This window comes from Bubalus bubalis, chromosome 19 (genome assembly GCF_019923935.1).
Source record: "Bubalus bubalis isolate 160015118507 breed Murrah chromosome 19, NDDB_SH_1, whole genome shotgun sequence".
Classification (NCBI taxonomy): domain Eukaryota; kingdom Metazoa; phylum Chordata; class Mammalia; order Artiodactyla; family Bovidae; genus Bubalus; species Bubalus bubalis.
Window position 1 is genome coordinate 40,735,983 of NC_059175.1, and position 144,179 is coordinate 40,880,161.

The 144,179-nt window shown below is 43.0% G+C and overlaps 1 protein-coding gene and 2 long non-coding RNA genes across 6 annotated transcripts in view; 1 reads left to right on the plus strand and 2 right to left on the minus strand.

Moving 5' to 3' along the window:
- The window catches only part of LOC112580636, a 16,326-nt gene extending 10,286 nt beyond the window's left edge, over window positions 1-6,040 (minus strand). For both annotated transcript variants that reach the window (XR_006546609.1, XR_003104970.3), the window contains exon 1: window positions 5,672-6,040. This is a non-coding gene — a long non-coding RNA (uncharacterized LOC112580636). The remainder of the gene's footprint in view (window positions 1-5,671) is intronic.
- Window positions 6,041-20,096: 14,056 nt separating this feature from the next.
- NPR3 (natriuretic peptide receptor 3) lies at window positions 20,097-93,664 on the minus strand. Of its 3 annotated transcripts, none has more exons than XM_045163653.1 (8): window positions 92,858-93,664; window positions 84,482-84,604; window positions 68,819-68,985; window positions 33,968-34,103; window positions 26,119-26,213; window positions 24,231-24,366; window positions 21,597-21,681; window positions 20,097-20,593 (listed from the first exon to the last, which is right to left on the minus strand). In XM_045163653.1, the coding sequence occupies exons 1-8, from the start codon at window positions 93,612-93,614 to the stop codon at window positions 20,482-20,484; spliced, it is 1,611 nt and encodes a 536-aa protein (XP_045019588.1). In that variant the 5' UTR covers window positions 93,615-93,664; the 3' UTR covers window positions 20,097-20,481. The 3 variants fall into 3 exon arrangements, with proteins under 3 accessions (XP_045019588.1, XP_045019587.1, XP_045019589.1); XM_045163652.1 differs by having other exon boundaries at window positions 21,597-21,684; XM_045163654.1 differs by lacking the exon at window positions 84,482-84,604 and having other exon boundaries at window positions 21,597-21,684.
- A 1,228-nt stretch (window positions 93,665-94,892) lies between these two features.
- On the plus strand, window positions 94,893-95,437 carry LOC112580637. The gene is made up of 2 exons (XR_003104971.3): window positions 94,893-95,034; window positions 95,216-95,437. It is a non-coding gene; the product is annotated as an uncharacterized LOC112580637 (long non-coding RNA).
- The last annotated feature ends 48,742 nt before the right edge of the window (window positions 95,438-144,179 follow it).

The following is a 144,179-nucleotide window of genomic DNA, read 5'->3' on the forward strand; positions in this document are numbered from 1 at the left end:
ACCCAGTGTATTAAATTATGTGCCAAATACATATTTGCCAAAAAATGTATTGGTGTCCAACTGCATTCAAAATGTCTTGCTGATTAGGGACAGCAGTTTGGGGAGATAGATAAGGAAATAAATAAGACATAATTCTTGGCCACTAAGAATAACTAGTTCTAAAAAAAAAAAAAAAAAGAATAACTAGTTCTACTTGGAAAAATGAGACATAGTCATATACAACCACAATACATGGTAAGGTATGCTGTAAGAGGAGGACAGATAATATTCAGTGTAGGTTTGAAGACAGAAGGATTATTGGGGATTGACAGGAGTTAAAAAAAAATATTCAACAGTATTTTTCATTGATTTCACAATATGGAGAAATCAAAATTTATCTTAGAATCAAGGGTCTCAGAAATAAGAAAATTCTGAGAAATCATCAAGCAATCCTCTACCCCGTGGGTTCTTAAGTAGAAATCCATGGACTAACTTTAGGGTATTTAGACCCTCTACATTGCCTCTCATCCTCTGTCTCCTTTGAAGATTCATCCTCTTCTATCCTGTCCTTAAATATTGAAGTTCCTCAAATATTCATCTCAGCCCCTTTCATCCATACCCAAGACTTCAATAGCTATAAATATCAATAATTCTTAAATTTATCTCTCTAATCAAAATCTCATCTTTAAGTTCCATATATTTCACTGCCTACTAGGCATCTCTAGCAGGAAAAGGCAGCATTTTCAAGCTGTACCTCATAATCTTCCCCCTTAAGCCTGGTTCTCGTTAATAGTTAGACCCTGTATTCCTCCTTGGGCTTTCCCAGTGGCTCAGTGGTAAAGAATCCGCCTGCAATTCAGGAGACACAGGAGACATGGGTTCAATCTCTGGGTCGGGAAAATCCCCTGGAGAAGGACATGGCAACCCACTCCAGTATTCTTGCCTGGAGAATCCCATGGACAGAGGAGTCTGGTGGGCTATAGTCCATAGGATCACAAGAGTAGGACATGACTTAAGCAACTTAGCACACATTCTTCCTTAAACCCCTACAACCCTGTCTCCACACACTGAAATTAGATCATCTTTTTTCAGCTCGTGGCTGACCCTGTCACACTTTTCCTGAGATCCCTTAACAGCATCCCATTGTTCATTCATTAAACACCAAACCCTATACAGGGCTTCATGACTTGAGATGCTTTTGGCGGCAAATAACAGAGAACACCTACTCAACTAGCTTAAATAATAATATCACCTAACAAGAAGAAGTCCTTATAATGGTGGCCCCAGATGGATCATCAGTTTCTTCAAGGACCCAATTTTCTTCCATCTTTCTTTTCTGCCACTGAATTTTTTTTTTTTTTTAAGATTTCTGACTTATGTTCACCATTGTTTTAGTCATGAAGGAAAAATTTTCTTCTCATATCAATCCCTCATTGAATTGTTATTTAAAGTGTCTTCATTTTATCCTTTAATCACAGTGAGGGCATTTTTGAAAGGCATTTTCAAGTGTGAATAAATAGGGTCCATGGGATATGTTGCTTCCCCATGGTGCGTATTTTTGAGAACTACCATGCTGGTCACATAACCAAAAAGTGCCATGGTCCCAGATTAACTTATCCATAAAGTCCCAGCTACCAATGAGTTTCAAGGTCAGAAGCATTCAGTTGTACTTGACTGAAATGTTTAATGGTGTTGGGTCAAGCATAGCTTGGCACACTGTTTCCTTCAGGCTATCTCCAATAAGATAAAATATTCATGGATTGTGAGTCATAAATCCTCCCCTTGCCATGTATTTTGTTGTGTTGAATGGGTACAGAGCTGTAACTAAAGAGATAATAAGGAAATAAAGGGGAATGTAAAAGGTATAATTTCTCATTTCACAGCCATGCTTTGGAGAGAGTCACACCAGGCAGAAAACACCATGAGATGCCCTCCTTGGAAATGGCATGATGCTGACGGGAACCAGCTTGCCAAGCTAAATCACCAGGTTCTAATCCAATATCAACTGCAAATGAAATTTGATGAACAGAAAGTCTTTTGCAGTAAAAATGCTATGTTGCTTGTAGTCGTTACTTAAAGGTAGCCAAGGCAACCTTTGTGACCTCCAAAAAGAAGCCAACGATCCCAGACTGAGAGAGACCAAGAATGAAAATCAGAAGGTAATGGACTCCCATAGTTCTAGTCTAGTTCAAGCATAAACAAAAACACGGCACAAGAAAAGCAGAAGCCAATACGAAAAGGTCTTTCCATCATTAGGAAAACACACAGAAGGCTTGTAAGGAGAGCTCTATAAAACTTATGTAATGAACCTAGGTGGAATTTGGTGGTGAACATTAATTGAGTGATAATTTTGGATGGAAAGCAAACGTGAACTTTCTAGATGTTTTTACTCTTGATCAGAAAACCCTTAATTTGTAAAAACTTCTTTGAATTTTGAAGATTATTTGAATCCCCATCACCACTGAAAACTGAACTGAACAACTAGAGGTTGACTGATGGGATACTTTCGAAACATCCATAATTCCAGGAACTTTATGAAGAAATATAAGAAAAACTTTGCCACCTCACATCCATTAGGATAGCTACTGTCAAAAAAAAACAAAATAGAAAATAACAAGTGTTGGCAAGGATGAGGAGAATTTGGAACCCTTGTGCCCTATTGGTGGGAATAGGCAGCTGTTATGGAAAATAGCACAGAGCTTCCTCAAAAAATTAAAAATAGAACTACCATGTCAGGAAGGGCGGCAGTGAAGAGATACCCCACCCCCAAGGTAAGAGAAACCCAAGTAAGATGGTAGGTGTTGCAAGAGGGCATCAGAGGGCAGACACACTGAAACCATACTCACAGAAAACTAGTCAGTCTAATCACACTAGGACCACAGCCTTGTCTAACTCAATGAAACTAAGCCATGCCCGTGGGGCAACCCAAGATGGGTGGGTCATGGTGGAGAGATCTGACAGAATGTGGTCCACTGGAGAAGGGAATGGCAAACCACTTCAGTATTCTTGCCTTGAGAACCCCATGAACAGTATGAAAAGGCAAAATGATAGGATACTGAAAGAGGAACTCCCCAGGTCAGTAGGTGCCCAATGACTGGGGGCAGGAGGAGAAGGGGATGACAGAGGATGAGATGGCTGGATGGCATCACTGACTCGATGGGCGTGAGTCTGGGTGAACTCCAGGAGTTAGTGGTGGACAGGGAGGCCTGGCGTGCTGCGATTCATGGGGTCGCAAAGAGTTGGACACGACTGAGCAACTGAACTGAACTGAACTGAACCATGTGACACAGCAATTGAAAGCAGGATCTCAAAGAGATATTTGCATCCACATTTATATCAGCAATATTAGCAATAGCCAACCCAGATGTTCACTGACAGATGAAAGTAAAAACAAAATGTGATGTGTTCCCACAGTGGAATATTATTCAGACTTAAAGAAGAAATTCTGACACATACTAAAACATGGATGAACCTTGAGGACATTATGCTAAGTGAGACTAGCCAGTCCCAAAAAGGTAAAAATTGTGTGTGATTCCACTTATATGAGACATTTAGTAGCCAAATTCATAGAAATAGAAAGAAGAATGGTGGTTACCAGGGCCTATGGGGAGGTGGACATGGGGAGTTGTTGTTTCACGGGTATAGAATTAAGATAAAAAGATTTTTATCTGGAAAGATAAAAAATGTTCTGGAGATCTATTTCACAACAACATGAGTATGTTTAACACTGCTGAACTGTATTCTTAAAGTGGCTTAGATGGTAAGTTTTATGTGGTGTGTTTTTTATCACCACCGCAACAAAAAAACATTACCATTCCCTTCATTGACAATTAACTTCAGGAGAGACTGGATGAGAGGTTTCCTCACAGGTAAGAGGAAGATGGAAGGGGGAAAGAATATGGAGAATTTTAAGGGCTCTAGACTTGTCCTTCCCAGTAAATTGGATATTACTGAGGCTGCAGAGAATGAAGGAAGAAAGAGCACAAACAGTAACCTTGGATATAAAAGGGATTGAAAGGCTTATGCAAGACCTCCCATCTGCTAACTTCAAGTCTCCTCAATTCTGAATCTCTTGGTAGATCTGCATCTTTTGATGCCACAGACCCACTCCCTCTGTCCTCCTTAGAATTCGTACTACCCGACCTGTCAAAGCAGTGTCTTCATATGCTGTGCCTCTGTCTGTGCTGGGGAGAAGACTCAGAGAAAGTGCTGCATCCTGGGAGCTAGAACACTGGAGTGGGTTGGGACTCAGGAGAGCATTCTAAGGGTGGAATAACATGGGTCTTTAGCTTGGAGCAAGGTGATGGTTCAAAACATTCAGGCACAGGATAACCAAAAAATGAAAAGAAGGCCAGCCAATGGGTCAGAGTCTAAGAAACAGGGACCAGTAGTCTGGTCCGTAGGCATGAATAGGAGCCTCCCTTCCCCACGTGGGAAGTGTGACCAACAAACGTAGTCTAGGCAGCAGACACAGAAGCCCTGCACAAAATGTCAGGAAACTCCTCGCAGGAGTAATACCGACCACCCATTACAGAAATCTACCTCACCTCAAAGACCTTGATTTGGGACTTCATGGTGTCTGACACTTTCTACTCAAGGTAAGAAAGCACATCCATTGTTGATCTCTTTCAGTTCCCTTTACATCAGATTTCAAAGACTTCACTTCTGGTAGTACAGAAGATAGGATTACCTGGAGACTTCCCACTGCAGAACAGTTAGAAATGCTGGATAACGCTAACAAACATTCCTTCAAATGCATACCTGAGCTCACCAAAAAAAATCAGTAGAGAGCTCCAGGGGCTCAAAATGCATAAGGAATGGAATGAACGCTGGAGCAGTAGAAGCATGAACCCTGATACAAAGAGGGTAGGGATTTGGCAGTTTACAGAAACCAGGACTTGGGTTTTCACCATACACGAACAGAGAATGAAAGTTTCTGAGAAAATGTGCCATGACTTGGTGTCTCTCTGGTGACCTTGTAGCCTTCTGGTCAGAACCAGCGCCCAGATCTTTCTTCCCATTGACTAGTCCTGAGGAAGGACAGGGTGAACTTTCTTCAGTGGGTCTTCCGGGTATGTTTATCTTTATCAGAAGGCAGAGGGCATTGAAGCTACTTCAGTACAACATAAAAAACCCTAGAGACCCTCAGAGTCCTCTAGCTCTGGGCATTTAGTCTCTCAGGAGCTGTTAGCTCCTTATCGTCTCACCCAGGTTCACAAAGTTGATGGTTACGTCTTTCATTCTTCCTCCCTGCCCCACTACCAGGCTCCTAGAGCCTAGAATCTGTAGCCCAGAGGGTCCTGAGACCAGAGCCTACTCTGCCTTAAAAGGAATAGTCAAGACTAGAATGCTCTTTCTGAAAATTACACAATTATTCCTTTTAGAAGGAGGGAGTCTGTCTGCTTTTAAAGCCAAATGTGATGTGTTTCCTTTAAAAAGTCTCCATAGTGACAGTTTTGGTCATGGCCCCCTCACGTCTGGAACCAGCATCTGGGAGAAATATTGGAGGCCTCAGGACATGGCACCAAACTGTCAGGTCAGGAAACCAGCAAGGCACCTTGGAAGGAAAAAGGGGCACACAGTTACAGTAAAAACAGAGTTCCTTATCGGTGATGTTCGCTCTCCTCAAACAAGGAATTCCGTGTTTCCCTGAGAAGGTAAACATGAGGTTATTAGCCCTGAGATGACTCACCGAAGCGCACCCAGAGTAGCTGTATGTTCACTGGGAGACCCCCGTTGGCAGTGCAGGCTGTAAATTATGGTCATTCCTAAGAGGTAACAAGAGAGGTTCTGTCAGCTGTGCGATTACTTTGTTTTGGCAGGACACTTTGGAGTCAAGAAAACATTGGCTGGAGTTCAAGGCCAAGATTTTGGATCAGCTGCCACCATAATTTTTCAGAAATGTGATGACTGTTCCTCAAGAAATAGTTTCCTAAGTAGGCTACAGGAATGTCTCCTGTACATGTTCGAATGGGATTTAAAGAATGAAGCCCTTGGGGACCAACGAGTTGAAGCGAGTTACCATGGGCTTCTCAAGCAAAGGGTGAGGAGCCGAGATCATATCGGGGATCTCCTCCCCAAATGGAGTGAAAGAATTAGAGAGCGATTTTCATTGAGGTGAGCCGTGCCTGGACGCTCTATCTTCTACATGATATGTGAGAACAGCGATAGAAAGTCTACCGAGGTTACTCAGATAGATTTCTCTTTAAGTTCTGTGTTATACTAGCAGTGTGAGCTTCCGACACTTCCCCATATCCTGGTTGTATGTGATAATAGTAAAGACAATTGTGAACATTTAATTGACCCCATGCCTGCAGAGGGTACTGGATTGCATTCACTCTTTCATGCCTATTCACAGTCCTTCATTTGTGTGCAGCAGAAACCATCACTCATACTTGAAACTTCAGGGGATCATTGCAATCTGAATAACTGCATGTGAGTCCATGGCTTGGCTTGGCACGAAGAACATTCCCTGCTCTTTTTTATTTAACATAACATTGCATCTATGTGAATACCCTATTAACACTGTACATTGAGCTCATCAACAGGAACATTTACAATGTACCTGAGTTCCTAAGATAGAAAAGGAGGTCAAGTTTGGATGGTTGGAGGTTGGGTATGAAACTGAGAGTCGAAAACTGAGTCAGAAATACCATTGTGGAAGCATAGATGTGATGCCCGTGGAGGACTAAGCATTCGTGAGGGAAGAGAGGAAAATGTAAGTCCTTTAAGGCAGTAGCTGGGCCATGCAGATAATAACCTGGAAATTGACTTATTATGTTATTGTGTTCATTTTGTTGACTTTATGAGGGTATATTAAAAACACTGTTTGCTCTCTAAGAGATTAAAAAAACATGGTAGCCAGTCTCAGTTTATGTCATTCACACAAATGGTTTCCAAGGTGGAGGCTGATGCTGGGTTTCTCATTCTGTTTAGGAAATCGTATCCATTACCCTGGGCTTCCCCAGTGGCTCAGCAGTAAAGAATCCACCTGCAGTGCAGGAGCCACGCGAGACATTGATCTTTGCTCTACTATGAGTGTTCTTAGATAGCTTCTACACCATGAAATTAAAAGACGCTTACTTCTTGGAAGGACAGTTATGACCAACCTAGACAGCATATTAAAAAGCAGAGACATTACTTTGCCAACAAAGGTCCATCTAGTCAAGGCTATGGTTTTTCGTCATGTATGGATGTGAGTGTTGAACTATAAAGAAAGCTGACCACAGAAGAATTGATGCTTTTGAACTGTGGTGTTGGAGAAGACTCTTGAGAGTCCCTTGGACTGCAAGGAGATCAAACCAGTCCATCCTAAAGGAAATCAGTCCTGGGTGTTCATTGGAAGGACTGATGTTGAAGCTGAAACGCCAATACTTTGGCCACCTGATGCAAAGATCTTACTCATTGGAAAAGACCCTGATGCTGGGAAAGATTGAGGGCAGGAGGAGAAGGGAACAACAGAGGATGAGATGGTTGGATGGCATCACCGACTCAATGGACATGGGTTTGGGTGGACTCCAGGAGTTGGTGATGGACAGGGAGGCCTGGTGTGCTGCGGTTCATGGAGTCGCAAAGAGTTGGACACGACTAAGCGACTGAACTGAACTGAACTGAACACTATAATATAATATCAGTACTGAAAATGTCACAAGAGATAGTGATGCACAAATGATATGGACTGCTTCTTTGGAAGGCCTACTTTATTTCAATTGTTTTGAATTAAATTTTTATTTTCTATATTTTTTATCATGTTCCCAACTTTACCACATGTGCTATGTGATGTGTGGGAGTGGGTGTGCATTTAAAGAGGTGGGAAGGGGGTCTAAAAAGTTCAACAGCAAAGTTTCCAATGATCAAATTCCCACTAAGTCTTACCCTTTTGTGTCATTCTCCCCATTGTTGTTGTTGTTGTTGTTGTTTTTCAGGCACTTGGTCGTATCTGACTCTTTGCAACCCCGCAAACTGTAGCCCACCAGGCTCCTCTGTGCATGGGATTTCCCAGCAAGAATATGGGAGTGGGTTGCCATTTCCTGCTCCAGGGGATTTTTCCAACCCAGGATTAGAATCTGTGTCTCCTGCATTGCCAGGCAGATTCTTCACCACTGAACCACCATGGAAGCCCAAGATTTTAAGTAGAAGGCTTACATGATCAAATTTATGTTTTCAAAAGATTACTGTGACAGCAGGAGAAAGAGTTGGAGGGGATCCAAAAAAGAGTCATTGTGGATGCCAGAAGTCCAGAAAGTAAGCTGTTGCAGTAATAGGTGAGAAATGATGGCAACCACTCTGGCCACCAATGATAACTAATGACTTAAGTTGGTGTTAGTGCAAACAGAGAAGTGACCATTTCAATAGATACTTCAAAGACAAAATGAAGATTTGGTGATTAACTGAATTGGTGGAGTACTGGGGAGATGAAAAAGAGCGGGTTTTTTTGTTGTTGTTGTTGGTAAAAGATCGATATTAAGGGCACTGATCCCATCATAGGGGCTGTACCCTCATTCTCTCTTTTAATCCTGATTCCCTCTCAAAAATCCCATCTCTTTTGTCATTCAGTCAACAAGTCATGTCTGACTCTCCTACTCTTTGCAACCCCATGGACTGCAGCACACCAGGCTCCTCTGTCCTCCACTATCTCCCAGAGTTTGCTCAATGTCATATTCATTGAGTCAGTGATGCTATACAGCCATCTCATCCTCTGTCACCCCCTTCTTCTCCTGCCCTCAATCTTTCCCAGCATCAGGTTCTTTTCCAAAGATTCAGCTCTTTGCATCAGGTTGCCAAAGTATTGGACTTCAGCTTCAGCAACAATCCTCCAATTTGCAATGCATACACAACCTCACCAAAATACTGAGGGACAATTGGGAATCTTAGCTGAGATCACAAAAACATATTCATATTTTAAGGATTTCCATTAAAAGAATCAAAATCTTTGATCTCCCAGCAGACGCTCAGGGCAGAACTCTCACCAGGGCTGTTATTAAGCTGGGAAATTTATCCTAACGTTCAAGGTTCTTTTTAGAGCATGGGGTATCTTTCATCTGCTAGTGTAAAAAGTAAATTAGACTTTTGAAACTCTGGTTTCTAGACCTGAGTTTACTGTTTAGTTACTTTACAAGCAGCTTCTGTAGTAAGACAGATCACTACTGATCAGCTTATCATAATAACAACAATCAGGGTAGGGACAATCATGCAACAATATGTCCACTCCACTCCACTTAGTGTATCCTTCCAAACCATCATATCGAAACCTCTAAGCCTTTTTAAACTTAGCTGCTCTAAGTTCAGCATTGGAGACTGGTTTGGAGAAACAGCTATGAAACCTTTGAAGAAAAGAGCTTCAGTCTGAGAGGTTTGTTCTGCCAACAGTTTTGGTTTGAAGATAATTTGTTAATCACAACTAGTCAGAATGTGAGGGATCACTCAAAGGAAGGCAAAGATGAACTATCAGGAACCTGCATTGGGACACAGGTTTTGTGTGGCCCTTAAAAGAATCAGCCAGTGAAGATTTACTCAACAGATATCTTTAAGCTCCTGGGATGCACAAAGGAGATGAGCAGAGGCTGACCCAGAAGACAAGATTTAGTCTCACACTGTGTGTGTGTGTGTGTGTGTGTGCACGCGCACGTGCGCGCACGCGCATGCACACACATGCATGCACTCACTCAGTCCTGTCTGACATTTTGTGACCCTATGGACTGTAGCCCACCAAGCTCCTCTGTCCATGGAATTCTCCAGGCAAGAATACTGGAGTGGGTTGCCATTCCCTTCTCCAGGGGATCTTCCTGACCCAGGGATCAAATCTGAGCCTCTTATATTGCAGGCAGATTCTTTACCATCTGAGCCACCAGGCAAGGTCCATGCCAAAAGACCCCATGGTCTCAGTTTATGGCCAGGCTTCACCCCAGGAACCCAAGAACTTGAGATGTTAAATAAGGCTGCCTCATAAAGATAGTAGCAGCTTTGATTTATTGAGCTTCTGGTCATATCAGGTGCCACGTGAACCCAATGAAGTGGTTATTATTCTCCTGATTGTACAAAGGAAGAAACTGAGGCTTGGGAAGGCCTCATAGCTAGTGAGGTTTGCTAGGCCCCAAAGTTAGTAATAGAAAAGCAGTAATTTAAGCTCTAGAGTCCTCCTTGTGGGAGACCATTTAAGAATATCCCAGTTTTAAAAATTTTCACAAAGCAGAAACATTATGTATTGAATATTAACATTGCAAAACCACACGGAATCTTTTGGGATAATAATTCCCCTGGGACAGGAAATCTTTTATTTCAGAGTCACCTAGTACTTGACAAAGATGGTAAAGGAAGAGAAACAAATCCAAGTGTCAGAGAATTCTTTGAAGACCAGCAACTTGGAAGTTATGATGCTGAAAAGATAAGTAAGGTGGCAGTAGAGGGGATGCTCCACGCGGTTGCCCGATTAGCTGTACAAGCGGAGTTTGCAAGCCCCAAGAAAACTGGGTGTAAGAAAATCAAGAGTGCAGGGATCCGGCAAACTGGAGAGCATTTGTCCCATCTCAAAACACTCAAATTTCTTTTTTTTTTCCCTGTCTAAACATTGACTGGCCAAACACATCTGTAGACCACCCATTCATAGCCCCTAAGACAATAAATGTCACAGAATAGGGTGGAGCTCAACCTAGCGAGGGTGGATGAGGGAGCTTATTGAGGACCTGGGATGTAAACTGTAGGTGAAGGATGCATGGACCCAGTTAGAAAGCAAAGCGTTTTCCAGGTGGGAGAAACAGTGGGAATAAAACACTGCTGGCAGGAAAGCACAAGGAATGTTTAGTAGATGACAAGTAAATCAATTTGAGCAAGTCAATTTCAGCACCATTCGACTGAACAAGTGGTAGTGAATAAGGCACTAGAGAGAGACTGAAGGGGGAGGGCTGGGCCACCAGGCACAGAATATGCAATCGACCTCTGAGGATGGGAGTTATTATAGGTTATCAAAGAGGACAGGAGTGTTATCACAGCAGTATTTTAGGGACACTGACAGGGCAATGGTGAGAAAAATGAGTTAAAAGAGGAGAGCTTAGAAATCAGAAGAGTTAGGAGGCTTCTCCCTGCTCATGTCGGGTAAGGTTTCATGGCAGTAGAAACAGAGAAGAAGAGATAGGGAATTTGATTGAACATGGAAGGTAATGAAGAGGGCATGAGGTCTACTGATAGAGACTTAATGTGATCACCAGCCACAAGTAGACTGGTGATCCTATCACAAGCCTCGATAGGATCACCAGTCTGCCTTCAAACCCCAGCCTTGCTGTGTAGTAGCTGGGAGACCTTCGACAAGTTACTTAGTCTCCCTGTGCCTCAGTTTACCCACCTCTAAAATAACAAGGGGGCTTCTCTGGTGGCTCAGACAGTAAAGAATCTGCTTGTAATGCAGGAGACCCAGGTTCGATCCCTGGGTCAGAAAGATCCCTTGGAGAAGGGAATGACTACCCACCCCAGTATTCTTGCCTGGAGAATCTCATGGACAGAGGAAAATGGCGGGCTACAGTCCATAGTGTTACAAAGTCAGACACGACTGAGCAACTAACACACACACACAAAGTGAAGGGATGACCACAGTCCCGCTTCATGGGGGTGACATATGAATAACCATGTCTGGTGAAATAAACGATCCCAGTGCAGGTGCTCCGTGCAGGCTTGGCTTGTAGGGTGCTCTCCATAAACAGCCACTGGAATTGGATGGGGACAGGCACGCAGTGTTGCTCATGCTTCATTTTCCTTCTGAATAAAATGCCAAGAACCGCTATCAAGGTTACACAAATAAGACACCAGGTGGCAAGTTCTATTTAGATAGTCTCTGGCCGGATTTTTGTCTGAAAGCATCAAATAGCTTTGACGGCACTGAAGCTGGCCCCCCAGGGGAGTATAGCTCTCACACACAGCTGGTGCTTCTCAAGCTTTTAATGGAGCCTATCCACCCCTCCTCCGCCCCACCCCCACCAGAGGGTGCTCTGCCCTGGCTCCGGAGAGAAGGGATGTGGAGGAGGTGACGGAGCCTGGAATGCAGCCTCCCAGACCGGCCTGGCTGACTCCCTGCACTTGGCAGCCTTTGGGGAGACCGCCCTGTCTTCATCTGGTCTCTGGGGCCCTAGGCCTGGGGTGAGAAGCCCCACAGGCACCAGGAATTCTGGGCCTTTGCTGCGGTCACTTTCCACCAGCCTTCATGACGCCTGGTCTCTCTTTGGCTAACTGAAGTGGTAGTGGAATCAGAACCCCCTTTCGTCTACACTGGCAAATCCCCCCATCCACTGACACACTTATGAGGTGCCGCTGTTGCATTTGGGACAAGATCCCAGCCTTCGCAGGGAGACCAGGGCAGAGGGCAGCCCCTGGTGGGAAAGATGTCCTTCAGGACAACTGACGGTCCTTTTTCTTGGTGGGATGGGGAGCGGGGGCTGCTCTGACTGATCCCAGAAGCTAGTGTCATGGTCCAGGGGGCTGAGCCCAGGGAGGGGGTCCTCAGGGCCCTCTCAGTGGGGGTGGGAAGCAGGACATGCGCGGCAGGTGTGATGCACTGGTCCAACTGAGGAGAAGACAGGCTTGAATGTGACTGCTCTGGCCCTGTGAGAGCTTTGCAGGCCGTGAGGCTGGAACTGTCCCCTCTAGGCCTCGTCTGGACCCTCTGTCGGGGGGACAGTGTACAGAAAAGGGACCTCTTTCTCTTCACAGCCTCTGATTTCATCCTCTAAGAGGGCAGGACTAGATATCGTCAAACCAAATTGTCTGGAAAAGCCTCAAAAATGGCCAGCTGAGGGTTTTGCCTTCTTATCCAAAGAAGCAGGAGAGTGTAGGGATTGTTCTGTTGACGGCTTCACCACACGCTTAGGTTTGAAGTCCTCACAGCAGCCCGATGAGCTTAGCACCATTGTTACGCAGGTGACATGAGCCCAAGGGTCAGAACCCAAATATAAACCCCAGGAGGCCGGCTCCATGAGTCCTCATCTATGAAGTGCAAACGACATGGCTTCAGGAGCTTTAACAGTCAGGGGTGCATAAAGTCTGCAAAAGGAATTCTTTTTCTTGGTTCTCCTTTGGTGATGAGATGGTTTATTAAGCTGCTATTCTTGTAAAGACGCACAATAGCAGCTGCTATTTAAATCAACCTCAGAAGCCCAAGATTTGGGGTTAAGATGAGGCCCTAAATCAATGGTGTGCAGAACTCCCAAGGCTTCTTCCAGAGACATAGCCTCCCCCTACCCCTGCCATTAGCCACAGTCATGAGGCATCTTTGGCCTATTGTGGAGTGTTGGGTGTTCATGAAAAAATTCAAAATGAGCAGGTTGGAGAATGGAAAGATTCAGGAAAGCCATGGTCCCCAAAGTGATGGAGGAAAGTAGTGGGAATACACTGTGTTATGGACTGAATGTGTGTGTCCTCCTCAAAATTCATATGTTGAAGTCCCAACCCCTAGTGTGGCTGTATTTGGAGACAGAGCCTCCAAAGAAGTAATTAACATTAAATGAGGTCATAAAGATAGGGCCCCATCATAGGAATAGTGTCCTCATTGGAAGAAACATCAAAGAGCCTCCCTCCTACCCATTCTCTTCCTCCCTCCCTCCCTTTCTCTCTCTGTCCACACACACACACACACACACAAGAGGCCATCTAAGGACACAAGAAGAAGGAAGCCATCTATAAAGCAGGAGGACAGCCCTTACCAGGAACCAAACCTGCCAGAACAATGAGAAATACGTTTCTGTCGTGTAAGCCCCAGTGCATAGTATTCTGTTACAGCAGCCTGAATGGACTGAGACAACCTGTGTTTCCTGGAGGTTTCCTGGCCTCACCCTTCATTCCTGCAACACCCACCCACATCCCTGCCTCCCATTCCCACGCCCCCACCTGCTGCAGAATCTTCTCAAACTCTGGTACCCAGTGTGAATGACATCGATGGCATTGCCAGGGGACCTCACTGGCAGTGGCAGCAGCAGCAGAAGCAGGACCTGGGGCATATTGATCCAGCCCTAGAATCACTGTGTATTTCTTGGGCTTAATGTAAATCATGACTAACCTCCCAGAGAGTGAAGCAACTTTTTACAAACCAGTGGTGCCTGCAGATGCTTGAGGCTGTTGACTTGTCCAGTACACTAGAGCCTGAGAAGCACTTTAGAGGGACAGAACTGACTTAGGACCTCGTCAAAGTGGGCAAGGGACACAATAATATGAGACAACGGGGCTAACACGTAGCTATGCGTTGTTCTCAAGCTACAGAGACTTAAAATATCATTCACAAAGATTTCTTCCCTTACCTGACAATTCAGGGTTTACTCCTCATTCTAATAATATATCCTCTTATTTCTGCAAATTTCCCTTTTCTGGAAAGAAATTCTTGAGTTCTTTCATGGGTATCCCTGAGAGAGCCCAATTCATCACATCTGCTGAATATTCTTGTACTTAAACTGTGGCTTCCCTGGTAAATCAGACAGTAAACAATCCACATGCAATGTAGGGGACCAGGGTTCGATCCCTGGGTCAGGAAGATGCCCTGGAAGAGGGCATGGCAACCCACTCCAGTATTCTCGCCTGGAGAATCCCATGGACAGAGAAGTCTGGCAGGCTACAGTCCAAAGGATTGCAAAGAATCGGACACGACTGAGCAACTAACACTTCTACTTTCTCTAAACTGGTCCTAGGAGAACAGGAAGTCCTCAGAGAATATGAATATTTGCAGTGTATATTGGTTAAATTATAAACAGGAAAAGGTTTCGGTGGGATGTATTTTTTAATGAGAACACATTGTTATCCTGTGAGCATGTGGCATTCTTGCTTAACAGAAACATTTATAAGAACACATACACATTTATATCCAAACACCAAATGGAGATATCTTCAATGACCAATTTGCACCAGAAAGAAAATATATTATACAAAACAGGGGTTATATCCACAGTCATTAATTTTCATTTTCTACACAAAACAACAATAAATTAAATCACATTATATGCAGATAGTTCTACTTACATTAGAATAATAAACTGTATGTAGCTGTCAGCTTTTTACTTTCATTTTTCTACCAGACTCATGGTAAGTGTATAATGTTCGGTAGTCCAATATGTAAATTACTGATGATAATATGGCCCGGAAGACAAGGGCTGCAGAAGTAATTGCCCACATGTCTGTTCTGTGTCCTCTTGGATTCAATTATTCACCATGCACAGGGAACAATGCTCAGATTCCCAGGATCCAGCAGAAAGATCTGCAAACTCACAGCAACTCCAGGGCGGTAAGGGCACCTCATTGCTGTTTTGTAAGACACACCACACTATACACTTTAAGATCTTGACATTGAATAATAAATAGGACATCGTGTCTCAAAATCCAAATGTGCCTGTTTCTCAACCTTCTCTGCCTTGGTATTATGTGCTATGACAGCTTTGTTCTCCCAGCAAATAAAAACCACTTCAGTAGCCTATGTTGTGACTTATGCTGGTGAATGGGCCCTTTATTCCTTGCACATAGAAATTTAGGTCTTTAAACATGTGACTCAAAGCAATGCAGCACTTTTTGCTAACTCTTAATTCTGCTTGTTCAAATATGTCCCCTGGGAATCACCGCCTAGTACATCAAAGAGCTATTATAACATATGGATTTTTACTTCTGAGCCTTGGCTCCCATTGAAACCTTTTTACTGTGTTTGAAGTAGCTTAAAATATGAACATTAACAGCATCAGCTGGTTTAAAATTGCTTTGGTATGAATGAACATTAGTGGTTAATGAGAAATCCGAACAAACTCCAATCCGGCACCTCTTGAAAGTCATTTTAATCCTAGGGTCTAGCTATGGGGGCACACCTGCAAGAGACATTTGCGAGAGCTCCACGCTGAAAACTGAAGCCAGTTTTATTGGAGTATATGCACATCAGAGGCTTGAACTGCCCCAGGAGCACATGGTCAAGTTAGGTAAGGGTTCTGATCAAAAATTAGCCACATTCTTACAGCCAGCACATTGTCTTCTTTCTGCCCTTTGAGGAAGTATGGAGGTCCTACTCACAGGCTGCTACCTGCATGGCTTGAAGCTGCTATCTTTGGAGCCATGATGGACAGTGGATGGCGGAGAGGAGAGGGGTGGTAAATATGGTGGCAGCTGGCAACACTGGCCTTTTCCATTTCTTTTGGAAGAGCTTGATCCTGACTCTTCTCATGGGAGAGGAGCTGAATTATAGGTGGTTCTACAGGTGAATCTATAGGTGATTTGGAATTATAGGTGGTTCTAAAGATACACTGAAAAAGAAACAGGTTCCTCTGAACAGCACCATCTTACTCTCTGTGTTTTCACACTGCTCCCAAAACATATTCCATGTTATTAGTTTCCTATTTTTTCACTAAGGAGGAAATTCAGCTCACCTTCAGCTTTTTCATGAAGCACTGAACCACAGGGCATAACTAAACAAAACCCATGAAAGGGACTTGATTTTCGTTGGTGTTTGGCCTTATGACTGCATCCACTCAGGATCTGAATGCTTTGTGTCCCAAAAAGTATAGGTATGTATTCCTTTCCGTTTACAGACACTCCCTGAATACCAGTGGCATAATATTCTATTTGGTCTCCCAAAGAGCTTTCACAAAAAGACACTTCATGCTCACTCACAAGAAGGTGGTAAGGCCACTGGACCTACTCTGAATTCCTGTCTCTGTCTGTTTAAGGTCTATACAATGGCCTTAATTCCATGGTCAAGGACAAATATCACATTCCCAAAATCAGCAGCAACCAGAAGGGAAGTGGCCAGTTATGGGCACAAAAGGCACAGGAGCTTTGAATTAATGAGTGATCCCAGGATCCTGTGAGTAGGGAGACGTGACTAACATTCCAAAGCAAGTCTTTGAATTTAAGGAAGAGGAGAAAAGGAGGCATCAACTTTCCATATGTGTCTCTCCTCCCTGAAGAGTCAAGAACCATTTTAAAGCCTGCAGAACTATGTCTGTGGTTCAGGAAAGGAAAAGCTGATGGTTCTTCTGAGAAATGAGTGTTTACATGGATTTCCTCGGGGAACCTGTAGGGGCAGATATACACTCTATACAGGAAGTGCTTCCTGGATAGAAGTGATCATTTAGAGAAAGCTTTTATTTCTGAGTCCAGCAAAGAAAAAAATCTAAAATGATGATGATGACCATAAAACCCTAGACTTATTTCCAATACCAAGAGTCAATACACTAAAAGTATATACTCATTTTGACCTGTATCGGTGACAACTTATGTTAGACCTGATGAAAAAATACTGATAAAGTATCCCTTTTTGGAATATGAACACCCTGGATTTCAGAGTAATAATTTATAAAATGATCCAACAACTACAGTCTTGTTTATCTTACCGTATGATATGTGGCTACTGGCAAAGTGACTAGTTGTCAAAGATGTTAGTGACTAGTTGTGAGTGCCTAGATGTGAGTGACTAGTTGTCAAAGATGTTAGCAGTTAGAAAATTAAATCCTGAGTTGTAAATCTCCAGAAGTCTTAAACCAAGGTAACCTTGAGCCAAACACCTACAGCTTTAGCAAAGGTTTTCCAACTTTTCATGACAATTTCAAGGAAGAAAGGATAGACAACAGATGTGTAAATAAGCAATCAACCTCAAGAACTGTAGAACTGCTTTAAGATTGGAAGAGAATGGCATCCACATATCATCTCATGATTGGCTCTACCATTTTTAAAAGACTAAATTATCCTTTAAAACTTTTAAGATTTTATGTGGGAATCATAATATTAAGTTTACTCCTATTCTTCTACCTGAAATAGAAATAAAAGATATCTGCTTTAAAAATACTAGAGTTGTTATATTCAAATATCTTTTGATACTGATCTCTAACATAATTCCACAGTAACAAGAGAACATATTCTGCATGATTTCAATATCTCTAGACCATCAAATTTTTGCACCTGGTCTTATGTCCCTGGCTGTGTTTCAATGTCTCCTAGTATATAGTCTATGGGAACTTGAATAGAATTTGTATCCTACTGTTGTGTGAAAATTGTATAAATCTTAATTATGTAAAATTGGTTCATAGTGCTTTTCAGGTCTACTATATCCACCTACTTCTCTGCATATTCATTCTATTAATTTTTGAGAATTTGATATTGAAACTCCAACTAAGAATCTTAATTTATCTACATAAAAAATAATTATAATATATAGTGGAACTACATGTAACTTTGTTCTGTATTTTCCAAGTCACCTATAAATGTGTTATCATGCTTTCATAATTTAAAAAATTAAAAAAAAATTAGAGTTAATCACCCCTATAAAAATTCTGGAAAGGTTAGAAATGTTTCCACCCAAAGACTGCAACCAGGTAGAGAGTTTTTTCCCTGTAATAAGTACACAGGCTCAAATTTAAATGTTTTTTTACAAACACAAGATAATAGAAAATGAGTACTTCTAAAATACATGGAAAATATCACTGAAAAATAAAAATAGAGAGAAATAAACTCTCAATTCACAAAAATAAGACAGATGCAACCCTTCCATTCTGTTTTCATATTGAGCAGTCCTGAGATGCTACACACTTTGCTTTCCTGGATTTCACTTCCCAAGCTCTCTTCCTATGTTAGAATTTCTGGAGCTGGTCTCTTGCCTTCTTTTTCCCTCCTGTTTTGATTCTAGCACTCTTTCCACTGCACTCAGCATGGAGAGCTACAACATAGCTCTTTCAGTTGATCAGAGTTCATCCTTTTATCGTGCTCTCCAGCTGCATGCATTCCATTTTTAAACAATATAGGGGAAATGTGCCTTACACGGAAATAATCCATTCACTCTGACTGGCTGAAATAGAAGAGACGGACGCCCCCAGGGAAGCAAGCTCAGGCCAACTTCCAGGACGCGCAGCTCGCACATGCCCCACCTCCACCTCCATTACCAGTGTAAACCACAACTTCCATCACTACCTAGGAATGGCTCCAATTTCTGTACCCCCCTGTTTTCTTAAGCTGTCCTATTTTCCTCCTGTAGATGGTCTTTTATAGACATTAAGATAATCTTTAACACTATTTTCCAGATGCTCCAACATTATTGAGGAAAGACATTCATGACATCATTATAAGATAGTACACCGATCTGGCAACTTCCCATTCTTCCCTCACTGTCTGTTTTGTCCACAAATTATATTTGAAAGTGGCAACCTAAGCTTAAACCTATACACAGAGTACTCGGTGCAAAGTTGAGATTCAGCGAATAATTATTCAACCTTGACCAATTCCTGATATCCATACCCAACCCCTGTTACACAAGTTATTAGTGGATGACTGCAAAGTTCTGCGGTGTTTATTAAAAGGGAACATAGTAGCTGTTTAGATTCCCTCTTTTAACCAGAATCATAATTGTCAATTTGGGTAAAATGTCATTTATTAAATTATCATTTCTATGCGTACTGCCAAGTTCTAACTCTCTATAAAGTTCTGCTTGAGAAAAAAAGGTTGCCTCCCTTTATAAAACCTGACTTAATTCTAATGAATTTCATCCTTGATCCTGATACTCATCATTTGGCCAGAACTGGAAGGAGACTATCCCTAAAATAGCTTGCATTTAAAACAAGTAAATTGATGTATTCCTGTAGAGTCTACAATCTGAACACATTTCTAGATCTCTGTAGTTAAAGCAGCAATTTGTATTGGGCTATGGCCACAGGGAAGAGGGAAACAGGGAGAAAAAAAGAGAGGCATCTTTTATCATTATTGGTTTGCTGTACACATTACCCATGTTTTTAAAATATAAGTGAAATTTAATCTTCAAAATGAAAAAATAGACACATTTTCTAATAGGAAAATATAAGATTAAAATACTTAAAAATAAAATGTTAGTGTGAAATAGGGTTTTTTATATTTTAAAAAGTGAAATAGTTTATATTTGCTTTTTCTGCATAAATCCTCTTATCTCATTCATAATTACAACTTTCCAGAGTAGCTCTTACAAGACACTGAAAGAGGTGGGAGAAATTCTTTTTCAAACATAAAGTCAGGACGTGAATGCATATATCAGATAGAACAGTCCTTGACCTCAGATCCCTCCACCAGCTCTAGAGAGAGGAATGCTGCATTTTCACCCTTGAGGTTTTCCATTACATTTTCTTCTTCTTGGGGTTAAATCCTTTTCAATAATATCCTACATGTAAAAATGATTTTATTCTAGCTATAAAACATCTCACTTAAGTAAAACACATTTTATAGCCTTGTGTAAAATGCCCCCAAAAGCCATCAAGATATGGAGACCTCAGACTTTCAGAACATAAATCTAATCATATGCCCTTGAAACAGAATCAACATTTAGCAGTGATGTTATATTCTTGTGTTTGTTTGTCATGAGATGAGAGGCCAGCGGGCATATGGTGATTAATAATAGTTCCTGAGCTTCTAAAGAAATTTTATAACAAAATGACTAACTGCTTAAAAGAATGAGTTTTTCAAGAGCGCCCCTTCTATTCCATTGATGTCTTTCATCCCATCTATCTCCTTAAAGAATCTCAAGCCAAAAGAACAGGCTTCCTTTTAAGCCACCGAAAAGTGGGATCTTATGGAATCTTCCCGTAACTCCCGATGTTTTCCAACGTTGCTTTCTTCTTGCTGGTTTCGCCTCTCAATGGTTATTCTGTATTTCTTCCTGGGTAGAGGGAAAGTGAATGTAGTAATAAAACCTTACTTGGCTACAAAATACTATGGTTTCTCTTACAAAGAATGCCCTCGAGGGACGTCTGGGTTTGAGTTGATAAATGAGAAGTGACAGAATATAAAGCCCTGGTCAGAGATTAAAGTGGGATGCCCCAAGGCGCACTGCCCTTATTCAAGGAGGAAAATTGGCCTGCTTCCCCAATGCCATAGAACAAGCCTTCCCGTTCTTCCCTGGGTGCCTCGCGGGTTAAGTCCTGTCTGTTCTGCCACATTTCTCCCCCCAGCTCCCAGGATATGCCCTAGATAAAGATCAGATGAAGTACACAGGAATGCAATTGTTCCCACAAAGAGTCATACACACCCAGAGTTACATTACCATGCAGAAATGAAAAAATCATGGTCCAATGACTTAATAAGCCTCAAACTCAACCCCCAAAGATTACAAAGGAATGGACAGCCCTCAAGAGGTGAAACTATCAGTATCTTGAACACTCATAAATATTACAAGTTTATAAGACTCAGGGCTTAACCACAGGGGGCACGAAGCACACGGGCTCTCAAAGACTGAGCACAGACCTCCTGAGAGTGTGGACTGCTCAGTCACTTCCTTCTCTACAGAAAGTGAACTCACCACCTATTTCTGAATTGGAGGAAGCCTGAGACTGGGGAAGTTGATTTCCCCTTTGTCTAGATTCTGTCTCCACTTATGCATGTGGTGGGTGGGAGGAATTCAGGTCAGAATATTTGTGAGCAAAAGATTGCAATGGTTTTGTGGCCCACAGTGGGATACAGTAGAAACCCTGATCCACTGCCTCATATGCTAAACCCCTGACCACCAAACCAGAGTCACACCAACGGAAGGTTTAGCTGTTTTCACTACCTTGCTTTCTGGGTAAGCACAAGATATGGACAAGTCACAAGGAGGATCGTGCAAAGGCAAATGATAAAGGCAATTAAGGAGAGTAAATTTTAAAACTTTATAAAGCAGTCCTAACCTGAAGAAGTAGAAGGCCATTAGCAAACCAGCTCCTAGTAAGGCCCCCACAACAATTCCTGTCACCGCTGATTCTTCTAGGCCACCTGCTTGAAAAAGAAACATAGATAATCTGAGTTCATTTTGAAAAACAGCTAGAAATGCCTCACTCTGACTTTTCACTCATTGAAAATTTTCATTCATTAGAAGATATTTCGCAGTTTACCATTTGAGGCAAATTTTCCAATTTTCCTTTCTTTTTAAGAAACTTTTTCTAGGCAATCCTGTTCATTGTTGTTGTGGTGGCGGTGGTCATATTGGTGGTGGTGGTGGTGGTTGCAGTGGTGTAGCCGTGGTCATGGTGGTTGGTGGTGGTCGTGGTCGTGTTGGTGGTGACAGTGATGGCATGGTGGTGGTGGTGGTCACGTCATGGTGATGGTAGCAGTGGTGGTCATGGTGGTGGTGGTCATGGTGGTAGTGGTCATGGTGGTGGTGGTGGTCATGGCCACAGTAGTGGTGGTAGTGGTGGTGGCAGTCATGGTCGTGGTGGTGTTGGTGGTGACAGTGATGGCATGGTGGTGGTGGTGGTCATGGTCATGGTCACGGTCATGGTAGCAGTGGTGGTCGTGGTGGTGATGGTACTCATGGTGGTGGTGGTGGTGATGGTGATGGCAGTGGTGTATTCATGGTCATGGTCGTGGTGGTCGTGGTCATGGTGATGGTAGCAGTGGTGGTCATGGTCATGGTGGTGGTGGTGGTGGTGGCAGTGGTGTAGTTGTGGTCATGGTGGTGGTGACAGTGATGGCATGGTGGTGGTGGTGGTCATGGTCATGGTCATGGTCATGGTAGCAGTGGTGGTCATGTGGTGGTGGTACTCGTGGTCATGGTGGTGGTCGTCATGGTCATGGTGGTGGTGGTGGTCTTGGTTATGGTCATGGTAGCAGTGGTGGTCATGTGGTGGTGGTACTCGTGGTCATGGTGGTGGTCGTCATGGTCATGGTGGTGGTGGTGGTCTTGGTTATGGTCATGGTAGCAGTGGTGGTCATGTGGTGGTGGTACTCGTGGTCGTGCTGGTGGTCGTCGTGGGCATGGTGGTGGTGGTGATGGCAGTGGTAGTGGTGGTCGTGGTGGAGGTGCTGGTGATTTCGTATGGGTTTTGTTTTTTTTTTCACCAAGTGCGAAGCTTAAAAGCACTTAAGAAAATACTAGATGAACAAACTGTTACAAAAACAGTGAGCACAATGGGAACAGAGCAGGTTCGAGAAGGATTTGAGGACAACTGGAAACTGAAGTTTTCAGATCTATGCACACTCTTTTGAGTTTCCAGTCAGAGAGGACAACCACCTGGACCATGGGACTGAGCCGGCTCCTCTCATTTTCACAGATGGATGATGACACTTCCAAGTGCTGGGAGATTTGGTGAAAAATCTATTGGGTTAATCTTCTGTTTTTAGATGTTCTCTCACCAAAGCCAGAGTTTCACATCAAAATGTCTTATAAAGCTTTGTGAAAATGTAACAATTTGAAACAATCAAGTTCTGTAGTGTCCCAGATATTACATAAAAATGATAAATAGCTAGCTTGTGTAGAAGGAGTTTAGGACACAGTCTTTAACACATTCTTCTATTTAATCCTCAAAGCATTCCTGAGAGTTGGGTACATTTCTTTCATTTTACTTCTGAGAAAACTGAGGCTTAAAGAAATGAAGAAATGATCCTGAGGTCACAGTAAGTGACCACGATGGGATTTCAAATCCGGGCCCAATAACTCCAGAGACTGTGTTCTTAACACATTTATGCCTTTCCACTTATTGCATATACACAGATACATCACAGTTTGAAGACTGTTCCCAAAACATAAGGAGCACACATGAGTGAGTGAGTGAGTGAAAGTCGCTCAGTCGTGTCCAACTCTTTGTGACCTCATGGACTGTAGTCTGCCAGGCTCTTCTGTCCATGGGGATTCAACAGGCAAGAATATTGGAGTGGATTACCATGCCCCTCCAAGGGATCTTCCTGACCCAGGGATTGAACCCAGGTCTCCCTCATCGCAGGCAGATTCTTTACTGTCTGAGCCACCAGATATTAAAGTGAACCACTTCCCTGAAAGGTCGATACTCACTTAATTCTCCCACTTTCCTTATCAAAGGGTCTTTCTAAAGCAATGATTTCCAACCACTTTCCCGTTTGTAAGCTTCTTATAAGAACCTCCACTTGCTTCCACATTTATGACAAGGCTACCTATTTTACATTTACTTGCTAATTTGTAAATTTTTAGGTGTTTAAGGAACATTGTTTGGTTCTGGGTGGGTAAGAGAATAAATACAAACTTTGAAACAATAGATCAATAGTGAGTGACATTTAGTATTTGATATTTTAATTTTCCCTAAAAGTATAAAACCTCAAATAATAACAGACTATGGTAAGAGATGTAAAAGTAGGAAGACGCCTTCTACCATCTTGGAAAAGGATGGAAGGGAAAAAGGACCTAGAAGCCTGTGATGAAGGTGGATGCCAGTTTGTGAACTGTTGCCGTGGATTTTACCACATCAGAGACAGAAATCTGTTCTTTCAGAACAGGAGCTCCTGAATGACCCCTGTGTTATATGGATACTGCAGATGATGAAACACAGAGCGGATTAAGTCTCTAAACTTACATGCTTTGCAAGGAGAGCTGTTCGAGTGCTCCACCATTCTGGTTTCATCTATTCTCAGTTTTAAAGGTCCCCAAGGATATTTGACATTTGGCCGCATTTCAAAACGACCTTCTTTTCCAAAGTAATCACCAATAACCTATATAAAAGAAAAAAATGCACAAACTGAAAGGTCAAAGTTTTCTGCAAAGGAGGCCCAGAGTAGGCCCCCAGACCCTCCAGGTTGACTACAATAGTGTGTTTCTGAAATCTTTGTAAATCAAAGTACCAACAGTGCTTGTAAAGTGAGCATAATTTAGAAAGCACGGGCTCCCCATGGTGGGGAAGGTGGTTATGCAGAAAGCAGTAACCTCGGAAGGTATGGCTTTCCCCTTGCTCCTGGGAGAGAGTGGTGCCCCTCCCGCCTGCAGGTCAGCCATCTGTCAGGCCCCAGTTTGTTCCAAGAAGAGGGAGTTCATGACCCATCTTATTCCCGGGTCAGTGAAGCCTGACACAGAATTCAAGCATCAGAGAGCCTCTTTAGGAACCTTCCACTGCACCTTCCTCTGGTTTGAAGGCTCTTCTCCATCTTGACTTTGAGGGTTACCTTCTCCTCTCTGTTGAACACATCCTATTTGCACCCCACATCCAAGCTGAACTCTTTTCAGTTAGTTCCTGTGGCCTCTGAAAAATCAGTATTCATTTATGGCTCAGTTCAAGTGTTACCCTCAGCTTCTGGTTTAAACAACTGTTTCATCAGCTACCGATCCCTGATCTAGCACTACCTTCGCACCCAGGTTCTCAGGATCCACCTCCCTACTGTCTGGACAGCAGCACCCTGCTCCTGGGGGACGGTGACACCCCCTGCCTTCTCTCTCCTGAAAGAGGCCCCACAGGCTCTCATGTTGGAATAAAAGAATTCTAGATAATCACCAAACTCCAACAGTCACTGGCATGTACTGAGCATGTACCAAGTACTTTACACACATTCACACCTGAGTCCTTACCATGACCCTCTCTATTACTAGCCGCCTTCTATAGAGGAGAGACTGGAATATACATGAGACTCAGATCATCGAGGGTAAAAAAATCTTACAGCAAAGGTAGCCAGTACAGATCCTGGTGGCCTGGCCCCTCCCATAGAGGCCAGGTCCATGTGGACAAAGAGAAGAACAGCAAGTCCTTCATGCCAGGTCACAGGAAGTGTGACAGCAGTCATCAACCCTGGGTGAGAGCCTTCAGAGAATTAAAGAAGGAACTGCATCATCTGACCTCAAACCCGATGGATTCACATCCTCTTTATTTATATATTTATCATGCAAAATTTATATAATACTTCTCCAGGTTCCATTTCATCTGGTGCTCATGACCACCATGTGAGGTCAGCAAGGGAGATATGACGATCTCCTTGTTACAGCCGAGGAAGCTGAGGCAGAGAGCTCATACCCCAGTAAGTGTTAGAGACTCATCTCTATGTCCAGGGCACCCTTTTCTTTCTAGTGATGCTATCCTCAAACTCCATCATCTTTTGACATACTAATGCATGGTCCAGTTTGTAACCACTCCCTGCCAAAAAAAATCTTTTTTTCAAATTTTAAGGGAGGAAATAAATACACAAATTCACTTTAAGTCTCTCATTCAATGACACTGTCCTGCATCTTAGGGCTGAGGTGTGATTCTCGGCCACCTGAAAGGTAGGATGTCTCCACTTAGGATAAACAAGGAACCACTTCCTAAAGCCTTCCCTGATACCCTCAGCCAGAAGGAAATCCCCTCACTTGGAAACTCCCAGTGTTCAGCTCATTTTTATTTGGAAGCTGCTTTGGGGGCAGCTGTTTGGATACCAGGACAAATACATTCCTTGGAATCTCAACAAGCAGAGGAGGCTGGGGTGGAGGTCCCATCTGCTTACCTCCTGGGTACCCGCTTCTGTGTCAGTCATGGCGATCACGGAGAAATCCCCATACCGGTCGCCGTTGGCATCTATGGACACCTGCCCAGCAATACCTAGGAGGTGAGATGCAAGGAGCTCCAGTTGGTTATTTAAAATACCTCTGTCCGCCAACAAAAACAAGAAAATGAATTGACAGGATTTTTTAAACAAACTCATGCCACAGGGAATCTCATCAGACTCGGAGCATTTTTGTTGGCATTTAGAAAGACATTGTAATTTCATCTGTGTCTGCATTCCTAAATTCTTAACATTTCTCCATTTAAAAATGAAAAGAAAAAGAAACAAATGACCTTTTTTGGGGAATATGTTAAAGAAAAAAAAAAAAGGCTAAGGCTAATCCTGAAAGCAGTATGCTTATCCCAGAGTTTTGTAATTTTTTTTTTAAATGCAGAGTAAGAAGCAGAGTTGTAGCACGTTCGGAGACTTGTCATGGGTTCATGTTATCACTGGACAAACATTACAAAGGAAAACCTGTTCCAGGGCCAGGATTCAGTGAATGTGCTTCCGTGTGGGCTCCTTGAACGCACAGGAGAGCAGAGGGCCTGCTTCACAGGTCACGTGAGCCGAGAAACAAAGAAGAGCTAGTTTATCCCACTTGTGTTCATGCATCCATCCTTTGAGGGGCTTTATCTTTGTTTTCCAGTTAAATTGAGATGTAATCGACGTATCTCACTGTGTAAGTTTCAAGAGTCCAGCATAAAGGTTTGACAAAAATATTGTGAAATGAGTTTAGTTAACACTCATCATCTCCTATAGATACAATAAATCATTCATTGTTTATCCAGCAATTACTAGGGGCTGAATTCAATACTGCAGCAGAGGCAAAGATGAACCGGACACAATGTCTGCTCAAGAGACTGGACTAGGAATTTATCTTGTTGGCGCGGGAATCTGATCACCTGCATCTGAATCCCAGCTTTCACATTTCCTAGCTCTGTGACCTTGGGCAAGGATTTAGTTAGACCTCTGAGCCCCAGTCTCCAGAACTGGAAAAAAAAAGCAGGATAGTACCTTTCTGCCAAGAGGCTGCTGAAAAGATTAAGGGAGCTAACACAGGTAAAGTACTTGTGGGTTTCAGAGAAGTCAGTTGTTTTCTTCTTTTGTTATTACTATCGCTATGCCTGGAATCTGGGAGAGGACCTAGGATGGTGTCCACACCATTCAGGGGACGGGCTGGAACATCTAGCTGGAGACTCGCAGAGGACCCAGTAGAAGAGCAGACCTTTAGTAGACATGTTGGTGAAGCCTCTGATTTGGACAAGCAGCCAGCAGGGTGTGGGAGTGTTCTAGGCAGAAGGGCAGCCTTGCGAGTATTTACAAAGGCACAAAAGCTGAAAGGAATCAAGGGGACAGAGGGGCTTGGGGGGAGGTGGCTCATGTGTATGGAAGGGAACAGTGAGCTGTAAACCTCAAGCAGGGAGGCCAGAGCCTGGAGGGCCCGGAGTGCCACACAAAGGGTTAGGCTTGCTTAGGCTAGCAATGGTGGCTTACAGAAGCTAATCAATAAAAGCGAACATGTATATATCATCAGCTGATATTCATTATGTCTATATTGTCATTTTCCTTAACTAAGTAAGAGAATATATGTGTCAGCCACATCCTAAGTATTTGTTTTCTTTCATTTTAAACTGTGGCAGAGTTCAGTAGAGTTCTTAATTGGGGTCTCTATTGATTTGGTTCTCACCGGAAATAAAATGAATGTCTGGGAAAAGGAGTCCCAAGGGAAAGTTCCATCCTCTAGTGTGGTTTGGAGAGAGCAAGTATTTGGGTTTGCTCTCCTCTGGGTTGTGGTTTGAAGGCCCTCTGATTTTTCCAGACTTTGGTCTACTTTGCCGGAAACAGAATGGAGCTACTATTCATCCTAATTTGTTGGGTTTTTTTTTTTGTCTTCTTAATAGAGACTGCTTACAGAGGATACACGTATCTCAAGCTGGCTTATTCTTGACAGTCTATACAACTTTTAAGTAATGAATGTCACTGAAAAATAAATACAGATGTATCTCCAAACATACTGGCTGTCCAAAACCATATGCTGTTCTGTTTGGAGGTGTTTATGATGGTGTGTTCTGCTAAGTGTTTTGCAGAGTATTTTATAAGACAAGGTGGCCCTAGTAATCCAAGACCTCATTACGCTTTAAGCTATTACAGTTCTGCCAAGAAATGGGGTGTGAACCCTCAGGGTGGCCAATTAGCAAGTGAGACTTCACCTGAGAGTATTCTACATAAGGTGAGAGCGTCAGGCTGACAGCAGAATTTTCCTGTACATAAGTAATTAGACTTCCTACCCTCCTTTCTACTGGCCTGCAGTGGAGCTCAGGGTTTGAGCCACAGTCCTATTTACCGTGTCACCCTGACCTCTCCCACAGTGAGGAAATTCAGCTTCTTCCCAGGCCATTTATTGAAAGTCTTGAGAGTCGGTCATAAGTTTCACGGTAATAAAATCCAAATTTGTCAAATAACATCCAGAGTATTTTTCCCTTGACAACTTAGTGGTCACTTACAGTGACTATTAAAATTTTAATTGTTTTTAATTTTAGAACAGTTAGGGATTTTTTATAGTTCTTTGGGTGTTTACCCTCAGGTTGATCATTGTTTAGCAAATAGAACGAGCTCCCCAAACAATTCAAGGTCAACACTTAGCTTGGCTTCAGTTATCTTTACATTGGACAGATGAGATTCTAAGTTTGGACTGAACTATACAGCTGATTATTCTGGGACTCATTTAGTATTGCCTGTGTAGACCCAGCTCTAGAAAGGAAGCCTCAGATTGGCCCACAGGAAAATTTAGTCCATGCCCTTTATGCAAAACTGAGTTCCAGCCATCATGGGCACCTGCCCTTCCCTTAACAACCTCCCTTGGAAGACCAAGAGCAAATGACCACACCATGCAGAGAGGAACAGCTAGGAATGGGATGTGGCCTACCAAGGTTGTATCCACACATGCCAGCTCTCAGGGCATGGGACACAATTTCTGGGAAATTTGATTCTGTCCTAATATGACCCTTGACTGATCCCATTTGACTTCAGCTCCTCAACTAAAGCTGTCAGAGGTCAAGCAAGACAACCCTGAAGGGTTATTTGATTTGTTCACATCCCACAATCTGTTCAAAGTTAAAGCAGATGCCACTCTGGGTTAGAGTAAGATGTGGCATCTACTAAAACTAGCAAGGAGAAATGAAATCCACCAACTGTCACCAGAGCTGCTGCCCAGACAATTCTCGCTGGAACCTGACCCTCTGTACCATCTTACCCTTTCTAATGACCAAGCACAAGGTGAGGCAGTAGAGGAGAGGAGAGTCCTAAGTGAGAAACACAGTATGTGCCCCGAATCTAATCTTGGTAAGGCAGATAGGCACAGCCCCAGTACATTCAAGGGCTCAAATTGTTGGCATGATGCAGAACTGAAAGGGCCTTTGTCAGTCATCAGCTGATCCAACCCCTCCTGGTACAGGTGACCAAGGAGAAAATGAAAGGACTGAGGTGACAGTCAGTGGCTAGGATGCTGGTTTTCTGACCTGGTTAGTGACCTGTATGTCAGTGGTCCTCAGATGATATCCATCGGCATTGCTGTTGTTCAGTTGCTAGGTCATGTCCTACTCTTTGTGACCCCATGAACTGCAGCACACCAGGCTTCCCTGGTGTGTCCTTCACTATCTCCCTGAGTTTGCTCAAACTCATGTCCATTGAGTCAGTGATGCTATCCAACCATCTTATTCTCTGTCACCCTCCTCTCCTCTTGCCATCAGTCTTTCCCAGCATCGGGATCTTTTCCAATAAGTTGGCTCTTCACATCAGGTGGCCAAAGTATTGGAGCTTCAGCATCAGTCCTTCCAATGAATATTCAGGGTTGATTTCCTTTAGGATTGACTGGTTTGATCTCCGTGCTGTCCAAGGGACTCTCAAGAGTCTTCTCCAGCACCACAATTTGAAAGCATCAATTATTCAGTGCTCAGCCTTCTTTGTGGTCCAACTCTCACATCTGTACATACCCTACAGTTTATTTTCCACCCAGATCCCAGAGGGCTCCCTTTTAAAGACTCAAGATAGATCCTGTTTCCCTTGACACCCTCTGGTGGCTTCCATCTCATTCAAGGTCCTCAATGTAGCTTCCAGGCCCACAGAGTCTGGTCCTACTTCACACTGTCTCTGGCTCACTTCACAATGCAACTCCCATACTGCTTTAGCCACACAGGCCCACAGGCTCTTCCCAGGGCATTCGCCACTGTTCCCCAGCTACACTCAGGGTCTCTGTGTTTGCTGCTGCCTCTAGACTATTCTCTCCTAAATAGCTGTGTCATATATCTCAGTACCCTGAGGTCTGTACCCAACTGCCACTTATCAGAGAGAACTTCGATGAACTCTATTTAAATTAGTAGCCCTACTATATCCCTCCCATAACTTTCTATCTCCCTTAACTTGATTCACTTTCCAGCCCCTGAAGTGGTGTATTCATTCCACAGAAGCTCAGCTTACTGCAAGGAACATCTTTAATTTACTGCCGAGTTATCAGCCCCTTAACCCAGTGCTTACTCCTTGGAAGAAAAGTTATGACCAACCTAGATAGCATATTCAAAAGCAGAGACATTACTTGGCCAACAAAGGTCCATCTAGTCAAGGCTATGGTTTCTCCAGTGGTCATGTATGGATGTGAGAGTTGGACTGTGAAGAAAGCTGAGCACCAAAGAATTGATGCTTTTGAACTGTGGTGTTGGAGAAGACTCTTGAGAGTCCCTTGAATTGCAAGGAGATCCAACCAGTCCATCCTAAAGGAGATCAGCCCTGGGATTTCTTTGGAAGGAATGATGCTAAGGCTGAAACTCCAGTACTTTGACCACCTCATGCGAAAAGTTGACTCATTGGAAAAGAGTCTAATGCTGGGAGGATTGGGGGCAGGAGGAGAAGGGGACGACAGAGGATGAGATGGCTGGATGGCATCACTGATTCAATGGATGTGAGTCTGAGTGAACTCCGGGAGTTGGTGATGGACAGGGAGGCCTGGCATGCTGTGGTTCATAGGGTTGCAAAGAGTCGGACATGACTGAGCGACTGAACTGAACTGAACTGAACTAACCCAGTGCCTGGCACATAGGAAGTGCTCAAGAATACCTGATGAATGAATGAATGAGTGAGTGAATATGAAGTTGATGTCCCCAGGGCTCCAGCAACTGGGTGTTCTAATATTGAGTCTCATCCTCATTTTTGACTGATGGCAGGTCGGGAAGCAACAGTTAGAAATGGACATGGAACAACAGACTGGTTCCAAATAGGAAAAGGGGTACTTCAAGGCTGTATATTGTCACCCTGCTTATTTAACTTATATGCAGAGTACATCATGAGAAACACTGGGCTGGATGAAGCACAAGCTAGAATCAAGATTTCCGGGAGAAATATGCCTCACATATGCAGATGACACCACCCTTATGGCAGAAAGTTAAGAAGAACTAAAGAGCCTCTTGATGAAAGTGAAAGAGGTGAGTAAAAAAGTTGGCTTAAAGCTCAACATTCAGAAAACTAAGATCATGGCATCTGGTCCCATCACTTCATGGAAAATAGATGGGAAAACAGTGGAAATAGTGGCTGACTTTATTTTTGGGGGCTCCCAAATCACTGCAGATGGTGATTGCAGCCATGAAATTAAAAGAGGCTTCCTCCTTGGAAGGAAAGTTATGACCAACCTAGATAGAACATTAAAAAGCAGAGACATTACTTTGTCAACAAAGGTCCTTCTAGTCAAGGCTATGGTTTCTCCAGTAGTCATGTATGGATGTGAGAGTTGGACTATAAAGAAAGCTGAGCACCGAGGAATTGATGCTTTTGAACTGTGGTGTTGGAGAAGACTCTTGAGAGTCCCTTGGACTGCAAGGAGATCGAACCAGTCCATCCTAAAGGAAATCAGTCCTTTGTGTTCATTGGAAGGACTGATGTTGAAGCTGAAACTCCAATATTTTGGCCACCTGATGCAAAGAGCTGACTCATTTGAAAAGACCCTGATGCTGGGGAAGATTGAAGGCAGGAGGAGAAGGGGACGACAGAGGATGAGATGGCTGGATGGCATCACTGACTCAGTGGACGTGAGTTTGGGTAAACTCCGGGAGTTGGTGATGGACAGGGAGGCCTGGCATGCTGCGGTTCATAGGGTCGCAAAGAGTCGGACACGACTGAGCGACTGAACTGAACTGAACTAAACTGATGTGAGAGGAAACTAGTATTTTATACACCATTAGCAAGAATATGGACTAGCAGACCTTTCTGGAAGCTCTTTGGCAATATCTAATGTACTTTGCCTTTTTATACAGTTCATGGGATTCTCACAGCAAGTATACTTTAGTGGTTTGCCATTCCCTCCTCCAGGAGAAGGGGACAACAGAGGCTGAGATGGTTGGATGGCATCACCAATTCAATGGACATGAACTTGGGCAAACTCTGGGTGATGGTGAGGGACAGGGAACCCTGGCATGCTGCAGTCCCTGGGGTCACAAAGAGTTGGACACAACTTAGTGACAGAACAACAATGCACTTTAAAAGGCACCAATATAATTTTGGATCCAGATAGGCCATGACTAAGAATGTTCCCTGTTGGGTGTACTCACAGAAATTCATCAAGATGTGTAACCTCATGATAGCATTTTGCATAATAGCAAAAACTAGACAACTGAAGTGTCCATCAATAGGAGACTGGGTAAAGAAATCCTTGTACAGCCAAACAATGGAAAAATGTGGAACCATCATTTTAAAATGTGCTGAATTTATGAGCGCTCATATGGAAAATTCTTCTGCTTGACATACAAGTGAAAAAGCTAAGATGAGGAATGGCATTCCTAGTATGACCCTTTTGTGTAAATTTTTTAGATAAGATATACAAATGCATATGTGCTGGCAGGAGGCACAGAATATTTTTAGGCTGAATCATAGGAAATTTTTAATAGCCATTACATTGGGGAGAGGGGACTAGGGTGGAAAGGAAAACTTTCACTTTTCATTTTGTACATTTTTGTAGTGTTTAACTTTCCAGCCAAGAATAGTCTCACTCTTGTACAATTTTTAAATGTCAATTAAATTGCTTGAGTGAGGAGATGACATGCCAGTTCTTATAATTCCTCTGTTCCTAAGAAAGCAACAACCAGTATTCACCATTTCAAAAATTGAAAGGAGAGAGCTCAACTGGACCTGCTCATCATCTCAAACCTCCAGATGTTTGGAACAGAGGAAAGTGTATCTGGGATAATTTCTTCTAAAACTGATCACAGAACTCTTCACAAACTGATTGCTGTGAATGAGGCTTATGCCAAGTTTAAAGAAGCCTAGGGAAAAAAATAAAATAAAGAAGCCTAGGGGCTTCCCAGGTGACACAAGTGGTAAAGAGGTAAAGAACGCACCCACCAATGCGGGAGACACAAGAGACTGGGGTTCGATCCCTGGGTCAGGAAGATCTCCTGGAGAAGGGCATGGCAACCCACTTCAGTAGTCTTGCCTGGAAAATCCCATGGACAGTGGAGCCGGATGGGCTACAGTCCAGGGGTTGCAAAGAGTCAGACATGACCGAAGTGACTTAGCAAAGAATTGTTGCCGTCAGGAGACAAGGTGCTTCCTATTTCAGTGGGACTCCTTCAAAACACTTTCATAAGCTTTATCTCATTTAATTTTCACAAGCCTGTGAAGTAGGTTGATCATGATTTATTATCCTTTTATAGCTGGGAAAACTAAGATACTAGCAAGGTCCCATAGTTGTAAGAGAGAAAAACAGAACCAGGGAAAAAGCAACTTGATTGGCAGCAGAACGCTGTGAGCTTGTAGACTGAATCCTTACCTTCAAATGTTCGGTTCCAAGTCTGCTGGATAATTTTCCCTCCATCCTTCTTACTGTAACCAGCTCTGAGTACTTCACGTAAAGCCAGGACGTAGAGGAGGATGGCATCGTGGAATCCTTCAACAAACATGTTCACCTGGAAAGGAAAGCCCAGGTGGGTGAGCCCAGACACCACATGACTCACGTTCAGGAATAATGTGAGAGAATCCAAATGGTTAACAGGTTAGGCTCGAAGCACATGGCAATGGCAGAAGTGTGCAGAAGAGCAACTAACAAAGAAAAGGCTACAGTTTTCCTGGCACTGGCTCATGTCGGGAAAACCCTTTCCTCATTTGAGAATTTGGAGAAAAGACAAGATATTACCGAAGTTAAGGAAAATGTACCTGTGGGCCAGGTTAAGTATTCCAGGTGCGATCGGCCTTTGCCTACAGATACCTCTGAACACGTGCCCTCTACTCCCACGTCTGCTCTCTACCTGAAGCCATCTCCCCATTGAGGTCTTCTCCACCCTCACCAACCCCTGTGCTTTCCATGCTCTGAATATGGAGCAGAACTGAAGGGACAGTAGGGATCCATTCATTCATATTCAAATACTACCACCTGCCTAGTTGAGGAGCACAGATGCCCAAGTGTGCAAAGAGGAGTGGGTGTGGCTATCCCCTCTCTGTCCTCTCTTCTATCAGCATCAGCATCTCAGTTTCTCTCTCCAATTTGTATTCTGAGTAGTTCCAGTGCATCTGAGTCCTCCCTACTTCCGGTCCCTGCCAAGCTCCAAGGACAAGAGCAGAAACAGGCCATTGGTTTATCTTGGTTGAGTCCTGGCTCAAGTAAGATAGCCTTTGCACTCAGCAACGTACAACTTCGTGTGAAATTGGAGAAGTCACTTAATCTTTCTGAGCCTGTTTCCTTCTATAAGCACCGTTTGGCAAGTTCTGATACCACATTTAAACCCATTAATGTTCACTGAAGATGAAATAAGCATATACAATCTTGAAACACTTAAGAGTTACAGATTCTGTAAAAGAGTACCCCCAGATTCCAGCCTTCTTATTTCAGAAGAGTGTGTCAAGAACGCAGTTCCATGCAGCAGGGTGAATTGGGTATCCCACAGACAACCACAGGGAAGCCCTGTGAGGGACATTCCTGCCCCATCCCTAGGAAAAAAACCCAGAGGAGGAGAGCCACCTGGTTCAAATACACGAACATTCACAGAAGACATAGCTCAATGTCTAGTTCTTCTCAGCCTCATCCCACTCTGAAGGACTAAGTCCTATATGCATCACAGAAGCAAATATTTCAGAACTGCCAAAGCCGAGTGCTGCTGCTGACAGGCAGGCTAGAATAATGCTTACACAGCCTGGGTTCATACCCAGCTCTGCCACTTCCTGGCTATTTCTGCACCATTCTGGGTCTCAGTTTTCCCCATCTGGAAAATGAGGAAGATAGCCATAGCTATCTCAAGGGGTTGTTGTCATTTTAAATGAATTAGCAGATATAAAATCTGCAAACGTCAGCACTCACTGTTACCTTTTGTTCTTATCGTTTGGAGACAGAGAATTATAAACCTAAGGATCTTGCTAAGGCTTCTAATTCCTAATAGCAGTGTTCAGAAAATAAGTGATCTACTTACTGTTACAGCATATCTTACTGACCCACTTTCATGGAAACTAAGACTCCCTGTTCATGCTTTCATATACCAAACAGGGATCTTCCATGATGTCTCATCCTTAATTCCACCCAAGTATGATGAGTGCAGCTGGTCAGTTTTACTGACCCCCTGGGAGAGGCAGAGGTCAGACTAGTAGAGTTTACAGGAGAGCCATCACTTAGCCGCTACACCCAAAGTTTAATCCAAGCCTTGACAGGTTACCTGATCTCTTTAATCTTCAATTTCCTTATCGATTAAATGAGAGTTTAGTATCAATTTATCTCCTAGAGCTCTTCTGGGGATTAATGAACAAGTGTGTGTAAAACATCTACAACAGTTCTTGGGACTGTGAAAGAAAATGGCAGACATTGACTTTATTGCTTAGCCATCTAGTTAAAGTCTCAGGGTCATTATTTTTTAAGGCAAAGCAGAATGGTGTAGAAATAACACCTACTAGTCAAAGATAATTTTCTGCTGATTTGGCTAGACTAATTCAATTTTCCAAAGGAATGAAATTTTCACTTAGCCCATGAAGTCATCATGACTTGAGAAAGTATGTATGCTAATGAGTTCATGAGTGGACTTGAGCTGCATGATTTAATCCTCAAGCTACAATAAAAAATATTTTTTCAAAAGATCTATCTTCTCTTTGATAATTATATAAAAATCACCCAGCTATAGCAGGAAGAATCACAGATGGTGGGATATGGTGAATATAAGGTGCTTTTAAAAAGCTCTGATCTAATCGACTCCTTACTTTGAGGACCTAAAGAGCATCACTCTCTCTCAACCGTCTAGAATTCTGGAAGCTTTCCATCTATATTCCTTGTTCTGGGAGCCTAAGACAGCCTCCACACAGACTATAAAGTTTCCGCTGCTAGACATCACCTGTCCACTTCTCTCTCTCCTTCTTCTCAAAATCCTAATCCAGAGGCCACCATGCTGCCACTGGCCATCCAAAGCACCAGAATGGGAAGAACAATGATTTGACTGAAAAACGTGAACTTGGATTACCTCCGTCCTAACAGGTTTAAGGGCTTCCGTGGTGGCTCAGACAGTAAAGAATCTGCCTGCCATGTGAGAGACCTGGGTTCGATCCCTGCGTTGGGAAGATCCCCTGGAAAAGGGAGTGGCAACCCACTCCAGTATTCTTGCCTGGAGAACTCCATGGACAGAGGAGCCTGGCGAGCTACAGTCCATGGGGTCACAAAGAGTCGGATACAACTGAGCAACTAATATACACAAACACACACACACATACACACACACACAGGTTTAATGGTAGAAAAGAATAGACAGGCTCTGAACACATGTCTGAAAACTCATTTTATCTCGATTTGCAAATGAATCACAAAATTTACTTTCTTTCCTCGCCAAGTAGCTGAGTGTCTCCCTCTCCTGCCAAAATTAGCAGGAGAGCTGCTGGCCCCCAGTGAGGTTCGCTCACACCCCCACCCACTGCGGGGGAGGGTTCATCACACCTACCTCATAGGACCTCAAGCCAGAAGCAAAGCCCCAGAGACCATCCCTTCTTAAGGAGAAACATTCTCACATCCACACGTGTTTTTTAATGGGAGGAAAGCCCGTTAGCACATTATAGACACTGTAAATTGGAAGTGCAAATTTTTGTAGAAAGTGAGGGAGAAAAATAAATCCAGAGTATTAAGTTGCCTTTGGAACTCTTTCCACTGGACTTTCAGGCTGAAAGGCTTTGTAAGTTTATCTGATCTACCCCCTGCTTCTGGTCAGAACAACACCCAAACCTCAAAATCCTGACTGACAGAGCATGCTGTCATTACCAACAGAAGAAAATAGGATTCCCTCTTCTGACTGACCTGTTCTTGTATTAAGCCTCATTTCTAGCCAGGGCTTCCCTGGTTACTCAGACAGTAAAGAATCAGCCTGCAATGTGGGAGACCCAGGTTTGATCCCTGGGTCAGGAAGATCCTCTGGAGAAGGAAACAGCTACCCACTCCAGTATTCTTGCCTGGAGAATCCGATGGACAGAGGAGTCTAGCATGCTACAGTCCGTGGGGTTGCAAAGAGTCAGACACAACTGTGCGATTAACACACTTTCACTTTCCAGCAAGAAAGAAGCCTTCACTAAATTTGTAAATGTAGCCATTCCCCTGCTGGACACCAAATGGAGTTAAGAGAACCATACAGTCCATGATCCCTAGGAGTCTACAGTCTCCCTACACAGCACCACCATTCCCCATGGGTGCAGAGGTGGATTCCACACAAGGCAGCTGTGAAGTTAACCCCCAAGAGGGACCAGCTCCAGGGTAATAATGATTTGCTTTTATCGTTCAAATAAGATGATCATCATTCACCATCTTTCATTCATTCTGGGGAATTTGCCAGAACAAGGAAGCATGCTCTCCCTTCATTTCATCTCAATTCTTTTGATTTTATCCTCTGGAGGTGGGCTATTCCATGCAAAAGAAAGCCATTTTTTGCCTTTGACTTTTCTTTCTGATAGTACCTGTTAGCCATGTCTGTCTGCTAATGTGGTTTCTTTTTAAATCTCCATCACGGGGAAGGCAGAATAGAAATCTAGTTCTTTTTCAAAGTGGACTTACAGGTATAGAGAACAAACTAGTGGTTACCAGTGGGGAGAAAAAAGGGAAGGAGAAGTAATATAGAGGATTAAGCAGTACAAACTATCAGATATGGAATCAGCTACAAGGGTATACTGTACAACATGGGGGATATAGCCAATATTTTATAATAACTACAAATGAATGAAAGTTTTAAAAATCATGAACCATTATATTGATACCAGTAACTCATATAACATTGTACATCAGCGATACTTCAATTTAAAAAAAAGAGGCAGAGTTATTTTTTAACTGAGCATAAACAGTTGCCATTTCTAACATGGCTCCTATAACTGTGGGTAGAGTCTTTTCTCATTTCTTTTTGGGGAGACAAATTCATAGGTGAATTCCTCAGTGGCTGTGTTCCAAACAAGTCAGCAGAGAACGCTACATGCCTCAGCTGTTCTGTAAAGTGAGAATGAATAGGCTGGCAGTATCTGGCTCCCAGGGCTGTCTAGACATCCAAGAAAGCCTATAAAGCTCTCAGATGGAGGCAACTGGGAGAAACCTACCAAAGCTGAGTACAGGGTGAGGCTGTCCCAGGGCTTGGCTAGTGGAATCCACATGAACTCAAGTATTCATCAGGTGAATCTACCTTCCTCACCACAAATCAATGGTTCCCAGCGCAAATGAGGAAAGTGGAGGGTGCTGGGCAGCATTTTTCAAGTCTTTCAAAAAAAAGGTGACCTTTAACCTCTCCTTTAGTCAAAGAGGTGATCAGGGACAAAGACCTTTTTTTAATACTTTTTTAAACTATTTTTAACTGAAGGATAATTGCTTTACAATATTGTGTTGGTTTCTGCCATATATCAACATGAATCAGCCATAGGGATACCTATGTCCTGGTGTTGAAGAAAATTCTTGAGAGTCCCTTGGACTGCAAGGAGATCAAACCAGTCAATCCTAAAGGAAATCAGTCCTGAATATTCATTGGAAGGACTAATGCTGAAGCTGAAACTCCAATACTTTGGCCACCTGATGCGATGAACCAACTAATTGGAAAAGACCCTGATGCTGAGAAAGATTGAAGGCAGAAGGAGAAAGGGACGACAGAGGATGAGATGGTTGGATGGCATCACCAATTCAGATACAGGTTTGAGCAAGCTCTGGGAATTGGTGATGGAAAGGGAAGCCTGGCGTGCTGCAGTCCACGGGGTCACAAAGACTTGGACATGACTGAGCAACTGAACTGAACTGATACCTATGTCCCCTACCTCTTGAATCTCCCTCTCACCTCCCACATCCCATACCTCTAGGCTGTCACAGAGCGTCGGTTTGAGTTCCCTGCATCAAACAGCAAATTCCCACTGGCTAACTATTTTACATATGGTAATGTATATGTTTCCATGCTACTCTCTCCATTCATCCCATCTTCTTCTTCCCTCCCCTGATCTCATGTCCATAAGTCTGTTCTCTATGTCTGCATCTCCATGGCTGCCCTGCAAATAGGTTCATCGGTACCATCTTTCTAGACTCCATATATATGTGTTAAAATATGCTATTTGTTTTCTCTTTCTGAGTTACTTCACTCTGTATAATAGGCTCTAAGTTCATCCACCTCATTAGCACCGACTCAGATGTGTTCCTTTTTATGGCTGAGTAATACTCCACTGTGTATATATACAACCGCTTCTGTATCCATTCATCAGGGACAGGGACATTGTGATGGCAGGTAAATAAGAGGAGACATGGCCCAGGACCTGCTTCTCCCTATCAGAGCAAGAACAATGGCAGCTTCATCTGGAATGATGAGAAACAAGACCCTGAAGATGAACCATGTCCTGCCCTCCTAGGCCACTGGATGAGAAAAAATTGGCCCAGGCATGCTGCATGGGGAGGTCAAAGGTTAAAAGATATTAGGCATTTGATGAACACTACACACGTGACCTCCATACAAGAAACATATAGATACTATCTATTTTTATGCAATTTTCTTTGAATCATAAAATTAAAAATCTACAATATAGTGTAACAATAAATCAAGTGATATCACAAATTCTTCAACATCAAAAGAGGAGTTCTCACTCTTACTGGCAGATACCCCCAACATCTGCTCTTTTCTATTGGGCCTGCCTTCAGGGAATTCATACTTGGTCACTTGCTGTCTGATTTTAGCCTTGAGGAAACTGAAGCTGAAAACCTTCCTCCCTATCCTAGTGAACTCTGAAGAACACTATCCTTGTGCAAAGGGCAAATGGCTTTCTAACCGTCAGACAGCAGATTCAGGAGGGAGCCGGGGTCCAGCCCTATGCTTGGCCAAAGAACCACCATATCCCCTGGCAGACTTGTTTGGGATGGAAGTGGGCCCTAAGTTGATAAATGACTGTCTCCATCCCAGGCTCAGCTCTGGCCCCCAAAGTAATGCCCAAGACTGGTAAATTAACTCGGATCAGCTAGCCTAAAGTGTGGCTGATGCCTGCAAATATAAGCAGATTTTTTTTCCTCTTTCTCATTACCTAAGACAAAATGGATCATTAAACAACAGCAGCCCTGAGGAGATCATTAAGTCTGGTTCTGACCCCTCATGCATTTTCCACACCACCGCAACTGGCTGTCCCTCTAATGAAGAGAACAGCAGTGCAAACTGCCCGCAGGTATCACAGTGCTTGCAGATCATATCCGTCCACCAACCCCAGCCAGGAGAGCCACCTGAGAAACGAAGTGGAGGAAAACTGGACTCCTGGAACTGGAACTGGACTCCTGGGATTAGTGGGTGTGGAGCACAAGCACAAGAATGACTTTTTAAAATTCTCCCATGGCTCACGCAGGGAATTCAGTCATCTGATATGTGTGCCCTTTGAACGTTTCACACACACATGTCATATAAGGATGCTTCTCCTCACCCATCACTCTTAAAGGCTTAGTTGAGAAATGCACATTCCTAATGACATAATCGTCCCTGGCTTTCAGGTGATCAAGTGAGCAATGTCTGTCCTTGGCCTGGATGTCCCACCCGTGTTCGACCATCTGTGCCTCCGGAAAGCTTGGGGACCCGACCTCCACACACTGCTCTGGTCACTCAGTGGCCTCACTTTCCAGGCATCTGAGTTCCTCTGTCAGGCACAACATCAAGATGGGCGAACACACACACCCCACCCAAGGGGGAGGGCAAGGGCAGGGAGCAGTCACCTACTGGGCAGTGAAGCAGCCCCAAGACATGAAGCAGGGTGACCAAGGCAGAAGGAGACAGAGACAAGGGAAAAAAGGAGGACAGTGTCTGGCCTCATTGTTTCTGAAAGGCCAAAATCAGAAGGACCATGTAAATTCTAACTTATCCAACTTGATGACATCCTTGACAGCTGATCCAGAGAACTTCAGATAGCTTTCCTTGAATTTCTTGAGTCACCTGGAGATGTGACTAGAAGAAAGAGATGAGCAAAAATCCAGGCTTCATATAGACAGATCGCTCAATCTTGTCTGACTCTTTGCAGCCCCATGGACTGTAGCCCACCAAGCTCCTCTGTCCATGGGATTCTCCAGGCAAAAATACTGGAGTGGGTTGCCATTTCCTACTCCAGAGAATCTTCTCCACCCAGGGATCCAACCCACATCTCTTATGTATCCTGCATTGGCAGGCAGGTTCTTTACCACTAGCACCACCTTTTTGATTCTGTCTTGTATCTTAAAATGAAACCTCTCCTGTTTATTCAAGCAACGTGTGGTGAGGATTGAGCTAAGATCCGGAAGCCCAGCTTCTAGTTTAAGCAGCACTGATTTATTCACTCACTGTGAACAGTCAACAGCTTGATTTTGTTCAATTCTTAATTCAGGGTTTCCAACCTGGATTCCATAGAGCAGCAGCATTCCTTAAAATGTTAACAGATGCTTCCAGAAATAGCACTATCATGGTTAAACAAGTTCACAAAATGCCAGATTGAACAAAGTCAAACAGTGCTCTTTACCTCCAGGTTATAGCTATGATATTGAACATCTCCTATATTCTAGGAGCTGAACTTAGTAGAATTTAAATTCTACTGTGTTTAGGATCTTCCCTGATGGCTCAGCGGTGACGAATCTGCCTGCAATGCAGGAGACACAAGTTCAATCCCTGAGTTGGGAAGATGCCCTGGAAGAGGAAATGGAAACCCACTCCAGTATTATTGCCTGGAAAATCCCATGGACAAGGAGCCTGGCGGGCTACAGTTCATAGAGTCACGAGGAGTCAGACATGACTGAAGCTACTGAGCATGACAACAGCACGTGTTTAGCCCTTACGAGACTTTTGTGAATGGACACTGTTATTACCCTGTGATAGAGACTCTAACATCCTAAACAGAAAGAAGAGATCTTGGTCAGTGGATGGGGTCTAAAGTCCAGAAAATGTTGAGTGGGCAAGTTCTTAAGTAAGGGTCCAAACCAAGTCTTGCCTAGTTAAGACATCTATCCAACTGGCACATATGTTCAGCCAGCTCATACTTGAAAACAGCTCTGTGCTCTAGTTTCTGTTTCTAACTGGCCAATAGCTGCAGAGCTCTCCAAGTAGAGTAGATTGAGTAGATTAGAAAGACCAACAAGGGTCTATAGGAGAGAAGATGAACAATGTATTGCAAGATGAGGGAGGGACAGAACCACGTCTAGAGATGGAATGAGAGGGCAGAAGATGGAAGAAGAAAAGAAGAGAGGGGACATGAGGAAACATGCTAATTGTTAAGCAAACGTTTAAACCAGCAGCTCAGATCAAGTGAATCAGGATTTCTGACTCAGCTAAAGTTGCTCTTGCCCAGCTGTGAATAAAAAGGCCTATTAATAAGCCTATCAGGGTATACATGGGTGTACATGGGTATACATGTATGGGTATACATCTGAAGGAACTAAAATCAGTATCTGGAAGAGATAATTGCACTCTACGTTCACTGCAGCATTATTCACAATGGCCAAGATATGGAAACAGCTGTGTCCATTGGCAGATAAATGATTAAAGAAAATGTGTATGACAGAGAAAGACAGACAGATAGATGATAGGCAGAATTCAATCATATGGAAATCCTGCCATTGGGGTCAATATGGATACATTTGGAGAGCACTAGGTGAAGTAAAATAACCATACAGAGAAAGAGGGAATACTAAATGATCTCATGTGTGTGGAATTTAAAAAGGTGAAATTCACAGAAAAAGAGAGTTAAATGGTGGTTGCCAGTGACTGGCAAGTGGGAGAAATGGGGAGGTGTTGGTAAAAGGGTACAAACTTTAAGTGATAGGATGAGTAAGTTCCGGGGATTTAATGCACAGCATGGTAACTATAGTTAACAGTACTGTATTGTAGACATGTAATTTACTAAGAGAGTAAATCTTAAAATGTTCTCACCACCAGAAAATAAAAATTGAAAAGGTAACCACTGAATATATGAGGTAACAGTTGTATTAACTAACTATTGTCATAATCACTTCACAATATGTACATATACCAAATCCTTATGCTTGTATACCTGAAACTCATTTGTCAGTTATACCTCATTAAAGGTGAGGGGAAGGAGCCAGGTTGCTTATGGAGGTAGAAACTGACTGGAAAAGGACATGGGGAAACTATGTGGTCACGCAAATCTATATCTTACTAGGAGTGGTGGTTGCACAGACATATACAAGGATCAAAGGTGATCAAGGTATACAATTAAGAGCTCTGGATTTCACTGGGTATAAATTTTATTTTAATTAAATAATAAAGAAACTAATCTTTTAGATAAAAGTTAAAATGCTTAAGACAAAATGAGGATGCCTTGGATTTGCTTCACAATTACCAGGGCCTAGAGTTCCAGAAAAACATCTATTTCTGCTTTATTGACTATGCCAAAGACTTTAACTCTGTGGATCACAATAAACTTTGGAAAATCCTGAAAGAGATGGGAATACCAGACCACCTGACCTGCCTCTTGAGAAACCTATATGCAGGTCAGGAAGCAACAGGAAGCAACTGGACATGGAACAACAGACTGGTTCCAAATATGAAAAGGAGTATGTCAAGGCTGTATATTGTCACCTTGCTTATTTAACTTATATGCAGAGTACATCATGAGAAACGCTGGGCTGGATGAAGCACAAGCTGGAATCAAGATTGCCGGGAGAAATATCAATAACCTCAGATATGCAGATGACACCACCCTTATGGCAGAAAGTGAAGAGGAACTAAAAAGCCTCTTGATGAAAGTGAAAGTGGAGAGTGAAAAAGTTGGCTTAAAGCTCAACATTCAGAAAACGAAGATCATGGCATCTGGTCCCATCAGATCAGATCAGCTTAGATCAGTCGCTCAGTAGTGTCTGACTCTTTGCGACCCCATGAATTGCAGCACGCCAGGCCTCCCTGTCCATCACCAACTCCCAGAGTTCACTTAGACTCACGTCCATCGAGTCAGTGATGCCATCCAGCCATCTCATCCTCTATTGTCCCCTTCTCCTTTTGCCCCCAATCCCTCCCAGCATCAGGGTCTTTTTCAATGAGTCAACTCTTTGCATGGGGTGGCCAAAGTACTGGAGTTTCAGCTTTAGCATCATTCCTTCCAAAGAAATCCCAGGGCTGATCTCCTTTAGGATGGACTGGTTGGAGCTCCTTGCAGTCCAAGGGACTCTCAAGAGTCTTCTCCAACACCACAGTTCAAAAGCATCAATTCTTCGGTGCTCAGCCTTCTTCACAGTCCAACTCTCACATCCATACATGACCACAGGAAAAACCGTAGCCTTGACTAGATGAACCTTTATTGGCAAAGTAATCACTTCATGGCAAATAGATGGGGAAACAGTGGAAACAGTGGCAGACTTTATTTTGGGGGGGGGGGCTCCAAAATCACTGCAGATGGTGATTGCAGCCATGAAATTAAAAGACGCTTACTCCTTGGAAGGAAAGTTACGACCAACCTAGATAGTATATTGAAAAGCAGAGATTTTACTTTACCAACAAAGGTCCATCTAGTCAAAGCTATGGTTTTTCCAGTGGTCATGTATGGATGTGAGAGTTGGACTGTGAAGAAAGCTGAGCGCCAAAGAATTGATGCTTTTGAACTGTGGTGTTGGAGAAGACTCTTGAGAGTCCCTTGGACTGAAAGGAGATCCAGCCAGTCCATCCTTAAGGAGATCAGTCCCGGGTGTTCATTGGAAGGACCAACGCTGAAGCTGAAACTCAGTGAAGAGTTGACTCATTGGAAAAGACCCTGGTGCTGGGAGGGATTGGGGGCAGGAGGAGAAGGGGACGACAGAGGATGAGATGGCTGGATGGCATCACCGACTCGATGGACATAAGTTTAAGTGAACTCCAGGAGTTGGTGATGAACAGGGAGGCCTGGCGTGCTGTAATTCATGAGGTCTCAAAGAGTCGGACATGACTGAGAGACTGAACTGAACTGAACTGAGGGTAAGGGTAGGAAAAAGATTAGAGATGAAATTAGACTTGGCTAATTACGAAGCTAAGTGATGAGAGCATGGAGTTTCACAATACTGTGCTCTCCAGTTTTGTATATACTGAAAGTTTCCCATAGTAAAAAGTTTTCTTAATTAATCCCCTAAATGAATATTCCAGGACAAGCCTGGAAAATTTGTCCACAGTCGCTGCTATAAGAAAATACATAATCATAAGGTCAACGTTCTTGTTTTGTCCAATCCAGTTCTGTTTTCTATCACTGAACTAAAATTTTTAAGCAATAATTTTTAAAGGCATTTGTATATCTCAGATATCAGCTCTAAAGAATGGGGCCCCACACCAAAAGATCAACACGTTCTGAATCCCATTTGGGATCCATCATAATGAACTCATCTAAATCATTCTGGAACCCATGTGAAGACAGCCTTTGGAAACTAGGCAAGTAATGAGTTTCATATGCTTACTAACTACCAGGAAAAATAGTCATTCCTTATAATTATCCTGAAAGTATCCCTTCAGGTCTACAGTTTTGAGAATTCAGTTAAGTCTTCACATTTCAAGAAATGCCCCACAGTCTTCACAAGTTTGGATCATGTGACATTTTGAAGAGATTGATCTGTTTCAGTCTATTTCATAAGAAAATTATTTCACCTAATTGGGCAACTAAAAGATACCCTATTTCTTTTTTAAAATATTTAGGGCTAATATATTCTGCTTCTGTGAGGAGTCTCATTTCTCTTAAGAAAGCTACCAGAACTATACAGAGTATTCTAGATGCAGATGTGTCTTCATTTGGAATCACAGATAGAACGACACTGAGCTTAATAAATATATTGGCCACAATACAAGAGAGACTCCTGAGCACATGTCTTAGGGAGATGCATTATTTTAACCTCATAGGCATTCCTAACAGCCTAAAAGAATTACGGAATCACAAGTTTACAACTCAGAGGGAATTCAGAGCTCATATAATCCAACCAGCATGTTGTGTAAATGAGAAACTGAAGGCCATAACAGTTGCCTGATTCACTCAACATCGCACAGATAGTAAGGATAGAGCTGCAACTGGAACTTAAATCTGACTCCAAATCAGGACCTTCATCATCAGTGTTGATTTGTCTATCAAGCAAAACACCTCCTTAAAGACCAAACCCACACCCAAGTATAGAGCACCAATATGAGTTCTCTAACACGTATAAGATTTTCAAGATGTTTCATGTGTATCAGGAGAGAGAAAAAAAGAAAGAAAAAATAATTTGCCCCCGCAAACACATTTTTCATTAACTGTCAGGAAAACAGAATCAAAAGTAGGAGGGATGGTGATGTTGGAAACCAGATTGTTAAAGCTCCAGGGTTGCTTTAAAAAAAAAAAATAAGTAAATTGATCAAAGGGCTTAATTTGTATAAGCCCACTGCTTGTAAAGTCAATTCACCATTATATAAGGACTTGCTATATTTTTTAAGCCCTGAAGCACAGAACTTAAAGGGGCTTCCCTGGTGGCTCAGTGGTAAAGAATCTGCCTGTCAAGCAGGAGACACAGGTTCAATCCCTGGGTCAGGAAGATCCCCTGGAGAAGAAAATGGCAACCCACTCCAGTATTCTTGCCTGGGCCATCCCATGGACAGAGAAGGTTGCCAGGCTACAGTCCAAGGGTTTGCAAGAATCAGAGACAACACAGTGACTAAGCAACAGCAACAGAACTTGAAAGGGGAAAGATCCTAATCAGAGGCTCTGTTCTCAATGAACTAAGATGTCAAAAATCCCACATCAAATATCACTGTCATCCGATGCAAGGACCCTCCCTCACTCCAGGACATAATACATTGAGGAGGTTGGCAGTCAGCTCAAATTCTTCCTCTCCACCCACATTATTGCACTCATACCGAACCATTTCAGTGTCCCTGTGCTTTATCCATTCATTCAATAGTGTAGCCTCTTGGTTCCCTGACTGCCATTATTTGATGAATTTCTACTCCGCTGAACTTCCTCAGTTCACTCTCAGGCACATACCCTAGAACACAGTTTCTCAGAACTGTGCATGCAGCTCACCTGCGAATCTTGTTCTAATGATTCTTATTCAATAGGTCTGAGGGGCAGAGCACTAGGGCTCCTCATTTCTGCAATCTCCCAGGTGATGCTGATGCACTGGTACACAGACCGCCCTTTGGGTAGCAAAACCCTAGGTCTTATCATCACTAGTACTGTTTCACTTTCAAAATTCTTGAAAATCTCTTTTTGACTACAGTCTCCTACTTTTTTCTGCATACAGAACAGATTCTTTGAACTCAAACTTCCATACTGCTTGACTCCCCTTCTACACTTGGTTCAGCAGAGCTCAGAATGGAGCAATTCTGAATGAAAGGATGAGACAAGTAGACACAGTATTATTCAGCCAGAGGTGCCAAAATGGGCAGCTGGAACTGGGTGCCTGCCACTCCGAGGGAGTCTGGAGTTGTAGATAGAAATGTAGGCGTTATCCACATGGAGATGAGCATCTCATTCAAGTGAGTAGACGTGCTGCCCAGAAAGTTTCGAGAGATAAAAGAGCCAAGGGAAGAACCTAGGAAACATGAATATTTGTGGAGCAAGTGGAAAAGAAGAGTCATGAAAGGAGACCAGGAAGGTCTCCAACATAGGCAGACCACTTAGACATGGTGGTGTTTTGGCAGCCAAGGGAGGAGCAACTTTCAAAGAAGAAAGACCTTTCCAAATACCCTCCTCGACAAAATCCCCTCATTCAAGCCAGGTGATTTTGCTTACTATTCCCTAGATGTGTCTGCTGCTGCTGCTGCTGCTGCTGCATCGCTTCAGTCGTGTCCGACTCTGTGCAACCCCATAGACGGCAGCCCACCAGGCTCCCCCGTCCCTGGGATTCTCCAGGCAAGAACACTGGAGTGGGTTGCCATTTCCTTTTCCAGTGCCTGAAAGTGAAAAGTGAAAGTGAAGTTGCTCAGTTGTGTCCGACTCCTAGAGACCTACCAGGCTCCTCCATCCATGGGATTTTCCAGGCAAGAGTACTGGAGTGGGCTGCCATTGCCTTCTACTGAATCCTATTTCTAAGCTGGGATTCCCATTATTGGTCTCTCTGAGGAAGCTCTTCTGTACTACCTCATCTTACCCATCCTTCAAGAGCCACCCACATAAGTGCTGAACTGTCTTCACAGGACACAGTGCCTTGCCTGAAGGAAGCGCTCAGTAAGTGTGCAGTGGTGGGCATTCGATCAAAAACCGTCTGCAGGCTTAACTGCATGCCTGGTAATAAGCAGGGTCAAGTGATCAACAAAAATGCATGTGCATATAGATAGCATATGAGCTATATCTGAAATCTGTCCTACCGAAGGAATTCGTAGACATATGGTTACCATAAACATACTGTTGAGTAGATTTCAGTCACTGCTGAGTTACAAAATAGAAAAAAAATGGCCCCAAATTGAAATGACTATGATTTGTAGGCCAACAGTGGGCCAATTAGAGTGGCAATTTGATGTAGGACTATTTACTTTAAAAAAATGAAATCTCTTTAAGATCTTAAGGATAAGATAAAAACACAGCTGGCTGACTGCAGTGATTTAGTAATTATCCCAGAGATAACTGGGCAAAGGAAATAAATAACACAGGTCCCAAATTTATGCCAATTGTTAAACTGTTCATTATACAAACACACACAAAATCCTTTGCTCACTTCCTCCCTACCTTGGGAAGATCCCCTGGAGGAGGAAGTAGCAACCCACTCCAGTATTCTTTCCTGGAGAATCCCATGGACAGAGGAGCCTGGCAGGTACAGTCCAAGGGTTGCAAAGAGTCAGACATGACTGAGCATGCACGCAAAATCCTTACCTCTAAATTGCAGCCTGTGGGAGCAAGATTTTTAGAACCTTATAAAATGAAGTAATTTCACTCCAGGGAGAAATCAGATGATAAAGACTAATCCAAAATAATTTCCTACAGCTTAAGCCACTTTCAAATTTCATAACCAGAATGAGGGTTGAGCCCCCAGCAATGTTATTCTAGTTCCTCTCTTTTGGCTGGACCCAAAAAGGATGCCACTCAACACTGCTGCTGAACACTGCTCACAGGGCCATGGGGATGCTCTGCTCTCTGCGGTTGGGTCTGTTTTCTTTGGACACCATCACTCAAAACGCTTAAGCTTCTAAAACCCTTTTACAATCATTTTTCACAACGTCCAAGAGCAACTTGGTGTGGTTTTCTCCATTTCACAGATTAAAGTCTTGGGCACACAAGGTGGCATGCCCCAGGGTCATCCATTGTTTTATGCCCATCAATGAACATTTATTGAACCACGACCTTGAACTCCTCCACCACATCCACAAACACGGACAGCAGCATCCAAGGCCAGGCCTTAAAAACCGACTCTGCCCGAGGACTTCCAGAACCTGTGGCTGCTGCCAGCACCAAACACCAGAGTCCTCTGTCAGTGCAGCGGTGAGCGAAACTGACAGGGGCCTGTTGGCCTCCCATCTTCCAAGTTGCAAGGCTGAACACATGAGATTCCTTCCTGGTTCCTGTCCAGTTATATGAAATGTGGTACTTTGCTGCTCTATTAGTAAAATGCTAAGCTTCATGTAAAGGAGTTAATGTTCAGAAAGCACCACACTGCTCCAGCCACAGGGTGGCCTGACTAAAGTAATGTTTCCTGAGTAGAGCTCTCTTGTAGAAAAACTAAACCCTGACATCTGAAAGACTCGTTCATCTCCTCCACCCAAAAGAAAATATCACCTTTAGATTCATTTACGTTGTCTTCCTTTTCCAGCTTCCTCTTTTAAATGAAATATCCTGGTAATAAAGCTAATCTACTGACCCCTCAATATCTGTGTGGAAATGAGTTCCTCACCAAGTAGAGAAAGGGGGAAGCCGAGGCCCTGAGGCCCCCCAGAGCACAGAGACATCAAAAGGGAAGAGAAAGGCAGAAAACAGAAATCTGCGCTTTCTTCCTCTACAGTTTTGCCTCCGTGCTTCTTCACTAATGGGTACAATGGTTCACAGTGATATATGTTCTTTCTGGAAACTGAACTGGCAATGTGTCTCTAGTCCTTAGTTTAAGTGATTCGACTCTTCTAGAAAGACTGTGCTTCTGCTGATGTATGGCTGAAACCAATACAATATTGTAAAGCAGTTATCCTTCAATCAAATATAAAGAATTTTTTTAATTAAAAAAAAGAAGAATGTGCTTCCACTTTAAAGAGTTTGGCCCTTCTACTCCATTCAGTGACAATTCAGGGGAAAAAAAAAAAAGGAAAGCAGCTTGGCCTTGGTTGTGAAACATATTTCCACATGGCATTGCTATTTTAGTTGTGCATATTTGAGTATGTTGTCACCATTATTGCAAAATACCTTTCTAACTAAAATTGCATCGCTGCACATAACAGTAAAAAACAAAAACAAAACGCAGTGATTGTCACCTGACAGGTCCAAATGAAGTCCACTGCGTGGAAAAACCATTTCTCCTGGGTGCTATGGAGCTTCCCTGAACATTTGCCAATTGCACCAGTTCAACAGCAATGAATAGTTCCACATCTGCCAATATGTGGGGATCACAAGCAGATGAATGCCTATTTACAATCAAATAAAGATGCTTTAGCCAGGACAGTCCCAACTGTTTTAATATTCTAATTCTAATATTTTAGTATTCTAATATTTAGGAGCACAACTAAAGCTATTTAAAATTACAGAAAGACAATTTTAAAGCATTTTCTCTTTTATGTCAAGGAAAAAAGTGATTTTTTTTTTTAGATTTTAAGACATCTTTATTTAAATGTGTTTTCCAAGTCGACTGATAATTTCTTTAGCTAGAAGAAAAAAGAGAATGGCTTTTAATAAGCCATTCCTCTTGGCATCCTCATTCTGCCTGATTACATTTTTCTAATAAAACTAATCTTATTGATATGTTGGCATGTGAACACATTATTTTTCTGTTGTTAAAAGTCAACTTGTGGTTTGCTCTTATTCTTTCAAATACAATTAGCAAAGCCCTCCTCCAGTGCCTGAAAGGGTCTTTTCATTTGGACAAATTATTCTCCGGCTGACTTGAAAGGAAGAGGGTGAGGGCACAGGTCAGGGTAGTGTGGGGCAGGTCCTCTATTCTGAGGCAGCCCTGGTAGACACAAAAACGGCCTGTGCACACTCTCACCAGAAGTGGGGCAGATCCTGCTTGCCTTGGCTGCATTATTTTTTTTTTTTCCTTCTTTCATTGGTTTTACTGAAGAGCTAACTGGAAATTTCAGTGAGAGTGTGTGCATGCATGCCAGCTAAGTCGCTTCAGTCATGTCTGATTCTGTGAGACCCTATAGACTGTAGCCCAACAGGCTCCTCTGTCCGTGAGGATTCTCTAGGCAGGAATACTGGAGTGGGTTGTCAGGCCCTTCTCCAGGGGATCTTCCCGACCCAGAGATCAAACCCGAGTCTCTTGTGTCTCTTGTATTGGCAGGTGCGTTCTTTACCACTAACACCACCTGGGAAGCCCTCAGTGAGAGTACACAGTTCCAATTAAATGATATACAAGACAAGAGAAGAGGGGCTTCCCTGGTGGCTCAGATCTTAAAGAATCTTCCTGCAATGCAGGAGACCTGGGTTCAATCCCTAGATCAGGAAGATCCCCTAGAGAAGGGAATGGCTACCTACTCCAGTGTTCTTGCCTGGAGAATTCCAGGAACAAAGGAGCCTGGTGGTGGGACATGACTGAGCAACGAACACTTTCACTTTAAGACAAGAGGAGGGGAAAGGCCCAGCCAAGATTTAACTGCTGAACTGATAACTTCTCCACTAATGTCACCTCCCACACTGCCTCTGTGCAAAACCAGGGTCAAAACACAAGCTGGATTAGACAGATTTACTGCTGGGCTTTCCTCTCATTGAAGGAAATACCATGTGTACTATTCAACATCTTGGACTTTCCAAACTGCAATGCTTCGCCTATCTAAACAATGATTTATTAAACCCTATCTCTGTTCGAATACTGTGGCTAGATAAGGTGTAGACTTCAGGCCCCCATTTCTTTTCTGAGTGTCAGATGGAGACCTGGGAGAGAGGGATTGCCCAGTACACATCCTACCTCCCTAACAATACTGCTGTGCCATCGGACATGGCCGGAATATTTGTTTAATTAGTTACATTTTCAACTTTTAAATAAGGAGAAAAAACAAGCTATGGGTGGCCTGCTAACCTCAAATGAGCAAATATCCAAGGTTATAAAATCACCCCCTTCTCAGAATACTTGGTTAGAAATAAAAACAGCATTTACCAAATTCTACCCCAAGTCAAAAACAGAGCTTGCATTAAGAAGTATGAAACTGAATTTGAAAACCAGAGTACCAAGGATGCAGCACTATTTCATAAAAAAAATGGACTTTGCATTTTCTCTATAACTACAACACCTTTCTTTGACAACAGCATCAAAAAACCATCTCTGAGATTAATTGGAAAAATGCTTTTTTAAAAAAAAAAGCTTCTAATCCACTCTTAAAAACTAGGCTCTAATTTTGTCTTTGCAAAACTACACTTGTAGCTGGATCCTTGCAAATGCAAATTGGATGCAGAACGTTACAATTACTTAATTTTTGTATACAAAGATGAGTTTTGCACATACAGATGGTTTCAGGCTGCAGAATGATGACCAGTTTGGAGCTGAAGAAAAGTTGGTCATTTGTATTTTAAAGTTGGAGTAATGAAAATCTCCAAGAGACTTTTATGATGTAATGTTATAAGCAACAGAATGCTTTACTGTAATAATTCCATATCCAGATAGTGACAATGAAATACAACCTCTAAATTAACACTAAAGTTAGAAAAACACTTTGTACATATAATAATAGAAACCTAGGAATGGGAAAGCGCCTTGAGATTGTGGCCCCAAATCTCTGGTCTTACAACAGAGGAAGCCCCAAGAACTAAAGAGACCAAGCCAAGGGCTTTCTCAGCCCAAGTCCAGGGTCAGCCTTCTCTCCTACAGCTCCTTTCCCAGCTGGATTGCCTCTGGGTCTAAAACAACGCTGCCTGCAACATTGGAGATCACTAGGGTACTGTGCTTAGTCGTGTCCGACTCTTTGCGACCCCATGGACTGTAGCCTCCCAGGCTCCTCTGTCCATGGGAATTCTTCCAGGTAAGAATATTGGACTAGGTTGCCATGGTCTCATCCAGGGGATCTTCCCAACCCAGGGATCGAACCCAGGCCTTCCACATTGCAGGCAGATTCTTTACCGTCTAAGCCACCAGGGAAGCCCAACATATTCTGTTCAGAGGAGATGGTCTCTACTACCCAAGGCTGCATTGGAAGATGACTGACTCCCAAGATGGAACCCTCTAAACAAATCTATGTCTTCCAATGTTTTCAATTTTTTTCTGATTCTATGAAAGGTGTAAAACTGCTGCCACTGCATCGTGATAAGTTGCAAATAACGCACCAGGACATAAACAGGTTATTTTATGTAAATATCCCATTTCTTAACCTTAAAAGTCAGCCAACTTAGCTTTTTAAAAATCTACTTTAAAACTTAGACTTCTACTTGTACTGGCATCAGGATTCCTGGACGACATTCTTATCTATGTTCCTTTTGCAAGTGAATCTGGCACAAGAGCTATATTAGAGGAAACACCCCTGGACACAAAGCAAAATGAAGCCTTCCTACATCAGTATGACAAAACTGGAAAAGAACAGCCCTTTTCTTAGTGAGTATGTATTACTGTTAATGGATGTTGCCTCTGTATAGTTCCTTTTCAAGAATCAGAGAGGACAGGCACAACTGTAAGGGTAAGAAAGTAAGCACTGAGCAAATAAATCAGGATTAAGTAGCCACTAGAAGAGAAACTATAACCAAAAGAGAATTTCTAAAGGAATAAGGACATTCTGGACCAAAAGAAATACACTAACTCCCTCTCTCAAACACACTCTCTCTTTTCCCCTCCCTTCTTTGCTTTGAGTACAACGAGATTATCACAACAACAACCACTCCCAAAAATAAATAGGATGGCACCACCATCTCTGCCTACTTCCATGGTGCTGAAATTCAACAATCCAGAGAGACTGCTGGTAGTCACAACCACCTAACCATACATTCCCTGCAAAATCCCCACTAAAATGACAATGAAATTTTTAAGATGTAAATTTACAAGTTCAAAGAATATAGGAAGGAAACAGTGGATGAGGAGAGTTGATAAAATTTGGAAGTTTGAAAGGGGTAAGTAACTCAACAGACCTGAGAAACCTAAATCCAAGTGTGTGGGGGAGCATGACAGGGAACTCCAACAAGAAGTAAGGAACTCCAGTCTAGAGGTTCTAGAGTTGGAGACACTAGTTACCTCTGGAGGCAAGGATGCAGTGGGGTGGGAAATAACGGGACTAGTTGAAAATCTGTACAAAGAACATTTAAATGTCAGATCCCCTACTTCCAAATGTTGATGCAAAGAATATCTGACCAGGAGAGTATAATCACAGCTGAAAATTGAGGTATAAGTGAAAAGCCCTCAGTCCTAGATGTAAGAGTCCCCCCTTTCTCGGCTGCCAGAATGTAAGGCAGCCTTATGACTCTCAACAAGATATTTGGAGAACAATTATTTATTGAAACGGACCACCCGAAGAGAAACAACCTCCACATAATCATATTTGAGATGACCTTTTGAAAATGCCAACTTGACATCTTATTGCTGCTGCTGCTAAGTCGCTTCAGTCGTGTCCGACTCTGTGCGACCCCATAGACGGCAGCCCGCCAGGCTCTGCCATCCCTGGGATTCTCCAGGCAAGAACACCAGAGTGGGCTGCCATTTCCTTCTCCAATGCATGAAAGTGAAAAGTGAAAGTGAAGTCGCTCAGTCATGTCTGACTCTTAGCAACCCCATGGACTGCAGCCTACCAGGCTCCTCCATCCATGGGATTTTCCAAGCAAGAGTACTGGAGTGGGGTGCCATTGCCTTCTCTGTGACATCTTATTACCCTACATTAAAATCTACCACTAGACAAGTTCCCATACACACAGAACTTAGATAAGGATTACCAACAGTTTAAGAAAAGCCTATAATACAACATAGAAAGAATTCAAAATTAATATTTTTTAAAAAACTTGAAAGACACGGGCAATGCAGGAAATAAAATAAAACTTTTTAAAAATATCAACAAATATGAAATGCCTGCAATTACAAGAAGCACCTTTGTTTTATGTGCCCTTGCTGCTGCTGCTGCTGCTGCTAACTCGCTTCAGTCGTGTCCAACTCTGTGCGACCCCATAGACGGCAGCCCACCAGGCTCCTCTGTCCCTGGGATTCTCCAGGCAAGAACACTGGAGTGTGTTGCCATTTCCTTCTCCTATCTGCCCTTAGACAGAAAAAATTGTGACAGCCCACCAATAACAAAACGAATCCCAACTTTAGATAAGTTAAAATGTGAAAGAAGTATATTCTTGAACTGATGAAAGGGTATACTCAGAAAAAAAAAGATATTGCATCCAGGAAACAGGTTAGTGTATTGGCACTCAGAATGAAAAAGAGGTCTTGTAAATTAAAATTTTGATAGCAAAAATTAAAAATTCTATAGACAGATTGGAAGATAAATTTGTGGCAATCTCAGAAAATAAAAGAAATTGGCAGAGTTGAAAAATAAAAGAGAAAATTAAAGAATCAACCGAGGAGACATGACATCCAACTTTAAAATTTTTCAGAAAGAGCAAACAAAGTGATTAGTACAGATTTATAAAGACCCACACCAAAACTCACCATCGTGAAATTTCAGAACACCACTGAGCCAACAGTCTACCTATTAGATCTCCAATTCATTTCCCTCCCAACATCTGTTTGCTCTGTTATATCATAGAAGGGTGATTCATCCAGGTTGCATTTCCTTGTCAGCTTATTCTTGGTTCATTCAGCCAACAAGTTCAGTTCAGTTCAGTTGCTCAGTCGTGTCGGACTCTTTGCGACCCCATGAATTGCAGCACACCAGGCCTCCCTGTCCATCACCAACTCCCGGAGTTCACCCAAACTCATGTGCATCGAGGCAGTGATGCCATCCAGCCGTCTCATCCTCTGTCATCCCCTTCTCCTCCTGCCCCCAATCCCTCCCAGCACCAGAGTCTTTTCCAATGAGTCAACTGTTCGCATGAGATGGCCAAAATATTGGAGTTTCAGCCTCAGCATCAGTCCTTCCAATGAACACCCAGAACTGGTCTCCTTTAGGGTGGATTGGTTGGATCTCCTTGCAGTCCAAGGGATTCACAAGAGTCTTCTCCAATACCACAGTTCAAAAGCATCAATTCTTTGTTGCTCAGCTCTCACATCCATACATGACCACTGGAAAAACCATAGCTTTGACTAGATGGACCTTTGTTGGCAAAGTAATATCTGCGCTTTTTAATATGCTATCTAGGTTGGTCATAACTTTCCTTCCAAGGAGTAAGCGTCTTTTAATTTCATGGCTGCAATCACCATCTGCAGTGATTTTGGAGCCCAAAAAATAAAGTCTGACACTGTTTCCACTGTTCCCCCATCTATTTTCCATGAAGTGATGGGAACAGATGCCATGATTTTCATTTTCTGAATGTTGAGCTTTAAGCCAACTTTTTCTCTCTCCTCTTTCACTTTCATCAAGAGGCTTTTAGTTCCTCTTCACTTTCTGCCATAAGGGTGGTGTCATCTGCATATCTGAGGTTATTGATATTTCTCCCGGCAATCTCAATTCCAGCTTGTGCTTCTTGCAGCCCAGCGTTTCTCATGGTGTACTCTGCATATAAGTTAAATAAACAGGGTGACAATATACAGCCTTGATGTACTTCTTTTCCTATTTGGAACCAGTCTGTTGTTCCATGTCCAGTTCTAACTGTTGCTTCCTGACCTGCATATAGGTTTCTCAAGAGGCAGGTCAGGTGGTCTGGTATTCCCATCTCTTTCAGAATTTTCCACAGTTTATTGTGATCCACACAGTCAAAGGCTTTGGCATAGTCAATAAAGCAGAAATAGATGTTTTTCTGGAACTCTTTTGCTTTTTCAATGATCCAGCAGATGTTGGCAGTTTGATCTCTGGTTCCTCTGCCTTTTCTAAAACCAGCTTGAACATCTGGAAGTTCACGGTTCACATATGGCTGAAGCCTGGCTTGGAGAATTTTGAGCATTACTTTACTAGGGTGTGAGATGAGTGCAATTGTGCAGTAGTTTGAGCATTCTTTGGCATTGCCTTTCTTTGGGATTGGTATGAAAACTGACCTTTTCCAGTCCTGTGGCCACTGCTGAGTTTTCCAAATTTGCTGGCATATTGAGTGCAGCACTTTCACAGCATTATCTTTCAGGATTTGAAATAGCTCAACTGGAATTCTATCACCTCCACTAGCTTTGTTTGTAGTGATGCTTCCTAAGGCCCACTTGACTTCCCATTCCAGGATGTCTGGCTCTAGGTGAGTGATCATACCATCGTGATTATTTGGGTCTTGAAGACCTTTTTTGTACAGTTCTTCTGTGTATTCTTGCCATCTCGTCTTAATATCTTCTGCTCCTATTAGGTCCATACCATTTCTGTCCTTTATCGAGCCCATCTTTGCATGAAGATGCCAACAAGAAGCCCTGGTTAAAGAGCCAGAAAGGAGGGAAACCCAGGATAGTGCTCCCTCTCTCTTTGCCTTAGACAGCCTCTCTGGCAGGGCTATACTTCTTCCCTGCTTCTAGCTCTCATGAGCAGCCTTAACTCTGGAGTTCCTGGTAAAACTGTCTTTTCTCTGAGCCTTCTAGCTCTAGATGCAGTAATGGCTCTTTGCTGTTGCCAATCGCTGGCTTGCCTTACTCTTCTATTTGGTGTGTTAGCTTTTCTTATACCTTAAAGTTAGCTTCTCCTACTAAATTCCTTCGGCTGAAATACCTTGTGTAGACTCTGTTTTCCTGACTGGATCCTAACTGATTCAACCAATGATACAGAGAAAGTACTAAATGCTTCTAGAAGTAGAGAAAAAGAAAATAGTATGAAAGAGATAAATAATCAGAATGGTAATACCAAAAACTGAAAAAAAAAAATAGAGCAATGACCCCAAAATTTTTAGAGAAAATAATCTTCAAACTACAATTTTCTATCCAGATAAGTAATCAATTAAATATAACAAAAAAAATATTTTCTGATTGCATGCAAGGTGTGAAAAGTTTTTCCACTCATACTCTCTTTGTCCTTCAAAACTAAGTTGAAATTCAACAAAGAAGGAGTTGTGGTATCTAAGAAAAAGAAGGATCTGGTACAGGAGAGAACTAAAGTTTGATATGAAAGAAAGCTGTTACTCTAAACTAGAGCAGGAAGACAATAGGAAAAAAAAGAAACATCATTTTCTAAAAATTTTGACTGAAGGAATGAGAATGAAATAGTGAGAATTACATGGAAGCAAATAAAAAACCAAGGAAATTACTAACTCCAGAAAAAACAAAAAGCTACATAGGAAAGGAAATATAATCATAGAATACTACATGATTCTGTTGTAAATACATACATATTTATATACACATATATGTATGTCATAATAATAAAAGTTCTATTTTTTAGTCTTTCTTCAGATTTTATTCTGTGACTATACCTTTAACTGAAAATTATGTCATAAAATATTGGTAAGATGGGTAGTATTGGTAGAGGAAGAGTGTATAAAGGAGTTAAATCTTTTTCCATTTTAGGAAATTGCAACGTAATATCAAAAATTTTAATATTAAAAACATCAATATAAATAAGCTAGTTTACTATAAAGGGAAACAGCAGGGACCAATAAAAACATTAAGAATTATGGCCTCCAAAGAATGGGTGTCAGGAGTGGAGTAGAGCAGAATGGGAGACTCATGTTTATCTTAAGAGTACTATGAATGTATTTTTAATTTAGTGTGGGTCATTTTTCATTGTACGCAATCTAGAAATTCATGTGTTATTTTGATTTAAACAACTACAACATCAAGGAAAGAGGGTGAGCTTCACCCAAGAGCAGAGCCAGCTGTTAAAGGGCCAGCCGGTGAATGGGTGTCAGAAGTGCCAAACACAATAGGAGAATGGGGCAAAGCCAAGAGCGGGATTTACAGGACCGGGGAGTCAGGGTGGCTGCCAGACGGGAAAAGATGTCTCCAGCACTGGCCTAGGCTAAACTGAGAAATAGTAGCTGGGACAAATTTAAGTCTCCCTCTTAAAGATGTGAAAACACTGGTAGGTGTAAAGACTAGACTGACTCCCTAGTCCAGAATGAAAGTATGATTAAATGAATAGTATCTCTTCCTTCCATCTAAGGAATAAAACAAATGGTTTCAGAATAAGATTAAAAAATAAAAGGGCATTTAGGTGTTTCTTCACTTTCTTCTAAGGGAGTGATTTTTCAATGTAGCCCTGCTTACACTAAACTGTAGACTATCTGTGTGAATAAACAGGGTTTGGGACAATAACAGGTCAAATGATATGCTGACTAACCCTGGTCTAATTCAATGATTCTCACCTTTTTGTGAGATTGATGTCATTAAAAGTCAGATGAAGGCTGCATATTTCTTGAGAGAAATATACACATGTGCACCTACATACAAAATTTTGTACATAATTATAAAGAGTTAATGTACCCTAAGTCATCTACGTAAAGAGGTCATGGAAAGTTGGATGAATTTGGAAGGAGCCTCCTACTAAAGAACTAAGTGAACCCACTCCACTGTGTTTGATTTCATTTCTCTTGAAACATGGATATTTTCACACATGTGCCACATTTGGTTACTAAAAGATAAACTGTCCAGACTTGTGTGAATGCCATTAGTGTGTCAGAGTGCTGACACTGAAGTGAATGATGTTTTACATCCGTGCTGGCACCGGAATTGCAGCCTCTGTAGGCTCCCAGAGCTCATGGATATTTATATCCTTGCTCAAGTATTTTTAGGTGACGAAGATCCCACCCAAGATGGGACCATTACATGGTCCAGGATCAGGTTCACAGCCATGCTCCCTGGGGTGCTCAATAAACAGCCTCCGATGACTTAGGACATGATTGTTTACACTTCAGAAGAAAACATGCAAAATAAATCCCAGCAGATGGAAAGAAGACCAAGTCCTGATCAGACTTTGTCAAGTATGTGAAAGAGTAAAGAGACACTGATACCTTAAAAGTGTGTATTTGGGCAAGCGGGGTGCAGGGAAAGGAAGGAAGCGCTCCTGCCTGTGCTGCCTGCCAGGCTCACTTGTAGGGTCTGAGACACTTAATCTCTGGGTCATGGGTTTGCCCTCGTATTGGGCACATTGTTGTTAAAAAGGTCAGACTGATGTAGTGGAAAAAGAAAGTCACTGGACTGGGAGTCAGGGGACGCCACTAATCTTGGCTTGGCCACCACACAGCGCATTCTAAAACCAAATACCAGTGCTCTAGAATTGAAACCATTCGGTGGCAGAAGCCAAACAGCTCCATTAAGACACCCTTGAGTGAGAGCCACTGCACATGTGGGCAACCCAATAAAAACCACCAGAGAAGGCTAGACAGACAGTTGGCGAGCACTTGTCTGAGCCGCTGGAAGCTCTACGGATACTACAGGGCCTCTCCCATGGGACTTTATTGCTAACTTTAGATTTCTGATGCCCCCTCAGATGGCCTTCAGAGTCCCCACTATAAAAACCCACTACTAACCCCCCAATACCATCTCCTACAGTAGGAGTGGATTTGAACTCCTGGTGCTATCCACCTGCTAAGGTCTAAGCACAGGACTCTGTCACCACCCAACAGTGCCGTACTGACTGCATTATAGTGGCTACATTTGGGAAAGCCACCTCCTCCAGGGCTTCCCTGGTGGCTCAGATGGTAAAGAATCTGCCTGCAATGTAGGAGACCTGGGTTCGATCCCTGGGTTGGGAAGATCCCCTGGAGGAGGGCATGGCAATCCACTTCAGTATGCCTGGAGAATCCCCATGGACAGAGGAGCCTGGCAGGCTATGGTCTACAGGGTCACAATCTATATGGTATATAGGCTCAGGTGGCCATGACTGAGCGACAAAGCACACACACACCTCACCTCCCATGGCTTCAGTCCTCACCACTGTATAGGAGGGAAGCTGGGTCTGATGTCTTCTGGTTCAATAAGACATTGAACTGCTTCCTAAGTGTCAAGCATATAGTAAGGGGGAGGCAAGAGTAGACAGCTCTCATGGAACTTCCAGTGTGGTAGAGGAAGTCAGAAGTAATTTTAAAATCTCACACACAGTCATGTGGTTACGACCAGAGAGGTAGGCTATGATGTCGAGGAGCAGAGTGCATGAGTTAGTCTGGAGTATCAGGGAAAATGTCCTGAGAAAGTGTTACCTGAGTTAACATCTGAAGGATGAACAGGGGAGCTAAAGAGGACAGTATATACAGGAACCTCAGACACATGGGTTACACTGCTCTGGAATATAAAAAGCAAAAGGAAGAGAAATAATGGCTACCATCCATTGAATATTTACTTAGTGCCTAGCATTGTGTTCAATATATTTAAATATTTATATACAATGCTGAAATTCTTTTAACCTGTCAGTTAAAAATTATTATCTCCACTTTATAGTCAGAAACCTAAGGCACAGTTTCAGAAACATGCTCAAGATAAAAACACTGAGAGGCAGATCCAGGTCTATGAAAAGGAAACTGGCACATTTAAACACTATACTGTCCCCCGGATATAATGGGCCCTATTAAAACATGATGCATCGACTAGATTAAGTTTTCACCAGATTCACTAGTAAAAGAACAAATATACTTTAAAAATACTACTGGGACTTCCCTGGCAGTTCAGGGGTTAAGAATCCACACTCCCAATGCAGAGGGCCCTGTTCAATCCCTGGTCAGGAAACTAGATCTCACTTGCCACAACTAAGAACCCACATGCCACAACCAGAGATCCCATACTCCACAACAAGGACCCAGTACAGCCAAAAAATAAATAAATACTATTGTATTACCCACAGGGATGGTGGAGACAGTGTCATAAGATACAAGTGCTAACAACTAGACAATTACAGTATACACAACACCCAAAGCCCCAACAACAGCCCAACCCTGGGCAATCTTTTCCATCATATCACACATATACCTACCCAACCACCCACCAGAGGTGAGTGAGACAGGAGCAGACTTTTGACCCAGAAAGGCTAGTTTACAGGCTGTCAATGGCCTGGAAAGCTCCACCCTGACAAACGTGTATAGGTTCAACTGCGATTATATTCTCCAAGCTAAGAACTGGGAAATAGAAGAGTCCAAGACTTGATGTAGAGAGAGAGCAGAAATATTATTCCAAGTTGTTTGGAGATTATTAAAATTTAAAAACTCTAGTAATGAAGGAGGTCCAATGATACAAATTCCGATTATAAGATAAATCCATTCTGGAGATGTGATATACAACAAGATGACCATAGTCAACAATACTGTATTGTACATTTGAAAGTTGCTAAAAGAATAGTTTTTATAGTTTCCATCACAAGAAAAAATTTTGTAACTATCCCAGGTGATCAGTGTTAACTAAACTTACTGTGGTGATCATTTCTCAATATACATAAATATCAAATCCTTATGTTGTCCTTAGACTTACACTGTTATGTGTCAATTATATCTCAGTACAACTGGGGTTCAGGGGGAAAACCCTGGTAATGCAACTCACCACATTATAAGAGAATAAAGAAAAAAAATCTGATTACTTCAACAGGTGTAGAAAAGGTATTTGATAAAATTTAATCACCTCAACCTACACAGGTGATTAAATTGCATAGAATTTATACCAACACACACGTATATACACACATAAGTACAAATAAAATTGAGAAAATCTGAGTCAAATCAGTGCCTTGTTATCAGTGTCAATACCCTGGTTGTGATCATGCATGAAATTTTCCAAAATGCTACCAATTGGGAAAACTAGGCACTATATATAAGGAATATCTCTGTATTGCATCTAAAACTACATGTAAATTTGTTCTTATCTCAATTAAAAAGTCACTTTAAAAAAAGAGAAGGCAAGAGTTGGAGATGGATGGAGGGAGAGAGAGAGGGAGAAGGAAAGAGAGAAAACGAGGGGAGAGACAATCACATTGATAATAAAATTTGCTAAGTTTAAAATATATAATAACAATTTTATTTAAAATTTTTTATTTTTTTAAATAAAATAAAATTATTTTATTTTAAATTTATAATAATAATTTTATTTTATTGCCAGTCCATCCTTCCAATATTTAAATATAGCCTTATAAAATTTTTAAAGCTTCAAATTTTTGCATTTTGAGATTGCAAGCCTTCCAAAGACGCCAACTATATGCTAATATGACAGCCACGATGCTAATATGCATGACATGGAGTCAGGGATATCAAACAGCTTATAATGCCTACAATGAAAATGTGTGTCCTGTCATAGAGAACAGAGATGTGTTTGCCAAGGGAGGGGTAGGGCAGTGGGACTGGGAGTTTGGGATAAGTAGATACAAACTATTATATATAGGCTGGATAAACAACAAGATCCTACTGTATAGCACAGGAAATTATAGTCAATATCCTGTGGAACCTTAATCAAAAAGAATATGAAAATGAATGTATATATATATATATATAACATATATATAACAGAATCACTATATATATATAACATATATAACAGAATCACTTTGCTGTATATCAGAAATTAATAATATAATATTGCAAATAGCTATACTTCAATTAAAAAAAAATCTGTGTCCAGATCCTTTCCTTAATCTACATTACGTGAATCTTGATGTTTTCTGTGCTCTTTTTATTTCAGTTATCCTAATAAAGGGCATCATTTTGCCAAAACAGAACTCACCAACAAATAAAAATAAAAGAGAACTTCCACTCTTTCCCCAAATAACACTTGAATAGTGATATGAGCAGATATGAAATGTGTTATATGCTCATTTTATTTTTTTATTTTACTATTTATACACTATTCTGTACTTTGCTGTTATCATTTAATATATCACGCTCGTTTTTCCACTTGAGTACACAGAGATTTGTCCTTATTTTTCACAATTCCATCCTATCCCATTGCATACATATGTTATAATTTATATAAATAGTCCCTTATTTATGGGCAATTAATTAGACTATTTCCAGTTTTCAGCCACAACAAATAATGCTGCAGTGAATACTCTGTACAATTGTAATGCCAGTGTTTATACTTCAGCACCTGCTTTATTGTTCCAAGTGCTTTACATAGCTAAAAGATAAATCCCTAGATACAAATTTGCTAAGTATTGGCCTTTGAACTTTGAAAGATCTTGCCAAAATGTTATCCCTGGTACATTCTTCGTTTTAAAGTTAAGAAGAAGGCAAGGACAGCCACTACCACTACATATATTCAATATTGCATTGGGATCCTAGCCAGTATCCTTAAAGGTTTCTATTTAATTAATTTTACTTAATTTTAATTCAGAATACTTATGTAACTAAGTATGCTCTTAAGCATACTTAAAGGAAGAAGAATCAGAAAGAAACAAAACTGTTACCATTCACAGTTCAGGTGATTGCTTAGGAAATGCACAGTAAAAATTCAGAAGTAATCAAGAGAGTGCACCAAAGTTGCTTTGAGATCAATAGCCAGGACTGCAAAACTCATGACGAATGTCATGAACAGAAGTTCCAAGTAAGCAGATGAGACAATCCATTAGTCCAAACAAGAGAAACAGACCCAGGAAAGAGCTGAGCCTTAAGATGAAGACCACCATGTCTTGCTAGTCTGCTCCAGCATCTCCTGCTGCAGGAGATCAAGCTCTAACCAGTGTCAGGCCCCATAGCTCCCTCCTTCATGGTACCCACCACAACCACCTGTCTAAACTAACCCAACAAACATCTGCAATGACACTCAAGAGAGCACAGCTAAAACACACATAACTAGAAAGACAAAGTCATTAGGAGGAGCTCCGATTTCTACTTTACATGATCATTTTTATCTATTTATAAGATCCAGGGTGGTCCAGTGATTAAGACTTAGAGCTTCCAATGCATCAGGCACAGGTTGGATCCCTGGTCAGGAAACTAGGATCCCACATGTTGCATGGTGTGGCAAATATAAATAAACACCAATGCTAAGTACCAAAAAATAAATAAAATGAAATCTGTTTTAATGATCCCACCATCAAAGAAAAGCAGTATTATAATCTACAACTACAAATAATCTCTAAAGCAGCAGTCTTTGATTGGAATGTATTCTGGATCTCTGTAGTAGGTACACCTTTCAGGAAGATCTTGCCCAGACTACCATTAAAATAGAGACCTGGGTTCAATCCCTGAGTTGGGAAGATCCCCTGAAGAAGGGAACGGCTACCCATTCCAGTATTCTGGCCTGGCAGAATTCCATGGACTTTATAGTCCATGGGGTCATAAAAAGTTGGACATGACTGAGCAACTTTCACTTTCACTTCACCATTAAAATAAGATTTAATATTCTGAACACAAGATAACTAATGATCAAGAAGATATACCTGGTGGAGCAGTGGAATGCCAACTGTCACCTACTGAATATCATCAGTGTTGGCCAACCTATACTGAAATATCTGAACTTCAACAACTTCAGGAAGAAGAAAAAATTTGTCATTAGACAAGATGACACCATTTTTGAGTTTTTAATATGAAGCAGAAAATTAGTATGAATTTAGTAAAGCAAAATAACCTATAATGGCATATGTAAAAGACTCAGATGCTTTCAATATTGACACAGACCACCTCTGGCAGAACTACTAAAGGAGTCATGATGCCCTTTGTGTCCTTCCATATTCCTGGGGCAAAGGATTCCGGTGATGACAAAACGATCATGCTGCCGCTGCTGCTAAGTCGCTTCAGTCGTGTCCGACTCTGTGCGACCCCATAGACAGCAGCCACCAGGCTCCCCCATCCCTGGGATTCTCCAGGCAAGAATACTGGAGTGGGTCGCCATTTCCTTCTCCAATGCATGAAAGTGAAAAGTGAAAGTGAAGTCGCTCAGTCATGTCCGACTCTTAGCAACCCCATGGGCTACAGCCTATAAGTTTCTATAAAAAACTTGGGCTCTATTACAGAGTGCTAAGTCACTTCAAGGAGATCCAACCAGTCCGTTCTAAAGGAGATCAGCCCTGGGATTTCTTTGGAAGGAATGACGCTAAAGCTGAAACTCCAGTACTTTGGCCACCTCATGCCAAGAGTTGACTCTTTGGAAAAGACTCTGATGCTGGGAAGGATTGGGGGCAGGAGGAGAAGGGGACGACAGAGGAGAGATGGCTGGATGGCATCACTGACTCGATGGACATGAGTCTGAGTGAACTCTGGGAGTTGGTGATGGACAGGGAGGCCTTGCGTGCTGCGATTCATGGGGTTGCAAAGAGTTGGACACGACTGAGCAACTGAACTGAACTGAACTGAACTGAAGTCGCTTCAGTCATGTCTGAGTCTTTCCGACTCTATGGACTATAGCCCACCAGGCTCCTCTGCCCATGGGGATTCTCCAAGCAAGAATACTGAAGTGGGTTGCTATGCCCTTCTCCAGGAGATCTTCCCAAACCAGGAATGGAACCCAGGTCTCCCTCATTGCATGCAGATTCTTTACCATCTGAGCCACAAGGGAAGCCCGGGAGGTGAGGTGGCTTTCCCAAATGTAACTACTGTATTGCAGTCAGTACAGCAAAGGATTTTCCCAACCCAGGGATGGAACCCAAGTCTCCTGCATCTCCTGCATTGCAGGCAGATTCTTTACCCCCTGAGCCACCTGGGAAGCCCCCTCTCTATTACAGAAACCCTACTTCTTTCATAATTCAGACCATGATGTCCAATATGGCAGCCACTGGTCAAGCACTTTAGCTGAATTAAGATATTCTGTGCATTGGAGAAGGCAATGGCAACCCACTCCAGTGTTCTTGCCTGGAGAATCCCAGGGATGGTGGAGCCTGGAGGGCTGCCGTCTATAGGGTCCCACAGAGTCGGACACGACTGAAGCAACTTAGCAGCAGCAGCAGCAGTAAGGGTAAAATGGGCTTTCCAGGTGGTGCTAGTGGTAAAGAACCTGCCTGCCAGTGCACAAGATAAAGATGCAGGTTCAATCCCTGAGTCGGGAAAATCCCCTGGAGGACAGCATGGCAACCCATTCAAGTACTCTTGCCTGGAGAATCCCATGGACAGAGGAGCCTGGTGGGCTACAGTCCAAAGTGTTGTAAAGAGTCAGACATGACTAAAACAATTCAGCACGCAAGGGCAAAATACATATTGGACTTCATATAAGAAAAAATATATACAATCTCAATCATAATTTACACTGATTAAATGTTGAAATATTTTTATATCTAAGTGAAATAAAATGTATTATTAAAATTAATTTCACCTGATTTTAACTTTTACACTTGTGGTTCACATTACATCTAGAAGACAGTGCTCATCTAGAAAATCAAAAGATATTTTAAATGATGTGTTATATACATGTATATATGTGGCTTTTAAGACATAAATATCTGTTTATAAGACCCTTTGTATGTCACTAGATAGCAAATTCCTACAAAGACAAGTATGATCTTATAACAATAGTACAAAAGAGGCACCATTCATTGAGTTCCAACTTTTTGACCAGATAGTGCTGAAGACTTCAGCTAGATTATCTATGATCCTCCCACCCTCGTCTAAATGAGGAAGACTGAGGAATTTGCTCTGGATCACACAGTGAGACGTCCTGCAGCTTAATCCTGAGCCTGGCCTGAGCTCCTGACTCCAGTCGGAGTTAGAAGATGCATCTTGGAAGATGCTGAGTAGCAACCACACTCATGAAGTGGGATGCTCTGGAATACTTCAGTAGGAAACAGCCCGCAGTGGAAAGAGGCAACAACAGGGCCACAAGCAAGGGAAGCAGATGGGCCACGAAGCTAAGACAGATGGCCTAAAGAAGGAGCCTTCTAAAATCCAAAATACCTTCCTCCACCAAGCTTTGGAAAAGTTAGGCATGCCAAACTTTGGCAATCCTTCATCTGTCTTCTCCCCCAACATGCTGCTAGCAGAAGAGGTGAGGGAAGTCTCCAGACCTCTGCTTAGCATGACCACAAGCACCCACAGAAAGCAACTTCTCTTCCTGCAGCAGCTGGAAAAGTTTAAGTGAAGGGTGGGGTGATGGGGGCCCAATGGGGAGGAGAGAGGAAAGTTGGCCAGGAAAAACACACACACACACACACACAGCAACAGTGACATTCAGACCTGAACCTAGGAATCTTTGAATGATTCAGAACGGGATGCTTTATCACATCTGATTTAATTCGACGACTGTTTTGGGGATGCTGAAGGTCTAGGCTCCTAATCAAACACTTACGTAATCTTCCTCACTGAGTCCTTGCTTCTCAACAGAACTTTTCACCTCCATGGAAAACTTCTCAAACTCAGGTTTCACTGTCCTCAGTAGAGTGATTGTTTGGAGGGATGAGTACGCTTGCTTAGCTTCAAAGTCGTGTTTGTCTCCTCTCTTCCACGAGCCATCTCCTATGGGAGAAGTAAAAATATTTATAATTCCAAGCCAGTCACCACAAAGGGGCCATTCTCCCTTTTCTACCACGATATGCTTCTGTGTTTCTTTTGGCGGCTGGGGCAGGAGGTATTGTCACAGTTTTGCACTTGGGTGTAAAGTGACAAAGTCAAGATCACCAAGGGAGAAGAAGGCCCTTTGGACACGTGTTCCTTTGAAATGTGAGACAGAGAGAAAAGCACTGTTAGATTCATTGCCTTATAATAACCATGTAACTGGAATTTTAGGCCCTCAAGAATTACAGCACTGCAGGAGTAAGTAGTAAGTTTATCCCTTTCCATTCACACTTATTTTTTAAGGAGATCAAACCAGTCAATGCTAAATGAAATCAACCCTGAATATTCATTGGAAGGATTGATGCTGAAGCTGAAGCTCCAATACTTTGGCCACCTGCTGCGAAGAGCTGACTTATTGGAAAAGACCCTGATGCTGGGAAAGATTGAGGGCAGAAGGAAAAGGGGATGAGAGGGGAAAAGATGGTTAGATAGCATTATGGACTCAATGGACATTAATCTGAGGAAACTCCACAAAACAGTGAAGGACAGAGAAGCCTGGAGTGCTGCAATCCATGGGGTCACAAAGAGTTGGACACGACTTAGTGACTGAACAACAAATTCACTTATTATTAAATACATAATAATCATACCTAATTATTGAACACCTAATTATTCAATACCTAAAATCAACTGTGAAGGTCAACCAAGTTGTTAACGTGCTACAATAAACCCGATGCTATGTAAATGTGGAAGGCAAGGATGGCTACATATGAAAATGAATTTATAAAGTATTATAAAGTTGGTACTAAAAGAAAAAGAGATTTGAGATTATTGAACTATTTCTCAAATCTCTTCAGGATGAAAAGTAGCTTAGATGAACTTGAAAATTTATATCTCTTTAGTGCTGGCAACATCATAAAGATTATTTATTAGACAAGTTCATCGGTGCATCAGCAGTAACAAAATAAAAATTGCTAGCATTTATTGAGCATATATATTATAATAATAATAAAAGCCTCATTATTGAACACTTTAATGTATAAACTTATTTAACCCTCTCAAGATTGTGTGACTGTGGGTACAATTTCAGTTCAGTTCAGTTGCTCAATCATGCCTAACTCTTTGCAACCCCATGGGCTGCAGCACACCAGGCTTCCCTGTCCATCACCAACTCCTGGAGCTTGCTCAAACTCATGTGCATCAAGTCAGTGATGCCATCCAACCATCTCATCCTCTGTCATCCCCTCTCCTCCTGCCTTCAATCTTTCCCAGCATCAGGGTCTTTTACAACGAGTCAGTTCTTCACATCAGGTGGCCAAAGTGTTGGAGTTTCAGCTTTAGCATCAGTCCTTCCAACGAATATTCAGAGTTGATTTCCTTTAGGATGGACTGGTTTGATTGCCTTGCAGTCCAAGGGATTCTCAACAGTCTTCTCCAAAACCACAGCTCAAAAGCATCAATTTTTCAGTGCTCAGCTTTCTTTATGACCCAACTCTCACATCCATACATGACTACTGGAAAAAAACATAGCTTTGACTAGATGGACCTTTGTTGGCAAAGTAGTGTTTCTGCTTTTTAATAGCTGTCTAGGTTGGTCATATTAATTTTACAGATTTTGGGATACAATTTTACAGAAAATTGGGTATAGTTATCTTCTCTGTTTTACAGATAGGGGCTTCTCTGGTGACTCAGACAGTAAAGAATCTGCCTGCAATGCAGGAGACCTGGGTTCAGTCCCTAGGTTGTGAAGAATCCCTAGAGGAGGGCATGGAAGCCCACCCCAGCATTCTTGGAAACCAAGGCATTCAGAAACCTGCTGTTTCATGGCTCTCCCTTTTACAAAAGCAAGGGCGAATTACATGGATAAGAATCATTCTTCTTCTCTTTATCAGCACAGGGTAGCAAGTGGCACATGGAAACCACACAGAGCATAGAGGAAGAGGTAACTCGCTCCAATGAAGGAAGTTTCATGCCAGGAAGAGGCATCCACCTGGCCTGAAATGTGTGAATAGGATTTTAATAAGATGAGAAGAGGATGGAAAGGCATGTTTGGCAGAACCTACAATGGCACGGGCAAAGGTGCAAATGTGTATAACATTCAGTGGGCAGCTGGGAACCTCAGTCTGGAGCAGGAGAAAAGACAGGGACAAAGAATTTGTTTGTGGAGACCTCTCTTTAGTCATAATCCTAATAATAGCAACCATTTATTAATTGCTTACTATGTGCCAGGGAGCTGTTAAAAGATAAATAAGATAGAGCCAAGGACAGAATTCATTAAGGGCTAGATCCGTTCACAATAAGCACAAGATTAAATTTCAGGCCACCAAACAAAACTCGATGAAGTTGTCCTCCTTCTTCTCCCGGACAAAACCTCCTGAACACCGATGAGGCTACAGCTACGCCAGTGCTCAGAGAGCAGGTGAGCTACGTGCCACTGTCATTGGCCAGGCCAGGGTCAACCCTGCTGTGTGCTCAAGACACAGACGACATGGCCTTTTGTCAAGGGGCCAAATTTCATTTGCTAGAAAGACCCCAATTTCTAAGAACATCCAGAAGATCTTCAGCCCATGAAGGAATCCATTTCTTCTAGTGCAATCCATGTTAATTGATTCATTTTGAATTGATTCAAGGTATGAAGAGTCAGCAGGAATGATGCTTCTTGGGCAAAGAGAGTCGGTGTTTCTCAGCTTTGGGTATGAGTCCTCTCCAAGGGCACAAGAAAGGAAATAACCCTATAACATATTCTGTTGCATAATTAGAAAATACACATCGAACCAGAAATAGCAACTATCTCAGTTACTATGATACTATGGAGAAAAGCATTTTTTTATTTTGAAAGAAGTGAAATTTGGTACAATACAGCTGTCTACCACAATCTAAAGGTAATGACTTTGAAGTTTTGTTTTCTAGAAAAAAAAGAATGGAAATAAAAATGACTAATAAATGTAAACCAAATTAAACAGGTATATAGTCACAAGCAAAACTGATACTATGACTTCCTGCTTTGAGCGAGTCTCTTGTTGCATTACGTCAGTAACCTTTCCCATACGGAGCCATTGAAAGCTAGGAAAGCGGAGGTCAGCTTGGCGTGATGCCGCATCAGTGGGGACAAATTTAATTCAACAGACAACTGGGTGCCTCTGGAGATTTACGAGCGGAACAGAAGAATGACATGATTAGACTCATGCCTAGGGAAATAGCAGTGGATTAGACTGGGGAGACACTGAGGATTCAGAGCCACAGTAATCCAGGCAAGAGGTTACAAGAGGTTACATGTGCGAAGTCACAACTCCCCACCCAAAAAAAAAATTGTACATGGGTCTCCAGGTGGTTCGAATCACAGGCAAGTTTTCTTTTCCTTTCGTGTTTTTCTGAATTTAGCAAATTTTCAGCAGCATGTGCTTTTAGAATCATTAAAAGAGGGTGAGCCCTTGAGAATGAATGCAGAGGGCTGTGCAAGAGGAATGTGAAGACTCCACAAGAATGAGAGAGTGAACGACAGCCGAGAAGGATGCGCGTCACCGGTGATGCCAGAGAGGAAAGGCCAATGGCTGTCAGAGGAAACAGCAGAGCCAGAGGGAGGGGAAAGGGTTAGTGGATGTGGAAATGATAGTGATTTCAGTTAGGGTCACGATCAATTCAAGGTGACTGACTGCAGAACACCCACGTGGCAGCACCAGGCTGCGGCTGGAAAGAGTGGTCTGAAGCCAGCAAGAAGAATGAGGGCTAGAGAAAGTGCTGGAAGTCACGTCCACAGGTCTTACACTGAGAACTCAAGAGGAGAAGGCGGAGGGTGAACATACACCCTTTGGGGGTGCTGTTTTAATGGGCACAGGAGTGAGAGGAGCTAACAGAAAGCCAGAAGAATGCTGTGCCACCAAGGCTAAAAATTCCAGAAAGAAATGGACAGAAGCAATAGGGCAAGAACTAGAGCTGACCTCATATACCAGCCACAGGCCACATGTGTGACTATTTACACTTCAATTAACCAAGATTAAATAAAATTAAAATTTCAGTTCCTCAGTCACACTGGCCACATTTTCAACATACAATGGTCATATGTGGCCATAACTCCTGTACTGGGAGACACAGAATAGCATCCACCAGCATCACAGAAGGTTCCACTGGCCAGCACTGCTTTAGAGGCACATAAGCGTGGTCTGCGGTAAGGCGGATGGCTTTGGCAGTGAGGGTGTCAGTGGTGACCCAGCACTCTCAGAGGAGTGGTGGATCTATTGTCTTACTCCTACAGTCATCCTGAACAAGGGATTAAGAAGAGAAGAAAGAAGGCAGCTAATGAGAGGGTAGGCAGAGAAGGTGACTCTGGTAGATTTCTCAGGAATAAAGGAAAGTGCATTTGCTTTATTTGGTTTGGTTTTAAACATTGTGGAGGTCCAAGCTTGCATTTGGGCTTCCCAACTGGCGCTAGTGGTAAAGAATCCGCCTGCCAATGAAGGAGGCATGAGACGCAGGTTTGATCCCTGGGTCAAGAAGATCCCCTCAAGGAGGGCATTGCAACAGACTCCAGTACTCTTGTCTGGAGAAGTCTATGGACAGAGGAGCCTGGTGGGTCACAGTCCATGGGGTTGCAAGGAGTCGGACATGACTGAAGCAACTTAGCATGCATGCATGCAAGCTTGCATTTTGTGTGAGAAGGATACAGAGTATTTGTGAAAAAGGAAATATCTTGCTCAGCATCAAGCCCTAGACTTGGCAATCCTGTGGCCAGGGAGCTGGCTCAGGCTGGTGGTACCCACACTGGGATAACCATGTCATCCTATAGTTCTCCAAACTTACCAAAGACTCAACACATAGTAAGCCTTTGGTAAATGTGGGCTGAGTGACAAGCTGAGACATCACAGACCACATTCAAGAAATGACGCCTGGAGTACAACCAGGATGGCTGCAGAACACTGTGGCTCCTGACCTCTGGCAGCCATTTAAGTGAGAGAAAAGCATCAGCCTCCTTGCCTAAGCCACTCTCTCCAAATGTTACATGCTTGCCTTGACCTTCGCTGGTCCAGTTCCTCCCACCAGTGATAACAGCACCACTTACTGAGCGAAGCCATTGTGAACAGCTTTGCCTAGAGCATTTCATTCTTTAATCCTCATTAAAAAAAAAAAATATATATATATATATATACACACACACACACTCTATAAGAAATATTGAAGTATTATCCCCATGTTACAGATGAGGAAACTGAGGCTTAAACATGCCTGAAGTCACTTGGTTAATACACAGAAAAGAAAGTGAAGTCATTCAGTCATGTCTGACTCTTTGCGACCCCATGGACAGTAGCCTGCCAGGCTCCTCTGTCCATGGAATTTTCCAGGCAAGAGTACTGGAGTGGATTGCCATTTCCTCCTCCCGGGGATCTTCCCAAACCAGGGATCAAACTGTGCACTGCAGGCAGACTCCTTACCATCTGAGCCACCAGGGAAGTCAGGATTCAAACACAAGCCCAGCCTCCAAACACCGGTGCCATGCCTGCTCCTCCTCACTTCATCGAAGTTTAGGATGTTCCAGGACTTAAAATTGCAAATGGGGGGCTTCCCTGGTGGCTCAGTGGTAAAGAATCGGCCTGCCAGTGCAGGAGACACAGGGTGGATGCTTCGTCTGGGAAGATCCCACGTGCCACAGATCAGCCGAGCCTGGGTGCCACAACCCTTGAGCCTGTGCTCTAGAGCCTGGGAGCCACAGCCACTGAGCCCACATACCATAGAGCCTGTGCTCCGCAACAGGAGAAACCACGGCAATGAGAAGCCCAAGCACTGCAACTTGGCACTTGCCTCTGCTTGCCACAATTAGAGAAAAGCCCACACAGCAATGAGACCAGCACAGCCAAAAATAAATTATTTTAAAAAATAAATAAAACTGCAAATTCAGTGGGAGAACAAAAGTGCTTTAAAAAAAAAGAACAGAGGAAGAAAGATTAGAAAAGGAAGTGTTTAAACGCGGTTTAACAACTGTCACAGTTGAAAGATTCGTGGAGCCCTGTACCAAGGTCACAGATATAAAGCCTTGTGCCAAGGCCCTGTACCAAGGTCATCTCCCAAACAGACCAAGCCCCATAGGAACCGTTGCCCTGAGAACCCTGATTGAAACCAGCCAGCTCCCTGACCCCATACTAGGTAAACATACCCACCCTATAGCATCCTAACCAATCACCTAATGCCACCTTTCCAACAGGAATTTTCTTTGCCTTGAGGCTACAAAAATTGGCTAATAACCCACAAAAGGTGTCAGCTTTTCCCGCTGTTCCAATACTCAGCTCTCCCTCAAGAGCCACACAGACCACAAGACTGTGTGAGAATTCTCTTTTCTCATTACTCCAAACTGACTATAACACGCATGCACTCACAATCAGTAGCTCCATCGTGGCTGACTCTTTGTGATCCCATGGACTAGCCCACCAGGCTCCTCTGTCCATGGGATTCTCCAGGCAAGAATACTAGAGTGGGTTGCCATTTCCTGTTCCAGGGGATCTTCCCGACCCAGAGATTGAACCTGCAACTCTTGCATCTCCTGCATTGGCAGGTGGATTCTTAACTGCTGCGCCACCTGGGAACATACCACTTTAACAACAAAATATAAATCCAATTCCTCCCCAGTTTCCCTGTCATTATCCTACTGTTAGTGAGTCAAGTAAATTAAGTGCATTACCAGCCCTGGATACTTCCATCCTCACCTTAACTAGTGTGCTCTGAGTTCTCAGGAAGTCAGAAGAAGTGCTACAATACAATAGAGCCCCAGACAGGATCACCCAAATGACTTTCCATCTAAACTTACATCCAGACAAGATAATGCCAGGGAATGGAAATGCCAACAAGTGCTATCCAAAACTCTACAGAGCAATATATATCAATTTCACTCTAGATTTTTTAAAAACCTATGCTTTCAATCTAGTCTCCATCATTTGAATTCCTTATAATAAATTCAGAAGTCCTGTAATAATATAATTGGGGGCAGACCTGAGAAATTTTTTGAGTGTCCACCAAGACAATCAGATAATCAGTAAATATGGACACACTATCAATATGTTTCTTAAAAATCTCAAAGACTATTTAAAATAGAGCCTTTTTCTAGCAGTGGTGTAGAGTTTCACGTGAAGAAGCACAGGGAGAGGAGGATGTTGGATAACTTTTCATGAACATAGGTGTTGGTGGTGGTTTAGTCGCTTAGTCATGTCCCACTCTTTGCAACCCTATGCACTGTAGCCCACCAGGCTCCTCCGTCCATGGGATTCTCCAGGCAAGAATACTGGAGCGGGTTGCCATTTCCTTCTCCAGGGAATCTTCCCGACCCAGGGATCAAACCTGTGTCCCCTGATTGGCAAGCAGATTATTTACCATTGTGCCATGTGGGAAACGCTGATTCTTAGGATATAAAATCTCAGAGAAGACCCTTTATGAGCAGCAGACTCCAGAGCCTTGGGTAGGTCACTGTGCCTTCCGTAAGATCCTGTTTGCTGCTTCTGCTCTGAGAAGGGAAGGCGCTTCAGGGACTGTGACAAACACGGACAGTTGCCTCCCTACATCTATTCTCCCGTGTCCCTCAGTAATAGATTCCTGGATTGATCTGGGGGTACCAGTGAGACCAGCTAAAAGCACACATTTCCTGCCTCCCCCTTTCAACGAGGAGTAGCAAATGATATGTAACCAAAAAATAAAGAGTGGGGCCTCCAGAGAACCCTTCAAACAGAATTGAGTCAACTGAAAGGATCTCTTTTGCCTCTCATGTTCCCCTTCTGCCTTCCCTAAAATTAAGATCTAATCCCTGGAATTCTAGCCACGAATTCATCATCTTGAGGATGGATGCCATTCACTAGGACTGAGGTAGCCAAAAACACGAAAAGGCTTAGATCCCTGATGACTTTATGGAACCATCATTCTGCCCTGGACTTCCTACAAGTGAGAGCATAAATCTCTACATTTGTTTAAATTACTATAATTAGGAGTCTTGGTTATTTGCATACAGATGTAATTCCTAATGCACCCAGGTCCTTATGAGGTACTAGACAAAAGCTGATTAATTTGGTAACAGAACAATGTATGGCCTAAATCAAGCTATAAAACTACACCACAGGAAAATGTACAGACATATTTTTTTCAAAATTATAATTTTTAAAGTACTATATGTGACTGTTGGTGTAAATTGAAATTAATAGTAAATATAACTAACATTTACTAAACACTCATCATGTTCCAAGAAGTTTTCTATGCATTTCGCACACACCACACCATTTATTACTCTGCCTGATGCCATGACATAAGCACTATTATTATCATTAGAAGAAACTAAGGCTTGAGGATGAGGGCAGGGTGATATCAATTTGCCAAGAGCTGGTTTGTGGCACAGCCTCTCAGGCACATTGACAGCTGAGCTCAAAGCCTAAGCAACCAGGCTGTAAAAGGTGAAAGAAAGGGATATAAGCAGAAACACCAAGGATAGCCTTTGAATGCTGGGGACACAGGTTCGAACTCTGTTTGGTGAACTAAAATCCCACATGCCACAGAGCAACTCAGCCCTCGAGCGGTAACTTAACAACTATAGAGAAGCTTCCACGTGCCTTAATATATAGAGAATGCCTGAGCACTGCAACAATGACCCAGCATAGCCAATTTTTTTTAATAAAAAATAACAATAATAAAGACTATTTTTTAAAAAAGAAAGAAACACCAAGGATACTTTGTAGATTGTATCAGAGCACACTGTATAACTCCATGCAGTTAAATTTTCAAGAAGAAAAACTGAATTAGTGAAAAAATAAGCTTTAAAAAGTTGTCCCTCATGTTGATATATGGCAGAAACTGATACAACATTGTAAAGCAATTATTCTCCAATTAAAAATAAATTTAAATTTTTAAAAAGTTTTCCCAAAGAGAATGATATAGACAAGATGAGATGGGCCATGTATCAGTAATTCTTGAAGCTAACTGATGGATTTATGGGGATTTATTACACTACTCCTTCCACTTTTGTGTACATTTAAAATTTTCCATATTAAAAAAGCTTTTAAAAGTTAAAAAAAGTTGTCCCAAAATCACCAATAGTAAGTTATACATATATATATGACTTCTCATTCACTGATATTACACAATGAGAAGGACAAACACTACTTTCGTAGTATTCTGGCCAAAGATGTATAAACTCAACTTATCCTGTGAGACAGTCTACAAATAACAGACTTATTCAAAGTGTTAGGTCATAAACAACAAAGAAATATTGAAGAACTATCACAGATTAGAGAAGATTAAGAAGACACAACTCAGTGGACTGAATCCTGGAACAGAAAAGGTACATTAGGAGGAAAAGTGGTAAATTTCAAATAAAGCCTGTAGTTTAGTTCTTAGTATTGTACCAATTTTAGTTTTATTTTGATAAGTGCACTATGGTTATATAAATTGTTTAAACTAGAGAAATCTGAGTAAAAGGGATACATGAACTCTGTGTTATTTTTGCAAGTTCTCTATACATCTGAAATTATTTCAAAAGTTTTTTTAATTTTCCAAAAATTACCTTTAAAAAGAAGTTAGGTCCAGAGATAAAGTTGAATTGTTTCCATCTTTCAAGGAATAGTTTTATGGTACACAAACTGTTCTAGAGCAGAAAAACAATGGAAAGTGTCCCAGTTGATTTTATACAGCTAATATTAACTTGATATTAAAATAGGGCTTCCTTGATAGCTCAGTTTGTAAAGAATACGCCTGCAATGCATGAAACCCTGGTTCAATTCTTGGGTTGGAAAGATCCGTTGGAGAAGGGATAGGCTACCCAGTCCAGTATTCTTGGGCTTCCCTTGTGGCTCAGCTAGTAAAGAATCTGCCTGCAATGAGGGAAACCTGGGTTCGATCCCTGGGTTGGGAAGATCCCCTGGATCTTCCACCTGCAATATCGCCCTATTAAAATAGGGGAGTACCACCTAAGTTTCCAGTGGTCATGTATGCACATGAGAGTTGGACTATAAAGAAAGCTGAGCGCTGAAGAATTGATGCTTTTGAACTGTGGTGTTGGAGAAGACTCTTGAGAGTCCCTTGGACTGCAAGGAGATGGAACCAGTCCATCCTAGAGGAGATCAGTCCTGGGTGTTCATTGGAAGGACTGATGTTGAAGCTGAAACTCCAATACTTTGGCCACCTGAAGCAAAGAGCTGACTCATTGGAAAAGACCCTGATGCTGGGAAAGATTGAAGGTAGGAAGAGAAGGGGGCAACAGAGGATGAGATAGTTGGATGGTATCACCGACTCAATGGACATGGGTTTGGGTGGACTCCAGCAGATGGTGATGGATACGGAGGCCTGGTGTGCTGCAGTTCATGGGGTCGCAAAGAGTCAGACACGACTGAGCAACTGAACTGAACTGAACTGAGCTAAGGGCAAGAAAACTGTCCAATCTCACTCATGAATATAGATTCAAAAATCCTAAATAAAATACTAAAAACTTATATCGGCAATACATCTAAAAAAAATTATGCAGACTATGTTTAATTTCAAGAATATTATAATGGCTCAATACTAGGAAATTTATTTAAAAGCATAGGTAAAATGTATTTGATAACATTCATCACTCACTTTCAATTTTTTTAAACCACACTTAATAAACCGAGGAGTATTTTAACATCTACTTCTAACAAGATACTAAAAATTAAGTACCACCATTGTTACACAAAATTATTCTGGAGGCTATTGTCAATGGAGTAAAAAATGAAAAATAATATTCACCTATCAAAATGAACAGCTAGCTATTGCTATTATTTGAAAATGATTTTAAAAACTATTAGAATAGAAGGTTTAATACGTAGAATTCCTGTTTCTATGTAACAACTACAAAATGTAATAGGAAGAGGTCAGGATCATAACAACAATCAGAAAACATAAAATATCTAAGAATGAACTCAGCAAGAATGATGCGAAATTCAAATAAAGAAAACTGCAAAACTTTGCTATATACATAAAAAGAAATTTTAATAAATAAAATAATTTAAAAGTTAGATGATGCAGAATTGACAGAGATGCAGGAAAACAGACATTCTCATATGTTGTTGCAGAAGTGTAAATTGGCAAACCTTTTAAAGGGACAAGTTGGCAATATCCATCAAAAGGTAAATGCACATAACATTTGACCCAGAAATTCTGCTTCTAGAAGCATGTCTTACAGATTTCACACACACACATATATATATGAATGTCTGTATGTGTATGGGCTTTCCTGGTAGCTCAGCTGGTAAAGAATCCACGTGCATTGAAGAGACCCCGGTTCAACTCCTGGGTCGGGAAGATCCACTGGAAAAGGGATAGACTACCCACTTCAGTATTCTTGGGATTCCCTAGTGACTTAGACAGTAAAGAATCTGCCTGCGATGCAGGAGACCTGGGTTCAGTCTCTTGGTCGGGAAGATGGCCTGGAGGAGGGCATGGCAAACCACTCCAGTATTCTCGCCTGGAGAATTTCCATGGACAAAGAAGCCTGGCGAGCTATAGTCCATGGGCTTGCAAAGAGTTGAACACAACTGAGCGACTAAGCACAGCACAGCACATGTGTATGTACAAATGCATCCCCACAGTGAGGCAACTCAATATAATGTTGCTCTTATAATAAAAAGCTGGAAACAACAAAAACACCAAAAACTAAAATACTGACTAAGATGACATATTAGCATTATAAAATACTATGTAACTATACTATAGATAATGTGATCATTTTATTGAAAAATATTTTCCATAAATTCATATTTTTAATGAAATAGACAAGCTGTACACCTAAATATTATCAGTGTACTTTTATCTGGATAGTAGAGTTGCAGCAACTTATTTTCTTCCCTGTGCTTTTCTACGTTTCTCAAAATTTCTGTAATTCTCATGTATTGTAATGAGCAGGAAAAAGTAATGCAAGCTTTATCCAGAGATGAAAGGAATTCCAGTACCTAATTTTTTGTGTACTTGCATTCTCATGCACTGTCTCCAAATTCTATGCTTGCAGTAGCCAACTTGCTAAACTCAATAAATTTTTTTCATTTGTTACAAGTCTCTACCAGTATCTCAATGAATTCAAAATTGTATTCAATAATGTAGCTACATTCTGATCTTGGGCCAAGAAGCAAAACTACCACTCTGCTTATGTAAAGAGAGGGGAAAGGACAATGATGAGATCAAGGAGAGAAAAACTGGTGTTTATCCTGCAAGCCGCAAGTCTTCAGTTTTATCCATTACAGGGGAAAAAATTACTTTTGCTTCAACAATTTTTCTTTATCCCCATGAGAAGTGTGATTTATTACGTTCATTCACAATGATCTATTGCTTAAGTAATTTGAATGCAGAGTTCCAAAGAATAGCAAGGAGACATAAGAAAGCCTTCTTCAGTGATCAATGCAAAGAAATAGAGGAAAACAATAGAATGGGAAAGACTAGAAATCTCTTCAAGAAAATTAGAGATACCAAGGGAACATTTCATGCAAAGATAGGAGCAATAAAGGACAGAAATGGTAGGGACCTAACAGAAGCAGAAAATATTAAGAAAAGGTGGCAAGAATACACAGAACTATACAAAAAAGATCACCACAACCAAGATAATCATGATGGTGTGATCACTCACCTAGAGCCAGACATCCTGGAATGTGAAGTCAAGTGGGTCTTAGGAAGCATCATTACGAACAAGGCTAGTGGAGCTGATGGAATTCCAGTTGAACTATTTTAAATGCTAAAAGATGATCCTGTGAAAATGCTGCACTCAATATGCCAGCAAATTTGGAAAACTCAGCAGTGGCCACAGGGCTGGAAAAGATCAGTTTTCATTCCAATCCCAAAGAAAGGTAATGCCAAAGAATGCTCAAACTACAGCACAATTGCACTCATCTCACATGCTAACAAAGTAATGCTCAAAATTCTCCAAGCCAGGCTTCAACAGTACACGAACCATGAACTTCCAGATGTTCAAGCTGGTTTTAGAAAAGGCAGAGGAACCAGAGATCAAATTGCCAACATCCACTGGATCATAGGAAAAGCAAGAGAGTTCCAGAAAAACATCTACCTCTGCTTTATTGACTATGCCAAAGCCTTTGACTGTGTGGATCACCACAAACTGTGGAAAATTCTTCAAGAGATGGGAATACCAGACCACCTGACCTGCATCCTGAGAAATCTGTACTCAGGTCAAGAAGCAACAGCTAGAACTGGAGATGGAACAACAGACTGACTCCAAATTGGGAAAGGAGTACATCAAGGCTGTATATTGTCACCCTGTTTATTTAACTTATATGCAGAGTACATCATGAGAAATGCTGGGCTGGAGGAAGCACGAGCCGGAATCAAGATTTCTGAGAGAAATATCAATAACCTCAGATATGCAGATGACACCACCCTTATGGCAGAAAGAGAAGAACTAAAGAGCCTCTTGATGAAAATGAAAGAGGAGAGTGAAAAACCTGGCTTAAAGCTCAACATTCAGAAAACTAAGATCATGGCATCTGGTCCCATCACTTATAGATGGGGAAACAGTGGAAACAGTGACAGACTTAACTTTTTGGGGCTCTAAAATCACTGCAGATGGTGACTGCAGCCCTGAAATTAAAAGACGCTTACTCCTTGGAAGGAAAGTTATGACCAACCTAGACAGCATATTAAAAAGCAGAAACATTACTTTGCCAACAAGGGTCTGTCTAGTCAAAGCTATGGTTTTTCCAGCAGTCATGTATGAATGTGAGAGTTGGACTATAAAGAAAGCTGAGTGCCCAAGAATTGATGCTTTTGAGCTGTGGTGCTGGAAAAGACTCTTGAGAGTCCCCTGGACTGCAAGGAGATCAAATCAGTCCATCCTAAAGGAAATCAGTCCTGAATATTCATTGGAAGGACTGATGCTGATGAAGCTGAAACTCCAATACTTTGGCCACCTGATGCGAAGAACTGACTCATTTGAAAAGACCCTGTTGCTGGGAAAGATTGAATGCAGAAGGAGAAGGGGACAACAGAGGATGAGATGGTTGGATGGCATCACCGACTCAATGGACATGGGTTTGGGTAGACTCCAGAAGTTGGTGATGGACCGGGAGACCTGGCGTGCTGCAGTCCATGGGGTCACAAAGAGTCAGACACGACTGAGTGACTAAACTGAACTGATAGCTTAAGTAAGCCAGTATACCAAAGAAGGAAACTGAGGCACATGCTCTAAGGTTTAGATCCCATCTGACTACACCTCAACTGCAATAGCAGGGAAGTGGAGCTCCACGCAAACATGCCATTTGTGATATACGCACTTACAGTTTCCCTGGAACTGCCAGTGTGTGGCACCTGAGAAAATGCTCCATGGCCTTACACTGTTGACTTCAGAGAGAATCCTAATCACACTTGGGAGGAAATGCTGTGACCTGTGATCTTGATGACTTAGGCAGCCTCCATCACAGGTACCTTGGGAACTTCTCCAGACCCATTTTAAGGAATTAAATGCTTTGGATCATATCTGTTAGTGGCCCCTGAACATTTTATAAGAGAAATTTAAGGGGGAGTAATCTGGAAGGGAAGCTGGCATGCTGTAGTCCATGGGGTCGCAAAGAGCCAGACAAGACTTAATGAATGAACAACAACAACAACGATCTGGAAGGAGGAGGGGTTAGCAGCAGCAACTTTCAAAATATTTTACCTCAGTTTACAAAAATGGTTATTTATTTCTCGTTTCATATTATGGTTCATTACAAATATATGTGTGACATGTATAAATATATCCGCAGAAACATGCAATCACATTACTTAAAAGTTTTATTAAACCATATGTATGCTATATGTGACACACTTTGACATGTTCTGTTATGTTGATGTGTTAGTCTATTGCATGCTTCTAAAATTTCCATCCAAATCTCGATAAAAGTATTCCAACAGTCCACCATGGTAGCAACCCAAAGTTGAAAATGCACTGGGGAGGAGTCTTCAGGGCCTGGATTTATGATCATTTAGTCCCGTAGCCTCATAGGTGGTGCTATTTTTCTGCTCTGAATTCTCAGGGGAGAAAAGCTTGAGAATTTAGGAGAAGTGGGAGTATTCAGAATCACACATTTCCAAAATCCTATCTATGGAAAGGAAATCAACCATGAATACTCATTGGAAGGACTGATGCTGAAGCTGAAGCCCCAGTAATTTGGCCACCTGATGCAAAGACCCAACTCATCAGAAAAGACCCTGATGCTGGGAGAGATTGAAGGCAGGAGAAGGAGGCAACAGAGGATGAGATGGCTGGATGGCTTCACGGGCTCAATGGACATGAGTTTGAGCAAACTCCAGGAGATACTGAAGGACAGGGAAGCCTGGTGTGCTGCAGTCCATGGGGTCGCAGAGTCAGACACAACTGAGCAACTGAACACCACCACCTATGGAAATCATATCGACTGAAACGAGTTATTGGCCCTGTCTCACAACCCCTTTTTGACAGCCTAGCAGCAGCAGGAGGGGAAACCGGAGGCAGAGTTACCATAGAAGGAGCTGTTGAAGAGCTCGATGTTGAAGAAGGCGTAGTCCCCGCTGGTCATTCCATGCCTGTGCGCCGCCAGCATGATCCCCCGGATGGTGTCGCTACTCGCACACATGATCACCACTGTGGGGAGGAAAAAACGGATGCGTGAAATGGCCCTGCACAGAGGACGGCATCTGACGTGGACCAGGGCTCTGCTAAGGTCCTGCAGAATCCTCACAAATTACTCATGAGTTACAAAGGGCAGAAGAGTAACTTGGCAGTGGAGAAAGCTATCTGTCACCACCACAACCAAGTGATGGATGCCAACGGTACCCACCATGTGAGCAGACTCATGAGCCCCCTGCTGTAACACATCAGGAGCCCCAAACCTCAAAACTGGCCACCTCAATCTAATCAGAGGGAAGCAGCTGCAAACCCAATTTGGGGGACAGTGACTAGAACAGTGAACCTACACCCTTTAAAATGGTCACTTTCATGAAAAACAAAAACGGCCTGAGATGTTCTAGACTAGCAGAGACTCAGGGAAACAGAAAGCTGAATGCACTGTGTGATCCTAGATTGGATCCTGGGCCTTAAAAATAATAATAATAAAAGTTTTTCTATAAAGGGCATTGTTGAGACAACTGGAGAAATTTGAATAAGGTCTATAAATTGGATAATAGTATTATGTTTGTGTTAATGTTCTTGCTTTTCATAATTCTACTGTGGGTCTACGAGTGAATGTTCTTCTTCTTGGGAAGTGCACACTTCAATTTTTAGGGGTACAAAAGCATGATGACTGTACTTACCCTCAAATAGTTCATAAAAAGATAGCAATACTTGTGCATATATATGTACATGAGTATATATTTTGAAGGGGTAGGGGAGGGAAAGGAGAGATTTGGAATGACAAAGCATAGTGGCAGAACATTTACCACTAGTGAAAATCTGGGTGAAGGCAAGCCAGAGGTGCTTTATACTTTCCTACATCCTTTCCAAAAACACAAGATTATTTCAAAATAAATCTTTTTAAAATACTTCAAGTAAATTCCCAGATTGGCCCAATATAAGATAGTGAGACATGTCAACTGCTTTTTATACCTTACTAGCATAGTGGAGCGGAGAAGACAATGGCAAGCCACTCCAGTACTCTTGCCTAGAAAATCTCATGGATGGAGGAGCCTGGTAGGCTGCAGTCCATGGGGTCACTACTAGTCGGACACGACTGAGCGACTTCACTTTCACTTTTCACTTTCATGCATCAGAGAAGGAAATGGCAACCCACTCAGTGTTCTTGCCTGGAGAATCCCAGGGGCGGGGGAGCCTGGTGGGCTGCCGTCTATGGGGTCGCAGAGAGTCAGACACGACTGAAGCAACTTAGCAGCAGCAGCAGCAGCATAGTGGTGCTAGTGGTAAAGAACCTGCCTGCCAATGCAGGAGGCATAAGAGAGACGCAGGTTCGATCCCTGGGTCTGGAAGATCCCCTGGAGGAGGGTATGGCAATCCACTCCAATATTCTTGCCTGAGAATCCCATGGACAAAGGAGCCTGGTGGGCTACAGTCCATGGGGTGGCAAAGAGTCGGCCACGACTGAAGAAACTTTAGCACAGCATAGCAAATACATTTTCCTCAGAAAACAACCCGAAGGGTTTTCATTTGGCAAATCAGAGGATGCAGCAGGTGGGATATGCTTTCTGATGTTTGAATGGAGAACACTTTTTTTAAAGCTGTCTCAACACATAGAGGAAATAGTTACCAAGATTCCAGGTCCCTTCCCACATGCTCTCGGTTCACATCCACACTGTCAGAGCCGAGAGGCTCTAAGCAGCTGCAGAATACTGTTCCCTGTCACGTAACAGCTACAAGGGATGAAAGGGAAGAGAGACCTGGCCTTCATCCACCTATTTGGATCACTGTCGATGGCCCCTGACCCCCATGACAGCACCCGCTGTGCTTTTCTGCACAGACAGAGGAGAGGAGAGGCCTGGGTGCCATAACCGCATTATCACCACACGAGCCGGCCCTGTGCCGTGTGTATGTTCTTTGTAAAAGCACGGGTGAGGAATGATGCAGAACAAACTTCAGGCTGTGCCAAAGCCGCCTTGGCAACCTGCACCAAGGGCCAGGCGCTTGCTGACATTTCGTTTACTGCATAGGTTAATTCAGAGTGTTAGGTCATGACTCTGACATTTCTTACGACATAACAGCTCAGGGTACAGGCTGAAAGCTCTGCAGGGCAAGTTTTTAAAACCATACCAAACTTCTTAAGATGTCTAACTGCGGGAGTAAGTGCTGTTTGTGCCTGGAAATATAGTTATATATCTAGAATAAATAGTCGAATTCCAAGATGTATCAGTAACAAAGTTTTTGAAGAAATTTCTCATTACTCATTGTGACCTAAATGTTTGTTCCGCTCTCATTCGATTCTAGTCCCTTAAATGATAAGAGCCTATGCATGTGCGCGAGCTAAGTCACTTCAATAGAGCCTGACTCTTTGTGAACCCCATGGACTGTAGCCCCCCAGGCTCCTCTGTCCAGGGGATTCTCCAGGCAAGAATACTATAGTGGGTTGCTGTGCCCTCCTTCAGGGGATCTTCCCAATCCAGGGATCGAACCCACTTCTCTTAGTCTCCTTCATTGGCTTGCAGGTTCTTTACCACTAGCACCACCTGGGAAGACAAAAGAACCAAGGTGTCCCACAAAACAGCCTGGACTAAGGCTGGACAAGCGGATCCCAAGAGGCTCCAGGAAGCTCTGGCTGACTGTCCAACTGCAGTCATCACTTTTCTATCAACTGATCATAGTCAAGAGTCTAGTTCTAGATCACTCCCCATAAACAGAACAGGACTCTGTTAGCACATAAAGTGTAGAGTCATTGTTTGGGGAAAAGAATTCTAATAACCTAACTTAGATATTTTTAGCTAATCTGAAATGAAGATTAATTTCAATGAGGACCAAAATAGTCACAAATATGTTTGTGTCAATATAGACCTGGAGGTGCCAATTAAGGAGCCAAATTGTAAACAGCAGGATGTTAGTAAGGATGCAAGAAGGATGAGGAGGGTCAGCTGAAGGGTCCAGGCATCCAAAGGCATCAGGCCTTGATAACCTGAAGCATCCATCGGAGAGCTATACCTGGCTCAAGTCCGAACAGTCTGTGTCCTCAGGCCGGAGCACATGCTTCCCCAAGCCCTAGATGGGCCGTGCCCTACACTGGCCTGTCACTTCTTTTCTATTTTTACAGCCCTGGCCCATCTCCTCTCTTTCCTCATCACCACCAAGATCAACCCCCTCCAATGGGCACATTCTTTCTTTAAATGTCAGTACCTGCTTAAACTAAGCAAGAGTGACCTGGAGCAGCACTGGGCCGATCTAAACAGTCTGGAATTATTTTAGATCTCAGCCATTTCATGACGAATGAAATGGACATGTGGACAAATGTAGTCCAGCTCTCAAAAGGAAATCCTAACCCCCAACTTCGTGGGCTAGGTATTATTTTCCTTCCAGAAAAGAAAACCCATAGTGCACACTGTCACCCAGTTTAAGCTGGAGCAAACACTTAAAAACATTGGCCGAGCAGTCAGAACGCAGAGTCCTTCTAGATTTGTGGGATGCTCCCCAATCTGTCATGGCTTTTTCATTCATGCCTAATTCAACAGCATGTATTTTTAGCAACATGCCTTTATACAATCTTTTGGAAGGTTTAAAATAGTGTTCACTAAAATAGCATTCTCTTCTTCTTATGTTTCATCAGTTTACATAATGACTAATTAAACTGCATACTTATAATAAGTACAACTGGTATAAACAGATTTGTGAGAAGTGTGCTGGCAAACCTCGGAAAAGCAAGACTAGCTACCAGCTTTCACCAGCAGCCAAAAAAGTTTATAGAGAAAAGGAGAGCATCAGCTAATCCTGAAAGCTGCTTAAGTGGAGGTCAATTCAGATAATTCCTTCTGTACTTAAATAGATTTAAAATGTACATATTTAAATATATACTTAAGCATATTAAATATATAAATACTAATTTTGGGGGTCAAATTGTTAAAACTTCTAAAAGAGGAAATGGTGGTGTGAGTCCAAGTTTCCGGATAGGCTTTTCATCATTTTGCTCCATTTTTCCCTCCTTGCTGGAGAACTTGTGGGGTTCCATGTCACCCTCCACTCCCTGATTCCCACAGTGTCTTCTGTAAGTGGCTTCTCCCTATAGCAACACGTTCTTGCAATCACTTGCGAAGACATGGCTAGAGAAGTCAATTCGGGGACCCCCAAAACAATCCAGGAAGCATATTTGAGTGAGGGAGATACCCTTTCACCCATTTCAGCTTTCCATCTGGAGCAATCTCTAAGAGAAGGACACTCCTGATCTCCCTGTGTACCTTCATTTACCCGCCTCTTCCCACCCCCAGAGGGAAAGGAGGGACCTGTCTGATGGCTGAGTCTAGAAGAGAAAACTGGGCATACTGGACTCAGTCCTTTCTTCCTCTTTGAGGTGCATCTGCTTGCAGAGAGCACACATCATGGGTAACTTTCGCCCTGTAGTGAGGTCTGTCCTGGAGTGGGGTGTGCCATACTAGCTGTGATTTAGTGGATGACCCAGCCGAATTCATGGGGAAAATAATAGCAGGCAGGCCCTTTTTGGTAACTGATCTAAATCCATGTTCTGCAATAGGTTTTTTATCAATAATAAAAATGATATTTTCATATTCTCCAACTGATGCCTACATCCATCTTCTACTTAATTCTAAACTTAGAAGGGAAAAGAGATGTTGTTCCATGGAAGCAAAGCAAGATATGCCATGTGCTGCAAATTGAAAATATGACAGGAGAAATTTAAAACTAAAACTCAACAATATTTGGGAGCATCCAAAGAAATAACTAAGTAAGAGGAACTTTTTTTAAATGACAGGTGGTAAATACAAGAAAAGGGATAAGAAAAACAGAGTCTTGAATCAGAAAGTCTAACATCTTTGGTTAAAAACTCTGACCAACTGCTCGGTCATTTACCCCAGCCTATTCTAAAAATAAATCACTCTTGTATTGATTAAATGCTGTTATCACCATAGCTGTTATACAGGCCAAGAATAATGACATATTAATAACCAAAAAAGATAAAACTACAGTTCTTCATACAAAAATGTGTGCACAATAATTCTGGTTCTGCATCTTATGAGATGTATGACAAAGCAACTGCTCACTTTTATTGCTTGAAAAAATATTTTTTAATGCCTCTTTATAAAAATAAATTTATTATTGAGTGTTAAATATTGAGGGCGTAGTTGACTTTTTAAAAACAATGCATGCTCACATGCATGTATTTTAGTGATATACATTGGCTACTACTTGTGAGAAAAAAATGTTTATTATTGACTTTGATATTAAATCCCCAAGAAGAATCAATAATACCCCTCAGTGTTTAATTCTATAGCACACATAGCCAAATTAAAATTTAGTCATATTATTGAAATGGTGGCATTATTAATTTAACCCTTTAAGAGATTAAAACTTTTGTGATCTGATTTTAAAGATGAACTTCAAGTCCAAAAAAAAAAAAAAGTGCTAAAAATTTATCTCCAAAAGAGGGAGGAAAAAGATTCCCTAGTTCTATGATGTTTAATGTGGAATGTTCAAAAACAAAAACAGTTCCATTTTACACTTGAGTTGAGCAGAAATCAGAACCACCAAACACTGGTCCGAACAGGCCTGATTCTCACCCCACCTCTGTTTCACAGAGGAGGAAACTCTGAGAAAGTCAGGAAGTGACTTGGGCAGGCCCTGCAGCAGTTGAGTGCAGCCGCCAGATCCAAAGGGTCTGCTTCTCACCTCTGGGTTCTCTTCTCACTTTGTGGGAAAGGATATTATCTCTGTAGATATGCCCTGACTGGGGATTCCCTGGCAGTTGGGTGGTAAAGAATCTGCCTGCCAAGCAGGAGGCTTGGGTTCGATCTCTGCGTCAGGAAGACCCCCTGGAGAAGGAAATGTCAACCCACTCCAGTATTCTTTCCTGGAGAATCCCATTGACAGAGGAGCCTGGTGGGCTGCACACAGTCCATGGGAATGCAGAGTCAGACGCAACAACAGACTACCCTGGCTACCCCCGTTATAACTGGAGTCTGATAGCAGCCCAAGCTCCCTGGCCAGTGAATGCCTGAGGCAGGCTAAGAGCTCTGAAAATTCAAACTCTACTCAGTCATTGTATTGGGCCCCTATTTAACCCATTAACCACTTTTGGTGAAGTAAAGGTGATCAGTAAAACTTAAGAGACCCCCAGAGAGAGCTGTTACCAAACATCTTTCTCTCTTGAGTGTAGGGAATTTCTGCTGAGGGAGGAGGGCTTAAGGGGAGAAATTATTTTGATTTTTTATTTCTGAACATCTGCCAAGTCACTGTCAGAAATATTTTTTAGAGTAAGAATGGTAACTTTATCACCTGCAAAACATACGGGTCAGCCAAGCAAACTGTGACCACTAAATTCAAACTTGGAAGAAAAAAAGTAAAGAAACTTGGGAACATCTGCTTTTTGGAATTGAAAAAATAGCAGCCGCAGACTGTAGCCCAAGCTCTTTGAAGCCCCCCAGCCCCACCCCTCCCTACCCCCTGGCTCAGCCACACACCATGTGAGGCCGAGGGGCCCCCGGTGGCCTCTATATGCCCTCATCCGGCCTGACCTCGAACACGAATTCCAGGCCACGTGCGCAGGGAGTCACGGCGGGCACTAAGACCTTCAGGGCGGTGGCAGCACAAACACGTTGGCCAACCGCGGTTCTTGCCGGTAGGGGGACACACCCCCAATCCCCAGCCCAAGATGGGAAGTCTAGCTCCAAGCCCTTGAGAGCCGAGAGCTGAAGAACGCTTTTCGGGGTCTGCAGTGACCTGGGGACTGAGAACAGGAAAGAAGTAGATGTGACTTTCTCGGCCCGGCGTGGCGAATCCGCCGCCCTTGGATACAAGTGCCCTTTTTCATAATCAGCAAAGCCGGCGCCCTGCCTGCTTGGCTGGCAGGAATTCGGCGCAGACAGCCTGGAGTACGAACGCTCAAAACTTGGCCATGCCTCCCCACTGTCAACACCTCGCGCCTCTTCACTCTAAAGAGTGCGGTTCACTCCGAGTGCGGGGTGGCCAAATTGGGAAGGGGATGGCCGCAGCGCCCTCTTCCGCGGCGTCTTTACCCTCTCTCACCTGTTCCCGAGACCCCTTGCCTCCGGTTGCGCTGATCCCACGGCCAGCGCCCAGGTGACCAGCCATGCCAAGTCGTAGGCTAGCCCTGCGCCTGGCTCTGCCCCTCTCCCCTTCCGTCTCCCCGCGTGGGTAGTGGGGAGGGAGCTTTACTGGGATTGCGCCACTGACAATCCAGGCGCGTGAGCGCTGAGCGGGAGCCTACGGGATCCCGCGAGCGAGCGTTTGCACCCCAAACCTGACACTGGTAAGGAGGGAACTGCGCTATGCTGGGTTCTCCGCCCGCCTTCGCACAGATCTACCGGGCAGTAAAATGAGCCGCACTGGGGGCTTCTGCGATTCTGTATCCGTGACCACCCGCTTCTCCTCCCATCCCCTAGAACCATAGCCACTATCCTCAACCTTGAGCTCCAAACCCCCACAGACCCACAGAGAAAACTAGAGAGGGAAGGGAGGTCCAGTGCCCGCTTCTCCAGCGCGCGCACTCTCCCAAAGCCTAGCTGCTGGCGCACTGGAGACCACGACGCTGAATGTGCAGGGGGCAATGGGCGTCACCAGGGTCCAGACACTGCGAGGCATTTTTTATGGAAACCACAGAAGCCCGTTTATACGGGGCTGGAGGGGCCATGGAAGGAATGAGAAGGGCGATACAATGAGTCTTTAAAAGAAAGCTGAGATCTGTGGAAGGAGCAGCAAGGGAAATCCGAAGACCGGAGCTGACCATGAGGCGGCGCGCGGGCTGTGGAACTCAGTGTACGCTTCCTCACTAGGAGCCGGCGCACGTCGGAAAAGGACCCGGTAACAAGTTCTTTGGCCCTTGTCACGCTTTGAGACAGTAGTTGGAGGCGGGTTCCCGCAGTGAGCCCCAAACTCGGCGCCGGACACAGAAGAACGGGAAAGAAAAAACCCAAGAGGTTTGACAGCACCTGTTGGACCAGGGCACGGGCCTGGGAAGGCTGCCTGCTCACATGCCCCACCCACAGGCTTCATCACTTCCCCAGGACCCTCTACGTACACCCCACCATAACCATGGGTGATGGTCGAAGGTCGTCGCAGCCAGACTATGCACACTCGGGCGAGTCCCGGTGGGCGCTCCCTACTCTGATCCTCAGTGCAGCAGGGAGTAGTGGGGTCTCCAGGGGAGCCAACAGGCATGTAGGGAGAGCCGAGGAAAGGGGCTGGGTTAGGGCCCGGGACCCGGGGCGCACTGCTGCTCACCTCGCTCACTGGCCTGGATGTGGCGCACGATGTCCTCCAGATCCAAGTCTTTGGTCTCATCGAAATTGTAGGCGGACGTATGCAAGCCTTCCTCCTGGAAGACCTCATGGACCCCCTCGAGGGTGAAGAAGCAGTTCCGCTCCAGCTTGTCGTCGCTGTAGACCAGCACGGCGCGGCTCCACTGGTGGTGGCGGAACAGGGCGAGCATCATCTCGCCCATCTTGGCGTACGAGGGTGCCACGCGCGTAAGGTGCGAGTACTCCGTGTCCTTATGCTGGAAGCCGGCTGCCAGGGCCCCGGCAGACAGCATGGGGAGGTCCCAGTGCGACGCTAGCCGAGCCACCGGCGCCGCCGCGTACTCGCACACGGGCCCCAGGATGAGATCCGGCTTGGCTCCCCGCGCCGCCGCCACGCGGTCCACCAGGCTGAAGAGTGCGCGGTTGCCGCAGTCCGAGTCTTCGTAGGCCACCTGGAAGCGAGTGCCGGCTGGCAGGAGCCGCCGCCCGGTCGCGTTGCCCTCCACGCTGCGCAGCGCGTACTCGATGGCCGGTCGCACCCGAGCCAGGGAGAACAGGTAAGAGTCGTCCTGGGGCAACAGCACCAGGACCTCGATCTTCTGCGGCGGCAGCGCCTCTCTCTCCCGGCGCCCGCGGCCCGGGCCCGCGCCCCCGCTGCCACCGCCACCAGTGCAGTCGGCCAGTAACGCCCAACCGAGCAGGACGCACGCGGAGAAAGTGAGCACCAGCAGGGACGGCATCGTGCCGCAGGAAAGCGCCTGCCCTCGCTGCGGACTCGCCCTCTGCCCCCCACCCACCCTACCTCTTAACTCCCCACTCCTCTCCGAGGTCCCTGCGCCCCCTTGGGCGCTCTAAGAAAAAATAAAAGAATACCCCCTTCACTAACTCGCCAAAAGAGAGGAAGAGTCCTCCTTTGCAATGCCACTCGTTTAAAAAAAAAAAGAAAAAGAAAGACAGAAAGAAAAAGAAAAAGTTAACTGGGTGTAAACCTGTACTCCTATAGTATATTTATATATATACTTTTTATAAATACATAGATTAGCCCTCCCTTGATATATACTGTTTTGCTTAGAGGTGGCTTCTTATACGGGCGTTGCTAAGGTCGCATTTGTAAAAGAAGAAAAAGTTAGACTTGTCCAAGTGCTTGTAATTGACGGTGCATCTCCCTCGCGTTTGATCTCATTGATTCGCGCCGGTTCCCGGATCCATAACCCGCGTTTAAATAGCGTGGCAGCGGCGGAGCGTGTTACCACACAAGGCGTGCAGAGGCCGGGCTGGTATTTCCAGCGGGTGGGGGGGGGGGGTGGGGGTGGGGAGCAGTGGGGGCTGGGCTAGGGGAGTCTCTTATTAACATTCTTACATCAGGACTCCTCCTCCCCGCACCCCTACTCTTCCCACCCCTTCCCTGTCCCTCACTCCCACTCCTCGCCAGTCCTTTTGCCTTTTCCTTAAAGCCGCAATCGCTCATTTCTACAGCCGCGGAAGCCCCCACAAAGCTACACCGCCACCAGGGTCCCCGCCTCTCCCTGGCCCAGCACGCGGCAGCTCTGTCTCCAGCTCCGGGCTTTAAAGATGGAAATGTGTTTGAAAGTAAAGAAACGCGCGCAGACACACACACACACGCGCGCGCGCGCGCCTTGCAAAAAAAAAAAAAAACACAGGATTAAGGGAAAGGGATGGCCCCAGAAATTGGTGGTTTGGTTGACAAACAAACAAACAAACAAACACCCTAGGTCCCGTTTGCTCTCACCTCTCTCTCACTCCAGCCACAATCTCTCCAGACGCGCCAACTTGGGACGGGCTCTCGACCTTCGCGGTCCCCTGGCGCAAGGTCAGGAAACAGGGACCAAGGTCCCGGGGCAGACGGCTGGGTCGAGGGCCTGGAACGCCTAGCTGCTGGGCGTCCTCGGCCCCCTTCTTCCCCCGCTCCCCACCCTTGGCGGCCACCTCCCCGCGAGCCCCGCGTGCCCCGCGTGTTCGCGCCGGAGTCGCCGTGCCGCGCGGGATCCAGTGTCCCAGCGCACCCACATCTCCCGCGGCGCGCAGCGAGCAGAAAAGCGAAACTTGTTGCTTCCAAAGGGAAAAACAGTTCTTCTGAAGGTAGCAGAAAGCTTGAAAAGCATCTCCAAGGCGTCCTCTGGACTTTATGTACTAAGCCAGGTAACTAAATAAAGAGACCTTCTCCCTAAAGCTTCACCCCTGAGGGTCCCCCGGATGCAGGCGCGTCATCAGCGGCCATCCGTGCGCTCGGAAATCCCAACGCTTCTCCCCGGTGCTCCGGATCCTGCAATGCGGAGGAAGGACCTGCGGCCAAGACTCAGTCGCTTGTCACTTGTCACAGGCAGGCACAGCAGCGGGGGAAACGAGGATGGACACGGTCGTGGAGAAGTTGGTGGCCGGAGGAGCCTCCCCAGGGTCCGCCGAGCTGCGGGGCAGGTTCGAAGGGAACTTGACCCTTCGATCGTGGTAACGCGCCGAGGTCATTTGCAGTATGAACGTGCTATATTCGATTGGTGAATTCTGATATTTAAGTCCCACGAATTAAAATACATTAGAAAATGTTTTCAAAGGTCTTTCATTTGGGCGTCCGTGTCCACAAATTTCTATTCGTCTTAGACCAACGCCCTCTTTCGGCAGAAACTTGTAGCCGACTTGTATCCCCGATGCCATCATCCCGAGTTCGCTTTTTTGGTCTTTTTTTTTTTAGTTTTGTTGAAAGCCGAGGCCTCAAGGAGCAATCGCTCTCTTTTATGAGGATGAAAAAGGTAAATTGGGGCTTCCGGAGATGTTACAACTTCAGGCATCAGCGCTCATCAGCCTTATCAGCACCCTCCTTATCGCTCTTTCTGGCACCATAAATATAATGATGAGTAACGTTGCACCCTGCAGGGCTTTTAGATTTTGCACTTCGATCGCTGAATCTTCAAGTAGGATCTTCTAACTCCTGTGAAAACTTTCATTTATCTTATTAGAGCTGCTAACCGGTAATAAACGAGGCATCCGTATACAATTTAATTCCACAAAAAAACGTAGTTTTCACACACTGGAAATTAAGATTTAGAGCTTCACAGTGATTAAAAAAAAAAAATCCCCCCTGAACTCCTAGGAAGGAAAGAGAGAGAAAAAAGGCAGAAGGAACGGAGGGAAGGAGGGAGAGAGGGAAAGAGAGAGGCTAAATCCCGAATTCCAAGGGTCTTAATGGATTTCGAAACTGGTTGCCAGGAGACGTGGAGGAACCAGGGTTTGCTATTACTGCTCGCTCTGCTCTGTGTCTGGGGAACACTGGCCAATGGCGATTTGATGCTGAGCACGGTGTAGCGTAGCTTAGTCGGAAAGGCTGGGGTGACCCCGGGCAAGAACGCCTCTCCCCTTGCAGGCGCTGCCCATTCGCGCCAAGGGTCACGGGCAGGGCAGTGCCTTTACGGTGGAGTGAGTATCACAGCCTCTGAGTGGCCTTTGCATCAGAGTTCTCAGCTTCCAGTTTGTCATTCAAGAGCCCTGACAACCTAAGCCCTGTAAGGGAAGAGCCCCCAAACTAGGCAGCTGAACCAGAGAATCCGGTGCTCAAAACATCCCTTACATTTTTCCATTGAGCAGAAATTAAGATGTATTTATTGAGGTATAATTGACATATGACATTATATTAACCTCAGGGATGTAACGCAATTATTTGATACTTGTATATACTATGAAATCATCTCCACAACTCTAGTTGACATCGTCACCATATAGTTAGAAAACAAAAATTTTGTGTGATGAGAACTTTAATACCTGCTCTTCACAACTTTCAAGTATGTCATATAGCATTACTAGCTATAGTCACTATGCTGTACAGTACATTGCCATGACTTAATCATTTTATAGAAATTAGGATTTTTTTAAGTTTTTCAAATGAAAATAGGCACAAGATTATAGGAAGAACTGCCAAGTAATACAAGTATATGGACTTAACATTACCAGTTTATTCTCTTTCCATCAGACTTACCGGGGCAGCTGAGAGTGTGTGTGAGTATCATGAATATCATGGAGTTCTCCAATCTTATGGCTGGAAAAATTTTCAGTTCAGCTCAGTCCCTCAGTCGCGTCCTACTCTTTGCAACCCCATGAATCGCTGTACGCCAGGCCTCCCTGTCCATCACCAACTCCCGGAGTTCACTCAAACTCATGTCCATCGAGTCCATAATGCCATCCAGCCATCTCATCCTCTGTCGTCCCCTTCTCCTCCTGCCCCCAATCCCTCCCAGCATCAGTCTTTTCCAATGAGTCAACTCGTCGCATAAGGTGGCCAAAGTAATGGAGTTTCAGCTTTAGCATCAGCCCTTCCTGTGAACAGCCAGGACTGATATCCTTTAGAATGGACTGGTTGGATCTCCTTAGAAGTCACCTAACCTGAGACATTTTGCTCTCTACATGAGGAATCTAGGCCAAATAATATAAATGTCATACTTATATGCCTCTTCACCCCCTGGAAGATATTTTTTAATGGCACTGAATTAGAAATAAATATTTATTACACCATGTAAAAAAGGGTTGGGAACAAAGCTAAATGCCATTTAAGAGTAACACATTTTATATCAAAAATTTATTTTATATGTTGCTATTTTGAAAACTTGCAGCATAGTAAGAAAGATACTAATAGATTGTAGTCTAATTTTTGCAGCATCATGGTCATAAAGATGAATCAAACCATGTAGGTAGGAAAAAAGAAAAAAGGAGTAACTCATGCCTTGGACTCGATTTTTAAACATTATTCTCTTCAGTTCTGTAAAACACTGAAATGGGAGGCAGGAGTGGGAGGGAGAAGCACTTTTTTTAACATTCAAAAGATTACTAACCTTTTCACTGAATGCATTCTTTCTGACTACAATTCAAAATGAAAACAAAAGAAAGTTACAGGGAAATGCTGCAAAATAAAATTAGCCAAATGAAAAGCAATGTTAGCCCTAAATGTGATATTATAGAAACCAACACACTTTTAATAAGATTTAGATCTCTTGTCATCAATATCTATAAATCTTGTTTTTTAACTTTATTATTAAAATCAAGTGGCAAGTTTTCTATGAAGTATTCAGCTGTTTGTTTTCCATCTGTGAAATGAAATCATGTCTCTATGGCATTACTCTGCCAACAGGGAAAACAACATTCTATAGGGAACCTCAACCAGCCATTGTTTGAAATATACATGCCATCAGAACGAAGTTTTCTCCACCAGTTGTCACAGTCTGTACCATCTCCCTCAGAAGCCCGGCTGCAATTTCTAAAGTAAGGGACTTTCAAAATGACTCTCCTTTCCCTTGTTAAGCCAGCCCTGAAGTCATATTGAAGAATAATGCTATGAAGCCTGTAGCCCACAAAGAAAGTATCTTATGAGAACAGAATTGTTGAAAACACACTTCCCCCTAGAGGCAGAAAACATGAAAGAATATTACATGTAATTCAAGAACATTTCTGTAATTCAATGTGTGCTGAGATTTTGTTTTTAACATACAGTTGATTCTTTAGAGGGAGATATGGGAAGAAAATCAATAAATGGCCAAAAAATTAAATTGAAAACTTACCTCTAGGTTTTAGCTTTCCTTAGCAGAGACTTTGTTAATTGATCTCTTCCCTTCTTTTATACAAATCTACAGGTTTTTTTCCCAGCACTATAGTAATAGCAATTACATATATTTATTTAAATTTAAACTTATGATTTAATTTCATCAGAAAATGCAGTTAAGTGTGGTCTCGAAGGACCCTTTTGAAAATGCAGCTCCAGTAGATTTAGCTCCTTATGGCCAGATTTGTTTCTGTATTACAGTGTATTTGTAACTGTCCTCACTTTCCATCAACCGCAATCTCTCTTCATTTCTTTGGAAATCTTCTGAGATAGAATGACATTAGAAACACTTCTGAAAAATGTAGAACTCAAATGTGATTTAGTCTGAGTTTCTGGCATGAGGTTTTCTGGGATTGGCAAGCTACATCAAGAATTCTCACCATTGATTTATAGACCAGTTATTTAATATAAATCATGAGATTCACAAAGATAAGTGTATGTGCCTCAACTTCATCCATGCCAATTCTGACTCCATTTAATTGGTTTACATAGTTGTACATGGCGTTATGTCAAAAAGGACTTAAGAAGGCATGTAAAAATATGAAATGGGATTTTAGAGAATTTTCCTCAGGGCAAAGTGCATAGCCATTGCATCCTACTCTCTTTTTTTTTCTTAAGGTTTCACTGACTATTCCAAACTTCAGCAACAATCACTTCTCCCATCTGAGTTCCCACAGCATCCTTTAGGGTCGTGATCACATGCGATTTTATTTCCATTTACAAGGAGCCAGTCTGGGTGGGGATCCAGTTCTCAGGGCGATATCCTGTGGGAATAAAAGGCATTTAGAAGTCTTACAATGTGTCCCAAGGTTATCTCCTCACCTATCTGCCCTTTTGGAGAAGGCAATGGCACCCCACTCCAGTACTCTTGCCTGGAAAATCCCAAGGACAGAGGAGCCTGGTAGGCTGCAGTCCATGGGGTCGCTAAGAGTCAGACATGACTGAGCAACTTCACTTTCACTTTTCACTTTCATGCACTGGAGAAGGCAATGGCAACCCACTCCAGTGTTCTTGCCTACAGAATCCCAGGGACGGGGCAGCCTAGTGGGCTTCCGTCTATGGGGTCGCACAGAGTCGGACATAACTGCAGCGACTTAGCAGTAGCAGCAGCATCTGTCCTTTAGTTTCCCCTTTCCCTCAGTTTTCCCCTCCTAAAATGGAGATAATAATCTTGTCCTGGTGTTGTAGAAAAGCCAGAAAAATAAAAAAAAAAAGATGTGCAGTGCTTTGTATAAGTAGGAAATTAATAAATGGCAGCTGTTATTACATTCCCTTCAATGCCTGGTAAAGAGCACTATACCAAGTAAGTGTTTGAACGATGTTCCATAAATTCATCATGGAATGAATGAATGAATGAATTCAAAACCCAAAACCAAGATGGCTTATGCATACCTTGTTTGGAATTATCTATTGCCTGATCACAACAGACTTTACTTAACAATGCTCTGTAATAGTGGCTTCTTTGGAGGAACTCTTTTGGCAGATCACTTTGATGTTAGGTTTCCCTGGTGGCTCAAATGGTAAACAATCTGCCTGCAATGCAGGACACTCAGGTTCAATTCCTGGATCGGGAAGATCCCTTGGAGAAGGGAGTGGCCACCTACTGCAGTATTCCTTCCTGGAGAATTCCATGGACAGAGGAGCCTGGTAGGCTACAGTCCATGGGGTTGCAAAAAGTCAGATACGACTGAATGACTAACACTTGATGTTGGCCCTAGATTCCCAAACTGAGATATTTCCTGGTAAGCTTGAGACAGGAGTTTGTTCAGTGTTCTGTTCTCTACATAGTAGGGCAAAGAGAACAAGAGCTCTTATTTGCTACCCCACGGCTGCCCTTCACACGTTTTTTTTTTAATAGAATATTATTTATGTATTTATTGTTGTTTAGTTGCTAAATTATTTATTTTTGGATGTCCTGGATCTTTTTTAAATTTATTTTTTAACTGAAGGTAAATTGCCTTACAATGTTGTGTTGGTTTCTGCCATACAACAACATGAATCAGCCATAATTATGTATCATTATATATAATTATGTTCGGTCCCTCTTGAGCCTGCCTCCCCTCCCCCAACCCTACCCCTCTTGGTCATCACAGAGTGTCAGGCTGGGCTCCCACGCTATACAGCAACTTCCCACCAGCTATCTATTTTACACATGATAGTGTCTGCTGGTCAATGCTACTTTCTCCAGGAAACCCTCCTACACTGTTGGTGGGAATGTAAACTGATACAGCCATCGTGGAGAACAGTATGGAGATTCCTTAAAAATTAGGAATCAATCTACAATATTACCCAGCAATCCCACTACTGGCATATACCCTGAGAAAAACATAATTGAAAAAGGCATATGTACCCCAATGTTTGTAGAGCACTAGGACATGAAAGCAACCTAGATATCCATCGACAGATGAATGGATAAAGAAGATGTGGTACATATACACAATGGAATATTGCCTGCATGCATGCAAGCTCAATCATTCGGTCGTGGCTGACTCTTTGCGACCCCATGGATTGTAGCCCACCAAGTTCCTCTGTCTCAAATGGTAAAGAATTTACCTGCAATGCAGGAGATCATCTGCAAGGTAGGAGACTCAGGTTCAATCCTTGGGTTGGGAAGATCCCCTGGAGAAGAGAGCAGCTACCCACTCCAGTATTCTGGCCTGGAGAATTCCATGGACTGTATAATCCATAGGGTAGGACATGACTGAGCGACTTTCAGTGTGTCAAGGATGGTGGTGTTCTATAGCGTAAACCTATTGCATCAGACATTCACTTGTTTTTGTTCAAAGATATGATCTGACCCAAGTTATATTTAAATCTGTGTGATAGTCAATCATAATAGTCAAATGTGCAATGTTTAAGAGAAACATTATCAGGACAAAAATAGATCAAATTTCACCTTGTGGACATCTTATTACATTTTGTGAAGATCAAAAAATCGTATAAAACTAATTTTCTTGTTATTATTATGTCATGATATTGAACAGTTTGTACTCCAAATTAATCAGCACTGAAATGCTGGGCTGGAAGAAGCATAAGCTAGAATCAAGACTGCCGGGAGAAATATCAATAACCTCAGATATGCAGATGATACCACCCTTATGGCAGAAAGTGAAGAGGAACTAAAAAGCTTCTTGATGAAAGTGAAAGAGGAGAGTGAAAAAGTTGGCTTAAAGCTCAACATTCAGAAAACAAAGATCATAGCATCTGGTCCCATCACTTCATGGCAAATAGATGGGGAAACAGTGGCAGACTTTATTTTGGGGGGCTCCAAAATCACTGCAGATGGTGATTGCAGCCATGAAATTAAAAGACACTTACTCCTTAGAAGGAAAGTTATGACCAACCTAGATAGCATATTCAAAAGCAGAGACATTACTTTACCAACAAAGGTCCGTCTAGTCAAGGCTATGGTTTTTCCAGTAGTCATGTATGGATGTGAGAGTTCGACTGTGAAGAAAGCTGAGTGCCGAAGAACTGATGCTTTTGAACTGTGGTGTTGGAGAAGACTCTTGAGAGTCCCTTGGACTGCAAGGAGATCCAACCAGTCCATTCTAAAGGAGATCAGTCCTGGGATTCCTTTGGAAGGAATGATGCTAAAGCTGAAACTCCAGTACTTTGGCCACGTCATGCGAAGAGTTGACTCATTGGAAAAGAGTCTAATGCTGGGAGGGATTGGGGGCAGGAGGAGAAGGGGACGACAGAGGATGAGATGGCTGGATGGCATCACCGACTCAATGGACGTGAGTTTGAGTGAAATCCAGGAGTTGGTGATGGACAGGGAGGCCTGGCATGCTGCAATTCATGGGGCCGCAAAGAGTCAGACACGAATGAGCAACTGAACTGAACTGAACTGAACTGAATCCACTAGAATGTAAACTCCATGAGAGCTGGGATTGTTTTTTTCCTTAATCCTCCATGATGAAGTAAGCACTTGAAATTTCACTTTACCAGTAATAAACCCAAAGAATGCAAGTCTCCTATAAAACAGAATTTAAAAGAGAAATAATAAAGCAGTGAAAGGAAAAATGTAATTCAAAGAGAAATTAGCTCATATTTATATATTCATAGATACAACTTCTAAAATAAATTTTTAAACATTCAGATATCATCATGTTGTACTTATGATTGCGCAAGCAATATAAGAAGCCAAAGATCCTAAATACTAACTTCAAGAGATCTTCATACATTGATATACCAGCACCTCATCACTCATACCTAATTTTTATTTCCTTGCTAAGAGAAAAATGCAGTATCCTAAAAAATTTTTTAAATCATTATCTTTTATAACGCTATGAACAGTGATTAAAGATGATGAGGAAAATTTGTGTTACCATCATGTGCAATGTTCTGAGATATAGTTTTTTGTTTCTTTCCAGCAAGTACATTCCATGAGGTATTAAATCTTGGATAGCTGATGCATAAGACTAAAATAGAATAGTATGCCATGAGGAAAACATCAGGAAAATTCCTGACATTTGCCCTCTCGTATTTTTGGTGATCAGGTTGTGACATCAGATTTCGCCCTGACATTAGTGGAGAAAACTGTCTAATCAAGCTAATACTGTTACTTCAATTTTTGGTAACTCCTCCAGCATTAAATGCTCTTCTTTTCTCTTCATCCTTCTTACAAAAATATTCCCTTTTCAGTCTTTCTGTTCTTTTTCCCTTTACTAACTGCCTGGGGAAAATAGTAAGAGTTATTTTAATTCGAACCCTGTTGCTTTTGGAAGTCTGGAGGTAGAATATGGAAATGACTCTCCTCTTGGGTAATCTCTCATATTTGAGTGTATATAAATGTACAAATTGTCTCAAATTGCGAGTCATTCATGTTCTAGTGAATCACCTTGGGGTTTTTGTTTAACTTCATGTACACATTTTTTAATTAACCATATCCTCCATTCTTGGCACATTCATGATCAATCTGCAAGGTTCTTGTCTTATTTTAAGTTCTCCCTTCATTTCTTCCTTCACATTCCATATATGCCATAGATATAAGTCTGTATTCTTGAAAAAGAGTGTTTCTTGTGCATGCATGTGTTATTCCAGTACAGAAGTTGTATTATGCTATTTCTTATGTTCGCATAGAGTATCAAGGATAGATCTTAACAAAACTATTAGAAGAAAATTCTACATCATTACCTTTGTTTTACTTAATTTTTAGAACTGCTCATCTCTTTTTTCTAACTTTAGCATGGAATAATAGTCATGTATAATCAGACATATTTAAAGTGTGCAATGTGATGAGATGATATACTGTTGTTTTTACCAGGGAGGTGAGCACTGGGGCCTCCCAGCGGCCATGTTGCTGGCCACCTCAGGTCGTCTCTAAAGGGAGGGCATATACTGAGGCCCTCAGTGTTTTAAAACTTAGTTTTATTACTTTTGAATACCAAAGAGTTCTACCACATTTTACTTGTTTATTCTCCTAGATTTTTTAAAATTAACTTTTATTGGAGTATAGTTGACTTACAATGTTGTGTTAGTTTCAGATGTACAGCAAAGTGAATCAGTTATCAGTTCAGTTCAGCCCCTCAGTTGTGTCCAACTCTTTGCAACCCCATGAGCTGCAGGCCTCCCTGTCCAACACCAACTCCTGAAGTCCACCCAAACCCATGTCCATCAAGTCGGTGATGCCATCCAACCATCTCATCCTCTGTCGTCCCCTTCTCCTCCTGCCCCCAATCCCTCCCAGCATCAGAGTCTTTTCAAATGAGTCGGCTCTTTGCATCAGGTGGCCAAAGTATTGGAGGTTCAGCTTCAACATCAGTCCTTCCAATGAACACCCAGGACTGATCTCCTTCAGAACGGACTGGTTGGATCTCCTTGCAGTCCAAGGGACTCTCAAAAGTCTTCTACAACACCACAGTTCAAAAGCATCAATTCTTTGGCACTCAGCTTTCTTTATAGTCCAACTCTCACATCCATATATGACCACTGGAAAAACCATAGCCTTGACTAGATGGACCTTTGTTAGATGGAATCAGTTATACATATACACATGCTGCTGCTGCTGCTAAGTCGCTTCAGTCGTGTCCGACTCCTAGCGACCCCATGGACTGCAGCCCACCAGGCTCCTCTGTCCATGGGATTCTCCAGGCAAGAGTACTGGAGTGGGGTGCCATTGCCTTCTCCGACATATACATATAACCACTCTTTTTTAGATTCTTTTCCCATATAGATCATTACAGAGTATTGAGTAGAGTTCCCTGTGCTGTAGAGTAGGTACTTATTAGTATCTGTTTTGTGTACAGTAATATTTGTTGTTGTTGTTGTTGTTGTTGTGCAGTCACTCAGTCGTGTCCAACTTCTTGCAACCACATGGACTGCAGCACACCAGGCTTCTCTGTCCTTGTCAATCTCAGTCTTCCAGTTGATCCCTCCCCCTCTTCTCCCTTGGTAAGTATAATTTTGTTTTCTACATCTGTGACTCTATTTTTGTTTTGTAAATAAGTTCACTTGTACCAGTTCTTTTAGGTTCCACATATAAACAATATCATATGATATTTGTCTTTCTGTCTGACTTACTTCACTCCATGTGACAATCTCTAGGTCCATCCATGTTACTGCAAATGGCTTATTTCACTCTTTTTTGTGGCTGAGTAGTATTCTATTGTGGAGAAGGCAATGGTACCCCACTTCAGTACTCTTGCCTGGAAACTCCCATGGATGGAGGAGCCTGGTGGGCTGCAGTCCATGGGGTCGCTAGGAGTTGGACACGGCTGAGCGACTTCACTTTCACTTTTCATTTTCATGCATTGGAGAAGGAAATGGCAACCCACTCCAGTGTTCTTGCCTGGAAAATCCCAGGAACGGGGGAGCCTGGTGGGCTGCTGTCTATAGGGTTGCACAGAGTCGGACACGACTGAAGCAACTTAGCAGCAGCAGCAACAGTATTGTATTGTAAAAATGCACCACATCTTCTTTACCTATTCCTGTCAATGGACATTCTTGTTGCTTCTATTTCTTGGCTATTGTAAATAATGACTCAATAAACATTGGGGTGTGTGTATCTTTTTGAATTATGGTTTTCTCTAAGTATATGCCTAGGGGTGGGATTGCTGTTTCATATGCTCTATTTTTAGCTATTTAAGGACCCTCTATACTTATTGCATCATGTTTTTAACAATTTACACTCCCTTAAACAGTGTAGAAGGGTTCCCTTTTCTCCACACCCTCTCCAGCATTTATTGTTTGTAGATTTTTTTGATGATGGCCATCCTTACCCGTGTCAAATCTTACTGTAATTTCTATTTGTATTTCTCTAATAATTAACAATACTGAGCATCTTTTCATGAGCTTTTTGTCTAGCTGTATGTATTCTTTAGAGAAATGTCTATTTAGATTTTCTGCCCATTTTTTAAAATTTATTTTTGATTGGAGGATAATGGCTTTACAATATTGTATTGGTTTCTGCCATACATCATCATGAATCAGTTACAGACATACGTATGTCCCCTCCCTCTTTTCCCACCTCCCACCCCATCCCACCCCTCTAGGTAGTCACAGAGCACCAGATTTGAGCTCCCTGTGTCATACAGCAAATTCCCACCAGCTATTTACGTATGGTAATGTATATGTTTCCACGCTACTCTCTCTACTTGTCCCACCCTCTCCTTCCCCTAATATGTCCGCAAGTCTGTCCTCTATGTCTGTGTCTCCATTGCAGCCCTACAAATAGTTTCATGACTACCATCTTTCTAGGTTTCATATTCTGCCCATTTTTTGGTTGGTTGGTTTGTTTTTTGATATTGGCCAAGCTGCACGGCTTGCTGGATCTCAGTTCCCCAACCAGGAATTGAATCTGCCACAGGACTCACAGACCAGAATCCTAACCACTAGGTGATCAGGGAACTTCCATTCTCCTAGTTTTTGATACCTGTGTTACTTCTCTGCCACAAGAAACTGCTCTTTAAAAATCTTTATCTGTGTTCCCTTATGGACTTACATGAGCGTTTCCCTGGAGTATATGCTGTTTCATCAAAGGTATATGTGTTTTTACTTGGGTTACTATGGCCTAACAGCAGAAGGGCAGCATCGATTTACACTCCCACCAGCTAGCTCTACATGAAGGCTTCCTTCAGGAACTTCTTTACAGTAAAAATTTAGTATGCTTCCAGTGGCTGTTTGGTATGCCTTAATTTCCGAAGTGGAGGACCACAATATCCTCAGATCCTTCATAACTTCATAGTCTGTCTTCTAGCTGAAAAGAGAGTTTGACCAAAAGTCCTAGACCTGACCTTTAATTGTCTGAATTAAGTCATTTACCTCAAGCCGTCCAAACACTGTGGCCAAAAGAATCACATGTGAGAATTAAATAATTGATTGCCCTGAGTAAAATCTTAGTGTTCTTACCTGGGGTGAAATGGATGCTGAGTGGCCAAAAACAACAAGTGCTCATTGAAGAATATATTCTTAAAACTACAGCCTTGTGGTTAGGGGATATGATCAACCCATAACCCTAACCCCAGCCATAACTTCTCTGAGCAATATCCAATAAGTCTCAGTTTTCTGTTTCTACATAAAAGACCACCTCAAAATGTAATGGCTTAGAACAGCAACCATTTATTTACTCATAATTCTACAAGTGAACTCGGCTGGGTGGTCCTTCTGGGGTTTTTTTCATCTACGGTTTCTCACGTGGTTACCATCATCTGGTAGTTTATCTGGGGCTGGAAAATCCAAGAGGGCCTCACTCACGTTAGCTGGGGCTAACCTCTCCAACAAGATTGCCTGGGTTTCTTACACAGAGGTGATCCAAGAACACAAGCTTCATTACAAGAGCACATAGCAAGTCTCTGACCCAACATTTGCTGATGCCTCATTGGCCAGAGCATGTCCCATGGCCAAGCCCAGAGTCACTCAGGGAAGGAGGTACATAAGGGAAGGAGTACCAGATACGTGATTCATTGCTATTGCTGTTGTTAGTCACTAAGTTGTGTCTGAGTCTTTAAAACCCAATGGACTATAGCCTGCCAGGCTCCTCTATCCATGGGATTTTCCAGGCAAGAATACTGGAGTGGGTTTCCACTTCCTTCTCCAAGGGATCTTCCCAACCCAAGGATCAAACTTGTGTCCCTTGCATTGCAGGCAGATTCTTTACTGATGAGCCACTAGAGAAGCCCTCCATGATTCATTGGTGGCTGTTAAAATAAGAATCTACCAGGGACTTCCTTGGTGGCCCAGAGGTTAAGACTGCATGCTTCCAAAGTAAGGGGCCCATGTTCCATTCCTGGTCAGGGTACTAAGATCCTACATGCGACTCTACCAAACAAACAAATTTTTAAAAATTTTGAAATTTGCATATGCAAATTTTTGCATATGACTTTTGCATAGTCACAATTCAAATACCATTGAATTGTGCAAGTAAAGAAAGTGAACTGTATGGTATGTAGATTATAACTCAATTAAAAGAAATTTTTTTAATCTACCATGCTAGAAGACAGATGTTTCCACAGCATACTACCTTACAATGGTGAGTTTTATTGAGAGTCACCTAGGGAAGAGAAACAACTTCCTGGCCAAAACCTGAAACCAAGTAGGACAAGCCCAGAGAAAAAAGTTGGCTTTTCTGGCTTGAGGCACCCTGGGAGGCTGAAGGAGCACTGAGGTGATGGGTTCTAAGATGACAGCTCCCCATGCTGGATGACATGACATGACAGCTCCCCATCATGGATATTCCAGAAAGGAGCTCAAGGTACAGACAGAATACAGGCAATGTGGCTTTGGGCTTTTGCCAGCTCTTTAAAGCTGAAAGACATCTATTGAACAGGTTTTCTGAGCCATGGAAGCAATCTATGGCAAACACGGCTGCTGTCCATCCAATGTTCATTCTTCCCTTTGTCCTTAGAACCCCATTTTATTCAAGGAAGCAATCTTCTCTGCTTAAAAACTGTATTGATGAGCCTCCCTTGACACTTAGCCTGGCCATGTGAAACAAAGTTTGACTAATCAAATGTAAGTAGAAGTTGTTGGGTAAAAGTTTCAGGAAGGTTGTTTCTAAAGGTAGGGCATAGACTGAAGCCTGTGGTCCTTTCTCTTCTTCCTACCTGGAAAATGGACATGATCGCTGGAGCTCCAGCAGTCATATTAGACCATGAAATGAACTTGAGAATGGAACCATTATGCTCAGGATGGTGGAAAAGAAAAAAATCAGCGTCTGAGTCCCCAGTGATAGACCTGCAGGCTTCTTTTACAGGAGTGAATCAACTCACATTTTTTAGTTTTGGGTCAATACATATGAACCTAATGCTAACTTGTATATCAAAGTAGGTTGAGTAACTTGTATTACGTAAACTGGGATATTTGTATGGCTTTTTAAAACTTGCTTTTATTTTCCTTGTGTTCTTTCCTGTTATACCAAAAAGTCTTTTGAAGACGTTCCTCACTGGTAGGTCTATAGGCACCCCCTCCCCCTCCAGATCCACTCTTAGTTATTCAGATGGGAAAGATGACCTGGTCTAGAAGCTCCCTCCCAGTCACTCCATTGCTGTTCAGAAGACTCATAAAGTGCCTGTGCTGTCAGGAGCAGAGTTCATGCATAGCCTCCACAAAATAGACTTCGCCTTGTGACTCAGACAGTGAAGAATCTGCCTGCAATGCGGGAGACCCAGGTTCAATCCCTAGGTCTGGAAGATCCCCTGGAGAAGGGAATAGCAACCCACTCCACTATTTTTGCTTGGAAAATCCCAGGGACAGAGGAGCCTGGCAGTCTACAGTCTATGGGGTTGCAAATAATCAGACATGACTGAGCAACTAACACTTTCATTACTTTCACTTTGGCAAAACCAACTTAACTAGTGCTATTGTGAGTACCCAGTTTGACTGCAGCAGGGACCATTCTCTGAGTGAGCCATTCACCTCTCTGAAGGGAGGCTAACTACACTGAACCCCTTCCTCTGGGTAGCAGCGTATTTTCACTGAAATGTATATTTATTCTGTATTTAGATTCGTCCCCTTCTCACAACGCTTTTGCCAGCTCCACTATCTGTGGAATTACTGTCCTGGTATCCCATACACCATCCCTTATGACCAAGGAATTAACTTTACAATGAAAAAAGGTAGGTAATATTCTCATTCCCATGAGATCTGCAGATTTTATCATATACTCGCCACTGATCAGAAGCAGAAGGTTTTCAAGTATGTAGGAATGACCTATTTGAGTTTCAGTCAATACACACTGCCATTGCTCCCAGAGCCAAAGTACATGGATCTAGGAATGAAGGAACAGAAACAGGATCGTCACCTTTTGTTATTACTCGTCAGTCAGTTCAGTCATGTCATGTCTGGCTCTTTGTGACCCCATGGACTGCAGCACACCAGGCATCCCCCATCCATTACCAATTCCCGCAGCTTGCTCAGACTCATGTGCATTGAGTCAGTGATGTCATCCAACCATCTCATCCTCTGTCGTCCCCTTCTCCTCCTGCCTTCAATCTTTCCCAGCATCAAGGTCTTTTTAAATGAGTCAATTCTTCACATCAGGTGGCCAAAGTATTAGAGTTTCAGCTTCAGCATCAGTCCTTTCAATGAATACTCAGAATTGATTTCCTCTAGGACTGACCAGTTTGATCTCCTTGCAGTTATTCCTAATGACCCACTTTCAAATATTACTCCTAATGACCCACTTTCAAATTTTACGCTCCCATCTCTGTGCCTCTGGGTTCTGCTGGTTTTGAACCTAGGAAGGAATGATTTCACAATTGACAGTGGCTACTTGGGATCTTCATACCAATGGGTAAACAAGCAAAAAATTAGATAAGTCCTAAACTGGTCCTAAATTGGCCAGAAAGGTTGATCCTGACTGTCAAGGGGAACTCACTATGCTGAAACACAGTGTGAGCAGGAGAAATATGAATGGAATCCAAGAGCTCCAAGGAGGGGCCTCCTCCCATGTCAATACAAGTGATAAACAGACACAGGAGCATATCTGAGCCAGGAATCAGACTCTGTGAATTAAAGGTTGGGGCCAATTCAGTGAGTGAAGAGCACTAACAAGCTGAGATACTGACTGAAGTCAAGGAGTCCATGGCATGGTGAAGTCCCTAAACCCAGTTACAATCTCCTGACTTGGTACAGATACAACGGACTTAATCTCTACTCATGTTTCCATCCTCTTTCTATCCCATGTATGTTTCTGTATTTTACCTATTTTCTGCTTTTCTTTCTCTCTGTTTGCTCCACTGTCATACCGATGACTTTACAATGTGGTCCATCAGCTGTGGAATATTGAGATGGGAACACCACAGAATTAGAGAAATAATGGACCCTATCAAGAAATCCTGGGACTTCCCAGGGGGAGTCCAGTGGCTAAGCCTCCAAGCTCCCAGTGCAGGGAACCAGGTTCCATCCCTGGTTGGAGAACTAGATCCCACATGCCATAACTGAGGGTTCTCACGCCACAACAAAGACCTGGTCCAGCCAAATAAATTTTTTTAAAAAAGAAATTCTGATTCAGAATCCTGTTACTATGACCAGTGATGTGATTTGAGTTGTTCTGTGCATTTTTAGATACATAAGGACTAACTCCCTGTGTTTGGTGATTTTCTTGTTTGGCTGTGGATATGGGGATATTATTGAGGGTGAAAATTGAGAGGCCAAGGTGCTGGCTGCAATGAATATTCATCAGGCTTTTTCACCCCCTAACAGCCTCCCCAGCCTCCACTCCTCTCAATTTTAAGGTGATATAGGTGGAATTCAGTGCTCTGCCTTCTGCTGTGGAAGTCAGGTCACTTTTCATTTATTACAAAATGTCAGTACATGCATTTATTTTTCAACATATATTAAAAGTATCATCATTGTTTAGTTTCTAAGTCATGTCTGACCCTTTTGCAACAACATGAACTGCTCCTCTGTCTGTGGGATTTCCCAGGCAAGAATACTGGTGTGGGTTGCCATTTCCTCCCCCAGGGGATCTTCCCAACCCAGGGATCAAACCCATGTCTCCTACATTGTCGGGCAGATTCTTTACCACTGAACCACCAGGGAAACCCATCAAAAGAGGTACTGCTAATCACTGCAGATGATGATTGCAGCCATGAAATTAAAAGATGCTTACTCCTTGGAAGGAAAGTTATGACCAACCTAGATAGCATATTGAAAAGCAGAGACATTACTTTGCCAACAAAGGTTCGTCTAGTCAAGGCTATGGTTTTTCCTGTGGTCATGTATGGATGTGAGAGTTGGACTATGAAGAAGGCTGAGCACCGAAGAATTGATGCTTTTGAACTGTGGTGTTGGAGAAGACTCTTTAGAGTCCCTTGGACTGCAAGGAGCTCCAACCAGTCCATTCTAAAGGAGATCAGCCCTGGGTGTTCTTTGGAAGGAATGATGCTAAAGCTGAAACTCCAGTCCTTTGGCCACCTCATGTGAAGAGCTGACTCATTGGAAAAGACCCTGATGCTGGGAGGGATTGGGGGCAGGAGGAGAAGGGGATGACAGAGGATGAGATGGCTGGATGGCATTATGGACACGATGGACATGAGTTTGAGTGAACTCCGGGAGTTGGTGATGGACAGGGAGGCCTGGCATACTGCGATTCATGGGGTCGCGAAGAGTTGGACACGACTGAGTGACTGAACTGAACTGAACTGAATAATTAAGAGGAAAGGTCTCTACGCCTGAGGGTTTCTGTTGTAAGACCTAAAAAATGAGCATGGAATAGTCATAGAGTGAATTCTGAGTAAATTACTAACATGTCAGGTTTTTAGAATTCAGCCAGTCCTATCTTTTTATTTCACAGACACAAGAGCCTCGCAAGTTCAGTGCATGCCCAGTGCCACCCAAGGAAGACAAACCAAGAACTAAGGCATCATGACTCTGTCATTTCTCAGGAGGATACATCTTCTTGTCTCATCATACATTATGTTATTGAGAACCTTGAGCATTTTTGTTCTGAGCCTGAAGTGTGTGGGGGTGTTACTCAGCGATTGTTGAGTATTTGACCTGATTTTCTAAATGTTCTAAATTCTGAATTTTATCATTTTTTTTTTTACAAAATCTCAAAGCTCATTTTTTTAGGAAAAGATGGTTTTAATTGGGTTTTGATTCTATTTGATTTATCCTCTCCTAGTGAATCCATCTAGTCAAGGCTATGGTTTTTCCTGTGGTCATGTATGGATGTGAGAGTTGGACTGTGAAGAAGGCTGAGCACCGAAGAATTGATGCTTTTGAACTGTGGTGTTGGAGAAGACTCTTGAGAGTCCCTTGGACTGCAAGGAGATCCAACCAGTCCATTCTGAAGGAGATCAGTCCTGGGATTTCTTTGGAAGGAATGATGCTAAAGCTGAAACTCCAGTGCTTTGGCCACCTCATTCGAAGAGTTGACTCATTGGAAAAGACTCTGATGCTGGGAGGGATTGGGGGCAGGAGGAGAAGGGGATGACAGAGGATGAGATGGCTGGATGGCATCACTGACTCGATGGACGTGAGTCTGAGTGAACTCCAGGAGTTGGTGATGGACAGGGAGGCCTGGCGTGCTGCAATTCATAGGATCGCAGAGTCGGACAAGACTGAGCGACTGATCTGATCTGATCTGAGTGAATCACTTGTTCTTCAAAGTCCTTGTGTTCCCCACTGTCATTGTGAGTAGCCACCCTTCTATTTCTCAATGGGAGTTATTTTTAAGCTGCTAGAGCTACAGAGATCAAATGGAGCCTTTGGTTGACACATCTTTTACATGGCCAGTTACTGGGCTTTGGAGAAAGATTCACGTTGTGTAAAATTTGCATTGAGGGAGTCATATTTTCGTCACAACTATTAAAGATGAGGAAGCAAAATAACAGATTGTTTTCTTCTTTGAACAAGGAAAAACCATGAAGATCTAGCTCAAGAAAACTAAAAAACAAATTTCAATACCCAAAAGGCATTCTGTATTATGGAAGAAACTTTGCCCACACAGTGTGCAGAGCTTCAGGGCTTGGGCAATCCCAAAACCTCAGAAGCACAACGGACCCTGTCTGGATGTTGCTATAAACTGGGAAAGCGTGTTGAGAATAGGCATAGAATTCGAACCCCAGGCAGCTTTTGGATGCTTACAGTTAAGGAGAGAAAGAAGGTGTTCTAAAATGTACCCGGAATTTGTTTCAGTCAGGTGTGGTGAGGTGATAAGGGGCTTCCGAGGTGGCTCAGTGGTAAATAATCTGCCTGCCAATGCAGGAGATGAGATGAGACACGGGTTCAATCCCTGAGTCAGGAAGATCCCCTGGAGAAGGAGATGACAATACCCACTCCAGTATTCTTGCCTGGAGAATCCCATGTACAGAGGAGCCTGGTGGTCTACAGTACGTAGGGCTGCAAAGAGTTGCACACGACTGAACATGGTGAGGTGATAACTGCCTTTGAAAGTACAGTTCACCGCTTACATTTCCCAAGTAACGGGGTGTGACACAGCCCCCAGCACCACGTGGGGAAGCACCAAGTCAGTCAGTGGGTCAAGAGAGAGGAGAGAAGGAGAAAGTATGAAAGAGCTTTTATTGTCGTTTCTGTGGGAAGGAATGGGTGAGGCAGGGTTGGCAAGTTTGAACAAGCATAGAATCGAATCATTTGAATAATTAATTTTGTAACAGGATTCCAGGCTGTAGGAGTGGTCTCCTGTTGTCCAGATCTCAATTTTTAAGGCAGGGAAATTGGTTTGGTGTCTAGTGGCTGGGGACAGTGCCTTTGGATGGATTACTGTACACAGGAAAGTTCCGCTCACAGGTGAGTTGCTTACCATCTCTAAGAAGCAGTTCATCCTGGAGGGGCAAGTCTCTCTCTAGACAGTAAGACTGCTCCAAGATGTCAAAGTATCACAAAATAAAGATATGATTAATACAGAAGGCAACTATTGAGCAAGTCATTCTTAGGCAAAGTTAACCAAAAATAAAATATCATAGTAGAGCTCTTTGATATTCATTGTCATATGGTAAAAAAAAAAAAAAAAAACAAGCAAGACAAAAATCTACAAAGTTTGTGGATTTTACATGGGGTTTTTTCCTGGACATTGATCAGTGCTGCTAGGATATTACTGAAATAATCCCCTAAATGACCAAAGTATAATTAAGTTCAGGAAGTTTAACATTAGTGTAAGGAAAGACTAGAGATCTCTTAAGAAAATTTGAGATACCAAAGGAATATTTCATGCAAAGATGGACACGATAAAGGGCAAAAATGATATGGACCTAACAGAAGCGGAAGCTATTAAGAAGACGTGGCAAGAATACACAGAAGAACTATACAAAAAAAAATCTTCATGACCCAGATAATCACAATGGTGTGATCACTCACCTAGAGGCAGACATCCTGGAATGCGAAGTCAAGTGGGCCTTAGGAAGCATCAATACGAACAAAGCTAGTGGAGGTGATGGAATTCCAGTTGAGCTATTTCAGATCCTAAAAGATGATGCTGTGAAAGTGCTGCACTCAATATGCCAGCAAATTTGGAAAACTCAGCAGTGGCCACAGGACTGGAAAAGGTCAGTTTTCATTCCAATCCCAAAGAAAGGTAATGCCAAAGAATGCTCAAACTACCACACAATTGCACTCATCTCACATGCTAGCAAAGTAATGCTCAAAATTCTCCAAGCCAGGCTTCAAGAGTACATGAACCATGAACTTCCAAATGTTCAAGCTGGATTCAGAAAAGGCAGAGGAACCAGAGGTCAAATTGCCAACATCTGTTGGATCATGGAAAAAGCAAGAGTTCCAGAAAAACATATACTTCTGCTTTACTGACTATGCCAAACACTTTGAGTGTGTGGATCACAATAAACTGTGGAAAATTCTTCAAGAGATGCAAAAACCAGACCAGCTGACCTGCCTCCTGAGAAATCTGTATGCAGGTCAAGAAGCAACAGTAAGAACTGGACATGGAACAACAGACTGGTTCCAATAGGAAAAGGAGTACATCAAGGATGTATATTGTCACCCTGCTTATTTAACTTACATGCAGAGTACATCATGAGAAATGCTGGGCTGGATGAAGCAGAAGCTGGAATCAAGATTTCCGGGAGAAATATCAATAACCTCAGATATGCAGATGATACCACCCTTATTGCAGAAAGTGAAGAAGAACTAAAGAGCCTCTTGATGAAAGTGAAAGAGAGTGAAAAAGTTGGCTTAAAACTCAACATTCAGAAAACGAAGATCATGGCATCTAGTCCCATCACTTCATGGCAAATAGATGGGGAAATAGTGGAAACAGTGGCTGACTTTACTATTTGGGGCTCCAAAATCACTGCAGATGGTGACTTCAGCCATGAAATTAAAAGACGCATACTCCTTGGAAGGAAAGTTATGACCAACCCAGACAGTATATTAAAAAGCAGAGACATTACTTTGCCAACAAAGGTCTGTCTCGTCAAGGTTATGGTTTTTCCAGTAGTCATGTATGGATGTGAGAGTTGGACTATAAAGAAAGCTGAGCACCAAAGAATTAATGCTTTTGAACTGTGGTGTTGGAGAAGACTCTTGAGAGTCCCTTGGAGAGCAAGGAGATCCAACCAATCCATCCTAAAGGAAATCAGTCCTGAATATTCATTGGAAGGACTGATGTTGAAGTTGAAACTCCAATACTTTGGCTACCAGATGGGAAGAGTCAACTCATTAGAAGAGACCCTGATCCTGGGAAAGATTGAAGGCAGGAGGAGAAGGGAACGACAGAGGATGAGATGGTTGGATGGCATCACCGACTCAATGGATATGAGTTTGAGTAAACTCTGGGAGTTGGTGAGGGACAGGGAGGCCTGGCTTGCTGCAGTCCATGGGGTTTCAAAGAGTCAGACACAACTGAGTGACTGAACTGAACTGAACTGAAGGATAGATGGATGCTTTACCTTTCTCTATCTCAGTTCAAAATATATGTCTCTATTTCCTTCCACATCAGTATTTTTTCATTTAAAGGTATATTACTTTTCTGATATCAATTTTCTTTCTTTCCTAGGTTTGGGTTTAATTTAATAGAATAAAAATTGAAATGTGTTTATCAGTAAAACCTATCAGAGTAGCTAGGAATTGAAAACAATCTAAACATATGAAACTAAAAGATTAAGTTAATCATGAGACATCCATACAATGAAAAATGAAACAGACATTTAAAATAATGTTGCTGAAGAACGATGAGTATTTTCAATCTACTTAATGAAAAATGTAAATTGCAAAGTTTTGTGTTCTCTGTGATCTAGTTTTCCGAAGAAAAAGAAAAGTATTTACATGCATTAAAAAAAGTTGGGGAGGAGCTGGGAGGATACTGAGGGTATGCACCATGATAGAATCCAAGTTATATGGGTTGTGAAGTTATAGTTGATTGATTTTCTTCTTTCTCCCATATTTGTATTCTTAGAATTTCTACATGAAGTATGTATTATTTGTATAAAAATGAGAAAATAAAAATGTTGTATTTTTATTATATTGGAGTTTCTTTTCCCAAAGTCATTTTCTCTTACTGCTGGTTCTGTCAGGTCACAAGGCTCCAATGGCTGGGCAGCTGGGGTCACAGCATAGACCCACTGCAGAGACATTTTTTATTCCAGGCCCCATTTAAAGTAGGGGGGAAAAAAACAGCAAAAGTCTGTCCCTCAGTCATAGCCAACTCTTTGCAACCCCATGGACTGTAGCCTACCAGTCTTCTCTGTCCATGGAGATTCTCCAGGAAAGAATACTGGAGTGGGTTGCCATTTCCTTCTCCAGGGAACCTTCCTGACCCAGGGATAAAACCTGTGTCTCCTTTCCTGCATTGGCAGGTGGATTCTTTACTGCTGAGCCACCAGGAAGAAAGTGAAAGTCACTCAGTCATGTCCGACTCTTTGCAACCCCATGGACTAGACAGTCCTTGGGAATCTTCAGGCCAGAATACTGGAGTGGGTAGCCTTTCCCTTTGCCAGGGGATCTTCCCAACCCAGGGATCAAACCCAGGTCTTCCACATTGCAGGCAGATTGTTTACCAGCTGAGCCAAAAGGGAAGCCCAAGAATACTAGAGTGGGTAGCCTATCCCTTCCCCAGCAGATCTTCCCTACCCAGGAATCAAACCGGGGTCTCCTGCATTGCAGGCAGATTCTTTACCAACTGAGCTATGAGGGAACCCCCCTAGAGCCACCAGAGAAGCCCTATTCAAAACTGGTGCCCAAATGCGATGTGCCTCCAAAACTCACAGAGCCTCACCAAGTTTTGTACTTCATTCTTAGTGGTGAGAGAGGCAGGGTGCAGCAACAAATCCCTCACTGTAAAAGAAATATCCCCAAATACCTGGATCACTGGACTCTAGAAAGGTACCAAGATGGCAAAGCCCTAATCTTTCTCGGGGCTTACTTTTCATGCTTGGGCATGCATGTGTCTTGCCAAGGCATTCAAGGAATTTTCTACTTCCTGAACATCAAGTCCCATTAGCATAATTCCATGTACCATGGAATATCAAAATAACCATTCTTTCTCCAAACTATACTGTGATAGCAGAAGAACTGATAAATATGGAATGTGATATACATTCCAAACAACTTGGATAATATACCATGCTGCCAAACCAGGGCCAAGTCTAGTCAACATGTGAAATCTGGAATCCTGTTGGAATTTTGTTGTTGTTTAGTCTTTCAGTCATGTCTGACTCTTTGCGACCCCATAGACTGCAGCACGCCAAGCTTCCCTGTCCTTCACCATCTCCCGGAGCTTGCTCAAACTCATGTCCACTGAATCCGTCCAACCATCTCCTCCTCTGTCATCCCCTTCTCCTCCTGCCTTCAATCTTCCCCAGCATCAGGGTCTTTTCCAATGAGTTGACTCGTCCCATCAGGTGGCCAAAGTATTAGAGCTTCAGCTTCAGTACTTCCAATGAATATTCAGGACTGATTTCCTTTAGGATGGATTGGTTGGATCTCCTTGCAGTCCAAGGGACTCTCAAGAGTCTTCTCCAACACCACAGGTCAAAAGCATCATTTCTTTGGCGCTCAGCCGTATTTATAGTCCAACTCTCACATCCATACATGACTACTAGAAAAACCATAGCTTTGACTAGATGGACCTTTGTTGGCAAAATAATGTCTCTGGTTTTTAATATGCTATCTAGGTTTGTCATAGCTTTTTTTCCAAAGAGCAAGTGTTTTTTAATTTCATGGCTGAAGTCACATCTGTGGTGATTTTGGAGCCCAATAAAATAAAGTCTGTCACTGTTTCCGTTGTCTCCCCATCTATTTGCCATGAAGTGATGGGACCGGATGCCATGCTGTTTGTTTTTTTGCATGTTGAGTTTTAAGCCAGCTTTTTCACTCTCTTCTTTCACTTTCATCAAGAGGCTCTTTAGTTCTTCACTTTCTGCCATAAGGGTGTTGTCATCAGCATATGCCCCAGTGTTAATAAATTCAGGCCAAAAGAGATTTAATTGTTGTCCTGTTTGGTGTAACACCTTCAGAATTCACTCTCACCAGGCTCTCGGGCAGCTCCCCAGACTCTTGTCAAGTCCAATCAGTGACATCTTACATCTGTGTATAAACTCTCTTCAAAGACTGGCCTTCATGCCTCTCCATCAGAACTAAAAAAAAAAGAACTCTTTTAGATTTTAGCTCTTGTTACAGGTCTAGAGGCAGAGTAGTGACCTCCTTTGGGAGACAGCACCAGATATTTCCATATCAAAGACTTTAAGCAGCAGAAGGTTTGTTCCCTTGGGGGAGAGAGGTAGGGTTTCCTCTGCCAGAAAGGGAGTCAGGGGAATTTATAGGTTCCAAGTCCTCAGCCATGCTGATCACTGTAGGATCCTAATGTCTTCGAGCCATGGCTCCTGTCTCACTCCAGTCCCACCAATGCCTTTCAATTCAGTTGTTCAGTCGTGTCTGACTCTTTGCAACCCCATGGACTGAATGCAGCACGCCAGGCTTTCCTGTCCATCACCAACTCCCAGAACTTACTCAAACTCATGTCCATTGAGTAGGTGATGCTACCCAACCATCTCATCTTCTGTCGTGCCCTTCTCCTCCCACCTTCAATCTTTCCCAGCATCAGGGTCTTTTCAAATGAGTCAGTTCTTCGTATCAGGTAGCCCAAGTATTGGAGTTTCAGCTTTAGCATCAATCCTTCCAATGAATATTCAGGACTGGTCTCCTTTAGGATGGATTGGTTGGATCTCCTTGCAGTCCAAGGGACTCTCAAGAGTCTTCTCCAACACCACAGTTCAAAAGCATCAATTCTTTGGCGCTTAGCTTTCTTTATAGTCCAACTCTCATGTCCATACATGACTACTGGAAAAACCATAGCTTTAACTAGATGGACTTTTGTTGGCAATGTCTTGTCTCTGATTTTTAATATGCTATCTAGGATGGTCATAACTTTTCTTCCAAGGAGCAAGCGTCTTTTAATTTCACGGATGCAGTCACCATCTGCACTATTTTGGAGACCCAAAAAATAAAATGTGTCACTGTTTCCACTGTTTCCCCATCTATTTCCCATGACGTGATGGGACCAGATACCATGATCTTAGTTTTCCGAATGTTGAGCTTTAAGCCAACTTTTTCACTCTCCACTTTCACTTTCATCAAGAGGCTCTTTAGTTCTTCTTCGCTTTCTGCCATAAGTGTGGTGTCATCGGCATATCTGAGGTTATTGATATTTCTCCCAGCAATCTTGATTCCAGCTTGTGTTTCTTCCAGCCCAGAGTTTCTCATGATGTACTCTGCATATAAGTTAAATAAACAGGGTGACAATATACAGCTTTGACGTACTCCTTTCCCTATTTGGAACCAGTCTGTTGTTCCATGTCTAGTTCTTACTGTTGCTTCTTGACCTGCATACAGATTTCTAAGGTGGTCTGGTATTCCCATCTCTTGAAGAATTTTCCACAGTTTGTTGTGATCCACACAGTCAAAGGCTTTGGCATAGTCAATGAAGCAGAAGTAGATGTTTTTCTGGAACCTCTTGCTTTTTTGATGATCCAGTGGATGTTGGCAATTTGATCTCTGGTTCCTCTGCCTTTTCTAAATCCAGCTTGAACATCTGGAAGTTCACGATTCATGTACTGTTGAAGCCTGGCTTGGAGAATTTTGAGCATTACTTTGCTAGCATGTGAGATGAGTGCAATTGTGTGGTAGTTTGAGCATACTTTGGGATTGGAATGAAAACTGACCTTTTCCAGTCCTGTGGCCACTGCTGAGTTTTCCAAATTTGCTGGCATATTGAGTGCAGCACTTTCACAGCATCATCTTTTAGGATCTGAAATAGCTCAACTGGAATTCCATCAGCTCCACTAGCTTTGTTCATAGTGATGTTTCTTAAGGCCCACTTGACTTCCCATTCCAGGATGTCTGGTTCTAGGTGAGTGATAAGACCATGGTGGTTATCTGGATAAGGCCTATACCCTAGGCTAAGAAGCCTAGCAAGTGTGAGCATTACACTGACTCTTTGGCACTTCCTCCTTTGCCCCGCAGTTGCACCAACACTGAGGTTACATTGCCATCTGGTCCCCGATGAGTACCCTTTCTTTTTAAATTAATTTTCTTTGGAGTATAGTTGCTTTACAGTGTTGTGTTCGTTTCTACTGTGCAGCAAAATGAACCAGCCATACATACACAATTATCCCCTCCCTTTTGAACTTCCTTCTCATTCAGGACACCACAGTGCATTAAGCAGAGGTCCCTGTGCTATACAGCAGGGGTCCCCAGCCTCCGGGATCTAATGCCTAATGATCTGAGTTGGAGCTGATGTAATAACAATAGAAACAAAGTGCATAATAAGTGTAATGCAATTCAATCATCCCGAAACCACCCCCTCCCGCTCCAGTCTGTGGAAAAATTGTCTTCCATGAAACTGATCCCTAGTGCCAAAAAAGTTGGAGCCTGCTGCTATACAGTATGTTCTCTATTAGTTATCTATTTAATACATAGTATCATGACATAAACATGGAGATCAAATATATAGATAACAAGGGGGAAAAGGGTGGGGGAGGAATCTGGAGATTGGGATTGATGGGTAAACCCTGTGAGTATTCTTAAATCTATGTTCGGGGGTTTCCATTTCTCTCATATCATCTACGGTTGTCAGAAAAAGCCGGTGACTCCAGAGTCTTTACAAACATTACTGTCGCCGTAACAACTAAGTCCCATGGCCACTTGATCTCCCCATGCCTTCTCTCCTCCACCTGCACTTTATTTGTGGATACCACTCCGTGATGATTTGAGTGGTCATGATCCACTACAGGCTACGAGCTACCCAGGGCCCATATCCCCTTGCCTTGTTAAGGAAGCAGTCTCTGTGCTTCTTGAACACATACACAACCCAGTCCCAAAATCTGTTTCAAGGATCTGTTTTCTATGCATAAAGTGAGCAACTATGAGTTATCACCAGGTGTTGTCTCTTAGTTCAATAATCCCACATAGAACACCAGAAATAAAACACAGATGGCAAGAGTCCCCTCATTTTAGAGAGGCCGGATCATATTACATCACTTTTCAGTCTGAAATGTCTAATCTGTCATTCCCTGGCTAACATCTCTTCTCTCTCCATCCTCACTTGGCTATCACTTAAACATTTCCTTGCTGGTACTTAATTCCTTGCTTTCTCCCTAAATGAATACCAATGTGCCGCTTCAAACAAAGTCAGTGCTTTTTCCAAGAAGAATATGAGTGGATTTAATTTCTTTGATTATTTTAGCAGCCCCAGCATGTAGCTCAATGATGACTTCATAAAATATATTAAAATTATCATAATCATCGGAATTCCCTGGCTATCTAGCAGTTAAAACTCCAGACTTCTACTGCAGAGGGTGCAGGTTCAATTCCTGGTCAGGGAACTGAGATGGCACATGCTGCACAGCACAGCCAAAACAGATAAATAATATAATCCCCCTCCAAATTTATCATAATCTTTAGACACTGAATGTTTACTATATGGTTTATATACTTTGTATCATTTAATCCTCACAATACCACAAACTGGGGTCTCCTGCATTACAGGCAGATTCTTTACCAACTAAGCTACCAGGGAAGCCCATATACTATTATTAAGCCCCATTTATCTATAAGGAAACTGAGGCTTAGAGAGTTTAAGTAACACACTTAAGGTCACACAGCTGGGAAATGAAAAAACGAGCTCTATTTGATCCTAAGGCCACAAGGCTCCACAGCTTCTTTCAATAGTGTTTATAGAAATAGTAGCCAGATGAGGGGCTTCCCAGGTGGCTCAGTGGTAAAGAATCTGCCTAAAAAGCAAGAGACTCAGGAGATGCAGGTTCAAGTCCTGGGTCAGAAATATCCCCTGGCAAAGGCAACGGCAACCCACTCCAGTAATCTTGCTTGGGAAATGCCATGGACAGAGAAGCCTGACCGCTACAGTTCATGGGGTCACAAGTCATACACAACTTGGCAACTAAACCACCAACCAACCATGGTTTTTCCAGTAGTGTGAGAAATGTGAGATGTGAGAGCTGGATCATAAAGAAGACTGAGCACTGAAGAAATTATGCTTTCAAATTGCGGTGCTGGAGAAGACTCTTGAGAGTCCCTCGGAGTGCAAGGAGATCCAACCAGTCAATCCTAAAGGAAATCAGTCCTGAATATTCATTGGAAGGACTGTTGCTGAAGCTGAAGCTCCAATACTTTGGCCACCTGATGGGAAGAGTCGACTCATCAGAAAAGACCTTGATCCTGGGAAAGATTGAAGCAAAATGAGAAATGGGCAGCAGAGGATGAGATGGTCAGATAGCATCACCAACTCAATGGAGATGTATTTGAGCAAACTTCAGGAGATAGTGGAGGACAGAGGAGCATGGCATGCTACAGTCCATGAGGCCACAAACAGCCAGATAGGATTCTGCAACTAAACAACAACAGTAGGAAAACCACAGGGATAGTTAATACATTAGGCTCAAAAAGGACATGTAAGGGAGGGACCACTGAAAATCAGAAGAGAACTGGGTAGAGACCCCCTGAAGAGACCACCTTTAGTTGAGAGACACAGCTAGCCCAAGGTGACCTTGAAGGGAGAGAGCCAGAGGAATAAATACCTGAATAAGCATCAGACACAATTCAGAGACTAAACCACCACCAGCCAGATAAGGAGCCCCAATAAATGCTACCCACAGTGTTTCCACATTATTTTATTGACCCCAAATAAAATTTCCTGGCATTGTCACTAACCCTTTATATCAGACTTCACTCTTATATCTCCATCAATGGTTACTTGTTAACAGACACCAACTCTGGCTAAATTTATCAAAGATAAAGGGATTTGTTGAAAGGTTAGGTTAGTCTACAGAATTTAAGTGGCAGCTGACCAGCAAATCTTGGAAAGGATCAGAATCCAGGCAAAACCAGGGAATAAAGGAGCAGGAAATAACAGACGGCCTCTTAAGACTTCCATCATTGGGATGAATCAGCTTCAACTATTTTCAGTCCTCGTGTCAAGCTTCGAATTCCAGGGAGAGTCTGACTGACATCATTTGGATCCCCTGTCCGCCCCAGGCCAGGGGGTGGGGGGTGGAGGAAGGATGGGGCACCGTGATTGGCAGCTCCACCAAGACTGCATTCCAGAAAGGAAAACAGAGGGACAATAACCAAAAGAGGCTTCTCAGGTGCTAGTCTGGCAAATGCAAAGTATCTTCTGCGATGACTTTAACACATCTGTGATCAGACAGAAAGATTTATACACTTGAAAATATTCAAAGAATTGCACAATAGAGGCAATTCCTAAAGAAAAGGTCCAAAGCATTAAGAGCACTGCTTCTTCAAAGGACCACTTTTAATAAACTAAATAAATGAAAGGTTATAAACGAAATACTCTCATGGATCATCTAGTGTTGTCTTAAATTACTTTTACTGCAATGTTACTTTGATGTGTGCCAACATAAAACTAGGGGTTAAAAATCCTTGGATTTATAGCACTTATAAAATTATAAAGCCACATCAAAGTTTAACATTCAATTCAAAGAAAATGACAAACCAATACAATTCAAATTACTCACATAAGATTTGACAGGTGCTGTTTTTCTGAAGCTAAGCTGTGACTCGTAACGCGGATGTAGCACTGACCGCTATACTGTGGATATTCTGGAGTTCAGCACGGCTGTGCCACTGCATGCCTTGTGATGATGCAATTCCCTCTTATTTATCCCTTCAGTCTCCTGGGAAAGCTTGGGACAGCAGGACCAGGTCATTGCTTGGCCTTCGTTTGGTGTGAAAATATCTGTGCTCTTTTCTTATTAGCCCACGATAATTACAGTGGTGTTGCTGGATGTTAATGAATAAAGAACACAAATGTAAACAGAAGCATAGAAATTCTTGGCAATACTCAGTTATGATCTGGTCACTCAGATGATCCATAATATGCTGATATTAAATTTTTGAGATACCTTAGAAATATAAATGCAACTTTTAAACTATCTAGTGGAGGGACTTCCCTGGTGGTCCAGGGGCTAAGACTTGATGCTCCCGATGCTGGGTACCAGGGTTTGATCCCAGCTCAGGGAGCTAGATCCCACAAGCTGCAATGAGCATTTGCATGCTCAGCTAAGATCCTGCATGCCATAATGAAGATTTTAGATCCAAATTCCCACAACTAAGACCCAGCATAACCAAAAAATATATACATTTAAAAAAAAAACAAAAACTAATGGAGAATCTGAGACTATGTCCTCAGAACCCCAGGAATCATGACCCTTCCCCCTGTATGAGAAACAGTGGTTTAGGTCAATGGTATCATCCTTGGTATAAATGTGTACCCTCCTAAGATAAACCCTTTGAAGGGTATAACAATGATTTGCTGCTATAAATTGCTAGATATGTGTTTGGTGTAAAATTTCCTCATGCATTCTGATAGTTCTTAAGCCCTTGATATCCTGCAATTGTATTTTAAAAAGAAAAATACCTTACAGCCTTCAGATAACCTCTATTAAGTAGGGGAAAGCTCTAATTTCCAAGCTTTTATGTACATAAATATATTCATATATATTTGTTAAATTGCATGAAAAAGCATGCAAATTGAGTTCACGAGCAGAGGTAGTATTCAGATCACCCTTCTAGTTATTAATTGCTAATAATTAGCTATTTTCCTGAGTAAATACACATATGGGAAATTTTACTACCCAGTGACTGTGAAACACAGTGTTTAATGTTGAAATATTTCTCATCCAGTGAGACTAAATGACATTCTGTTCTATTTTAAAAGATCAACCCAACATAACCAAATTTTACATGCACTAACATTCTTAAAGTTACTTCAAATTATATGGCTGAGTTACGCTAAGAACTACCGCATCTTTTCAAAAAGGACAGAGCACAGATAGTTATGAAGAAATGCTTTTATATGTGAGATAAGAGTACCCCAAGAATATTGACATTTTGCATTATATTTCTAAAATAATCCCAAAAAACTATATATTAGCATGTTGTGGATTATTTGGTTGACCACCTATGTTATAACAATGAGAAAGCTTTTGATTTTCACCAGTAAAATCAGACTCTTTAATTTATGATTTGGAAAAGGTAATGGCAACCCACTCCAGTACTCTTGCCTGGGAAATCCCATGGACGGAGGAGCCTGGTGGGCTACAGTCCATGGGGTTGTGAAGAGTCCACACAACTGAGCGACTTCACTTTCACTTTTCACTTTCACTCACTGGAGAAGGAAATGGCAACCCACTCCAGGAGAATCCCAGGGAGGGGGGAGCCCAATGGGCTGCCATCTATGGGGTCGCACAGAGTCGGACACAACTGAAGCAACTTAGCAGCAGCAGCTGCAATTTATGATTATGCCTTATTTACAAGTGGATTGGAAACATGAACAGATACTACTGAGAATATTTCAGTGAAGAGTAACTCTCAGATCATCCATATAGGAAAAGGCAATCTTGTGTGCACTGGTTCTAAAGGACAGCATGATTCTGATGACAGATTAACAGAATTCAGTTCAGTTCAGTTCAGTTCAATCGTTCAGTCATGTCCAACTCTTTGCAACCCCATGAATTACAGCACGCCAGGCCTCCCTGTCCATCACCAACTCCCGGAGTTCACCCAGACTCACGTCCATTGAGTCAGTGATGCCATCCAGCCATCTCATCCTCTGTCGTCCCCTTCTCCTCCTGCCCTCAATCCCTCCCAGCATCAGAGTCTTTTCCAATGAGTCAACTCTTAGCATGAGGTGGCCAAAGTACTGGAGTTTCAGCTTTAGCATCATTCCTTCCAAAGAACACCCAGGGCTGATCTCCTTCAGAATGGACTGGTTGGATCTCCTTGCAGTCCAAGGGATTCTCAAGAGTCTTCTCCAACACCACAGTTCAAAAGCATCAATTCTTCAGCACTCAGCCTTCTTCACAGTCCAACTCTCACATCCATACATGACCACTGGAAAAACCATACCCGTGACTAGACAAACCTTTGTTGGCAAAGTAATGTCTCTGCTTTTGAATATGCTGTCTAGGTTGGTCATAACTTTCCTTCCAAGGAGTAAGCATCTTTTAATTTCATGGCTGCAGTCACCCTCTGCAGTGATTTTGGAGCCCAGAAAAATAAAGTCTGACACTGTTTCCACTGTTTCCCCATCTATTTCCCATGAAGTGATGGGACCGGATGCCATGATCTTCGTTTTCTGAATGTTGAGCTTTAAGCCAACTTTTTCACTCTCTACTTTCACTTTCATCAAGAGGCTTTTGAGTTCCTCTTCACTTTCTGCCATAAGGGTGGTGTCATCTGCATATCTGAGGTTATTGATATTTCTCCCTGCAATCTTGATTCCAGCTTGTGTTTCTTCCAGTCCAGAGTTTCTCATGATGTACTTTGCATATAAGTTAAATAAGCAGGGTGACAATATACAGCCTTGATGTACTTCTTTTCCTATTTGGAACCAGTCTGTTGTTCCATGTCCAGTTCTAACTGTTGCTTCCTCACCTGGATATAGGTTTCTCAAGAGGCAGGTCAGGTGGTCTGGTATTCCCATCTCTTTCAGAATTTTCCACAGTTTATTGTGATCCACACAGTCAAAGGCTTTGGCATAGTCAATAAAGCAGAAATAGATGTTTTTCTGGAACTCTCTTGCTTTTTCCATGAACCAGTGGATGTTGGCGATTTGATCTCTGGTTCCTCTGCCTTTTCTAAAACCAGCTTGAACATCAGGAAGTTCACGGTTCACATATTGCTGAAGCCTGGCTTGGAGAATTTTGAGCATTACTTTACTAGCATGTGAAATGAGTGCAATTGTGCGGTAGTTTGAGCATTCTTTGGCATGGCCTTTCTTTGGGGTTGGAATGAAAACTGACCTTTTCCAGTCCTGTGGCCACTGCTGAGTTTTCCAAATTTGCTGGCATATTGAGTGCAACACTTCCACAGCATCATCTTTCAGGATTTGAAATAGCTCAACTGGAACTCCATCACCTCCACTAGCTTTGTTCGTAGTGATGCTTAACAGAATTAGCAGTAGTCAAAATGCTAAGTTTGTGGAAAATGTCTACACAGAAACCTCCTCTTAATATTTAGCTTCATTTCACAAAATACAGTTATCATTAATTTCCACAATCAGGTATTTAAAGGATTTACCTTTAATAGGAGTACGTTCAGGGTAATTTTACCCTGACATTGACATTTTATATCTCTGTATGAAAACTCCATTGATGAAGTTGGTCATACTGAAAAAATATAGGATTGGGCAAGTTTATTTGTACAATTCAAAATGAGTTAAGAAGTAGGTAATAACAAAAAAAATTTTCTGGAGGTTTATATATTATCTCTCACTTTTACAGTAGCTTATGAGTAAAAATTACAGTAACTTATAAGAGAAAATTAGATAATTTTTGAAATATCAGAAAATCTCTGGATGATCCCCAGATTAGCTGTGAGCAACAAATAGAGGAAACATCCTGCTGAAAGTGTCAAGCATTTCCTATCTGGATACGATGTCTTCATTTCCTATCTGGATACAAATCCACTTATAAGCATCATGTGATGAAGTACAATGGGTGGGCTTTGAAACCAGCTAGGTCTGGGACTGAACACAGGCATTGACATTTATGAACTGTGTGGTGTAAGGCATGTTCTTAACCACTCAACTTGTTTCTTTATCCAGGTAAAAAGGGTGATAAGATTTACCTGTAGGAGTTAGATGACTTGGTTTCCTTTCTGGCTCTCTTATTGGTCTGCAATCTGACACATTATGTGAACTCATCAACCCTACTTATCTTCAAGTGAAAATGAAGGCTTTCGTAGTGCTCAACAGAACATTATTTCCTTCCATCCCAGGGTCATCTAGAAAAGTATGGGGTGATTTTTTTGTTGTTTAGTCGCTCAGTCATGTCTGACTCTTTTGTGACCTCATGGACTGTAGCCTGCCAAGGCTACAAGGCTCTGTCCACAGGATTTTCCAGGCAACATTACTGAAGTGGGTTGCGATGCCCTCCTCCAGGGGATCTTCCCAACCCAGGGATCTTCCCAACCCAGAGACCAAACCTGTGTCTCTTATATAAGTCTCCTGCATTGGCAGTCGGATTCTTTACCTCTAGCACTACCTGGAATGTACCAAACCTATGTGACGTATCCTATTTTTCTTAATATATAGATGATGAAATCTACCCATAGCTCAAGGATATTTTTCTTCCAGTCTAGGTGTTGTGAATTATGTATGTGTCTGTCTGCTTGTTTGTGTGTGTTTCCAAAATCACAGAAAAGGAGTACAACATAAAGATGAGAATCAGACACCACCTGTTCTGAATCCCTCCCCATCTGCCTTCAGGGCACAGAGCCCCACACACCCCACCACCACACAAGGTTTCTGAAGCTTCCGCTTTTCAGCATCCAGGCCAGACTTACCCAAGGCCTGGAGAAAGAAGGACATTCTTCCCGCTCCTCTTAAGGCTCCCACCTCCTTCCCCAGGACTAACCTCTACTCAGGACAACTGGTGGTCAGACTGCCCATTCCTTTCAGGGGAGACTACATCCTCTCCCCCTGGGACTGGATGTTGTTCCTTAGCCCCCAAAGACATCAGAACACATTCTAGACCAGTACATTTGCCAAGAGGGTTATTCTCTCTTCAACAACGCCATGTGGAGTCCCTTTGCTCCCAGCAAACTTCCTTGACCCTGACACAGTCTCTCGTGTCTCTTGCCGCACAAGGGGAGGGAATATGTGGCCCGTGTGTGCAGCCAGGCTCTTCAGGGTCTCCACTCAGATATGGTAGCAAGAACACACATCGCTCCAATATCTGGAATATCATGTCCCGGGTCCAGATCTAGAAAGCCCTCCCCTCCCTGGAGGGAAGAAAGTGGGGAGGCAGCCTGGCCCAGTAACAGCCCTTGTGTGTGTAATTCCAAGATGACTTACCCCACAGCCCTCCATCCCAGAGAAGGGTCACTGCTCCACTTTTCATCACTAACAGCTATTCTGACTGGTTCTCCCCAGAGCACAGGGACAACTTAATACATTATCAGAAGACTGAAAATGACACTTTTTCTAGTTTCGGCTCAAGTGTTGGAACATGTAGGCTAGGATATCAAGCAGGATCAGTTGTTCTAATCTAACAAATACACGCTGACTGCCCATCATGTACCAGGTACAATGCCAAGGCTTAAAAGACAGAAATAGTTACTTAAGGAAAGCTCCAGACTCAGGAATAAACACGTATGGAAATTCAGTCAGGAGTTCCTGGTACACAAATTCTGGCAATAAACCTTGATTGCTATCCAGCTCTTTGGAGAGCCTGAGAATTTTGATTCCAGTAAACCCAAGTCAATCCTGACAGGCATATTTAGATAAGGAAGAGCAGGGGTGGAAATGGGACTGTTGAGAATAATAAACAAAGGTAAATCACAGGGCATTTCTGCAGGGAGGACTGCAGGAAGATACAGGAAGCTGAGACAAGCCTACTTCCTTGGGTTTGTGCTCTGGCATCATACAGAAGGAAGGGACTAAGACATACATAAGAGGGCTTGACAGCCAGGGCTGAGCAGAGGCAGGAGGTGCCCAGGAAGGCCAACAATGTAGCACGTCTTCAAATCAATGCTACTTTTTAAAATGACTCAATGATTATTGGGTGAGGTGAGGGTTAGGGGCTTTTCATTATTCAAAAGTACATATAACTCCTCTTCCTCCTCCCCCTCCTCTTCTGCTTCCCTTCTCTTTCCTCCTAAGACTTTCAGGTGAGGCAGAACAAGGTGGCTTGTGCACCAGAAGAGGAAAGAGCCTTGATGGCCCAGAGCAGGTGTTGGAGTTCAGCAAGGAGAATGCAGCACACACACAGTCCGGGAGGATACAAAGCTCTTACACAGGGAGCAGAGGGAGGAGGTACCAGGTGGGGCACTGAGGCAAGGCTGAGAAGGATGTCTGTGTGGAAAGGCAGCCCAGCAAAGGATGTCCGCATGCGGTAAGGAGAGCCTCTGGCAGAGAAGGGATGGTAGCTTGTACGAATACAGTAAGGTTGATCAAAGGAGCAAATAAAGTAAAGATAATGGAGCCTGGTTGTTTGTGCAGAAGAAAGATGCAAATATAGAAAGAAATAAATGAACTCAATGGATGGATTGGAATTGGTGATATGGATGTGAAGTCACAGTTTTCAATAAATAGGTAGATATATCAATAGATGGGGCTTCCATGGTAGTTCAGCTGGTAAAGAAGACCCAGTTTGATTCCTAGGCCAGAAATTTCCCCTGTAGAAGGGATAGGCTACCCACTCCAATATTCTTGGGTTTCCCTGGTGGCTCACATGGTTAAGAATCTGCCTGTATTGTGGGAGACCTGGATTCGATCCCTGGGTTGGGAAGATCCCCTGGAGGAGGGCATGGCAACCCACTCCTGTGTTCTTGCCTGGAGAATCGCATGGACAGAGGAGCCTGGTGGGCTACAAACCATTAGGTCCCAAAGAGCAGGACATGACTGAGTGACTAAGCACAGCACTGCATAGCAATAAATACAGATAGAGGTGTGTATATATATATATATATATATATATATATGAATAGTATATAAGAAGTGTGTGTGTGTGTAGAGATAGACAGACAGACAGACAGAAAACCTATCCATTAAAAGGGTCTGGAGCAAAAGCACCCCAATAGAAATGAGCACACCTAGGGTTCTTGGATTCCAAACACCAGCCTCCACTGAAAGAAACCAAGGCTCTTTGAGGAAACAGCAGCTCCAGGCTGGAGTGGGGAAAGTGGATGATAAGCCTGCATCATCTTATGCTAGAAAAAGCAAGAAGTGTTCAAAGAATGAGGGGATGCCCAAAAGACACAAAATCCAGCTTGAATGGGGGCAAAACAAGGACAATGTATCAAGATAAATTATGGTAGCAATAGTTTATTACCCAAACATATATGCCCATGTTCACACTGATAAAACAATCAGTGAATTATAAATTAACAGGTACAGGTATTTACATAGTGTCAGACTCTCTCCCCACAAAATACTTATTAATTACAAAGGGGAAAAGAGAAGTCTCAGTTGTAAAGATTAACCCTGTGCTGCACTTGCAAATTTTCTGAGTGATTGTCCAAAATCATGTGTTTGTGTGTATATGTGTGCGTGTGTGTGTGCAGGCTTCCCAGGTGGCGCTAGTGGTAAAGAACCAGCTTGCCAATTCAGGAGACATAAGAGATGCTGGTTCGACCCCTGGGTCAAGCAGATTGGGGATGGTAACCCACTCCAGTATTCTTGCCTGGAGATCCCCATGGACAGAGGAGCCTGGTGGGCTACCGTCCATAGGTTTTTCACACAGAGTTGGACACAACTGAAGCGACTTAGCATGCATACATATATATGTGTGTGTATGTTATATTTATATATTATGTATGCGTGTATTATATTTCTAAAGTACATGTAGAAACACTAAATCAACTCTAATCAAAACAGAGACAATGATCCGAACAAATTCAACAAAGACTTGTCCAGGTTTTATTTCCTTTTGGAATTTTCTAATCCTAGATGATTATTGGGAGGTGTATTAAATAATAAAAGAAATTCATCATGCATTCCATCCACAGGAAGTTCTAGGTGCCATGCTTTACTGAGTTTCAGAATTCCTGTTGCCTGGGACTGCTGATGCTCCACTGACTGGATGAGCTTGCACGGGGGCATTGCAAAATTATTTAGGAGACATAACTTGGCGCTTCTGTACTTCTACTTAAGGGTGCCATCTGTGTGCAGAACCAATTTACCATTGCATCACTATGTTGTCATGCTGCTTGAACCCTGTATGGATCACTGGCCCGAGTACATGCCTGCCCCACCACCCCTCCCCAGTCTCTGCTGGGGACATCATGGTTGGAACCTCTCTGGGTGAGTGGGAGAAATGACTCAACAGTCCTGACTCTAAGACTATTTGAGTAGACATGCAGAAACAGATGCCAAAAAAAATGCCTCTTATTGTACATGCTATCTCAGCAAACCCAAACACATTTGCATACTTACTGTTGCAAGTGCAAAGAGGCACTTACAAAATTCTATCAAGCAAGGGGTTGCACATTTAAATTGTTTGTAGCATATTTACTATTTTAAGATGTATATAAACCACTAGAGATAATCCCTCTTAGAGCTGCCATGTATGGTTGGGCAGGTTGCATACTGCAAAAGGGCATGCGGCCAATTGCATTCATGTCCACCCAGAGAAAAAGATGCATCTCAAATTTTGCACAGAGGAGCATTATCTTTACTGCTCTAGAGAGCAACAACAAAATGTATAAGAATGGTTGTATGTTCACTTCTGCCTGCACTCTTGCAACTCTCAAAATCTTGTTTTTCAGCTCTAAATTCTCCTTCCCCACAAACTGTCAAGAATCTCATCCTTGTAATTTGGGAGAATTGGAGAAATAGTACAGGATACTTGCAGAGTAAAGACTGTACATAGTACCAGATGACTACAGAATAGGCAGGAAGACTGGATTAAATTTCTAAGTGACAGTTGCTTTCATATTTACTGGTAGCATTTTGTATAAGACAGAAATGTAGAACTGGTAAGGTTGGATTCTCATCTTAGTATCTGGATAAAGTCATATTCAAAATTGAATATTATCAGGGTGAAGAAATTCTGAATTCAATATAAAAATTTTATCTAGCAATGTCTACATCCAATTCCATGGAGAAAATTAATATCTGTTACATAAGTCCCTGGAGGAAAAATTCTGGAACATTGATCCTGCTAAAGCAAGTCCTTGCAGTAATTACCATACTAGCAAGGGCTTCAGTAAGAATTACTCTAGATAGAGAAACTTCCTTTACCCACCTTTCCATGTAGAATTTTGTACAAAAGGAAAACAAGAGAATACATTCTCATTAACCACACTGTTTAGAAAGACACATGTATACCTGTGGTGGATTCAATTTGATATTTGGCAAAACTAATACAATTATGTAAAGTTTAAAAATAAAATTAAAAAAAATAGAAAGACAAATAGGAAAATTACTAATTATATAATAATTGAAGAGTTGACATTTGATTACTCAGATCAATGTTTAAACAGGGTAAAGTGTTGAAAAACTGAATCATTCATTGGCTCAGTATGTAGTCTGACTCCATGATGAAACTAGTTCAAATTTCTTTTTAACATTTTATTATAGAAAAAAAAAATTGATTCGTTAGAAAAGACCCTGATGCTGGGAAAGATTGAAGGCAAGAGGAGAAGGGGATGACAGAGGACGTGATGTTTGGATGGCATCACCAACTCGATGGACATGAATTTGAGCAAGCTCCCAGAGTTGGTGATAGACAGGGAAGCCTGGCGTGCTGCAGGCCATGGGGTCACAAAGAGTCAGACACAACTGAGCAACTGAATTGAACTGATAGAAAAAAAAAAAAGTTGCTTTCAAAAATAACCCAAATAACTATGTCTTATGCTTAAATTTTTAATTATTGCTCTATTATTAAATATTTTAAAATATACAGAGGAGTATGCTGCTGCTGCTGCTGCTCAGTCACTTCAGTCATGTCCGACTCTGTGCGACCCCATAGACAGCAGCCCACCAGGCTCCCCCGTCCCTGGGATTCTCCAGGCAAAAACACTGGAGTGGGTTGCCATTTCCTTCTCCAATGCATGAAAGTGAAAAGTGAAAGTGAAGTCACTCAGTCATGTCTGACTCTTAGTGACCCCATGGACTGCAGCCTACCAGGCTCCTCCGTCCACGGGATTCCAGGCAAGAGTACTGGAGTGGGGTGCCATTGCCTTCTCCAACAGAGGAGTATAGAGAATAATAAACCCATGGTCCCAACCACTTAGCTATAATAAATATTTCCATTTTGCCATTTTCACTTGGAACCCAGTTCCATTTAGAAGCTGGGGTGCTTCCGTACCAAACATAATTTTACACTTGTACCTCCTATGACTGTAAACAATAGAATTCTATAACTTGGGTTTTTTTCACTTTACATCATATTTTAAATATTTTCCATATCAATATGCATACTTCTAAGCCATTCATGCTGATCACTGTAGGATATAGCAATAATTTATATGTCCATTCTGCTATTGAAAGAAATCTTAGTTACTTTCAGTTTTTCACTGTTACAAACAAGACTTTGGTAAATATTCTCATGCATTTTTCCTGGAGCACAGCCATGAGAGTTTTTCCAGAGAGATTTATCCATCCCAGTTGCTTTTCCATAAAGGTTGCTTAAGTATAGCAATTTATATGGCTGTAACTAGAGACTAGAGGCTGCTGAGAAAGTCTCCCCTTCACGGAGGAAAACACAATGGTCAGGGAAGGTTGGGGTGCTTAGGGCCTCTCCCACATGCAATGGCTCTCACAGAAGCCCCCCTACTCAGGAAATAGCATGGCCGTTCTAGCCCCATCCTCCCAAACAAGGAGACCTCATAAGTCCAGGGTGTGCAGCTCTCATCCTGCAAGCACCCAGAAAGGTGCTTCTAAAATCTGGAACGGACCAGTGGAAGCACCATGACAATGACAGGGGTACATGACAAAGGCCAAAGCTGTCTGGAGGTTCACAGGTGAATATGGCAGCTGTGGACTCTCACCAATACTCCTCCCCAAAGAGGTCCACTTCTAATCCTCAAACACTGTCAATGTATTTGCTCACACAGCAGAACGGATTTTGCAGGTATGATTAAGCGAGAAACGTTGAGAAGAGGTGATTATCATGGATTATAAAGGGCTGGGGTCCAAGGTAATCACAAAGGTCCTTATAAGATGGAGGCAGGAGGTTCAGAGTTAGAGACACTGGAAGACGCTGTGCTGCTGGCTTTGAAGATGGAGGAAGGGGCCACGAATCAAAGAATGCAGGCGGCCTCTAGATGCTGAAAAGGACAAAGAAAGGGAGCCTCCCTGAGAACCCGCAGGAGGAACACAGTTCAGTTCAGTTCAGTCGCTCAGTCATGTCCGACTCTGCGACCCCATGAATCGCAGCATGCCAGGCCTCCCTGTCCATCACCAACTACCGGAGTTCACTCAAACTCATGTCCATCGAGTCCATAATGCCATCCAGCTATCTCATCCTCTGTCATCCCCTTCTCCTCCTGTCCCCAATCCCTCCCAGCATCAGAGTCTTTTCCAATGAGTCAACTCTTCGCATGAGGTGGCCAAAGTATTGGAGTTTCAGCTTTAGCATCAGTCCTTCCAAAGAACACCCAGGACTGATCTCCTTTAGAATGAACTGGTTGGATCTCTGTGCAGTCCAAGGGACTTGCAAGAGTCTTCTCCAACACCACAGTTCAAAAGCATCAATTCTTCGGCACTCAGCTTTCTTCACAGTCCAACTCTCACATCCATATGTGACCACTGGAAAAACCATAGCCTTGACTAGACGGACCTTTGTTGGCAAAGTAATATCTCTGCTTTTGAATATGCTATCTAGGTTGGTCATAACTTTCCTACCAAGGAGTAAGCGTCTTTTAATTGCATGGCAACACAGCCCTGCCCAAACCTTGATTTCAGTCCAATGACTTTAACCTGTTCTCACCTCTGACCTCCAAAACCATGAGATAATAAATTCATGTTTGGTTTTTTTTCCCCCAGGTCTTCTGAGTTTGTGGTAACTGATCACAGCAGCAGTATGAAATGATCAATTGACAAATGTGGACCAAGTCTCACGAACAAGAGGACCCCACTCCCTACCGATCCTGACAACAAAGTGGCTGACACGAAGACTGCCCTGAAGACTGCCAGTCAGAACCAAAGCCACTGGCACCAAGGGCCCCGTGTGTATCACTCTCTGGTATTTGACAGCCCATTCCTGCAAGGGGTCCATGGTGACCTTCAGATGAGTGGGCATAGATGGTCAAAGCAAATCAGAGTGCGGTTTGCGCTGACTCTCCCTTATAGGAACTGGAGGAAAGTCTCTTCGGTATCACTTGGCTCCCTAGTCAGTCCCACATTTTGAAATCTGAGGCATTGTTTTCTGCCTCCTTTCTACATTTGAGGACTGACCTCAGCCTCCTGGGTTCCAGCCCGAGTGGGCATGTCCAAACCTGGCTTTGGGCAGCCTGTACCTGCTCACCAAGATTAGACCTCTGCATGCTGACTCCTGGCCTGTTTCCTCTGAACATATCTTGTGTTTCATGACAAAGCTGGATCTTGCTGCCCCATTCCCTGGGCTTCTGACCTGATTTTGTCTGTCCTCCAGCTTGGCCTGTCCCCTGAGACCTGGACCTTGGCCTGAAAGTCACACCTTATTCTAATTCTGTGGCTTTCATACAAAGCACTCTTCCCAGCTAGTTTATTCCACCTGCTTAGTTTAGCAGCCCCGATCAAAGGAGGATATTTCTCTTCTGAAACCCGAAGAGTAGCTGCAATGAGCTACCAACCTACTCCGGTGCCTGGAAATATGTGGGCCACTATTCATACATCTTCCCTGTGATCTTAAAAGACCATGGGTTGTGTCAGAGCTCAGAATGTCAGTGCCTCAGGCCTCTTCTGGAAAACACACCTTCTTTTAGAGAACTGCTCCCATCACCCTATAAGGACCCTGTTGACATAGCGGGTGTGGCTAATTGTAGTTCTCCACTCTCCTGGCCACAGTATTGGCACGTGAGCTGAGCTCATTAGAACACCCCACACTCCTGTCCCCACATCGGCCACCTGACCTCAAGTCAGGGACTAGTCAGAATTCTTCTGCAGAAGGTTTTTTAATAGAACATTAAGGGGGAGGAGCATTTTGTAGGAAGGAGGTGAGAGGGCGATCTCAGAGGTAGGAGCTGGGTCTCTAATCTCATGGGGAGAGCTGAAGAGAATGAAAGAGACTCAAGGATACAAGAGTCACAGTGAAATTAAACTTTAACAGCATTTAAGTCCTTGGAGACATACAATGAACAGTGGTTCCAAGTGTGGGCTTGGAGTCAGACTGCCTGGGATGCAACCTCTCTGAACCTGATCTTCCACTTTTGTAAAAAGAAGATAATACTTGTCCTTAACTCATGGGGCTGTGGTGAGGTTGAATAAATTACGAATCTGTTGAATGGTGACTGGTACATTGTCACTTCACGATAAATACTACTATAAGCTGCTCAAGTCAGCCATGAGGCTACCTACCTCCACCTGTGCCCTACCTTTGATTTGGTTCCCCAAGCTATTGGTTTCTAAGCTGATGTCTGGTCTCTATCATTTGCAACCTGAAGAGCACTGAGGAATGTAGTCATTATTTCCCTGAATTCTATGAGATGCTCTAGGAGAAAAATTTTCCATAGTTGCCCCAAATTTGGACAACTCTAGGATATACATTCGGAGAAGGCAGTGGCACCCCACTCCAGTACTCCTGCCTGGAAAATCCCATGGACAGAGGAGCCTGGTAGGCTGCAGTCATGGGGTCTCTAAGAGTCGGACACGACTGAGCGGCTTCACTCTCACTTTTCACTTTCATGCATTGGAGAAGGAAATGGCAACCCACTCCAGTGTTCTTGCCTGGAGAATCCCAGGGACGGGGGAACCTGGTAAGCTGCCGTCTTTGGGGTCGCACAGAGTCGGACACGACTGAAGCGACTTAGCAGCAGCAGCAGCAGGATATTCATTGTGCTTTGTCTATTGCTCTCCCTCTGTGATAGTCTCATTCTATTTTAATATATTAAAGGCTCTGAGTGATACTATAATTAAAGAATCAGTTGAACTTTTTTCAACCCAGCACCTCCCAAATTTATTTAACTTTTGTACCCTTTTTGTATCCTGTGACCTTTTTCCCTTATTCTACAAAATTAGTGAAATACATTTCTGTGTAAGGAACAGTACATAAAGATGAGAAAACTGAAGAATCTGCTGAGTAGCAAGTTGAACACAAAACTACTAAAGTCTAAAATGTATGTTCTTTCTGCAGTTCTGTGCACATATACACACACACAAGTACCGTTAAATCACGTGGAAGTTATATGTTAGATGTTCTAGTTGTAAGTTGACTTTTCCATTTTAAGTGTTACTTTCCTGGAGAACAGAGTTTTAAGTACTTGCTCTTGCAGATCTGTATATACCATGCAAAATTAAGTAGGATTAAACCCTGTTAAGACAATTTTGAATAAAGATTATATGAGACACGGAATGACCTCTCTTTTGAAAAATGGCAAGAAAGATGGTTTTCGTTTTCTGGTTGGCAGAGCCAATTGTGGAAGAAATAGTCACTCGGGAGATGTTTTCACTACAGCTCACACTCTCAGTACCTTTGTCTTCATTTGTAGAATGGCCAAATTATTACACAAGTACTCATATTTCCCTCTGGGCTGAAACAAGCTTCTGATTATTCAAAGCTGTGTGTCTTGAACTGTAGGTCAAATCTGAGCAATGGTTATTATTATCATTACCATTTTTATTGTTAAGGATTCATAGTGTTGGGCCCTAAGAATTGCCAGCAGGAACTATGGGACCAAGGGAGAGACTTGGTTCCCTCTGGAAGCCTTACACTCTAAATTAGACTGAGTTGTATAACAGTTTTAGGCATCTGATATGGGACTTGCCAAATTTCATGGCTTCAGGCACACGGAATGCACATCCCTGTTCCAGGGAGGCTAAATATTTTTCCAAATCAGTAGATAAAACAAACTCCCTGACCTCAACTTACTGCCTGGCGCCTGGAGTCCTGAGTAGCTGATGAAGAGTGCCTGTCTGCTATCAAGTAACGGGACATACTCAGACTGGCTCCTGCCCTCGGGACCTCGTGGTACCTGATCCCGTCTCCATCTTCGGAGCTAACATTTTGGCCACAACTTCAAGATCCAAGTCCAGAGGGCAATGGGCCAGGGTTAGATACCATTAAATGCCATTGAACCAGCCTTGAAGGGCAACTGTGACTTCTTGGGGCATGAGGCAACGTGCTGCCGCTGGGGGCCGGTGAAAGCTGGGGATTGCAGACCCCGGGGAGATCGCTTCTTGAACGTCATATCTGAAGTGGAGAGGTGGCCACACCACTGTCTCGAGTAAATATGATGCACAGGTTTTAGACCTTACAGAAGCCAACCAAGCAGGGAGTAAATCCATCCAAGGGAACCTGAAGCTTCTGACCTGAGACTTGCTGGGGGCGGATTCCGTAACTACTCGACCGTGACATCTGCTGGCTGAGTTAGGCACTGCCACCTCACAGACAAAACTGAATGAGCTAAGCTCTGAAGACTCAAAGGAATGTTAAATGAAGGGAGTGGGGGAAGTTCCCATGGGTGGTAAGAAAGAGGGAAAGAGGTGTGGAGGGGTGGGGGGAAAGGAGAAAGACAAAGCAGAAGGAAGATGGCGGAGATTTTAAAACATGGCAACCCACTCCAGGATTCTTGCCTGGAGAATCCCTGTGGACAGAGAGGAGCCTGAAGGGCTACAGTCTGTGGGGTCGCAAAGAGTAGGACATGACTGAGTGACTAAGCACAGAGTGTTACAGACAATAAAAATTCATCTCATAATATCACCAAAACCTTGGAGTCTTTTCCAGGAGAGATGCTGGCCCTGTTAGGCTCTGTACCAGAACCTTTCTGTGTTTATCAGCTCATTCGGGGCTTCCCTGGTGGATAGGATAGTAAAGAATCTGCCTGTCAATGAAGAAGACACGGGTTCCATCCCTGGGTTGGGAAGATCCCCTAGAGAAGGAAATGGACACCTACTCCAGTATTCTTGCCTAGGAAATCCCAGGGACAGAGGATCCTGACAGGTTACGGTCCATAGGGTCCAGAGAGTCAGACACGACTTAGCAGCTAAACAACAACCACTCATTCTGGTGGTATTTACTTTGAGATTTTTCCTCCCAGTCATTTCCATTTGCCTTTCAGATTCCTCTGCCTTTGCATCAGTGTACAAATGCCTGCTTTGCTCCCCACCTTCTCCTCTCCTTACCCCCAGTTCAGTTCAGTTGCTCAATCATGTCCGACTCTTCGTGATCCCATGGACCCCAGGGAGGCTTAAGTTTTCCTATAGACAAGAGGCAGGCAAAGGACATGGGGGGCAGTGTGGATTCTGTTCCTAGAAGGCCCCATACGGTTCTGCTCAACTACAACCTCACATCCAACTTCATATCACTGTGGATCAGTTAGTGACTCAGGTCCCAAAGAACACATAACCCCACATCATTCCAAATTGCTCTAAACCACATAGCCACTCTTCTCGTCACCAAGACCACTAAACTGGCCCCACTTCTGATGTGGGCTCCTTCAGGGCACTGTTCACCCCACTGCAGGTCCTGAAAGTTCACCTCTGACAGCTAGGAGGACACCCGTTCCCACTCTGCATCCTTTAGGACTTACCTGGTACACTGCTACCCATACAGGTGATTTAGTCACTAGTTCAGTTCAGTTCACTCAATCGTGTCTTTGTGACCCCAAGAACCGCAGCATGCCAGGCCTCCCTGTCCATCACCAACTCCTGGAGTCCACCCAAACTCATATCCGTTGAGTCAGTGATGCCATCCAACCATCTCATCATCTGTCATCCCCTTCTCCTCCTGCCCTCAGTTTTTCCCAGCAGCAGGGTCTTTTCAAATGAGTCAGCTCTTTGCATCAGGTGGCCAAAGTATTGGAGTTTCAGCTTCAGCATCAGTCCTTCCAATGAACACCCAGGACTGATCTCTTTTAGGATGGACTGGTTGGATCTCCTTGCTGTGCAAGGGACTCTTAAGATCTTCTCCAACACCACAGTTCAAATGCATCAATTCTTCAGTGCTCAGCTTTCTTTATAGTCCAACTCTCACATCCATACATGACTACTGGAAAAACCATAGCCTTGACTAGATGGACCTTTGTTGACAAAGTAATGTCTCTGCTTTTTAATATGCTGTCTAGGTTGGTCATAACTTTCCTTCCAAGGAGTAAGCGTCTTTTTAGTCACTAAGTCATGTCCAACTCTTGCGACCCCATGGACTGTAGCCCACCAGGCTCCTCTGTCCATGGGATTCTCCAGGCAAGAATACTGGAGTGGGTTGCCATTTCCTTTTCCTGGAGATCTTCCCGACCCAGGGATCGAACCCAGGTCTCCTGCACTGCAAGCAGATTCTTTACCAACTGAGCTACCAGGAAGCCCATTCAAGTAGCCCTTGATAAATGTTTACTGTAGGAATGAATGATTGAGAGGCTTGTTTTAATTCTAGGACATCAGAGCATTGAAAAGGTTTTGCTCATAGCTATTGCAAGGCCCAAATACTCAAAACTGAAAACATGGAAATTAAACATTTCTGAAGAAAAACTGAATCCCTCTTCCTGGCCTTTTGTATCATTGTTTGTTTGAAAACAAAAACAAACAACAACCATAAAAACTCCTTTTGGAAATTCATCTCGACTGAGATCACAACACAATGCTCTAAGTTTCTGTAATTTTCTGTTTAAGGAATTCAGTGGGTTTAAGTCCTTCGAAATGCTCAAAGATGACTCCTGTGCACAAGGGTCAGAAGTTGAATCATAAATTGGCATCATGTCCCAGAACTCAGACCAGCTTTGAAGAATCTATTTTGAAGAATCACAGCAGAACGCTAAAAATTATAGCGTCAACTGATTCAGGAAAATACATGAAATCCTGGTGGTTTGCTGCTAAAATTCTCCTTTTTCTATCAGTTTTCATTTGGTAGATAAAATGCATGTATGAAAGATAGTCTTTTTTGAACATAGTCACAAAGATTAGATGCACATGATGTCTAGGTATAAATATGCCTTTTCAGCCCCTTCATGTTTGCTGTGGAACTCTGGGGGAGCCTACAGGGATTTTAGGATTTTCGTGTTGTCTGAGACTGTTGAGTAATTATGAAAAATAAACTCTCCAAGCAAGATCTGATTGAAATATTTGGTCTCCTCCCTCTTGGCTCCTGTATTGTGCTCATAGGATGTCTGTCATTTGGAAGGAAGGGTGATGCAAGATGGAGTCAAGTCACGACCATCCAGGACCTCGAGAGGAAGATGGCACATGATCTATGTAGTCCACAAAGAGCTCCCAGCACACTTCGGTACTTGTTCTGGAGCACTGGGCAGGTAGCAGTGATTCACCGTGGGGCCACACACATGGAGACCAACGGGTGACGATTCCCAGCAAGGGGTCATCCTCTTCCGAAATCTTGAGGAGCCTCCTATATGGGGATTTATGCCGAGGGGTGGTCACTGCTGGCGGGTAAGTGGGGAATAGGAAAAAATAAATAAAAGGAGTTTAGAATTCTCTCTTGGGATAGAACTTGGAAGCTTTAGGCATCTTTCCTACCCAGGAGCCAGGCAGCAAGGCAAGTCACTCCAGTGAAACCATTAACAGGGACAATGTGGCCAAAGGATGATGTGCTTCCTGCCGTACTCAGTAACTCTCAGCTCTTTGTCATGTCCTAAGTCTTAAGAAAGACTCCCCACCCGTACCACTACCCACCCCCACAGGTGGTGTTGGGGTGCATATGAGAGAGCCCCCATGTGACAGTGGGACTTGGGAGACAAATAACAGGGCTATTGGATCTGACTGTTCCTCCTCTCCAGGAAATTCTGTCCTCATCTTGAATGATAGCTTTTTGTTTGTCTTATTTTATAAAATCAGGGGCAGGGAGCAATTACTCAAAGACACCACATTTTCCTAGATGAAATGATCTGATATATAAAATGAAAAAAGTTGTTACAGACTGAACTGTGTCCCCCTAAAACTCAAATGGTAGAACCCTAATCCTGCCCCCATGAGGCGAGATGCCTAGTCACTCAGTCATGTCCAACTCTTTGTGACCCCATGGACTGCAGCCTGCCAGACTCCTCTGTCCATGGAATTTTTCTGGTTGGAATACTGGAGTGAGTTGCCATTTCCTCATCCAGGGGATCGTCTCGACCCAGGGATCAAACCCAAGTCTCCTGTGTCTTCTGCATTATGGGCAGATTCTTTACCACTAAGTCATCAGGAAAACCCTTGAGGGGAAGATAGGACTTTTAAGTGAAAGTGAAAGCCATGTCCAACTCGTTGTGACCCCATGGACTGTAGCCTGCCAGGATCTTCTGTCCATGGAATTCTCCAGGCCAGAATACTAGAGTGGGTAACCATTCCCTTTTCCAGGGGATCTTCCCAACCCAGGGATTGAACCCAGTCTCTCTCATTGCAGGAGGATTCTTTACCGTCTGAGCCACCAGCTGCTGCTGCTGCTAAGTCACTTCAGTCGTGTCCGACTCTGTGCGACCCCAGAGACAGCAGCCCACGAGGCGCTCCCCGCCCCCCGTCCCTGGGATTCTCCAGGCAAGAACACTGGAGTGGGTTGCCATTTCCTTCTCCAGTGCATGAAAGTGAAAAGTGAAAGTGAAGTTGTTCAGTCGCGTCCGACTCTTTGATACCCCATGGACTGCAGCCTACCAGGCTCCTCCGTCCATGGGATTTTCCAGGCAAGAGTACTGGAGTGGGGTGCCATTGCGTTCTCCGTGAGCCACCAGGGAAGCCCTTTAAACA

Coding starts and splice junctions, on each gene's coding strand:
- NPR3 (XM_045163652.1), bottom strand. CDS start 93,614: ATGCCGTCCCTGCTGGTGCTCACTTTCTCCGCGTGCGTCCTGCTCGGT. Junction 24,367..26,118: donor CAGAAGCGGGTACCCAGGAG/GTAAGCAGATGG, acceptor TCTTTTATATAG/GTTATTGGTGATTACTTTGG. Junction 21,685..24,230: donor CAGCTCTCCTTGCAAAGCAT/GTAAGTTTAGAG, acceptor TTCTTTTTCAAG/CAGGTGGCCTAGAAGAATCA.